The sequence below is a fragment of the Strix aluco genome, chromosome 1 (genome assembly GCF_031877795.1).
Source record: "Strix aluco isolate bStrAlu1 chromosome 1, bStrAlu1.hap1, whole genome shotgun sequence".
NCBI lineage: Eukaryota > Metazoa > Chordata > Aves > Strigiformes > Strigidae > Strix > Strix aluco.
Window position 1 is genome coordinate 65,483,003 of NC_133931.1, and position 144,179 is coordinate 65,627,181.

Sequence of the window (144,179 nt, forward strand, 5' to 3'; positions counted from 1 at the left end):
CTGCTTTAAAAAACAACTTGATTTTCACGTGCCCTGTACAAAGAAGATACTTTGTGCTATACTTGTTTATGAAGGGTAGCATTTCACTGCCTGTACATAAGCATTTTATGCCTTGCGATATCCTTCTGGCCTTTAGCTGCCGCTTCACAAAGGCACTGGCCTCCCATAAATCCTGTGTTGTATTGTCAGCCTCGTGGGCTGTGCTAAGTCACCAGCAATGTCACTAGAAGCCTGTGTGCAGGCAACTGGGTCCTGGGTCCCAATGTGTCATTTTCTAGTATCTGAACATTATTCATAAATTATGAAAAAAAACCCCACAGAACTTTATAATTTTCTCTTGTAAAAGACAAAGCTGGTCCAAGTTTCATTTCAAGTTGATTACTTTATTTCAATAATGAATATTTTTAAAAGCTGTGTTCCTATAAGAACAATACATATTCAAATTAAATCAACTATTACATTGCAGAGTATACATCTGAATGAAGCTACAATAGAAAAATACACATAGCAACCAGTGTAGGTAATAGAAGATGTAATATGTGTGTTTATGCTTAATAATTTTGGTTGTTTTGTTTTCTTTAGTCTCTATGTATTTTCTATCCTCTCATCTTTCATTGCTTCATATTAATGGACACTGATTTAAACTTGCAATAATAGATTTAGATGTGAAATGCAACTAACAAACATATTTATAGGTAACTTTTACTGGGCACTTATTAGGAATGCATTTTCAACCTGGGAAGCATTAACTGTAGTCTGCAATGCATAGGCTAAAACTAAAAAAATAAAATCATTAATCAGACATTTAAATGACATCTTGAAGAAATGGTAAGTTTAAGTAATAAACCAGTGCAATTCAGAAGAGCTTTTTATTTCCCTAAGTGTGGTTGGACATACCATTGCCACACATTAATTTTAGTAATTTGTGAACAATTAATATCTAAATCTAACTCAGCTCTAATTTATTTCTATAAGGCAACTACAGTACAACAGTTAAATGTTCACAGTAGTTTACTATGAGTTTGCTTTGGTGCACTGCCCTTAATAGGCATCCAGGTGTTACTCAGGCAAAAGATGAGCCGATCAAATATAACACTGCTGCAATGCCAAGAGAAAGATCTGAAATTCTAATGCGAGATGTGCAGGACTATCTGAGATACCAGTACTGAAGGGCTCTCTTTCAGAAATTAGACTTATTTGTTTATATATTTATTTGCTTATTTATTCTACTGCGAAGTTAATGCTTTTGCAGCAGAGCTTGTGTGAAGCACCAGTGATGTCCAGTGGTCACTTGTGCAATCTTAGATGTTTCTTCTCTGGGAATATCCCTTGTTTCTTAACATTAGTCTAACTCAAATTTGAAATCCTCTTTCTCTCCCTCATCTGCTCTTAATTCTAATGGTTTGGATGCGATGAGCAATACATGGTATGAAAAGAATTTCCTTATTACTATTGCTCCGCATCGTATTGATTCTACAACATCTGCCCCCTCCCACATTTCACATACCTTGAACTCCCAATGTTTGGTAAACCTTTCCATGACTGCCTAATCCTGTTATAAAAATAAATTATTCTGTGAGTGAGAGAAGGAAGATTAAAACAAAAAAAAACCCAAATCAAAAAAAAGTATTTGGATAAACAGTCCTTACAACTTCTGCACATGGTGGATTTTTTTTTTTTTTAACAGCAGTGTCTCAGAAATTCATTAAAAGCAGTGCTCAGTATCCAAGACATTAGCTCTTTATTTGTAATTCTGATGTTCACTAAAACGAAACCAGAAGACTTGAGCTCAAATTAGGTGCTTGGGAGAAATAAAGTCCAGCATACAGTTAGGGCATCCTCAAGAAGAATGAGTAAAGTCAGAGATCGTGTTACCTCACATAAAATAAGGAAAACATGTAGTAAAGCTACTTTTTGTGTTCCTTTCATTCAACTGTTGGTCAGGGATTGCCAATAGAAGTTTGTATAATCTACTGCATGCAGAACCTAATTGGCATTAAGTAATGGATTGCATCTACCTAGGTAATTGTTGCAGTTGTTACTAATTTTAAGGCAGTTACATTATGAAGCAGAGTACATGATCCTTGGATGGCATCTTAGAGCTTCAGCGCCTAGCAACTGGTGAACCAGACCGCGATCCAGGTCGGGACCCAGAGCCTCCCTGTGGAGGGAAGAATGGAGGTAAGTTAATTAAAAGGTACTGTATATTTGGGGCTATAAATTGAAAAGCAGTCTGTAGTGCCACAGAATTTTAAATATTAGCTAACGAAAACAGCTTGCAGTGGCCTCTAGCATATAGCTGAATATTACTGGAATTTTCATTTCAAAGAGATGATGCTTTTCATATATTTTCACATAGGATTAATTTACTCTCATTAAATCTCTCATACAGGGCTAGACAGTCTCTCCTGAATTATTTGTAGGTGCATGTTTTTATTCAGGCCTTCCCAATGAAAGCAGTTTACTTACTTGCACATCCTGGAAATTTTCATTTTTATGGCTACCCCTGAGCTGTTTGTATACTTAAAAAAAACCCAACAAACCACCAAAATCAAAAACCACAAACCTTGCATACAAGTTGTAATAATCTCACCGCTGAAAGAACTGAAATGTAATAATTTTACTCTGTCATATTTATTAGGGTAAATTGTTAATGTGATTGTGTCAACATCAATCTTGTATGGAAAGCTCAGATGCCAATACAGGAAAAAACTAAGAAAAGATAAAGGGCTGAAACCTGGCCTATTTTTACAGATAATAAGAAAACATCAAACTAAGAAAAAAAACCTTGTGACAATTCATAAATCTGCAACTGAGAAAAGCCCTACAGCAGTTTTATAGCAGAGATGATCCAAGCTGAAATTTTGGCCTTTCATTTTTGGAATTTAAAGATTAGGCTAACTGGGTACTTTTCCCAAGGCTTTAGCAACTTTCTAGGCAAACCTTGAATGATATACTAGGCCCGCAAATGTGAGATAGTGTGGGAATTGTTACTGCAATCAGTTTATGACTGTTTACTTTAAAGAAATTAAGCATACATGTTTTCTTTCTTTCTATTATTTTTCTCATCTTTCAGTGCTCCCTCCTTAGTTTTACTGAACTGTTTGAAGGAAAATTTAGTGTAATCCACTAGGTAATTGGCTTTTTTCTTTCAAAGTGAAAAGACTGTAAATCTATAGAAAGAGTTATTAATGCTTCCTGCTATAAACAATGGGTCTAAATCAAATGGGCCTTAATAAAACTCTGGTGTGAGTTCCAAAAGTTATAATGGCTCGGAAGAGGCTATCTAAAAAATGGAACTGGTATATTATATCATCAGATATATATAAATCCAAGCTAAATAGTTGTGATGGTTATGTGAAAAAAGAGATTGTTACATTTGACAGAGATTATTATTGGATATTTTCAGATGTTCAAAAGAAATTTTACAAATAATGTCAGTGTATAGCCATGGTATTCTTGATGTATCTGAACTCCACTAAAAAGCTACAAGTGAAAATTAGACTTAAAAGGTGAATGTCTGATTTTTACCTGGGCCTCTGAAGAGCTCATTCCTTTTCTTAGATTGCAACATAAGAATTCTCACTATCTCCTTGAAGTTTTCAAGCTGTCACTTGCTGCTGCGTATGTTTGAAAAACAGCTCTACAATGAAAGATAACATACCCTAAACCATGTAAGAGACAAGAAATATATTTTTGCTACAAGTGAAGGTGCTGTTATGTCTCCTGCTGCAGAGAAGAGTAGTAAGAGTCTGAGATGATGAGCTCTGCTAACGGCATCTCAGACCTTCTGTCTTGAAGTTGAGATCACTGCTGGTTGCATTCTTCATGTGCGAATAGTATACTAGGTGATCTGTTACGAGTGAATCCTTCACTATCTTTGAGGAAAAACACAGTCTTAGTTAAAGTAGCTGCCAGTGGATGTGATGTGCTTTTCACGTGTCTTTTTCCTGACATAAAATGTGAAAAATCCTCACAACTGACTTGTTTTCCTGTTCTGTTTTCATTTATTATCTGTGTTGGTGGGGCTGTGCTGTGACTCAAAATGGTGAATTGAACCAGATGATTAATCTGACCAAATGTTTATTTTTCATATGACATAGCTTTCTAGTTTATCTGACTATGTGGTGTCGCAACTTGTTGTACTGATGTATTATAGGAGTTCTCCCACCTGAGGTGGGAACAAGGGACTCTTCAAGGTGTTATTACATCTCAACCAAATACATGTCCAACACTGCCCTATATACTACCATGCTGCAGCTTATCAGTTTTCTTTAATTTTCAATATTCTGAATAATTTGGCAGCAGCAGCAAGCTGTGTCATCTCATTCATCTTGTTTTCCAGGTCATTTGTGAGTTCAGTAACAACACAGATCCTGGTGCGGATCTTTGTGGGACTTTGTGGACTTACCTTCTTTCCTGATGGTAACTGACTCTGTATTTTTACCTTTGTTTTCTGTCATGTAAGTAGTTACTAGGCCATGAGATAACATTCTGTTTTATCCATGCAAATCTAATTCCTTCAGAAGCTTTAAGGAAATGTGGTTGTTTCAAACATGGCAGGTTCTGAAGAGGTTTGGCTTCTCTTTTTCTTGGACTCTATTTTTTGTACTTAGAGTAAGTTCAATTGTACTTTACCAGTTTAAAGATTTTGGAAAGAGTGCCCTGGCCCTCATGATAGGATCCCTTATGTCCCTTGTGAGCAGATTTATGCTCATAGAATTTTCCGCTTCCTCCATATCCTGGCTTGTGTCCTTCACCACCCTGCAAAGAAAAATTTTCATATATATTGCAAATTATCACATGCACATTACCATATGCACATTGTAATCTTTGTGATCACTGAAATGTAATACTCAAATGAGAATTTTAGAGGTGTTGAAATAAAATAATATTTTATGTAATAAACAAGAATGAAGAAAGATGTTAGGAAATTATCTGAATATACTCAAATCTGAGGGAAGCACCAATCTGTAAAAGACGAATTAATAATCAAAAAATGGGTACTCAGAAGGTTAACCTGTGTGATGAAACTTAAAATGTTTCAATTTCACCAGTTCTAAGATGTCAAACATGTCAACTAATTTGTGTTCTTCTGATAGTGAAAGAAATGCTTAATGGCTTGAAGGCTTTAATATTTTGTCTTAAAATGCAAGTAATTTAACATGTCCATCTCATGTAAAGTCAGACCTGTGGTAGAGAAGTAGAATTTAATTAGTTGTGAGTTAACTGTGGGAAGAACCTGTCTAATAACTCTTTAGGCAGATCACTTCTTACTGAAAGGGGTTGCAAGGAAAGGTGGGACAATAAACTTGAATTAGTGACAGTGTTAGTTTTGCAGACTTTATAAGAGCAATTGGAACTGTGGAATAAGTCCCCATCTCATCCCAGCCCTCCATCCCATTTTTGTCCTTCCCAGGAAAAGAAAAACGCAGCAGATGAGTCTTCCAGGAGTCTTTAAGGGAAGAGAGCTTTGCCATGCAGCGGATTTTGGTCCCTTTGTGCTAAAGCAAAAAAAATTATCACTGCAAGGCTGTCAAGTTGCTGGATAAGAGCAAGCAACAAAAGTACCATCTTAAAGTGCTGTGGGAGAAGGGAGGAAAGTGGAACAGGAGAAGCAAAATAGCAAAATAGAGACAAAACAAAATTATCACGTTGCTGCAGTAGCTTGAGGCAATGGAGCAAGATATGCTTTGGCCTGGTAAATAAAGTGACTGTTATTGAAAGCACATTCATCACCTACCCAGCTAAATCTGGTGAGGGATAATCCTCTTCCCTGTACATGCAAGAAATAGAGACAATGACATGATGATCACTATGGAACGTAGCATTTGGGTGTACCATACACAGAAGAAGATGAAAATGCCATAAAAAGTATGAAATACTGGCCAGATAATGAGGCAGGAGTTGAAAATAACAATCTGTACAGTCATTCCATGAAACAAAAAAGGCAGAATTCTTTGTTATAATTACAAGATCTGACTTCACTAGCCATGGCTTGTCAGTATCATGTACTTTAGAAACCAGCTGAGCTTAGTTAATGTAAGGACAGTTCCTGGTGGGTGAGGCTTGTTTGAAAGCATTATCTATTATTGGTTTATTATAGAAAGCAATCACAGCATAAATTCAATATAAAATTCCTGCAAGCGGCTTTGATTTGTCATGCAGCAAGTCAGGAAGTGCATGAGGAAGAGAACCATGGCTTTTCTGTCTAAGTCCCTTGCTTTAAATACTCCAGTGATAACTCCAGATTTTACTTAGTGCCATTAAAGAATATTAATCAGGCTAGCAGTTGAATTGGTATAAATTAGCCCACAAAAGATCTCGGACATTGCTTGAGCCCCTAAAAACACTTACCTTTGCTTGCATTGGGGGAGGAGTACGGGGTGAGACCTAAAAACCAATACAAAAAAGTTGTAAAACCAAGGCAAAAATAAATGTAGGGAATCATCAAGGCTTTTGCAAATTATCTATGAGTTGGTAGGATTGAATGCTATCTAAGTACTTGCACTGAGAAGCTCCTCTGCTGTCTTAGGCTTTGCCTAGAACACGGCAGATTTTTGTCTATTTTTAAACAGAAAAATTTCCTTAATACAGCCACTGCTGAAGTCACAAGGACAAAACCTGTCAATGGTGAAGCTGTATAATTGTAATGGTGGTTGTTGAAATTTGACTATGCTAATGGAGAGTTCACCCACTTTTTTTGTAGCATTTCAGTATTGTTTGTGTTTCCAGGTAAAAATTATTTTTGTATTTGAATGGCGTGATGAGCTCAAAGGCACAGGACAAGTCACAAGGCTCAAAATAATGGCCAGTGATTGGGGAGTATTTGGTTACTGATGGATCCGAAAGAAAATATTTCATTTCAGTACATAACGAGAAGAGAGAAGACTTACAATGTTCTTGAAGAAGTGGACTACAGGGTTGTCATCACCAGGCCGGCCGTGCTGAGATCTCTGGGGGATGGACCCTACGTGGTGGCTAGCCCTGGCTGCATGTATATCCTGAAAAGCAGAATAGGCATATTGCCAAGTCAGCCAGGAAGGAAAGATAATTGCCGACTGTATGAATAGAAGAGTCGTTTTCACCAGGAACAGAGAGAAGAGAAATATGCCTTGGAAATCTACAGAGATTGCAACCTACAGTTGTCAGTGCTGTGAAGGAACAATTTTTTAATACAATGGCAAATATAGAGCATGTATATGGACATATGTTGTGCATATATATATATATGGGTATACATGTTTTCACGTTACAGCCCAGTGTGGAATTGAACCTGTTATTGGAAAGTTCTGATAACAGAAACCTTGTAATTTTCCTTCTTTCATAAGCAGGATTGTAGAATGTAATTTTAGAAACGAAACCTGAAACGTAGAAAACCTTAAAATGCTGTTGGGTCATTCTCCATGTGAGAGCAGGAATGGATCATGTATCATTTCTCAGTTCCCAAAGACTACCTAACACCGATGAACTGCAAGAGCAATGTTTTTTTTTAGAATGAGGGAATCAAATGAGACTGACTATACTTTCTATTTTCAGTAGGACTTCCTGAGTAATACAGAAAGAAGTCCAGTAAGCGAAGGTAAAATAAATTACAAAAATAACACATTGTGAAGAGTGAATAACTTGACTGGTACTTAGAGTGTGATGAATCTGCTGTGGTGAAAATAGCGTCAAAAATGCAGTGTAGTTACTGCTATCTGGATGCAGTATGATGAAGTTTAAAAAAGAACTGTTATGTAAGACTGACCCAATTACAGACATCTGCCTATGAGTGCAAATGTAGAGGCACAGGGCTTCATGTTCAATGCAACAGATCTGAAGTATGTGCAATGGGGAACAGAGAAGGTAGGAGAGAATGAATGTAACAACGGTGCTGCAATGGTTCTCTTAGTGTAATGAATCCCCTGAGAATACAATGACATTATAAGCATCGTGCGGATACTAAAAATTTTCATTGGCCCCTAAAGATGAAATGGAAATCCATAGTGAGACAGTAGCTTGCGTGAGTGTTTCCCTATTAGTACATACTGAGTGAACATTTGACTGTAGAACAGTACGAATAGTTATTTAAAATATACTTTGCTTTTATCACATACAGAAAACATTGACCAACTTGCAGGGAAAAAGTTTAGTCTGATTGTTGGAGTGGGACTCCTGACTCATGAGCGGTTTGGTGATTTTTGAGAAATAAGTTAATATCTACAGAACAGATTTTCAAAGGTTTGGAGTCTTTTTGCACTTTGAGTGAAATGTCGTGACACCAGTAGCTTTCAGAATGACACTGACTGCCTCACGCTATTACTACTGAAAATGGCTGCACAGAGATTTCCATGTTCTAAGACAGGAGTCTTAGAACAAGAATAAAGGTCCCATGAAACCATCTAGTGTGTTCAAAGCTGTTACACAGAAGTTTTATTTTTAAGCGATTGGTGTCAGATCTTATGTGAACTAAATGGATTTATATTATGTTGGATCATGCAAAATGAGAAGAAATATCCACCTTCATGAGTGGCCTTTTAAGTTATGTAATTCTGAGGAGAAATGAAATTCGGACATTTTGTTTAGAAGATTAGTTTCCTTAGGATAAAAAATGAACCAATGCAGAGAAGTTCAGCTGGTATTTATCAGCATTATTTTTTGCATGCCAATGATTTGTAGAGATTTACTGTTTAAAAAAACAGGATTTTTCTGAATTTTATTGTATCTGCGTGATTTCTGTAGTGTTAGGCAGTCAGTCCAGCTTATACTTCTGCAACAGGTTCTACTCTGTCACTAGTTCCAGTGCTGCCAAAATACCCTCTGCTGTTATGATTAGGAAGAGGGAGCCAGTAAGGTATCAACATGTGTTTAGAACAAGTTCCTTCAGCCATGTATTTGTCTTTTTACTCTATGTTGAAATGAAGCATTGCTTTGCCTCTGGAACCAGCTGAATGCCTTGTCTTTGGGATAAGTACCATGATAAATACCATGGTGTTGCAGATCTGAACATCCATCTTTAGCAGCAGGAAGGGGTTGCTACCTAGCTGCAAAACTATTGCAGTACGTGAAGCAGAAAGCTCCAAAATCAGATTTGATTGCATGCAGCCTGCAACTCTGCAGCAGGCGATGGCTTGCTACCAGGCAATTAGCCCAGAAAAGCTGGGGTAATAGGTTTTTACAGTTTAGATGAGGTTGAGTTCCTGAATTGAGCGTTCTGATCAATTACTAGATGGGAATAATTTGGCTTACTGAAAAGGTTATCGTGTAACACACACAAGCTTTCTGCTGTTTGTGGTGCCAAATGCCAGCACAGTCTTTGACTGGGTCCCCTTTTAAAGCTTAGCAGGTAGTACCAAGTGCAAAGCCATTTTTAATGATGGTTCTGTATGAGATTAATACCATGGTTTTCCCAGTGTTACAAATGAAGTGCTTTCCCTCCATATTATCATCAGCAAGCTTCATCTGTGGTCAGAATCTTCCATATTATTCTCAATTTGTGGCAGTTAATTACATGTTCCTTTAATTTATTGTTAGAATTACTCTTTCACCTGTAGCTTGTTCTTTCAATTTTTGGACTCCTAGGGGTGGGTGCAAAATTTGGTGGGTTTTTTTCTGACAATGCTCACATTCATGATTTATGAAAATCATTTCCCGCAGAAGAGTAATAACTGATATCTACAGGTGTTAAAAGTTAAAATTTAATGGATTCAGGCAATTCTTTGCTGAATGAAAGAGAAAACAACTCTGGTTTAGCCTGCTAGGATGGGCTACTGAGGTGGTGTTTTATAATTGGACTTTTTTGAATGACCTCATCTAGTCACTGCACATTTCACTAAATACATTCAGAAGACCACCATTTATCTTTAAATATGCTTCAAGTGCTTGGGAAAAAAAACCCAAAACATTAACCTTAAAATCTAATACGAATACAGCAGAGCAACCATGTTTTAGGAACGGGTGACATTTACTTGTTTCTTTGCGTGACAAGTCTATCACCTGGCAGCTGCAGCGAGCTCTCCCCACACCTCTTGCAACGTCGTCATGAATTTCAGTCTTAGGAGCATTGCCAGTAAAAAGCAAGCTTGGCTTCCACATCTATATATTATGAAATGTAGTCACAAAGTGTAATATTGAATTCAGAGCCCTTGGGTACTGTTTGTGAATTTGAAAACAGAAATGCCTCTGTTTGTGGCCTTAAAAAAAAAAAAATCAAAAAAAATTACAACTTCTGAATAGTTTGTAGTTGTGAGCAGTCTTTCCTTCAGAAAAATAGGACAGAAGCGAACACTCAGTTTTCACTGTTCTCAGTTTACTTTTTGTTTGACCTTAATAAAGGATCCCTACTAAGTCGACTCTGGTGTACATTCAAAAAAGCCAAAAAGGAAAGACCCCCTTAATCGGAATAATCTTAATTGTTAGAAAATGTTTGCCAGTACTGGAAGTTTAAGCAGTATCTGGGAGATCTGATGACACAGAGGCTGTTTGCAACTTCACTGTGAAATTAATAGCTTTCAGGATTAATAATGTAAGTAAGAACACTCTTTAAAATGTATGTAAAATATCCACAGTTATTCTGTAATGGGGAGGGATTCAGTATTGGAATCCTTTGCAGCGCTTTCTGGTGATGGACATGAAAGTCGCATTATTTCACTGTGCCACCTACCTTACATATTTTGGCCACTAAGACAAGAGAAGAGAGTAAGTTTCAATGTAGATCAAAGAAAACATACAGGTATTTTAAGTCTTAACAGTAGTTATACATTGGCATTGCATTCCCTGTGTTAGCCATGTACTTTCACATCAAACAAATTAAATTTACCGGCACAACCTGTATTAATATTTTGAAAGAGCTGTTGGGGGGAAAAAAAAAAGTGCCATTTCTCTAACAATAAGAATCCATACATAATTCAGTATGTGCTGCATTTGGGGTTTTGTGCAACACTATTACATTTCCAATTGAGGTGAAGATACCTGAGTATATGCTCTTCATTGTTCCAAGACGGCAGGATTAACCAACTCTCTTCATACTTTCTATGGCACTTAATAATGGTTCAGGGGTGTTACTGCCTGTACTGTAACTCTACAGGAGACTAGAGAAGAGGGGTCTTGTGGTTTTTGATAAATGGAGCGGGCCCTTCTGGTTTGCACATTTGGATACCGTGTTTGATAATCCAGGTTTGTGATCATACATGCATTTGACTTGCAATGTGGTAGGTTTGGGGGATTAAACTCATTTTCATATAAACACAATTTCAGTTATGTATTTTACATGTCCTACTTTGTTTTCAGATTTGATGCATAAGTATAAAAAATGCAGTTAAGGAGCAGCAGACATTTTTTAGTATATTAGGTTGCATATGCATGTAAGTATAAACTTAAAGCTCTAATTCCCAGTCGGTAGGTGATAAGCATTAGTGACCACAGTATTAAGATATTTTTGGAGTACTGAATTTATAGCTTTTTCCAGTTCCTTTCAGTATCATGATTATGTATTTTTGTTGCCTACTTTGTGATGTTCTTTAGATTTTAATTTCACATCGTATGTAGTTTCTGTTATGGCAAAATCCAAACACATATGAAATATGGGAATAGCCGATTTAAAATGCAATCAAACCAAGTAAGTATTTTTTGACATTGGTAAGAAGGAAAAGCAATGGACATTTTCATGGGTTCACTGAGTTTCATGGTTTCCATTGGGTTGTCTTCACAAGATACCTAATGAGTTGCTGTGCATGAATTTAAAAGAAATCATACAAAATCTACAAATTTCAAATTCATATAGATATGAAAAGTAGATTTAGATTGCCTTAGAAAACCAAACTGTTCCACAACCTGCAGGATGTAATGCTTGACCTCCACTAAGAAATCTGCAGCTGTACTGGTAGACTAAAATCAGCCTTTAAGGGTTTAGGAGACGAATACTGTTCATGCTGGTTTGTGGGAAGAGCAAGCTGAAAAAGCACCAGGCAGTTTGTCAGCCACTCAGCTAATTTTGTGTTGTCCTTGAAAAGGGCTCTGAATCCAAACTCTAAGGAAATTCCTACCCAGGTTTGAATTTCTGTAGATAGTACCATTTCAAAACAGTATTCCAAACAGGAATTGAGACGCATCCTTTCAGTGAATATATACACTATTTTTTTAAAACAAGAGGAAATTTATTACATACAGTTTGATGAGAGCAATCATGGGAAATGTGACAGGCACTTGCATACAGAAATTGCTTCACCGCGGGATTCGGAGGTGCTTTGTATGTGGCGCTTTGTGTTCCTGGGTGTAGCTGACACTGCATCAGAACCTTCCAGTGCTGCTACCCAGTGTCTCCTCAGGCAGTGACAGAATATACAGCACACGTGAAATGTGAGGATCTATTTCTTCATGCTTATGACAGTAGTAATACACCTGCTGTAAACATGCACTGCTAAGCCAGAGCTGTGTTATACTGCTGTCACTGCTTCTGTTTTCCATCCACATACAACCCGAGCACCGATTTGCTCTTCATGAGGGTGTTTGTTCCAGGCTGTTCACAATTTCCTGATCTGTTAGAAAAAGTGCTGGGAAGGCTGACATCTTCCCCATAGGCTGGTCTGATGGTCACATTATAAGTAATTAGCTAATTCAGCAGGCTTTTCTAATCACTTTAGAAAGGATGAACCACACATCCTTGTACTGGTATCGTTAATTTTTATTAATGCGGAGATTAAGACAGAAATGAAATTACTTGCTCAAAGTTACGGAGGATTGGTAGGAAGAGAGATGTAGAGTCAAGGAGATTCTGCCTTCCAGTGTTGTGCTGAGATCCTTAATACAATCTTTGTCTAGAAATAGGTGATGAACAAAAAAAAGGAAGAATTCTTAGCAGAAAGATGGGAATAAAAAACACAGGAGGAAAGGCTAGAGATGACTAAAAAGTAAGAAACCTGAGGAAGATGAGATGAAAGACAGCATGAAGAAGGAAACAATGGAGAACACTAACCATCAAGAGAGGTAAATGCTAATAATCCAGAACCACATTTCTCCACAACCCTCTTACTCCTTAGTGCCTTGACGATTAGGGTTCACAAATTAGAAGGTGAGAGGAATGAACTACTGGGGAAAAAAGAAGAATCAGGACAGTTGTCAGGATAGTAGTTCTGTTTCATGATGGGTCCTGAGTGAAAGACCAGTGCCATCACACCTTCTGGGTTTTTCTCCATGTCCAATTTATTCTTGATAAATGGTTTCAGGGACAAAACCTGATGCTTTCATTTACCTTTGCTTTTCTGAAGCATTTTTCTGCCTAGCATTCATCATTTTATTCAAATATTCTTTATGATGGAAGCTCCTTCATCTGCTTGGACACAGTCTCTGGTCCATGTTCAGCATTGTCCTCTGTGCTGTTTTATCAAGTTGGTATCAAGGACATGGATTAAACCTTGTTGAAATGACCCACTACAGAAACCCAGTGCAAGGTTTTTGGTTTGGTTGGGGTTTTTTTTGAGAATGATCATGGCAGCAAAAAAAGAAATTTTGACTAGTAGGTATTCTCAGGGTATTTTCCAGGGTAGCTTCTGCTACCAACAAACTTCACATGGCCAAGATATAGAAGGCATCATAGATTAGTATTCACAATGATAAATTTCTACTGATAGACTACATATTTGGTGGAGATGCATCTGTTGGTGATGCTACAGTAAAAAAAAACCGTAACGTTGGTATGACTATTAGTAAGAAAGCAGAAATTTGTAAAAATTTTAAAAGGCCTGTTGCTTACTATTTTCATGTAGTCAAGAAGCTCATGCAATAAACAAGATGATGATTATTTAGAAAACAAAACTATAAATACCAGGTGTACACTATCCCTTTACAGCTGCTGACCAGCAGTAGAGGAGAAAAATGTTACTACAACTTTAATTTCTTGAAATACACGTTTCACTTCAGGTTGCACACACTCACCCACCCACAAACTATTTTATCAGTTCTCATCTTTGAAGGGACTGGCCCAATTTTACTTATTTTCTGCATTTAATAGGTAAGACAATGACAAGCTAAACTTTTGTACAAGTTGTTAAAAGTACTGTTGCCTATATCAGCATAATTTATGGGGAGAGTATCATAGTAAGGAGAGTTTACTATTATGAAATAATTAGACATGGCATGCTTAATAGTGTTTGTTTCCAAGAAATAAACTATCGCTCAGAGGTAAAATGTCCAATAATGTAAGCAGTATAAAATGTGGGGGAGGTGGACCAGCCAAAACCCAAGGCTTGTACAGTTTCCAAGGCATGTTAATTGCAGGATATATTGGAAATGAAAAGTAGATGCATCATAAGCAAAAGGTGAAACAGAGCCAAGGCTCATCTTGGGTCTGCAGCAGTAATTCAGTATGTTTTACAAACATTTTTTACATTACTTTGTAAGAAATTTGGTAAAAGCACCTGAAAATGGCAGCGGGGGATTTTTTGGTGTAGCTCAGAAATGAAACCAAGTAACTTTAGAATGAAATGAGTAACTGACCGTGTCTAACTGGAGACCATTTCAGGAAGGAGGTGAGATATTTTACATCAGTGCACAAAATGAAAGCCAGCAATTGTTGCTAATGGGTATGCGCTGATGGAAGGTACAAAACAAGCTCAGGAAAAAAGCTATTTTTTTAAAATAGCTTTTTAATAACTTTTGCCTCGATTTTTCTATTGGGTGGTGTTTACCATTGTGCAATCTCAAAACAGCTGAAGAACAAAGTCATTAATTTTGGCATTCTAGGATGGAAAGCGCTAAGGATAATGCACTTCTTAATCTCCAAGGAATTAATATAGGTGGCTAGAGAAAACCCCAAACATAACAGATTTTAATATTTCTTATTTATAAATTTGGTTCATCTGCAGACAAGTAAACACAGTGAGAAAAATTTAATGTTTGGTAGAGAAAACCCTCATGCTAAATTTTGAATACATCCATTTGACCTCTATGTGAGTTTTGGGGTTCCTGCCTCCCCCTCCCACCCATTTAAACAAACACTCCCTCTGGTTATAACACAGTAAAATTAAATCCAGACCTTATTCTCAACTGGGCTGTGGTACTGTGCAGTTTTAAAACAGAGGAATTACTGTAGAACAGCCAAGGCCAATTCCCGCCACAAGCCCCCAGAGCTGCCATCGCTGCCTCTCCAGCAGCCGCAGCTCTGCCCTTCTGTTACCCTGAGGCCCAGGCAAAGCGTATCAGCAAGGCTGTAACTTCATCAAGTACTTGAAAGAATCCTTCAGAGCACGCTATTAGCTCCCTCTTAAACAGATTATTATTATTATTATTATTACATACTGTTGGATAGAAAAATCTAGAAATACTCCAGCAAAGACTGAACTGGAAGACGCTATTGGAAGTTTAATGAAAATCTTTTGCTGTAGGCTGATTGGAAACAGTGATCTTTAAAATGCTTTAGTTGATTAATTAGTATTTTAGCCTGAACACGTTACTAAGTAAGTACATTTCTGAATTTAGAAGGTAAAAAGCCACCATATAAAAGATAGGAAAAGCAGTGAAGTGCAAAGGCTTTTTCTGTCCACCCAATCATGATTTTCTTTTCAACTTCTAATACAAATCAGCCAGCGCCAACTACTCTGTCCTATTTCTGAATAAACCTTGCCCTGCAGCTGCACCACTAACGCTTTACCAAAAGTTAGTCCTTGCTCTTCTAAGCATCACTTACAGAGCATTTAACCTAGTCTGACTTCCAAATTCCTCTTACAGTTTGTAATCATTACTTCAAGCTGTAATTTCCTTGAAAATGCAAGGGATAGTTAGTTCCAGTGCATTAAATATGTTAATTATTAAGCATGTATAACATGTATATGGTCATACATGTGTGAATTGAACATTGCAAAATGTAATGGTGGCTCCTAAAGCCATTCACTTATGTGCTGTGTGGTACTCACCTGTTGATACTTGCTTGGTTTTGTACAGATTACTATTTTTTAAAACAGACAAAACTAACATGCTCAGAGGCCTACCATACAAGCAAAATGAGCTTTAATCACACTGGCAGTTCTGATACACAAATTCATTTTTAGGTTATTCATCATTCATTACTACCTGCTACGAGAAAGAGAGGCTAGATTCAGTTCCCATTACCATAAAGTGAGAACACCAGATTTAGCAGCTTCACTTCTTTAAAACGTAGTCATTTCCTTACAGCAGGCAAGCTTTATTCATTTCTGTCCAATACACTGTTTTAACTGAATTTTGTGAAAAGACATACAGCCTCTTTTAATTACCTGAAACCCCATCATGTACTATGAAGTAGTTTGTTGCAACTTTTGTTAATGGATTAAAGTATTTAAAACAAATTAAATCATTAGTACACTGGTTTTGTGATGTAAAAGTTTAATGAATACATAAAGCACGTATAAAGCAAAAGATTAAAACAAAATTATTGTTACAACCACCATAAACTATATAAAAAAAAATGATCTGTTTTACCAGCATATTGCTTGCACAGCCAGTTTTACAAAACAGTGTATCACAAGCAATACCGCTCCCTGAAAACTTAGAAATAAAAATCACAGTATTTACTTAAATCACATCATATACTAGTCAGACTAGCATTGATTTAGCTACTTTTCAATGTCTTCATGGTGCTGTAGTACACATTAAAGCTCGCACAAGAAATGTGAATAGAGTTCAAGTGCAAAAAGACAAAAGATGCCTGGATATATGAATATACCCATGTCATTATTTAAAACTGTGGTTCCTAAACTTTTTGCCTGTGCATGTTTATTGCAACCCTTTTTGCAGATCCCCATTACAGCAGCTGCTTAACTCTGGGGTGGCTTTGGAACCACTCTTTCAGAGATGCTGATCCTAAACCCCGGTTCTGCTCAGCTTGAGAACTTCAGCCCAGTCCTCCTCATTCCTTGTACCTGTCTGTAGGAAGGGGAAGCCCCATGTGCAGCTTTCATATTCCTTGCACCCAAACACATATATATTGGGAAAGAAATACAGGAGCAAGGCTTCATACAGGCAACAGAAGAACATTACAAGATTGCATACAAAACTGAAGCAAAATATAAAACAAAAATCGATTCAATATTTCACTAAGTCTGGCCTCAGCCTATTATTTACTGCCACTCACAATATTTTGATTTGTTTCATGTGTGTCACAAATGTATTTTAAAGTTTAGTACGTTAATGCATAATGTTAAACCAGGACACAAAAGTTCTTGTTTCACAATCCAAACTTTAGTAGAAAAAAAAAAATCATAAAGGAATTACAAAAGCATCAACAACTGCTTAAAACAACAACTGCGTAAAAGAAAGAAAATAGCGCTCAGTACATACTGATGTTGAGTACAGGCTAATATCTAGGAGGCACAAGAAAGATTTGATCATTTTAACAAACTTGCTTATACGCTTTACAAACGTTTAGATAAATATTCTATAAAGATTAAAGGAAATAATTTGTAGTTACACTACTGTCTTGCATGCTTTTTAAAATGTCTGCACCGCAGCTTCTTTCTGTCACCCTTTTAAATTCTTCTTTAATACAATTAAATTTAGGCTGTGCACAACAATAGCTTTGTTTGGAATATTCTACCTTAAAAATTGTTCTTAAAGTACAAAATTCAAGCTGTTTTTGCTTGAGTTTGTTATCCAAAATCTCAATGGGGTGGGGAGGGGTTGGGGGAAGAATGACAAATGCACTTGCTGCCCCTTAGAGGAGAAGGGGTATTTCTGTACATTCCAGTATTTCTATTTTTATTTACTCCCATGGGACTCCCATGCACTCCTAATTTAACTTCAGAATTTCAGGGTAAGGGAGAACCTGCTCCAGAGAAAAGGAGGCCACAGAACAGTCCCCGCTTTGTTCCTACCCCACCTTTCTGTACACAATACTGAATATTATTCATTAATGTACTTTTCAGCTCTGGATGCAAGATGAAAATGCCTCCACAAAGAATTTATAATGTGTTTTGCTTGAATGTCAGCCCTAAATCTGTACAAAGAGCAAGTGTTGTCTTTGCATTCCAGGGCTTGCTGGTGTGGGTAGTTGAGATACATGCTCCCACTGGGGCACGGGCTGGCTGAAAAAGGAAAATTGCAAGGAAGGCAGCTGCAGAATTGCTTTGAAATGCTTCAAAAATTAATCAGAAACAAGTGCAAGCAAATAAGCAGTGCAGCTCTATGAACTTTTCACTTTCAAGACTTTGAAATTCATCCTTTAAGGTGCTTTTCATGGTATCTTATTTACCAAAGACCTGCTTACTTAGTGGAGTCTAGGAAAGTGTCAAGGGACTTCATTCTATTTCAGCTCATCCATGAACACCATCATATATCAGTACTCTGACACTCTACAGAATTCAGCAAGTGACAACTATTTAGGTTTTAAGCACAAATGAGACTCAGCTATCTAGGTTTCCTCCGTATACACATGTATAAATAAATGACACCACAAGCCCTCCTTGATACAAGAAACCAAAAGGCGTTGATTTGAAGGCTAAATAAATAATAACCGAAACAACTGTCTGTGCCACTTGCTCAAATATTTTCCGCACTGAAACCCTCCTACGATAGAGCTTCCTAGGACATGTTTTCATGCATCAATATTATCGTTGTGTGAAACAGTGCTAGAGATGCTTTGTCACGGGAAGTCCTGATGTGACTGACTTTTGCCAAAATAATAACACTTCTCTGTGCTTACAGCTGAGATCTGCAAGTCAGGAGTCTGTAACATTAGATAAAGTTGTTCTTAAAAAAGCACTTCTGCTAGGTAAAAAATGTTAGAATTGTCCGTAAGTCTGTACTGTTTTGCAGACACTTAAGTGCTTCAAAACAGCAGTTTACTGAACAGCAACAGCGATAAGACAGATGATATCCTGTCCTCTCACACATAATTATGTGGAGATCTGTAGAGAATCACAGCATGTTCACACCAAAGGATAAAATACAGAATCTGTACAACTTGCAGCCATTTTTTAGTCATCACTACTAAAAAGTGAGTTGGTTTGTTTGTTTTATTGCTAAGCAAGAATGCACATACCTCTGTATATTCTGTATGCAGAATCTTAAGTTTTTGGCATTGTTTCCTTGGTGTACAAAAAACATTTCATATACTTTTTCTCATTGAGTAACACAGTATATGAATAAAACAGCAAGAGTTGAGCTAGCCAACCAGGTTCCAGAAAATAGCAGTGTTGGGAACAGTCTCTGATATTTGCAGTAACAGTAAGAAAAGCGGTTTTCTTCATTCTTGCAGCAACTGCTTGTTGCACGTATAAACATTACATACCTACAGAAAGAACTGTGTGATTGGTAAATCTTTGTCATAAGCATTACAGGCCCCAGTTGGTAAATGTGAGAAAGAAAAAGACCAAAACACATGGCTTACGTAGAACTGGCTACCATGTGTGAGAAGCTTCTGGTTTTAGGTTTCTAGAGTATTTTTCATCCAGTGGTCTGTACATTACAACAACTCTTCAGGGAAGGGCTATTATATGTTGTGCTTCCAAGAGTGGAGCTGTGAAGTACACTGACAGCCTGCAGCTGTTGTATGATCACAAATCAGTTTTAAACCACAGGGAAGTACACATTGTGTCCCAGTGCAGCACAATGAGACAGCCAGCTTGGGAAAGCTGCGCATGATAACCCATCCCAGCAAGCATCACAGGTTAGATCTACTGAACAGACAGCAAACGTCAAAGGTTACTGAAAAATTTGGGCCCAGCCAGCAGCTACGAGCATTGCTTTTTGCAACGCACAATGTGAGCAACTACATCAAACAATATATTCAGCTAAAACAAAGGTTTTGCAACCCCACAGTAGTTCCATTCAAGTGCTCATGTGCGTGAAGACACAAACACAAGGCTTCATTTACCATTTACATGGCAAAGGGTACAGTGAAAATACCTTAAGCTTTGCCACTTGAACAACAGTGAACTAACATGCCATCTGCATAACTGATTATCAGAGGAGGCAGGTTAATCCTGGAAAAAAGAATTCAAGTAACATCCTTCCATCAATACATTGTTTTTCAATTCATAATGAAGAAATGGTTTGTTGCACAATTTCTAATATGAAATGTTTGGAATATAAATCTTCACTTCTGACCAGAATAAAGCAGCTGAACTGTTTCATACACCTGGGATGCAGGATAATATCTGTCAAGCCATCTCCTCAGCAATGCTATCAACTGACTTTAAAACATGATCTCGTGCAAGCAGGCTGAGAATCTGGCCATAGTTCTTTTTCTAACATCTATTTCCAAGGCTGTCCCTCAGTTAGTGCCAAACTATCTAGAGATTGTCTTGCATTTAGTGCTCTCATCCAGCTCCGTTTTGCAAATATTTAAGAACAACATACAAAAGCAGACTGAAGTTTCTCTACATGGCACAGCATACAAATGCATACAATGCACCACATTAAATGTTCATAAAAGTTCCTCTCAGTAATGTTTCTAGAGCCACCTGGATTTCTAATACTCCTTGTTACTGCCCAGAACAGCTCCTCTTGTTTCTCAGATTTATGCTTTTTTTGTTGTTTTCAGTTTAAAGCCAAGCATTAAATTACACATCTGCAAGTACCATCTTGCTGGCTAAGTCAACTCTTGCATTATAGCAGTTACACCTTCCTTTTAGTCCCACCCTTCCTGTTTAATTGTACTTTTTTTTTCCTGTAGCTGTGCAGTTCTCTATTCCTCAGAGCTCACCTTGCCCGAGCCCCGCCGGGGAACGTGTCTTTCACCTCCAAAGAATCTGCCCAGCGAGTCAAGTAGACCCGAGTCTCTGTGCCTTGGAGATCCATGTCTAGCATGGTCTGTAGTGCTCGCAGATGCCATTTTTGATCCGTGCCGGAAAGAGGAGCGTTTTTGTGAAGCCATCAAATCCGAATTCTCTGAAGCTGCTGCACTGTCCTCTTGGATGGTCTGTAGCTCGTCTGACTCTGAGGGCCGATCTTTGAAGGTGTTGTCTTCTCTTCCTGGGGCATCTCGGGAAAAGAGGCGGATCAAGTGGGGGCGACCAGTCGTGTCAGCTGGGTTGGCCTCAGGCCAGGCATTCTTCGGGTCTGCTGTGCCTTTGGAGTCTGTCACCGCTGGGCTCTTCGTGGAGGTCCCATTGTTCTGGTTCACATCTGCCTCTCCTGCAAACAACAAGGATGAGATATGAATACAGGCCTGTGAAAAACAGCCCTGGAACAATGCTGCTTTCTTTCCCTTGCCTTGAGATGCTCATTTCATACAAAACCCGTAATATGTGCAGTTGTAATGAAACTATGTTCTCTATCAGCCTTTAAGAACATTAAGCTATCTTGGAACCGAAACTGGAATGATGTTCTCACACCAAATCTGCAGTAGTTCTAGGTAGTTTTTTTAATTAAACATATTTGTAAATAGATCAATAGGTTGTTCGAAGCCCAAATGAAACTAACTTTATTTACGTGGAAGGTTTACTGATGAGGCAGCTTTCAGTGAACAACCAGAATTCCCTTATTTTCCCTTGAAGACCACAATTCTAAAATTTGATGTTTATCTCCAAAAGAGGGGGAAAAAAAATAATTAAAGCGACATTGCAGGACTGTGCCTTCGCAAGTGCACATTCCTTCTCCACAATATCAGAACTTTTGGACCTGAAGGTTTTGTCCCCATTTGGAATCCCCCACTGTAACTTCAATACTGATCAAACTAGTGTAATGAGGGGAGGTTTTTTCACTATTTTAATTGTCCTCACTTCAAAAAGCCAGAGAACGCTAAACTGCAATTACTGCTTGACCTCCCATGACAGTTCTTCTCCACGTATGATCCTGACACTCTGCGTACAATGTCCTAGTGCTGATGTTGAAGCAAAACTGTCTGATTTGCATTTAGTGCTCGTGAGAAATGACAAAAACAATTATTGGAAACTCATGAGCTTTTAGCCAAGAAAGGTGCTGAGACAGACCTCTGTGGTGTAAGCAAAACGTCTGCTGCCTTCTCCACAGTTGTGTTCTGTTGCACACAGTAAAATATCTGAAAAGAATCAGCTGCAGCACACTTAACCCTTAACCTGTAGTAGCTCCTTCTATCAGTGACAAAGATTGATGGAGGTTTTCATAGCCTATACCATTATTCCCACTGTTCTAAAGGAAACTGTACCCATGAAGAATGTGTCTTATCTCCAAGGAACATCAAAAGAATATTAGTAGGTCACTGCTTGAGAAGCAACCTTCAGAGCAGACATACGTGTGTCAGAAACGTTTTTTTGAGTTAACGAGGCTCAAAATTTCAGAAATAAGTCACAGTCATATGTTGCCTTTAGGGTCTTCCAATTACCTCATTACATCCCCACTTGATTTGGTCCTTCTTGCCATGGGAGGGATAGGATCTGGCAAATACCGTTACATTTCCTAAGTACTCTGGGCTCAAGTACTCTGCTGATTCACCAGAGCAATTTCAGACTTGACACAGTCATTTCATATGATTTCGCCCACCCACAGGGCACTAAAGAAACCTCTTTTCAGGCTGAGAATAATTCTGAAATAATTTTATGGATAATGACATAAGACAGTAATGATGGCTTCTGCAAATACATACACTAGTACTTAGGTTATAATTTGTTGTAATCAGTCTGCTACAGTTTTTCATATAAAAACATAACACGCAGTTTTGTTGTGCAACCTTTTTTTTCTTCTTTGAAAACTACCTAGAAAACGTTGGGAAACTTCAAGGAAGTTTTCTTTGGTTAAAACATCTGAAAGAGAAAGTAACTAACATGGATATATGACACATTCTAAAACTGCAAAACATTTTAAACAGCGACTCTAAGCCTAGATTCTATACCATAATACAAATCCATTCAAGGACAGAAAAAGAAAAACAAACAAAAGAGCTATTGTATTTAATTAAATGCATTAACAAAACACTAGAGCATCTGCATACTAATATTTTTTACAACAGTTGTTCTTTGTGTCACTGAATACTGGTACTGGTAAGCAACAAAGAAGGGTATTTGTCCCACAAAAGTAGCTTCTCCCAATGCATACGCAGTGAGCTATAAAGTATAAATCTTTCTGTATGCTTTATTTCAGTAATGAAAGCACACATTTAAGTTTTCCTCTAGATTTTCTGCATGCATAAGTCTTCTTTAATATTTAAAAATATATAACAGAGATATTGTTAATATTTGAGCTAACTAATCAAAGTCTTCAAGTGCATTTGGAGAGATGGATCACTTTAATAATGTCTTAAGGATATCCAGAATTAATGGAGCACGTAAACATATGCTTATTTGTTCATTTAAAAACAAATATTTAGACTTCTTCTGTTAAAACCCACTATAAATGCTGTGCATATGATACTGATACACTTTTTTTTTTGTTTCTCCTTGCAAGATGAAGCTCTCTTGTTAAAATAGAGTACCCTTGCTGTACCATATCACTTGTACAAGAGAAAGCTGCCCAGGGAGGAAGAAGTCTTCAGGCATTTATTATTTTTTAAACCCCTGTAAAATGGGTTAAAGAATAAGTACAGAAGAATGCATTGCCATAGGCGTTACCAGAAGGCTATTAAATTTCATCTATTTATATTTAAGTGAATAAAGTCATTGAAAGCTGTGCAAGTGAGAGCATGGGAAAAGCACATCCTCGCATTAGCCCAAAAGCAGCAGGAGAGAGCCAGATGCCAAGCAGGGATTTGGCACTCCAGGCATGGCCGAGGACCACTCGTGAAGGCAACGCCACCTTTCCAGTTCCTCTCGCACTATGCAGCTCTGGAGCCTGCTGCTGGCATAATTTTCCCTGTGCATATTGGTCAGAATGAACAAAGCCATTTGTTCCCTGTATATGCAGTGACTCCCAAAACGAAGGAATATAGATGGGCCAAAAATTCTGAACAGTCTGTTAATGAAACAAAATAGAAATTCCAAAGGTTCTTTCAATGAAACAATATTAAATCCAGCGCCCTACTGCCTTTAATAGGAGTTAGGCCACATACAAGTATTTTCAAAACCACTGTTTTTAATACTCAATTTGACACTAAGTTTATCCTCTTTCTTGAGAATCAAAATAGGACTTTTGCGTAAGGTTCTAATTAGCTGGGACCTCTCAGCCCTGTGGTTCAAACAACAGCTACTGCCAAGACGATGAAAACCTGTTTTATACAATCTCTGATGGAGAGTCCTTGGATACAAATTTCCTTCTCATGGGTCACTTGGTAGAGCTGCTCTATGATAGTCCCTCCTTATGTATATAGAAGTCCATAGTCTTCTTTCATACAGAGGACAACCTAACTGGGAAGAGGTTGTTAAGCTAAGAGTTTTAAGTTTTAAAAAAAAAAAAAAAAAAAAAGGATAAAAGGATTACAAGTTTTTCATCTCCTCCCACTCCTTTCCAGTCTTGCTTTCTTGCAGATACTTGTAATTCCTCTCACATTCTTATTGCTGCTCCCTCTACAAATGCTGTAAAATACATGAGGAAAATGATGAAAGCAGAAGCATATTCCCCTACTTCAGTTTCTCAAGAGAGGCTTAGTTCAACAGTCACAGCATGTTGCAAATATTGATTGTACTAATACATGACAGCAGCTTAAATATTTGTATAAAATCTTAAGAATTAAGTATTATTTACTTGTTACAAACACCACAAAGTAGATTAATCAAATTTATAACACCAAATATTTAATATATTTTATTATAACTACAGATTGCTGTGACTGATTACTAATTTCCTTCTTCCTGACCTTCTTTTCTCAGAGTATGAAGATGAAAATTCTCTCACTTAACTTCAGGGACCTTTTGAATCAGCTTTTCATTTTAGCTTGTCATGTATATTTATGAAGCACTGCTCATCAGTATATGAAATATAACCTGTATTTATCCTTTTCTACTTTTTTGGCCCTATCTTTTCTATAAGACAACTGGATAGTTAAATATAATGTAGTGCAGTTCTCGATTCTGAGTCAACTATATTTCAGTATGTTTACTGAAATGCTGATAATACGAAGTAAAACATCTGGATTTTTGTACTGACTTACCTGGGTTTGTCACTTGAAAAACAAAAGGTTACACCTAAAAATTACTCAGCTTTGTAAGATTTCAAGATCTTCAGTAAGCTATAGTGCTAAGGCATATATGCAGTGTATTAGTAATAGTTTGCCTTGCACTATTTAACAGGATGAAAACCACTATTCTGGAACACGCAGCTTTTAGTAACATTCATGGTAATATCAGGACATTTGAAAGAATGGAAAGCACAGAAAAAGCACATCCATCATCACTACATATAAGTTGCAGTTGAGGATGTCCAGGTTCCAACTCTACATTAAGATCACTGTTTCCCAACATTGTGCCTTTCCTTTTTCTGCAGTTAAGTTCTCTAGAAAAAGGACCTTGGAGAATTGTTTTGCAGGAAGTATAGCATAAGGCACTGCTGGGAGCCCTAATTCAACTCTGTCTTTGGATACAGTCATGAAGTCACCCACTTCCATTTTTTCTGCACTATCACACACCTCGTTTCAAACTCTTATGTTCTCGAGTAGATGGAACAATGGAGCTTTGGATGCACGTGTAAATGAGGAGTCTGAACATGCAGCAGTAATTACATACTGTGACCTACCACAAGAACCAGGATCAAATAAAAATCGGGCCAATTTAACACTTAATTTCCTTGGAAAAAGGATCCAACTATTTGGTCCTCTGCTGTATCAAGTATCAAAGGCAAGTGTAGCAAAAACTGTTCATCCTACAGACCGGTGCAGGTCATCTGTCCAAAACAGAAAGGCCAGTCCTGGCTTCCAGCCAGAGCTCTACCACTGGAGCTGGCACCGAGGAGCTTAGCGTACAGTGGAAGCACCCGTCGGTCTGACTAAAAGGAGAAGAGGGGACGAGAGAATGGGTGCAAATCAGTAAACTGGTGCAGAGAAAGGTTCAGCAAATAAGGCTATGGATCTCCTGATCATTTGCTGAGTGGCTTTAGAACTACAGGAGTTATCTGATCAAAATGCTTGAGTCGGTTCCACTCCCTCCCTTGGGCACCAGCGAGAGGTACAATCCAGGTCCTGGTTTGGACTTTCACTGCAGTGCAGCTCACAGCAGTATGGAGTGTCTACAGCCATGAGGCTTCACTACAGAAGTATTTGGGGAGAGAGAGGAAAGAATTATGTCTGCATTGTTAAATCTGAACTGCAAAGCTTGATTTATCCTCATTATGCTAAGACACTGCAGACAAAAAATGGCTCTCGGCCTAACTTCACTAATATGGTTAGAAGGCAATATGCCATCAGACATTTCACTTCACAGATCTAATTACTGGGTTTGTCTGATGCTTGTCAAACTGTTGGAAATCAATTTTGAACAAATATTTCTGTTTGGAATAGATGGCATGCAGCATAATTGTGAAACAAATGGTTATAGCTCTGAACACAACTAGAACTGATCTGCTGGTGCACTTAGCCTTTACACAAACGTTTTTCCCATTTGCTAGCAGAACAAATGCAGAGAGAAATGCCAGTGTGTCTCATAATACAGATTCACATGACTTTAACACTCCTACTGCAGTTAGCCAAAAGATCGCTTCCATTACAGCTCACTCTCCTCCCTTCCTCCTTACCAAAGCTTATCACTTTCAGGGAAAAAATGCCACCCAAAGGCAAATTTTCTCTATAGCTTCAGAGTAACCGAAGGAAGAATATTTTTCTGCACAAGAAACTCAGCTTTTCCTATGGGCTAATCAAGCTGTAGACCAAACCTCCACAAAAAATGAGAAGCCATCTGCTAAGCATAACATGCATTCCTTTGACTTTCCTCCCTCACTGCATGCATCAAACATTATAGAGCATACAAGACCCTTACCAGACAAGAATGAAACGTTGTGAGGGTGTTTCCATTCCACTGATTCTACCCTGATCTGATGAAGCAGTGAATAAGGGGTCTGTTGTGGCACCATTTTCCTTACAATAAACCTTAGTACTAAAAATACAGTAAAAAGTGGAAAACCCTACCTGGCCCAGTACAGACTCATAAATACTGTTACTACAGTTGTATTTACTTCTGTTGAACTCATCTGAATAAAAGACCAAGTTTAGTTCTGTACTACATCTTGGGACAATAAAGATTACTGGCTAAGCCTGCTAAAAAGGATTGCACTGCTGTTGGTAAAGGCAGCACACATAAAAAGAGCACCACTCTAAAAAGAGCTGACATTTAGACTGCATTGCTGCAGCCAGATGAATGGAACTTCCACTTAAAATTTTACAAGAGCCTGGCAAATGCTGCTTTCCCTGAAGCCCTGATGCCTTGTGGAATACCAGTTCTTAGCTGTTCTCTGCAGGCAGCATTATGCCCCCTGAGAGCTACTGCCAGACTGAAAACCAATAGGTCAAACAGCATCTATTCATTCTAGACCTTTGCTAATACTCAAGTCTTGGCACAGTTGCTTTCAGACTCATGAAAGATCTCATCTCTCCAAGCCCTCCCGGGCCCTCTCCCGCTGAAGAACACCCATCAAGGAAGCAGAGCTTGGCCTTGCAGCAGAGCTCGCATGAAAACACAAAAAAAGGTTTTGATGGAGAAGAGGAAAGCGCCAGTTCACATCTTATTATGGAAATACCTGTCTTTGCAGGTTTAGCAGGAGAAAGGAGTGACACTATGTCTACATTATTTATGCTCATATTTTGGAGGAAATAAATACTGCTTTCACTCAGGTAGAATAGGAATATGTACTTTTTAGCATATGACTATGCTCTAGGAAAAAAAAATGAAAATTGTATAGGAGAATGACAATTCTTTCAGATACTAATTACTGTGGTATGAGAATTCCTCTCACTTCATTTCTGATACTAACCTAAAATGTATTCCAGATCTGTTGAAAAAAAGCCTTGAACATTTGACATACTTTGGCATCGGTTCAAAAGTAGCTGTTTTACTATACAAGAGACCCAGTAAAATCTCTCAAAATGACTAGCAACCTTCATTACAAGGGGCCAGTCACTGAAAAAATTGCTGGCTGTCAAAGGTGTCTATAACACTAGTGCTGTTCTTTTGACACTGTGATAAATAAACCTTTCAAGCTGACCTGACAGTTTCTTTTTGGTTCCCTCAGTGTACCAGAGAGTAAGTCTTGTCATCACCCTGAGATGTATCATTTTCAGGACTTCCCCCAGCTATATGAAAGATAATTCTCTGAGCTGAGGAAGTAGAGCTGGAAAAATCTACCCATGAAGTAGTTTATCCTGAAGGTTGTCAGTACAAGAGAGGTGATCTGCCAGAAACATTCTTTACTACGTACAGTCACTGGATAAGAATAATCAAAATCATCAACCCCCTGCTTGGGGGACAAGAAAGGACTTTTCAGTTTTAAGTACTGGGCCTAGCATATCCATTGTTTGTACAAGCAGTAAAAGTTTGCATGGGTCCCACAGAATCTGGTTAAAATAAGTACACTTCTTTCAATATGGTAGCAACTGTTTCAAGGTCATATTTATACTGAGGAAAACTGTAAATTTATATGCAACATGACCAGTAAATTATGTCCTTTAACAGCAAATATCATCTGCTTTCCTAAGTTTGCCTCTTTCATTTCATGGACCCAATGCTTAAAAGCCCAATGATGAACACAACAGTCAATACACATTTATTTCATCTATAAAAGTAGTGCTGAATTATGGAGTGATAAACAGAAGTATTAATTTTGCAAGTTCATTAGGGTAATCAACAGCTTGGGGTTTTTTTTTTTCTTTCCCTTAAATTCTGCTAGACTTCATTGTCCCAAAGTGTTTCATATGTAACTGAACCATCACTTGTTACAAGAACACTGGTTTCACGATAAATGCATCCCTTAAGCATTGCTCCGCAGTAAAGCTAACAAAAGCGTACTTGCACTTAACAGCCTTTGGAAGAGAGATCCCTGTAACAGGTGGTACTGGCACTGTGGGGAGTTGTTGCTGTGGTATCTCTTTTGGCAGGGTAAATATACTGACTTTTTCAACTTACCTAGTAAAACCATGACACAACCAAATCAACGACCATGTGAAAACACACAGGAAGGTGACATCTAACTGGAGTGGTGACACTCTAATAAAAATGTTTAAGTCTTATCTCATGAATTAGCAAACAGCATACCATTTTTAGTTTTGCTGACAATTTTATGATTTGAGAGGGTTGGTTCTATGAAACAAATATAAAATAAAAATAAAAACTAAAAGTACGCTGTATATTCATTACAGGTTGTGTTCAGCACTAGTGTTCTACAGAAGGCAACTAAGTTTTACAGTATCATTGTGTAAAAAGTAGTAATACTGAGCCAAGAGATTTTTGATGTACCATCACCAGGGGTCCTCTTGCTGGAAAACTCTCTTCCGTATTGTCAGATTTTTCACCGAGGCAGACACAACTCTAGCATCTGCATGTCAGGAGATGTGAACACACCTGCAGTCTGTGCAGTAATAACCCAACATTGTAGTCCATGCCCAAAGTTTGGATATTAACAGGAAGCATGTTGTGGTTACTGTGGGCTGAAATACCTTAACGTCCCGTTACCCACCGTGAGGGGCTGCTCTCTGGGAGCCAGGTTTTAGACTTGATGGAGGAAAACCAACGTTACACCTTCCCCAAACTTGCACGCTCTGTATTATTTATGTCTTTAAGTATTCTCTTTCATCTCTGTTCTTACCGAAGAAACAGCCCTTCATACAGATACTCAAAGTAGCAAAGTGAGTAGTGGCAGCAGCTGAAATAGCCATGTTCATTCTGGCTATGTCACAGGGAAGAGATCAAGGCAAGCCAGTCAGCAATGCGTTTCAAACCATAGGAACTGTAATTGCATACCAATTCTGTATGTTCTCCTGTTACAGATGATGCTGAAGCTTAAAACCAGAGGTACAACAGGCCTTTTTTTTTTTTCTTAAACCTACTCTGAAAGTCACACTAGATTTAACATGCAAGAAATCAGCTGGGGGGCCTAAATTATACATTGTCTGTCATTGCACTGAGCTTAATTTCCCTTAATTTCACTGAGCTTAATTTTCTTTTCCCCTGTTCTAATGGGGTTTTATAGTACAGGCTATATATACATTTCTGCAACTCAGTGATGCATCTTTGTAAGAAATTACCAGTTACTCCTAATTTTTGAGGTCTTGCAGAAAAGTTTTCTACTGAGCCATCTGCTGCCTTTATCTAACTGTACTGACCAGCTACATGTGAAGAAAGTCACCTATTTGGGAATACACGGCATGATTGATAGCAAAAAGAAAATGGCTCTGGACTTTGTTATTTGCCTCATGGGTGTGTGAAGGTGGTGTCTCATTGTGAGCATATTTAAGTAAAGAAATATGCAAGTAAAAAGAGGTATTCGAAGTTAAAAATATCCCCTGTGGGAAAATATTTTTTGATCTCAAGACTGTAATTAAAACCAATCCACTTGATGCACGAACTGCCTTGCACTCTGCATGTTTTCACAGAGTTGGTCACTTGCTTATCGGTGCCCCTGATTCACAAAGAAAAGCTGAAACGAAGCCCACACGGTGGCCTACCATTGCAGAGGAATGCAGCAGTGTAGGCCTGGCTCGCAGCCTCTCTCTCTTGTTTTCCAGAACTCCTGGCATTGCCTCCATGTGCTTAGGATTACAAAGGAGAGTACAGAAAACAAAAAAGCCTGTGGTTGAAACCAGTGGGACTTGCTATGGCAGAAATTTGGAATCTATGAGAAGCATGTGGCAATTCTCCACACAGCCTGCAGAGAGTTTTTTAAAAACTTAACCAAAGAATTTTATCCACCCACCAGTTTCAAAGAAAAATGTTCCATTGTGTTACTAGAATATACAGGTTTGTTTTAATCTCGAGTATCTCACAAAGGATCCTCCCACAGCAAAGTGAGCTGGGGCATCATTTGTAACAAACAATTTCGTGTACAAAGATTGCTTGATTGTTCACCTTTTCTGCTAGACACAGTGACCCTGAATTATGTTAGGTTGCAAAACCTGCATATATCCCCCCCCTCCCCAAGCAACACCACAACAAAATGACTAGCGCTTACATCATATTTCACAACAACTTCCACTATCTTTTGTATTTTCCACATCAGCTACGTTTTTTCTGAAAACTAACCCTATTCCTGTCAGTGCAACTGAATAGGCAATATTAGTTAAGATTTCTTTCACAACACCATAGAGAAACAGGACCTTAAAATCAGAAGAAAAAGAAATATTGGAGAAATGAGTGAGGTGAGGACAGTGACTGAACCAGCTGGTTCAAAGGAAGTTTTTCAGAGCTTGATAAGCACCACAAAAAAACAGCTGTAGAATATTTTCTGTTAAAACCCATCATGTAGACTCTCCAAAAGAGGCCTTGATAACATTGCTGTTTCTTCTTGACCAGTGTTCAAGTGTCTGAGTGGTAGATTATTATTTGGGAAGTATAAACTGGTTAACTTACTACAACTGTATTTTATTCTGCAAACACGCTAACTTTAAGAAACACACTTTCATTGTGACCACAGGGAAACTACTTACAGCATGAGACTACAAACCCCTATTTATATGAAGGGTATTTTAGTCCTACAGAATAATACTATTCATGTGTGTTATGTTTTCCTGAGATCAACTACCTAAACCTAACCAACCCCGACAAAACACTTCACAGGAGTGAATACAGCCTAGAATACTGTATATGAGTTCTGATTATGCTAAAAAAAGAAGAATACAAATGCTAGTAACTCCCCCAAAAACTGATTTGCTGTTTTGGGGACATAACTTCAAAGTTTGATTTCCAAGATACCTTTGTACAGAGCAGGCACAGGGAAAAAGCAAATTACAGGGATGTGGCAGTCCTAGAGAGAACAGTGCACAACGCAAGCTGGGTATTTGGTAGCTGTGAATTACCTGCAGGATGCTGTAATCAATATGCTTGAAATTTTCATGCATCCTTCAGGTGTACATTGCTGTATCTCTGGATTTCTCTATTTTTCCCTGTTAATGTATTCTGAACTGAAGCTTTAAACAGCCCACTTGATCTCAGGGAGTCACCACCATTACAGAATTCACAGTGAGGGGAGTTTCTTTGGTAGTTTTTAGAAGAAAATTTTTTCCAGAAAATCCCAAGATACACTACAGTCCTACAAATGACACATTCGCAGTACAGAGTACATACCTCCCAACATTTCTAAAAATATCTGAAATACCCGAGCATGAATAAGCCTGTAGACTGTTTTCCCCTGTGTTGCACTCTTGCACATGTAAAACAAAATTGAAGATCTGGCTCTACAGAAGTTGACAAAAAAATACTCAAAAAAAGCCAAAAAGGGGCTGTAGGGATATTCAAGGCTGCCTAAACTGCTGTTCTCTACAGTCAGAGCAAGTCCACAGCTGTTAGACACTGTATTGCTCTGACATTATCTTCACTTTAGAATTAATTTTCACCTTACATCTGTGGTGAAAGGTCAGAGAAGCAAAAGAGAGCAGGAGTTGCTTCCAGTTGCAGTTTGCTCATAGAGCTTGTCACACCTCAGAAACTGGTGGATTACTGTAAAGAGGTGTAAGCACCTCTGTGCCCTGTGGAAGGCAGAAGCCCAGGGGGTGACCCACACCTCCCATCCACTCTGCCCTGTCGGCAGAGAGCAGCTCCCTGTCCCGTGAGGATGCAGAGGCCCATGTTGTGAACCCCATCTCCAGCTGTGTCCAGGAGGCAGAAGACGCAAGTAACTGGGGCAATGCAACAATGTGACTCACACCTCCAGCTCAACCCAAGACATCAGCAGTGGAAGAAGCTCACACCTCTGTGGGGAGAGGAGCCACACCACCAGCTGCATCCATGAGGTGGAACACATGAGCACCTGTGTGCCCTTGGAGGAAGCAGAGGACCATGTCATGAGCTACACCTGCAGTGCAAGGTGCTGGCAATGAGAGAAGATCCCTGTCTGATACGGACACTGCGTGTAACTGTCATCTGCAGCTCCAGCTCTGCCTTTAGTATGGACAGTGACAAAGTAATTCTGCTTAAAAGATCAGCAGCTAACTCCTAATTTTAAAAACACAGTAAATGCTTCGCAGATGTATCACTTCAGGGATGTTCAACATTTCAGATTGTAGTTTTTGTCTGTCTGACAACGCTTACTCCAAACAGATTTTTAAATGTATTCATATAATAATATGGGATTCTAGAGGGTGACAGTCAAAATGATCATTCTGAACTCTGAAGATAAACTCAAAAGCCAGGTTACTCAAGATGACAAATTCCACATGCCATATCCAGAGTCACGTACAAAAAGCATCCACACCTCTGCACATTTATGACAAGGATGCTGCTGAGGCACAGACTCCCGAGGCTGCATTTGGCTGGTCTTGTGGTTTAAAGTCTCTCTGCAGGCCCTGGCACAAGGAGCACAGCACCCCAGAACGTTGCATCCTGCTGACTACTGTGAAGGGAGGGAACAGGATTTTTGACACGATGCTCTGTCTTGCTTGTCAAAACAGCTTTGTCTGAAAGCTGCATAATGGAGGACATCAGCACAGACCTAGGAGCAGAGCCATGTAATTGCTGTGGCAGAATGAGCAGAGGATATAAAAATACTGTAATACATCCAATAAACAGTGGGTAGTTTGTTAAATTATTAGGAAAAATTATAAAAATACAAAGGCCTTGAAATAATCTATACAATTAAAAACCCAAGAGTTTTAGAGGTAGTTTAGATCATACAGCAATGATAAACTATTCAGAGCCCTCTCAGTGATTTCCTCAGTGAAGAAATTTGATATCCAAAGAAATATTTTTCAGAAGGAAACTCTAATATACGCCTGAACAATTGATAGGAGAATTGATTAAAGTATCTGCCTGCCTGGCAAAAAAAGACACATTAGAAGGAAATCTTATCTCCAGAACTTATCATAGCGTTTACAGGAGGCAGTATCTTCTTCATAATAGCCTCGAGTGCAGTCATAAAACCAGAATAAAGAATACTTGAAACCAAGCAGGAAGTTCCAGCAAATACAACAATGAATACAAAGGACTAAAGTAGTCTGCACTGACTGAATTGGCATAGGGTCTTACAGCAGAGAGATTATTCAACAGAAGGAATATAAAATATTGACAGCTGAAAATAGGATGTTCAGAATAAAGATATCAGAAAGAAAGAGATGAATGTTTCTTTTGGTGATGAAGAGGTTGATGAGAAGTATGAACTCAGACTTTTAGAGCTGGATACCAATCACCTTGTCTGTCTATCCTGCAAGTAATGGCCAGCATTTAGCAGAAACACGTTACAAGAAGTCACATGGGAAGACCGTATACTCCATGGTGAATCACAGAATCCACGGCCTTAAATGCCTGGATGTAAGCCTTCCAACTCTGAAGGAAAGGACAGTACTGGCACTTCCAATTTGTCACACATCCTCTTGCTCTCCCATGTCAAGCACTCTCTCCCTGTCTGCTCCCCCACCAATTGCCAGTCCTTCATCCACCTCCTCTTCACTAGGCTCCTGGACCAAAGCTGCTGTCCCAACCACTCTGCGATCCCTACCCCACTCCCACAAACTCCACCTCCACAGATATTGCAATCCCTTGCCATACTGCTGCAGGCTTTAGCAGGCTCTTCTGGATCAAATTCCAAATTATATCTGCACAGCAGTTCACCTCTGAAATCTCTCCTGGTCGTAAAGCCTACCTGCCCAATACCACTCAGAGCTGTCAGAAACTAGTACAAGCAGAAAACACATACTCACTTCTAAATCAGTTAGAAGAGTCACAAGAATAAAGCACTACCTCTCTTAACTTACGTTGTCTAATGCTTAAAACCCATGTACATCTTACGATGCTGGGAGTTAACACAAAATGTCTAAATTCAGAGGGTTCCCACTTGGAAAATAAATACTGCACGGGGTTTTGACCTTTCTCAAAACCTTCTGCTGCTCTGGATTACGGACATTTGTCTACATTAACTAAGAGCTTTCAAAGTCATTTCACAATACGTTTCAAGAACATCTTTCCAGTGGTACCCCATCAAGCCGCTAAAGCTCTGTTAACAGAGCACTGCTGGATCAGCATCTGCCCACAGTTCTCTTATCCAGCCTTAAGAGTCGCTTGGTTGGTGCCACAGACGGATCCAGTTTTGGAAGTTTGTCCTTTCTACACTGCAAATAGATATACTTCATTTCTCATCCTTCCCAGAGGAATTTAAATGGCTGTGTTAATACAAAGATCATACAGTGATGCCTCTTCCACGTCCCAACAAGTTTATCCTCATTTAATGTTACAAGCTCATCTATACAGGTAGTGCATGAAAGGAAAACAAAACATTTCTATGTTGTCTGAAGGAGGGGGCAAAATTACAAGATTTCCAAAGTAGCTTGGGCTACTTGCACCACCCACGCAGCATGAAATCTTACATTTCTAAAAGATGTATTTACACGGTGTTTGCTAGACCAAGAGCAAATGTGCTCTGCCCTTACATCAGTTCAAAGCCATCTTGTTTGCTACGCACCTGAGGCCAACTGAAAGTAGTACTGCTTCTCTAAGGCACTAGGCGTAAGCAATTCCATCGGAAGAGATCCTGACAGCTAGCTGAAGCTTAGCACAGTGCTAACATGGCTTCCCTTTGGCAGCAAAATACAAAGTAGTCAAGCAAGTCTCACAGTGTGCCTAAACTGGACAACAGTCTGGTGCACAGATTTATTGCAGGTTCTTTCCACGGATTAACTTCCAGCACAGAGCATGGGCAATCACTAATTCCTCAATATTCTGCTGGAAGATCAAAGGAAAAACAGATTAATTTAGCACAGAGGTAGTAATTTTTCACTATTTTTAAATCTTTAAGTGCAGCTTAGCGACTGTTCTTTGCTAGAATTACTTGTAAATCTAGTGCATGACTGAATTTTACACTGTTAAGTCTATCAGTAAGGACAGCATACATTTATAACACACTATTTATATGCAAATTTTATGTACTTTTTGCATACTAATTGAAAGCAGAAAAAATAAAATTCCCTACCCCCCTCACCTTCCCATGTTCATTTCTGCTTATTTCAAGGTCCAGATGGAAGATACTTTTTAAAGAACTTTTCTGTTTTCAACTCTGCTTGCAGAAATGGTACCCACTTTTCACCTTCCTGTAGTACTTTATCCTGATATCAAACTTCCTTCCATACATACAGAGACAAGTTTCAGTCTCTCCTCTCTCACGCCAGTATACTCCAGACCAACATGGTTGAGCACAAAAGCTACAGGCTATCATAAGACCAGTCTTTCTACTAAGCATTCAGTGGTCTTCAGTATAGCAGTTGATTTAATTTAGCTCACTTCTTTTACCTTATCTGATTACCGTTTTGGCTAAACCGCAGAATCTTCAAAGTAGCCTGTTTCCCTTTGCTGAATTCCCAGGTATAAACACACACACAAGGAAAATTTCCTTCAACAAATTCAACTGAATTGATACGATTTCTTCATGCAAACTGACAATTACTGTCAACCCATAATTTTTTTAAGATAAAAACTAGTTAGAAAACTCACATGAACACTTTGCTGCACTCTCTGCAAAATTAAACCTCTCCACCCTCCAACAAGTGCTAAAAGTTTCCAACTGTCAATTTTTCAGTTTGTTTCACCTTTGAAAGAAACATTTCTTGAGCCTTAGTCCTATCTTTCCCCATCTCAGAATGCACGTTATCGCAATGAATGTACAAAGATCAGCTTACATATACACATTACTACAGATTGAGGGAAGCTTAGCATAGAGAAAGGCATTTATTGTGCTTCCCATCATATTTACTGTGGTAAGTGGCAATGATGGTAGTGTCAATTAGCATCCCCATCAATGCAGCCAGAAAAATCTGCCAAATGAAAACAAAATTCCTGTTGGAATCACTAAAGCACATTCATGGGGAAACTGTTTAAATCAATGCTATGTTAGAAGAAATAAATCAAATCTCAGGAAAAATCTGAATCCTGTAGTACACTTCAGAGTCTTAGTTGGCAAAAACACAAGGTAAAGGGCCCTAGCAACATATCCAGGGAGCACAACAAACTCTGTGGCACTGCGGGAATACCAGTCTCTACAGAAAACTACCGAAATGTCCTCAATTCACAGAATCATCTAGGTTGGAAAAGACCTTGAAGATCATCTAGTCCAACCAAAATTCATCTCTTTAAAGACATATTTATCTAGTATTTCAGTTGGATTTTACCTGAGATGCAGTATGTTCTTAGTCAGAGAAAAAATTCAGGGAATTATAAGGAAATCCCAAAGCTGTTAAAGTAAATCTAGACATACAACAAAAGACCCTTTCTGCCTCCAAGCTAACCATCTGTCAGAACAGCCTTTTAGATTTTTGCTTTAATATTTTAGTATCTAACATCAGCTATTCTAGGTCTTTAGAAACTCCATCCCATTCTCCATCATTACAAGCCACATTACACACTTCTAAATGTATTAATAAACCTGTTCTCATCTACAATAGGCCACATTAGACATATTTTCTATACACTAACAAATCATTGATATTAGATTATAAATAATAAGGGGTTTTTTTTTAAAGTTAAGAAAAGCCAACACTTTCTTCCCCCCCTGCTGAACACTTGTGAGCTGTACCATAGTTCTAAATGTGACTCAATGCTATACGAGGAACAATGGTGACAAACTGTATAAAACCGCGGCAGTGATCGATGGTACTTTACACAATATCTGCTTTTCAGTAGCAGCATTCTAAGAGTGAAAAACTGCTTGCACAGTACCAAGCCTTGTACCAGTTCGTGGGAGTTACTGCTATTAAAAAAGAAGAAAGAAAAAAAAAAAGAATTCACAAACTTTATTTTGCTATTTGAGTATGTATAAAGTCACTTTTTATGTGATGAAGAAAACACATTCACAGCACAAAAAGAACTAGTTCTGAAGGCTAAAACGATAGTACGATCAAGATACACATGATCTGAAATATTTTAAGAGGCAAGAAACGCTATAAACATCTTTCAAAGTGTAGTTTGGGTACATTCCTCTCAATCCACCCAGAAAGTATGAGAATGAGTAAAATCACCACTTCTAGAATAATTTATGAAAAGCCTGAGAGTGATTCAGTAGGTTACACCAGAAGGAATATCACAGGGCAGCACTTGTATACACAAAACTTATATGCCACACATTCCTGGTTACCCTAACTGAAGATGCAACCCCAGGAAGCCAGGCCATACCGTGCCTGACTTTTGCAGACAGAGATTGCTCCACTTGCACCCCAAGCCAGCAGAAGTCACGTCGCAATCCTCAGCATCATGATCATCTCAGCCAACAAACCTGGCTGATGCCTGGAGCGGGCTTGGGGCTGCACTAACCTGGCGCTGGCAGCTCCTCACGTGCAGCAACCTGTGCCTGCCTGCAAAAGGCTGAACAATTAGTAGTTCTAAACGATGCTCCAAGAAATGCGTGCGCGTGCGTGCCCATGCGTGCAGGAGCACTACGCGCAAGCCACCACGCGTTTCTGAAATAAACAAAGACAACAACTCTGCCTCGGTTTTCTCAGCAGGAAGTTTTCATTTTTCTACCTCCTAGGAAGTTGTGCAGACAACTCACGAAAGGTAAAAAATGCTCCGTAAACAGAAAATAGCTGTGTTAATCTTATCTCTGAAAATAAAAGTTCATTTATTTCCCAGGTAAATGATTTAAGAACATTTCTGTAGCCCCAAACTGTGATTGTTTGGCAAAATAAGAAGCCTTTCCTATTCATATTCTGTGCTATCCGAGAAAGTTATTTAGCATCCTTTTGAAATACGTAAATAATGCAATCTATTGATAAAACCCCTGCAATTTGGTTCAGTTCTCAGTTTAGGATGTAGTCTGTCGTAGTGAATCATGGACTTTGGTTATGCTGAGAAACCAGGATAACTGGTGCAGCCTGCCAGGGGGGTGCCACAGATCGTAGAAGCCCAACGTGCTGGAGCAGGTAGCAGGCAATTTTCCCGCGTACCTCCAGATTTATGTTCGTAGCTTACTGAGGCTCTCATTTTTTTCCTCCCACTGAAATTCTGAACTACTGGAATCGAGAGAGAATAGTCTAATAAGAGGCAATTAAGAAAATAAAAAGGAAAAAAGCTAACTCCATCTTTAGTAACTGTGAAGAATAGTTTGAAAAAAACATGGCTCGAGGTTACCTTGACACGGTCCTGAGTGCACCAGAAGGCTCTGCAGCCTCTTTCCACCCACACATCCAGGAGTTTACTTGCCCATGATCAAGGTCAGCTCTGCTACGGGGCAGCTGTAACTCGGGGTTACAGACTGCTGGGAAACAGCTCAGTTGAAAGACCTGTGAGAAGTCTCTCAGGTGGCTGGCCTGCAGCTGGAGTTTGGCTCTGCTTTCAGCCAGGCCTGGCCTGGGCGACACTGCCCGTGCCTGGCCTCACGTCTCGCTGAGGCTGCACCTGACAGGTTGCTGCAGACTTGCCTGGAGGTCACCAGACAGCACCCAACTATGGTAGCCGTCCCTGGTCCTGCTCTGCTCCCTTTGGTCGGGTACCTGGGGTGCCTGCCCTGCTGTCACCCTGGGCTCCAGCTTGTTCCCACCATAGGCAAGCCAGTCCTGCTGCTCCCTGACAGCCTGAAAGCATCAAAATGCAAAATGAAAATGCATTTATTTTTGAGTCCTCATTTAGTATCTTTGGCCTTAAAAAAATACTGAAAGAAAACTAAGCCGTGCTCAATCCAATGACCGTAAGAAAAACACAGGGTTCCACCTTGTTTCCATCTGCAATGTTAATTTACGGAATTGCCTCCAGTATACAATGAATTATCTTAACTACCTAAATAAAATGAGACACCTAGGAGGGGTTGAACGTCAAGGATATCCCTTCCAGCAGCAAAAAGGCCCACTGATGATAGTATTGCCCAAGAAACAAAAGCGATAAGAAAAATCACATACTGATTAACAAACCAAGATACATTTTTTAAAAAAAGAAAATAAGCAGTTCATAATTAGGACAAAAACTTGCACTTGCAAAAGCCTCCAGCCCTGACTGCTTGCCTTTCAGAAAGTGTCATAAAGAGGCATTTACTGAAAGAAATCCCCACCTCTCCTCCTGACAATTCTTTCTGCGGCATTAAGACAGGTCTATCAAACAACAAAGAAACTAGGAGGGACCTATAATATTTGGAATAGAAGAACATCCACCCCATTTCTAAATTCCCAATTTTCTATTCTGACAAGGAAAATATTTTTCATATACCTGAAAGGAATAAAATTAAGGACCGTATTCTTTGCAGGTGGCTGACACAACTTGGTTGAAATCAGCAATTGTCAAATGATCCTACACTTCTACTGACAGTACAAGCAGTGTGTTGCAATCCATACAGAAAATGAGAAAAAGATACAGGATAACTTGATTTGGAGCTGTACCATGCCATTAGCTGCGCATTTATTCTTTTTCATACAAATCTAATTTATGATCTGCTACAGTTTGACTAGATGAATGCAAGTTGAAGTCATGCTGGTTACATCTTTTTTCAGGTCTGCTACATATAATAGAAGGCTTCAAGCTTCCTGAATACAGTAAAAGTGAACTGAAAGGAGTAGTTGACATTTAACTAGTTCACACTTTGTGTGGTCCTTGGAAGTTGTATGGGGCCACCTAAGTGCTAACTATCATCATCACTATCACTAACTAGCAGAATAATTGCGTTATCTTCAGCTACTCTTCTGCTTGCACTGCAGTACAGATCTGCTAATTTTCTTTAAGGTTATTTTGACTGGTATTCAAGTCATTACAAGTCACTTGTGCTCATGCGAGTGGCAGATCTATGACATCCAGCCCAGTTCACAGGCACTTTAACATAACTGGATAGTTGTACAACCTTGTACATTCAAGAGATATCTTAGATACAACCACAAATCTCAACTCTGTTGAGCCATGCTGTGAAAAAAACATTTGCATCTGTACAGCTCTAAGTCAGCATACTCACAGATAACTGAGACCTATTTTATGTAACTACTAAGTTTTGTAAGCAGAAGCCTTTTGTCAGCACTATCTTGCATATACACATACACAAATTTGATGTAATTAGTAAATGCCAGCCTACCTGCTCCCTGAATAAAGGCAATTCTATTAATAAACATAAACCCTAAGCAAATGGATAAAAGTCAGCAGAAGGCAAGGGTGAATGTACTCCAACGCAGAGGCACCACATCCCTGAGGAGTGCGCCAGGTTACCTTCTGCCAGTGAAGCTTCTCATGGTGGGCATACACAGCTTCTCTAGCAGCATCTACATGAACACGAGCATTAATAACTCAGGAGTACCAGCAGCATTAAGCCTGCAGAAGGGTTAGCTACCTAGTTCAAATATACCTTGAACGGTAGCCAGAAAAGGCATCAAAATGAAAAAAAAAAAAAATACATTTAAGAGAGTCAGTGACTGGAAGAAGGAAATTTATTCAAAGAGACTGTCTCTTCATGTTTTGTAACACCAACTGAAATAGAGCAAGAGGCTCTGCTTCTGAAAAACATAACACTCAATGAATACCATCACACTTGAATGCTGACTGGAGACATGCCAGTGATGCCAATGATATCAGAGAAACAGCTACAGCAATGTCTTTTCCTCCTCTACAGAAAGACTGTTTGCCCTACAGGATCTATAAAAAGTCTTAAAAAATGACTGAGTGAACTTTTTTACTTCTGACCAAGCATACATATCTGGGACTACATGCTCCATCTCTCTTACAGGAATTACACAGTATCATGATTCAGAACTAAGCTGATCCATGCTTCGGAAATATCCATTTTATTGTCCAAGCATTCCTTAGTCTTTCCTGCATCTATTTTACACAAATTAAAATTGATCAAGGCTAATAATCAGTACAAATCTCTAAAAAATTAAGAGGCTGCCTTAGCCATACTCCCAATGACTGCAGAAAAACAGTCTGCCCTTTTTGTTTGTTCATACTGGATGCATTCAGGTTATATAGCTGTGTCTATGGGGCAAGGAAGGGAGCTCTGACATCCTTTGTCACCCAGCCTGCACATTAAGGTTTCTTTGACATGGGAACAGGGACACAGGAGTGGAACAGGGGAACAAAGGGACTGTGTGCACATGAATGCAGGGAGAAGCCAGGACCCAGCCCCAATGGAAGAGCTGGAAAATGCTCCTGGGGTCCTGCAGTTTAGAGGGATCCTTTCTATCTCATTATTCCTCAGCTTTAAAAGGGAAAAACCACTTCTTTGTTTTTAATGGTGTACATATAAAATAAATCATTCACTGAGAAAGAATTTCAAAGTACAGAAATAAATCTTTAGATTCCAGGATCAGTTATGCGCTTGATCAGCCAACTTTTCTATCCCACTTAGGATGTGAACGCTGGTATTGTATCTGTCCAAAACAGAGCAATGAGCCAAGTACTCTAAGCTTTCCACCCATGATCATGGCCAGTGTGAGACAAACGCCATGAATTTCAGACCAAGATCCAGCTGCAGAAGAAGGAAACATCCTGTTCCCCTACCAGCAGAAGCATACACTGCCTCCCTTCCCTTCCTGCCCCATGCAGGCATAACAAACAAAATCAACTGCTATGTCTCTTCTTTCAGCATAGAATGGAATATATTCACCCAGAGCCATTTAAAAATGAGTGGTCTCCAAAAGTGAAATTATGTATTTTTATTGTGTGGTTACTGCCTTAAAACGCCTCCCTCTTTGGAGAGGGCTTTTGCATGAATCTTCATCAAATTGCTTTTTAAGGCAAACATTGATACTTGTTAGCAAGCCAACTTTCAACCTTGTCACTGGTATGGCCAGGTTGTTTTGGCAGTAAAGTCTAATGAAAATTAAAAGCAAACAAGTCAAATGTGTCATCACACTACCCCGAAAATGGGCTTTGTTTGAAATGGGTTGTAAGCAGGAGCTGGCAATAAAGCAGCGGCTGTCAAGTTCTGCTTTTGGACTATTATTGCTAACTTAACTAACCATTCCAAACAGATTACAATGTGCTCAAAAAAAATTAAAAAAAAATAATAGTAGCAAAAGATCAAATTAGTGCTTAGCCAAGTGAAACTGGATGTTACAGACAGCTGCTGTTTAAGAGTATGTGTCCATTTAGCCATCTCACTTGGCTGTCTTCAGTATCGTTCTTACAAACCACACACAGCTAGGGGCACTACTACCAGCAAAACTGGAAAAGTTTAGTGGTGTCAGTATTTCACCGGTCAGGTTAGAGCTCCTATGCAGTCTGGCATCAGTTATTTTGACCTTCAACTCTTCCAAAAAAAAAAAAAAAAAAACCCCAACCCTCAAACAAACCACAAAAACCCCCCAACCCTGTACAAACTCCCAAATGTCAACAGTTATTTTAAATCTCCAAGTTCCCAGAACATGGTATTGACACAGTGTTCATTACTAACGCTTCCACGGTCCAGACTTTTCTAGTCCTTCCCTTACATTTACAATTTTCTTCTTCAAGACCGAGCTGTGAATGTGAAAATGCTTTAGGATATGCTGCAGAGCTCAGCTCTGTGCTTGGTGTTCTTTGTTATTTACAACACACAGGTTATGGTATCTTTCTGATAATTTTTCTAGAGTATTTAAAAATTCCCTTTGGGTATTTCAGAAAATCCATCCACAACATGGAAACTGCCTGCTTAACAATTTTATACCTGCTTTTTATTATGTACCAGTTTCATCCTCTAACAGATGGAGTAATGCTGTCAATTTATCATGCATTTTCATCTGGTTTTTAAAATTCTAAATCTGAAGCAAAATACTAACCCACAAGACTCAAAATAATTAAGAAAAAGGAAAAAAAAAGGTCAGCAGTAGATTCAGACATTGAAACTAACTGTCTACATACTAAAAATATGTCACAGCAGGACACTAAAAAAACTGGCTGTGCTAAATACCCTCTGCAAGATAAAAGAAAACCAGAACAACTTTCCCACCTCCCCATTCTTCCTTGGGACCATACTTAGGCTACCTAAATAACCACTTGCTTTCGGACTCATTATCGGATGTGTTCTGCTCCATCAGAAGAAAACAAGATTGAGAAGGAAGAAATGTGTATGGCTTTTACTCAGCAGGGATCATAAAGCACAGCTTGTGGTAGGTCTTTCAGCATGTGATTGGTAAACTCGGTAACAGTTATGCAAAACTTCCTTTACTGTCTCTAAAATTTCTCCAAGTCAAAACATGAAAATTCAGTGTCCAAGGAGCCTATATATAGGCCTGCAAGTTGAATTAATATAAAGTTGACAGAAACAACATAGGACAACGTATAAAGAATATCAAGTCAAATATCAAATTTGTATGTCCCCATTTCCAGCTTCTGGCACTCCAACAATGCAGAACCTAACAAACTCTGTGTTTCCTGATTCTAAGCAGCTCAAAGCCAACATTCATAGTCTTCTACCGGTGATCTGGAAGAAGGGGAATGTTACCAGACTGTCCTACAGCATCAATGGTATCGTCTGTGTGAACATCCCTGTTCAAGATGCCTTTGTTAGTGATCTACTTTGAGGTAAAGCAGAGTTTTATTTCAAAACTTTAAAGCTGGACAGAGTAATCCAGCCCAAATAGCACATAGTAAGATCTTGAATTCTGCAAGATTGTTCCTCAACTGAGAATACAGAGCACAATGGTTAAGATAATTATTTGCAAGGCACCGGAAAGGGAAAAACCAAGCATAAAAATATCTTAAGTTCAAAGCCACTTCTACCTACTTGACATCATGTGTTTCTAATACAAAAATAGGTTTAGCTTTTATCTTTACCCACAAAAAAATAATAAACTTCCAAGACTCTCTGCTTTAATAAAACCTAGACCTCAATTTTAATTTTAAGCAAAATAAAACAACACAGGAAATTCACAGCAATTACTTTTCTATGAAGAAATGTTTAACCTTTATGCAGTTGAACAAAGTTCTCGTTAAATCACCTGGCTCATTAAAGTGCAGACTACAAAAGCCTCAATCTACACAGAGCTCAATTTCAGACAAAGGATGCTGCAAGCACCTGTCAGCCTGATTTGGCTGGGTTTAACTGCACCAAGGGACAGAAGCAGAGCAGGACATAATACAGATTACATACAGATAACAGCTGGTACTGGATTTTTTAGAACTAGTAAGAGCAAAAGAATTGGTAGTGACAAACAAGATGCTTTAACACTACTATCAGAGCAAAAAACTCTCTTGAAGTAGGAGCATCAGTAGGATGAGCTAGTGAAGACTGATTCCAGACACAATAATGGATCATATTTGAAATCTAAGGCTAAGACTGAAATTCATTCCCTTTCCTAAAAAGGACAAACCTGAAGTATAGATAAATAGTATAAATACAAAAAAAAAAAAAAAAAATTTCAATCTAATTAGCAGGGAGGAAAGGGGCAGGGGGGGGGCGCACGGGGAAAAAAGCCAGTAAAGCTCTAACACATGGAATATCCATATTAAGTTGAGGCCCATTTCAGTGGCTGAGAACTGGCAGTTCTGCTTAAGATTATACCCTTTTTTTGAGATTTTAATAGGACATGGGCACTGCACCAGCAAAAAATGTAAGCACATGATCTTAATTTTAAAAGAGTGCAATTTACAATCTTCTACTTTCATGTAAAGATCAGGTAATATGAACATTCCAAAGAACACAGAATATGTGTATGTTTGTATTGATTTTACTGCTAACTGTGCAGCAGTTGTATGTCATACAAATACATGTTTGTACACACACATACAAAACATAAGAAAATCTTGGCATTGTTGTTAGTTTTCAGCTTCAAAGAATTCCAAAACTGAACTGAACTGATTTACTTATCATTTTTAAAAGTTCTTAGGTTAGCTAATTCCTTTGCCTTTCAAATACATACATTCAACCACTGTACATTGGCCAAATGGTGTTAGATGCTTAGGAGACTGATAGCAACCCAGTACTGCTTTCTTAAAGCTTCAGCTTTTCAGGAATGCCATGCGTTTGCTAAAACCATTTAATAAAAGTTCTGTTAATAACCATAAAACCAAATTAACTTAGTTAATTTTATTAACAGTGACTGCAGTGGCTCAATCATAGTAAATTAAGATCTGTGCATTTCATGTACAAGGGATTTGTTGATTTATGAAATGTACTTCAGGATGCAAATACTTCAGTGGCATTTTTACAACAGAAGTATCTTTTTCTCCCACTGGCAAAATTTTACTTAAAAATTGCTGTTATCTAACAAACTACAAATAAACCCCCTCTGTCTAGTAAGCAGATTAGAGACAGTGGGTCAGATTCCAATTTCAACTGAGATCTAGATTTCTATTATTTGTAAAACAAATGAACCATTCAGTGATAATAGTATTTTAAGTTGTGGAAAGTGTGACCAACTTGTAGCAGAATTTACCTAGAGATGTATTTATAATTTATTTTGCTATTTGGAAAGATAGTACACTTCTGTGGATTCTGACTCTGTATATCTTAGGCCCAAAATCTGGTTAAAGACTCACTGACTACAAGGACTTTTATCAGAAAAGAGTGTAATTTGTTAGAGGGAACTTTTCAGAGAAACTTTCTTTTTCAAGGACGTCTTGCTGCAGATGATGTTTCAAATCTTGATTAGAATTTGTTATTATAGCAGAATGGCCACTGCCCTGAGCAGTGCTATTAACTCAGGTCATCTCACCAGTATTCATCTGTGCAAGGCTGGAATATTCACTGTCATGTGGCTTGCAGCATCTCACATGCAGCGTATATCCTGTCAGCTTGTTACAAGTAAGGAAGGGCATTTGTCCTTTTAAAAATCAAAAAAGAAAAGCCTAAATAACTTTAAAATTGACCCTTACATAATGGACTTTTTTCTTTCCCCCTTTTTCTTTTTCTGATGTTCAGGGATGCAAGAAGAGAGATGGACTGGCTAATACTGTGTAGTATGGTTGTAGTAACATCCAGGTTGATAATCAAGATGCTTGCCAGAAGGAGAACTCTGGGTGTTTGTGGGTAGAGTAGCTGCTAGAAAGCAACTGAGGTAGATTTGACCCCTGGCAGTAAAGGAAGACCACGAAGAGGGGAAAAGAATAAGGAAGAAAAGGAAGAAACCAGACAGATGGAAGGATGCAAATGCAGCTGAAGAAGGTCTGGCAGAAAGAAATGGATCAGTAGGTGAGAAGAAAATATGGGGAGAAAAGCACAGGGAAAAGACTGGTGGTAAGCAAAATCAGACAACAGTAGTAAAGTAGCATAGTCACACACTGGGAATAAGTCACAGTAACTAGGAAGAACACTGGGTTGGAGAAATGACCCAGAGCATAAGAAAAGCACAGTCGGCGGTACAGGTTCCATTTATACCAGGAGGATTTTTAAACTGATTAATGCAAAGCAGGAAGGCCACAAAAGGTGTTAAAAAAAAACAAAGCACCAGGCAGGTGACATCTCTGCAAAAATCTATGGGTTAATATGCAAAAAAATCTTGAAACACTTATTTAGGCAGCAGCCTGTCCCACTAATACCAGGGATTTGGCAACAGATTAGGTTGCATTCCTTGACTGCCCAAGTGGTTTAATTTGCGATCATAACAACAAGGTAACGCAGAAACTCTGACTTTTCTCCTCTGAAAGAAATCATGGCAACCACTGATTCTATTGTGCTTTGTTGTTGCATAATTGTTAAAGAAATGCTTTCCGATGCCCTGTGAGAGGGGGTACTATCTCGAAAGCTCAAAGGGATTGTTCATTTGATCACTAAGCACAGTGTTATTCTAACCACTCATGCACGCAGAGAATGCCTCTATTCTTATGCTCCCCTGAAAGCTGAGATCATCTGAGATATGTCGGCTATCACATATAAAGCCCGAGGTAGAACTGCTGGCAGGATGTTTTAAGGGAAGGATTTTCACTGACCTGGGATTTCTCTTCTGCATTTGTGGATGACAGCTGAATTTGCTGACCATCAGGCTAATTTAGAAGGTGTAAGTATACGAGCAAACATTTACCTAAGGATTTCAAGCTTGAGAGCTTGTGTGTTGAATGGTGAAGCAGTTTTAAGAATGAAGAGTAGATACAGATGTGTTTCTAATTCCAAATCCATCTGGCTCTCCCCAAAGCCACAGACAGAAACCTGTCAGTGCATTTGATCCAAGGCTCTTAGCACTAGCAGATACTAACACACAACAAAAAAAAAACAAACCCAAACCCACTCAAATACAAGGAAAACCCCTACACTCACAACCCAAACACGAGGCTAAAAAGCTGCACACAAAGATAATGTAACTGACAAAGAACAAGGTTACTCCATGCTGTCCCATCCTACCATCTTTTAAGAATATGTATTTTTATTTCTGACCTCTTCAGATTTGTTTTACAATATTCCATTCAAGTCACTAATATAGTCTTGTGATGCACTTTAATGATTCTTGAATTGTTTTGTTGAAAACATTGTTTACCAGTAATCTCAAAAATGAAATGCCCAGCCTCTAACCCATATGAGTATTAATAAAAACCAAACCAACCCACCTCTGATTCATGCCACTTTAGCACACAAGTAGCATATAGGCAAGAATTCAAATTGGTACGATGTCCTAAAACCTACAGAAGATTGATGCACTTTACAGCTTACACTTGAGACAAGAAAAGCTGCCTATGCATCTCCACTGCGTGCACATCACTGTTCTCTGAAATAACATAGGAACCAGCCTAGACCCCACTAGGAACTAAATACATGCATCTACAGCGCATGAAAGGACATGAATATGCCTTATCAAATTCCTCCCCCTAATCTGAGCTGTACTTTTTTTTCCCCTCCCCTCTGGGGAAAACACTGCTTACTAGCATGATTCCTTATTTTTGTGCATAAATAACATTCTTAAAATAAATGCAGTATTGTAACCACAATATTTTAAGGAGGTCTGAAGGATTCTAAAAACCTAAACTTCATGCAGATTTCAATTTTCAGAAAAATGTGACCTTGTTAAAAATCCTACAACCAAAAAATGTTTCACTCAGATGAAAATGTCATTATTTTGCACAGATATTTTTTTCTTTTAACATTATAGGCCAAAAAATTTATACCTTTCCAATATTCTGAGAACTCCAAATTAAACCTCTTTTTATTCTCTAAATAAAAAGCAAATAAAAAACCTAAATAAAACCATCATAAGGATCAAATATTTCGATACTTCCTTGAGAAGAAATCTGTTAAATTAAAGGGTTTATATTTTTATTTAAATCAGAATATTTGAATTATGAATCTGGCCCTTAAAATAAAAGTCTTCATGTTGCAGTGGTGCATCACAACAATGCCAACACAAGCATACTCATATCGATGGCGGAGAAAATGCTCTAATTTTAAATAGCTCCCTATGTCCAACTAGCTTATATTCAGCCTTTTCCCACACTTCATGCCTGATAAAAAGCATGATTATGGTAGTCTGAAAAACATGGGGAGTTGACTAGAAAAGTCAGATATTTGTATATGTCAGCAGCGATTTATTGTAAAGACGTTGAGAGTCACAATGCCTAGCCAAAGCAGTGTGCAATTTCAAGACATACACTTCTGTTTTCTTGAGGGGGCAGCTCTGCAGGCTTTTCCTCGTTTTCTATAGGAATCTTGAAAATAACTTGCAAGAACATTCAGACTCAGAAATCCCACAATAGGTACCTTAACTTTAGGTAGAGGTAAAAAGGGTCCTTTTACATGAGAACTAAGAAAATACACTATAAAAGTCCTCATATTTTCACTGCAGGAGACATTAGTAATCAGCATATATGTTAAACAAAAAAAAGTGGCTGGGAAATGTGTAACTCAGAAACTAGTAAGACACTGCAGCTCTAACTCTGTCCAGAGCAGAAATGGCATATAGAGAGGGCACCAAGGAAGCATAATAGAATATTTAATCGAATTTAAACAGAATAACTGTGCTGTTGTGATTCTGCTACTGAGCTTTCCCAAGCAGAACAGGCTTTATCGTGAAACTGCACTTCATCTGCAAATACTAGAGCAATTTTGATTCTTGTACTACAGTTAGAGAGCAACAAACTGCTTGGCGCAAAAGTAGTTTGACTGTCAGAGGAAGTATGCACTTTGAGAAACGGGAATCGGCTGTAATGGGTGCAGAGCAACCGTCTTAGTCTTCCCATTATGTTTGTAGATCAACAGGCTTAATGAGGTCCTAGTCCTCGAGCAGGTGCTTCTGCAGTATGAATAACAACTGAAATAATGCTAGAAATGAGTCTGCATTTGGATTATGGTACTTCAGTAATAGAGGAAAAAAAAAGCCATGTGCACCATGAAAATAATTAGAGAAGTTGAAAAGGAAAAAGGAAAATTCCAAGTGCATGCATTTGAGTGTCTCACCTCCTGGGCTTCTCACTTTCAGAAAATCCTGTTAATTAGGTTCAATCCCACAGATCTCTTCAATCCACGTCCTGAAAACAGGCCACTAAATACAAATTACTACAATCATGTGAGCACTGATTTTGAAATAGAAGCCAGATTTATTGTTGCTGGCATAGGGAAACAGAGGTAACACCTCTCTGCTGGAACCCAGGGGGATTTGTCACAGAGGGAAAAGGGGAAAACAGTTATTTTGCTCGATCTTCTGACTCTCACTTTAAGCCCAGATCCACCTAAATATCTATGTCAAAATCTGGTTAGTTATTTCAAAGTGTTAAAAGGTATTCCTAATTTTGCTGAAATCTAGGAAAGTTCTTCTGTTTAGTTTCAGTTATCATTGTCCCTTTGTAGGCTGTGCAGTTCACAAGGATGATGGCCAGCCACTGATCCCTCACAGTGAGGGCAGAGTAATCTGGCGGAAAAAGGAAGCTTTCATTTTTCAAGGGTCTTGACAGTTCTTGGTTGAGGGTTTTATTTCAGCATGGATCTTGAAACAAATTTGGTTTCAGATCTTCATATTGGAATTATATATTTTGAAACAGAGCCCTAAAATTATTTCAAGAAATTTTGGCAAATAAACTGAAATAAGTAAACTTTCAGAATTCATATATAATGCTGAGTAAGGGATTCAGACTGAAATTAGGCTTGCTGTATAATTGGTATCCACATAGCTTAAGTGTTCCAGTTTATCCTATTTTGTAATAGATTTCCTATGTTGACAAATACAGAAGGAATGTAATACCATAGCAATAAAATCTGGAGACCAAACAAGAGGGTCTTGTGGTCATTTTAAGGATGGCCAGTTTATATACTGAACATGACACACAAAACAAAGGACAGCCTGAGAGAAAGTAAAAGGTAACAATAACGCTACTAATGTGGCAAAGTCCTGCTCATGCCATAATCTTACCTTACAGAAAGGAAATACTGGAACATTTTAGACCTGATGAATAGGTGAAGCAGCGGGAGGCAAAAAAGTATCATGTCTAGAACTAATCCTGCCTGAAAAGGCTTTGCAAAGAATTCAGTCCACTCAACGATGAATGTCAGAATGGCATTTAAAACTTAGCCCTTCAGTTCAAGAATGAAATTTTTCACTTCTCCTATTTGGCTTTGGGTTGCAAGACATCTATCTGCAGACGAGAAAATGGAAATGTCTTTCTGCCTGAAGCTGCCCCAGCGGCGTGCAGGATGCCTGATGTGAAAGATGGCTTCCTCAAGCCTGCTAGCTGAGCCAAGGACTTCACGTACCACAGACCTACGATCAGCATCTTCCTTGGTAGGAACTCAGGCATAACCACTGCACAGCTCTGTTGAAATCAGTAGTTACTGTGCTGAAAAAGCAGGAGGTCCTGCATACATAAATCAAGGCAAACAGAGTCACCACATCCTGGTAAACATTCAGGGAAGCCCACTTATTTCAAGGAAGGAATAGTTTGTCAAATGTTAAGTATCTATTTTAGAAGCATCAATATTTTTATTTTGTCTCCATTAAGCTCAGTGAAACGAAATCTATTTATGGTAACATTGTGTAGTGGCTTGCTTAGGTGTCCAAAACTTTTGTTTCAAGAGCATATTCAATCACTTTTCCACAAGCAAAGGTTAAAAACAAAACCCTATTACAGATCTTTCAGAACAGAAATTAGAACTCTTCTGAATTTCTTTCATCTGTAGCCAGTTTCTATTGAAGTCACTTGAGATAAACAGAGATTTAGAAGTATTTTTGCAACAGCATCCATACATGTGTTTGTTTAAACAACTGAGTTTAGACTTTAAGATACTGATTTCTGCTGCAACCCCTGTTGTCAGCACTACCAGGGATGTTGTTAGTTTTCCATGGTTAATATCACACACAGCAGAAATTTTAAGATGCTACAGCAAGAAGGATCAAAAAGGAAAAAAAAAATTCACAGTGGATGACAGCAACTAGAAGTCACTCAGACTAATTTAAAGTTCCTGTTTTGATGGAGATACTTTGTACCCAGTAGAAAAATGGTTCCTTCTAATTAAGTGGGAATATTAAAAGGCCTAGAGAAAGCCAAGCTTTTCATTGGCAACAGGGAAGAGAAGCATAGGGAAGGCTCTGGAGAGGGAGCCTGCTCTGAACAGCACTGAAAATAAAGAGCAGCATTATCATGGCTGTTCTCTGCTCCTCGCAAGGCTTGTAAGCGACTGCAGTCTTGTCGCCACCAGGATGTTTCTGTACAAGTACCAGTGTGTGCACACCAGTAAATACTAGTCCTTTTCAATTCTATTTTCCTCATCAAAAATAGATACCTCAGATGTGAATTTCTGCCCTGTGCCTCCTTGTCAGCACTTAAAGGGACACTGTCACGCCCATAAAATCGAACTATTGCACAAGTGCTACCAAGCTATGTATTCACAGGAGTTAAGCCAAACCACAGTCAGCCTTCTTGAACAAATGTGTAACAGAAAGCCACAGCTTCAAGTATGGGTTGGATTTGCTGCCTGACATGGTAGTGGAGCCCTGGAGTTTCACAGAGCTCCAGGCTACAGAGATGGGAGTGCCAAGGGGAAGCCAACAGATGCCAAGTCCTGTAAATCTTCATTCACTCATTCAAAAGCTCTGCATTCCTTCTTGCTTTCACTCTCCACCACCATTAGATTCATTTTTCAGTCTTGTGGACACAGTTGCAAATGTCATACATTTGGCTGAAGCACAATTTAGATTAACTCAGCATAGAAATAAAAATATTTTGTCAGGGTCACCACCAAAAGAGTTTGCATGGGATGTTTACAATATGCTGTCATTCTCTACTTTCATAATCCTTTCACAGTGAGCTTATTGCTGTTTGGCTTTCCCTTACAGAGCTACAGCCATCATAACCAAGTCTGATATTTTTGCAGAAAAACTGCTGCTGGATGAGAAGATGCAGCTACAATGCCTCTCTCGCCGCCCTTCCACACTCTTCGGGCAACAACTTGAATGTAAGAAAATCCACAGGTCTTTTCATACTTCAGCCCACCCTTTTAATGCTGGAAGGACAGGTTGATGGATTCTTGATTTTTAAGATCAACTCACTATCTTTACAGTTTTGCCAAAGTCAATAGAGCTAAGTAGAATATTGCCAATGAATGAGGCTTAAATGGGGGTGTGAGTGGGAAGTACCACTAAGAAATCCAAGCCAGAATTTCTTAGGCCCATCTGATCCTGACAAGGAACTGAAATTCCACCCAATCGACAGCACACTGAATGGGAAACAACAACTTAATACTGACCTACTGTGTTTATGAAGGTAAGGCATTTACCCCTGTATCCCCTTTTTTGCCTGGTTTCTATCTTCTGCATTCAGGTGAGAAAACAATCTGGGTTAGGATCTCTCTCTCATGACATGTGCTGTGGGCAGCCTAATGGAGCCCAGTCGCACAATCAGAGGTAATTATGGGGGCTAGACCAAAAACCAAGTACCTCTTTTTAACCAGGGTAACTCACCACTGGAAGGCTGAGGAGAATCCACTGTTTTTATACAGTTCTTGCAATAGGACACTATTGTGGCTCCAATCAGGTATTAATGGATTTGATCCAGTTATTACCCAATGAAATTCTGAATTCTTATTATGCAGAAAGTCAAAGTAGGTGGCTTTCATATTTTATTTTTTTTTAAGATGCAAAAGGATTATCAATCTCAGCTGGTGTTTCCGTATTCTCCTCATAGATTGTACAAAAACTCATTCTGGTTCTCTTCTAGCCATTGCATTAAAGACTGAGTCACATCGTAATTAAACTTTAATGATAACATCTGTTTCAGCTAACACGACAGAAGAGTGGTTGGCCCATGGAGGACTATTCTGCTTCTTATTTCACTCAAACCAGAACTGAGCACTTATTCAGCCTCAACAAAACTGGAAATGGGACAACAGCAACATCCCAGCTACTTTCCCCAAAATAAAGATCTTTCCAAAGCACTCTGAATTCATTTACAGACAAAATCGTGCCTTAACCAAACTGGATGGTACATAAGGATCAGTGATGGAGAACACTAAGGACTCTGTTTCTTCTGTGCAAACAGAATAGTTCCTTGGGCTGCAGCTTGCTAACAGGACAAAGACAACAAAATACACTGGGAAAGGAGTAACTTCTTTTCATGGCTAGCTAATTAGCCAAAGGCCTCATATCGCCACCCTGCAACACGTGACACTAGACCACCCTTAGCCATCTTCACTTTTACAATCAGCTACAATGTGTGCTCTGGATAACAATAGGATGGTAAATGACTATTGTGCTTCCCTCCATCTCCCATACAGACTCACTCTTACTGAATAAACAAGGGGAAAAAAAAAAAAATCAGCAGATCCTGTACACTGTATAGCAAGCATTAAAATAATAAGGCGTTTATTATACTGTTATTGTGCTGATTAATTACAGCAAGGACAGCCCACCAGCCCTGCACTGCTAAAAATGCCGCAGGCATCACCGGCTCACGTCCATGTCTACGCTAACAAATCTAGTAACTCCAGTCGCTATAAAAGAAGAAAAACCCAAACCTCTGTTATGTATGTAGCTTGCACATGGTATAGATGATAAAAAAAGAAAAATCCTACAGATCAGACTTGTTAAAATGCCCTTAAGTGTTTGTGCACTAATTTTGTGGCAAACATCTGTGCCATGTTAAAAGTAATCTTAAAGGCTCAGATGCTACTGCATAGCAGTACATTAAATATAACGGCACATTAAATAGTTAGATGTCCAAGAGCTACTGTTACTGTTTAAAGCATCAGATAGCTGCCAGAAAAAAATGTGTTTGAATGCTACTGTTAAAAAAAAAAAAAAAAACCAAAACGTAAGAATGAGCCATAACCAAATCAACCACAGAATTAACATTAAAAATGCAAAGATCTGTACTTTAGAAAAAGTTTCAAACCCTAAAATAACAAAAAATCCCATTAGCTGGCCAACGGCTGCCTCTGAAATCCTGCGTGTCTCTTTCCACCACAGCAGTTCTCTAGTCTTCACTAGAAGACTACTTCTTGGGCTTCTCTTGCCCACATGTAAGCTACACATAGTTTGCAAAAAGCATTTTATGATATATAAGATCTTGCAAGAACAGAGTTTCAGCCCTTTCCGGGGGGGGGTGGGGTGGGGTGGGGTGGGACGGGATGACACACTAAACCCAAAAACCAAAAAATGCTTTAGGTGAGCATAGTACCTCTGAGATCCAACAACTGCACAAAAAATGCCAAGCATTTTTTTTATTAAAACATAAGTCTATTCTTTCCATCTCAGAAAGTTAATGCAGTCTCGCCATTGTGATTTTTATAAACCAGTGGTCTCTGGATGGAAGCAGACAGACCAAGTCTTGCAAGAAATGGGCAAAAAGAAAGATATGGTGAAGGAAAGTGGAAATGTGTGGACAGTTGGAAAAACAGAATCATTACTTAGCTTATAATGAAAAACTACAGGAGACTAAATTCCCTCATTTACCTCTCATGCAAGAGGGAATAACTGCACTGTGGTAATAACATGTATTTTAGGACAATTTGCTGTCTCACCAGATTGCTTTTTTTGTGTAAGCTTGCCATTATTTTGCATTAAAGTCATAGCTTGTGTCCCACAACTGATTTTGTTTACAAAGAGAGAAGCTTCCCAGGTCACTGAACTACAATAACCCTCAGCTTTTAGCAAGCTCCTGATGCATCAGGACCCTCCTGATAAAGGCATTGTGCAGCAATGAGCTGTTAAATGTCTTCCAGCTCTTCTTTTAGCATTCTGCCCCCTCCCTTTTTTAAATGAGAATCAAAAAGCAAAAATGGATACGAGAGTGAAATCCATACAGATATAACACACAATCAGATATATTCCCACCTTGTAAGTATATTCTGTACAACCACTTGTTAATTTGTAAGATAACAACACTTCTTGATTATTTCAGGAGAATGGGTTTTATATACCATCATTAAATCCCCAACTGAACAAAAAAAACCCTCAAAAACTGGTATCCAATATACAACATCCAAAAATTCCTAGGTGCGGATGCAGTGGGACTGCAGCAACTACAGCTACCCTTGCTCTACCGTGTTAGGGGAGGCCAACGGTGAGCGTGACTACATCTGTCAAACCGTTACAGATGGAAATCTTGTGGAGACAGAAGTTCTTCAACCTGCATGGGGTTGTAAAACCATCCATAGGATATTCTGCGTAGGACACAGCAGTGGGCGTGAGCATAAGGAATGAATCAGGGTCAGTCAGGGTCGCCATGGAATTGTGCTGAGTGTATGGTTTCTAGATACATCTCTGAGCTCCACATACAAAAAGATACCTCAGGATGTACCCAGTACTGCAATTAGAAATGTCAGAATGATGAATGGTGCTGAATTCAGTGTCACTTTGCCACACTTGGAACAGCACTTACCTCTTGCCTAAGTGAAAAAAAAAAAAAAAAAAAAGCTCTACAATTCTGATCTTTTCTTTTAGAGAAAATAAAACAAAACAAAAGTTCATTTTGCCTTTGTTATAAAAACAAAACACACATAAACCCCCACCAAACCCAAACAACAAGAAAAAACCAAACACCCCATGGTACAACTCCAGCCACACAGCACAGATCACTGGAACGCACTAAGCCATGAAGAACCATGGTCACATCCACAGACACAATTTTTGTCCTAATTTACTAGAAATTAAGCTTTCTGTTTGAGAAGATTAAGACTTACCGTATCTTGAAAAGTTAGTACTTTGACTTTTTATTGCTATCAGAAAGGGGAATATACTGTCAACATATTACAGTTCCCCCATGGAGAATTTTTCCTTACTTGTAATTTTATACTAGTTCAACCCTATGGAGAAAAAAAAAAAAGCATCAGTAAAAATCTGCATTTGTCCTTTTCCCAGTTAATGCAATGTGGGATTGCACCAAAGGAAGAGCTAATCCTCCCAGTAGTCAGAATGACAGGCAGTTTGTCCTCCTGCTTTTGCCTCACAGTTGTAGAGTAGCAGTGGATCTAATAAACTTCTGAAAATCATCTCTGGAAGTAAGACCGGCAGTCACCTCCTGATCCATTTCTTTAAACACATAGCACTCTACCCAGCAATTTTCTTCCCTCTTGCACTGAGATGTCATTCAGTATCCTTTTCTGACTACATACTGCTTGCAACAGAGACCATGTTGACTACGTGCAAGTTCAATAGAAGTTTGTTGCAAGCAAGACATTCTAGTTCCACATCACAGATGCATATTCAGTATATATCAGACAACAGAACTCTGTTGGGTGTCACAAGAAAATCCTTTCAAAGGACAAACAAAACTAACTCTTGTTAATTCAGAATTTCATAGTTATAAATACCATTACTGTACAGACTAGATTTCTTTTCTCTCCCATATCCTTACCCTTTTGCTCCATTTCTCCACTCTATCTTCTTGTATAAAAAGTTTATCGCCTTTGAGAATTAGCTCTCTGAAACACAAGCCATACCTGACTTGTTTGCTTCGTAAAGCAGCTGGTAGTGGATCAATCCTTCCTTGTACGTACAAAGAACGTTATTGGGTCTAGCAGACTTGAAAGAGATATCTGCACTTAGTTCTTTAGCACCACAACATTTTCAATCAGTAATAACATGCTTGCCTCCAAAACTGTACCCAACTGATAGGGACTGCAGAAACCACGCTTAAAAGCAAGTATTTCCAAAAGAAATATTGCTGTATTCAAACAGCACAGCTTCCTCAAGTATTTTCTGTATAACATTCTCTAGCAATTGCATCTATTCTATCCTGTCCACAGTATAGAAGGTTCTCTGCTCCTGAAAAATCATACTGTCACCTGGTCTAAGACAATACTAACCCTGGAAAGGGGGGAGACAAGAGCAAAGCAAGAGATTTCTGGCTCCTTTGCTGAAGAGCCTTTGACCTGGCAGTCCAGGCACTCTGGTGCCTGCCAGGGACTGGCAGTTGCTGCCACCGGGCGGCTCAGTGAAGAGGGACAGCCAGGGCTTTCAGGGGGACCGGACTCCTCTGAGCGTCCGCAGCACACCCACACACCAGGACAGAAAAGGCAGGCAACAGTCAAGGGGTGCTGCCCCCCTTTCTGAAGGGGGCTCAGTGGCTGCATCAGGCAGGAATTGACTTCTCTACTGACTGTGATAACCTTTCTGTAGGGGGTGGCATTGTCCAGAGAAAGCTGGGGAAAGTGATCTTTGTGAAAAATAAATATTATAAGGCACAGAAGACAGCAATCTATGTGAAAAGTGAAGGCTGTGCTCCAACTGCTCAAAGAGGCTGGAGGCTATTTAAAATTCTTCAGAAGAGGGATTCTAGTCAAAGCTGAAGCTATAAATTAACCAACTCCTGGTGCATACTTGATGCTCGTTATAATTAGCATCACTGGAGAAAAAGAAAGGAGAAAGAAATAAGGGCTAGCTTGAAATAGATCAATCCAGAGGGAGAATAACTGAGCAGGGTCTGTAATCTAATCATTTAAGTCATGGGAACAACAAATAACTCACCTAGGGAAAACTGTTTCAAGCTTATAATTCATCCCCTATGAGATGGATTTGAACATCTTAAGAAATTGCCCGGAAAGGCAGGGTCATTCTGAGAGACATAAAACTTGTATCAGCCAAAATTTTCTCCCTGACTCTCAGGGAATTTCACACTAAAGTGGTTTCATTTGTACCTTCAGTCCACTTTGATTTCCTCACTTGACCAGGGTGAAAAAGATTATTACAGACTTCATTTGCACCATAATGCCTTTTTTTTTTTTTCCCCATTTTGTTCTCATCTTAACAACAACAAACAAACCGGACTTTCATTTGTAAAGTGGTGAAAGGGTTCATATAAGATGCCATAGTCTGAGTTTTGGAGTCAGAAAGAAATCTTCCTCCTTGTAGTGCCAAGTTATCAAAGGTTGATTATTGCCTTATTTTAGATAAGCAGTTCAGTTCACAGATTTGGAACATGGAACTATTTAGCAACTTGTTAGTAAATCATTAGCTTTAAAGAACATGTAGTAAAGTGCACGTCTTAAATTAGTAAATGAATTTGTAGTGAGGTTATGGATTACTGGATGGTGAGTTTAAGCCTACCAACAGTGAACTTCATGGTGTTTAATTCCCATTTTTAATTTTGCAGTCCCCATATGGACCACAGGCTTGCGTAACTACTGGTTTAGTTCACTGGTACATGGGGCTAGTGATCAGAATAGAGAGAAGATTTAAAAGCCTAAGATTTTGCTGGTAGAAAGAGGTAGATGGAGGTGTCCTTGCTTTGATGTCTCCATTGTTCTCACACAGAGATAACCAGAGATCGGAATTGAGAAAGGGCACAGTCTGAGATGCACATTACACAGTGCCATGGGGGTCTATAACCAGTAATGCTGGATCTACTGCAAATAACTGGCGGAGCAGATGAAGAGGAAATGAGGTAATAACCTCACCACTGAATTAATAAAGTTGAAACCTAGTTAAGTCCACTTGTGGATTCCTCAGACACTGGCATCATATGATCAGTGTTGGAAACATTCATACCAGTAATTCATACTCACGTGCCAGTCACACTACATTATCTCACTGAGGAAAGCTGATTTTAAACTAAACCAGTTTAAATGGTCACAAGCATTGTTTCCATATATAGTAAGAAAGATTTAATTATTCATGCTACATTCTTTTTGTACCTTGAAAGAAAAAAATGTCTCACTGTATTCAAAAATATTTGACTCATCCAAAGGTTTTCAAACTAGTCAGCCTTAATAAAACCCACACGATTCCTGCAGATCTTGCATTTCCACTGCAGAATATAATGGAGATAAATACTACACCAACTGATAAAACTGTCAGCCTTGCCCTCACCTCTCCTGCATTAATGTTAGACTACTGCTTTTTTATTTTAGTTCTACTAGCATAAAATCAACACAAAGTTAGAACAATAAGGTTTCCCTGGCTCTTTTCCAAATCTTAATGCAGAAGAAAAGGCTAAATACAGCTTTCTGATCAAATAAAGCTACCACCAAAACCTATAGGGGGAACAGGGGGGATTCACAAACTATCAAGAGGAGCTCACCTAAAATCTAGGCCTCCAAGTATCCCCAAAAGTCATCTAGTCTATCCTTCTGCCACAAGATAAGTTACATTACATCAGTTTAGACAGCTACTTGTCTAACTTGTTTTTAAAGGCCCACAATGACGAATCTCCACACTTTCCAGATGATGCATCACAATGCTTTAGTGTTCATTTTAGGATTCCCCTTCCCAACGTTTAATCAAATCTTCCCTTCTGCAATTTGAAGAATTCACTGCTTGTCATATCCATCATGGACAGAGAAAACTTTATTTTCCCTCTTATTGCATACATCTTTAATTTTGTTGAAGACTTGGATTCAATCTTTCTTCTCTCTGGCAACCAATTGCAAATCTTTCCTCAGAGATGATTTATTTTAGATCTTTGATCCCTCTTTTTTTTCTTCTCAGTCCTTTCCTCCACCTTTCCAGGTCGCTATGGAACGGTATGGCCCACACTCAAATGCTATAGACCATCATTAGGTAGATCACAAGGACTTTGTGAGAATTCTGTTTTCTGAACTAACAGGTCAAATAACATTTTCCAGTTGTCTGTATAACTCACCAAATACTTCATTATCCTCTGAAGACTGCTGTGTTAGCCTGGCTGCTTTCGGACTCTCTTTAGTTGCTTCCTCCACCTTGGTTTCAGCATTCTGTAAAACAAACATTTTTTCAGATTAGGTCTTTTTCTACAGTTATCAACCAGAAACATTCTTCAAACTTCTTAATTATGCACACATTACATTCTTAATGAATGTGGAATCATTAACATAGTGGGGTTTAGTATCTTTACTATGTATATGTGGTTTTGCAAAATACTGAGGGAAAATACTCTCAGAAGAAACACAGGGGGTTTTTTTTAGTCTGTTTTAATCTGACTAGAGGATGTAAAATGGAGAGCTGGGGAAGACATCTAAGTAAGAGAGAGATCTTAAAAATCATGACAGACTTGTAAGTTTCCACCTTTCCTCCTCATACTTCATTTTCTTTCTGTTGACATCTTCCATTGTTGACTTAGCGAACAAAGAGATCAGAAGATAGTGCACAAATATTTCTCTTTACAGAGCAAAGGTAAGTGAGCTAGAGAGAGCTTAGGAACAGCCCTCTTCAGGTCTTTAACCAACTCATGTATTTAACTGCTTAAAGCACAAGTACTTCTCTATTTCTGAAACAGATCTTTCAATTAGCTATCTGCTGTTAGACTGGGCCCACAGATAAGTCAACAACTTCAGTACTTAAATTGCCAGAAGTCAAAGCATTTCATTCCCTAGCTAGAGAAGACTGAAGAAAACAACCTGTGAAACATTGAGTTTTAAATATTTATATTGCAACTAAATATAAAATAACTCATGGTTTTCAAAATGTTTTACTTTGGTACTCAAGAGAAATGTACATGCAAGCTTGCAGCAATGCAGACAGTAAACTGCATATGCAGTCAACTGTTCAGCGATAGATATGAAGTGATTGATGCAATATTAAATATTATTGTAAAGAGTTGACTAAGAATTGAGAAAGGAAAAAAAGAAAAATGTAGTATGCCAGTGCTTTTTAAAGGACAGATATTGCTCCATTCAAGTACATGCTCATTCAGAAGACTGTGTAATGTTTTAGAGAAGTTACCTCTGTACAATTTATAAATTCTGACTTACATTTTGAAAATGCTGCTATACAATCTGTCTGTGAAAATTACCGTTTCTACCCTCAGAAACATAAAACGCTTCCATACTGTAAGTGGTCTCTTATTTCCCCTTATTAACCACACAGAAGATACAAGAAGACAGATAGATTACGTTTGTCAACCTCCCTGTAGAATACAGGAGTACAAACTCATGGTACGTAAACTCAAGAGACTTTGAAGCAAGACAGCAAACTTTGTCATGAAAAATGAAAGAAAGACATAGGAAGCCTACTGGTGTCACACAGCAGCAGACAAGAATTAGAGAAAGCAGAGAACAGGAAAGAAAGGAGAAACTGTGCTTCAGAGGAGAAACACCTGCAAAAGAGAAAGGATTCTGCACTCCCTTCAGGTAACAGCCTTCAGCTCTGAAAAAAGTGGAAGAGGACATCTGCTACAGCAGAGTGAGCCAATCCCAAAGCAAAAAGCCACTAAAAATTGTGCCATTATGGATGAGACAAAATTCATACAATTCAATGATCAAACCAAGTTCAGGGCTTTCCCACATGAAGAGGACAACTGACCTCCTGATCAGAGCTACTGCTCTAGGTTTTGTAAAGATAGTGCTTGTTAGCTCCATTTCCAAACGTATTCCACCATATTTAGTGTATGGTAAAGCTGGTGGTGCAGGAGGAGAGGGATTGCTGTTCCTCATGCCCTTGTTCCTCTTGGGAAACAGCTGGAAGTCTGTAACCTGCTGCATCAAGAGCAGCAGCAACAAAATACTATCCAACAGATACTCAGTGGTGTCTATGAAATGAATTGTCACTCCACGTTCCTACTAGGGAGATGTTCACATCCCTTACTTTAAAAACATGGTTTTGGCAGTCTTGGGGAAATTAGAAAGACTGAGCCTTGAGATGTTTTGGTTCGAGTTATGTTACTGGAAAGAACTACAGAGCAGCTGTGCTGTCTGCTCTCTGGATAAGCCACAATGTTGGTGTTGACAGATGTCAGCTCCAAGATGTTGATAGGAAAGTTGTGTGATGTATCAGCCTAAAGCATGACAGTGCATGGCTGGATGTACATCCACTTGGCATGGCTTCTTATACAAAACACAGACTTTAAAAAGATTTCTTTTGCTTTACTATTTGCACTAAAAAATTTACACAACACATTATTACTGGCATACCTAACATTCCTATTACCAAAAACAATACAAGAAAAATAACTGTAGAAGAACAACTGATGATCCAGATGCTCCAAAACAAGTTTTAGTCTAAACCAGCATTTTCTAAGACAAGATTTAGCCAGTTGCTTAATTTTTTTTTTCCAGTCCTAAAAATTTTTAACTGTCTCTATCCTTCCAATCAATTAACAGAAAAAGTGAAACACTTACACTGCCTGAGCTGTGCCAGGAGGGACTTTTTACCTACAAAGTACTTGTGGTTAGTTATAAAATAAAGGCCCTTTGTACATAACACAGTAAATGTAACTCTATCTAGCTTTTACTTCAGGCTGAGCACTCAATGCAATTTCAGAAGTGATGGGCAAAACAGGTTTATTTTACAGTATCCAAGTTCCCAAGGACTATAGACTACACCTGATTTTAGCATGAAATAAATATTATAGAGACCTAAATTTACAAAAACTTTTTAACTACCTTGTCATTTTTGCATACTAGTTAGGAAGGGCCTGTTTCTTTTCCTTTAATGATAAAACTGGTACTTAATTACGTCATTTTACAAATGACAAAAAGACTAAACAATTATTCATGAAGTGTTATGTCTAAAAGAGAATCAAATCCAACGTGAAGCAGAGATTCATATTGTCTGTGCTCTCATTCCTGCCTTTTACAATCTACTATGTTTTCTTATTATGTGCTTTGCTAGTATGTTTAGCTCCATCCCAATGGCACAAATGAAAACAGACTGAAATTTCTTTTACTGACAGAAAAGTGCCACGCTGACATCAAAAGTTCTAATTGCGGCAAGACAACACAGACCGCGAATGCATGACCTGCTGCTTTGGCAGCACAGCCATTTCTCCAGTTCCTTCTCTCATTCTCATTCATTCATTCATTCCTGTCCACAGCACATTACCTTCCCTGCACTTAAGCCCACAACACCTAGCAGAACTGAGGGCATGGTAAAACACTTGATTCCTCCTCTATGCTACATTTCCAAAATTAAAATAAACAACAGATGCTACCTCAAAAGACAGACAAGAGTTTCTAGTGGATAAAACCAGATTTGACTGGCAATAAACCTCCATTTCGGAATAACAGAAAAAGGGTAAACTGTTGCAGGCAATAACAATCTTGATAATCTAAACAGTATCCACAGCAGCAGACCATACAACTCTAGACTCTGCTGAAGAATTCTGCAAAATGTTCCTGATCTTCCACTTCTGCAGTGATATTCACCTAATTTCTATCAGACAAGGCTACCTTTTCATTTAATATTCACAAAATGTCTGTATGATGTTCAGGTTATAGTATACCTTCAGGACATTATATACGTTGCCTCTTCTCAGAGCTAAATGATCTTCCAACAGAGTTCCAGGGAAAACAAAATAAGAAAAATCTTAAAATCATGGATACGTGCTCCTTCAAAAATGGGACAGTAACATGATTGAGAGCCATGTATCAGTAAGTCTGTCAAACGCACAAACGTTTCTCCAAATACCAAATACTGCTGCAATTGGCAGAACAGGATGCAAGTCATTCTTAACAGCGATCATTTTCTTTGTCACTTTTGTATTCTACATCCTCAGATTAAGTACTAATAACATTCCTTCCACCAAAGTTGGAAAAAGTTCCTTGTTATTTTATTCTCAGAGACCTCCATTAGTCTCAAAGTTTTTAGCTCCCATCTGCTGTGAGGAATTTTACACTCACAGCTTAACACAATCAAACAGACAAGATGCTGTGGACAATCCTTATTAACACCAAGAATTCATGGAATGGCAGTTGGCCCTCTTCAGGTGGGCAGAGATCTCTTGGACCTGCATTAACAAGCATGTTCAAACATCTTCCTGAACTCACCCATCAATTCTTCTTAACTGTGGAGATTTTCCAACCCCCTTTGCATTAATACAGAAACTCATATACATATTAGCAAGCACCAGGCTTCTTGCACAGAACATGAATGGTGAATTTTAACAATGCCATACTGGCTAATTAGGACTCCCCGAGCAAGAGTACTGCCATCATTCAGAATAGGGTTACACCAGACTGAAGCTGGGCTCATGTTATCTCTACACAGCTTCAAGCTCTTGAAAATGTTCCAGGAACTCCCACATCAATTTCTTCTTCAGTCCCCACCAGTCATGAAAAGGATTCAAATTCTCCCATTAATTTGCAGATAAATAAAACAACTCTTTTAAACAGCAAGCTAGCCACCATCATTATCTCCAGTCTTCTGGTATGCCTCATATTCTCAGTTTTATTTTCATCTCTAAAGATTCCTTATATTCAGTTTCTAAAATGCAATACTCAAAATATTCAATAACTTCTATATAATCATTCTTATGTTCCTGTGCATATGTCAAAATCTTATTTAAGATAATGAAAAAAATGACAGAGTGATGGAAAGAGACAGAGGGCTAGAGTTTTCCAAGGACAGTTTTCTGTTCCTCTCAGCTTCAACAGTATAGTGCTACTGCTGCTAATGTCACGGATGGAGAATTTCAAAAGACATTTCAAACAAAAGGATCCCCTCACTAACCCCCAAGGCAGACATAGGCCCTTTGAAAAAGGTTTGAGATGCCTCAAACACATTATCCAGGTCTGAAGAAATGCATTCAGTCTATTTTAAAACCTTAAGATACTGAGGGGTTGCAGTAAAAAACACTGAATTCCAACTCAAAAACTTGCTATATTCCCCATTACCAGTTCCACACTATTTTGCTATGTGCTTCCCTCCATTTATGAAAGGCATTTAAAAACTACTTCTGTTTGTGGAGAAGTTCTTACAAATTAGGTTAATAGACAGGATATCTTGCCTTTATAGCAATTCTGTTTCATTTTGAGAAAAGGTTCCTGACCACACTGGGGTTCTCGTATTTCATAACTGAACTAAAATCTCTTCAGCTCAGAATGTAATAAATAGAGACAACTAATGGATCCACAGTATGCTACTAGTCAGCTTTTACTAGTCCGTAAGGTATTCCCCCAATGCTGAGGAGGGACATTCACACATGCAGTAGGCAGAAAGCAAGTGATTACATTACTGTGTCCATACCACTGAAGAGAGACTAATTGCATTTGGGAGCAAGGACCTAAATGAGTTCATTTGGGAAACAGAACAAACTAAAAAGCAGGACAGGCAACCCTGTGCGAGAATCAAGGTTTTCCTACGAATACTGTGAACTGAAAATACCCAACAAACCCGAACTCGTGTACCACATACACAGGGACAGAGGGAGAGAAAAAGCTATGTGAGTGACCTGTTACTCTGTAGGTACTCTAACACACTGCCAGAATCAGGAATTCTCATAAAACAGCAAGGAATTTGCAAAACAAGTTAAGACAAGACACAAAAATATGCTCCGGGTCAGTATTTTCAATGTAAAGCAAGAATCCTGTCATGCGTCTTTCACTCTGTGCACAATAATCCTGAAACCGTACAGAGGAAACCTGAACATGAATCACATAAAATTCAGACAAGTACAGACAGAGCTATGATTTGCTATTTCCTCTACCAATCCCACCCTGGTCCTACAGAGCAGAGCAACCACCACCACATCAGCTGTACAAGCAGCGCAGTGGCACACACAATACAAAATTGTGAAGATCAATGAAGGATCTAAAACCTCACTTGGAAACACGCTGAGTTTTGACAGCCTCCAGAACACTTGACCTGAAACTAAAGTTATTAAAGCACATATGCAGCCTGCTTTGAACCCAGGCGGTTTTTCTGTAGTGTCACTGCAAACAGCATCTGACAGCCATTGATGGATGCAGCTCCTGACCTCATGAATCAAAGAGGAAGCATAACAACACTCGAACAAAACCAAAAATAGGTACTTTGGATATCAAGCACAATAGCAAATTTCTTTTACAAAAGGGGTTTTAGGCAGATTTCCAGAATATCTGAAGAGTGACAGCTGTCAATACTGATGCTTTCATAGTCCACTCTTCACCTTTATCCCATCTAGGTGTTTGCTAATTTACTTTCCTTTTAGCCACATGCTGAACAAGTACAAATATTTTACTTTTTTTTTTTTTTTTCCAAGAAACGGATGTGGTTTAAGTCATAAACACAATGCTGATGACACAGCCTCAACTCCCAGTGTATCTCCTTAAGGGCTTTATAAATACATTGAATAATGGCAGTGTCTAACCCTAGCAGACTAGTAATTTTCAAATGCCACCACCTGAGGTCCTTCTGAAGGATAATAATAAAAGAAAGTGTACAAAAGCAATCCTGTTTCCTTCTGCTAATGAAACCACTTCTATATTCTAGCATATTGACAAAATCTGGAAAGAGTTCATATAGATAACTGACACACCAGAAAAAGATAAAAAAGGCCATCCAAGCATTTGAATACTCAGTCTATACTAAAAGCACAACAGAGATGCAAAAACTAAGAACTAGTTACAGAATGATGCACAACATTCAAGAGGGAAAAAACCCAAAACTATTACCATTTTTAAAAGTGCAAAATAACAATCCACTAGTCAGAGAGATAGGCTTACAAATATTTGGGACTTTTTTCACACAGAAATTGGCTTTTAACCTTGTACATTGTACTTCTCATATTGCAGGTCTGTCAGTTTGTAATGAGTAAAAAACAAAATGTTTGCCACTGCCTGAATTATTAGAGATCATCAGCCTTGAATCCTCCTTAGGGGCCTAGACAGGACTGTCTGTGGCAGTAAACCTGTTGATTTGCTCTTTTTAACCACAGGAAGAGAGAAGAGAGGTAAGAGAGACAGCAGATCTCTATGGGGAGCATAATGCAACGTACAGCACAGCACTCAGCAGCACTACAAACTTGCCTCAAAGCAACACCGCAAGAGTTTCTTGAGGGTGCTGGGCTGCACAGCCGCGTGTGTGCAATTTTACAAAGCAGCACTGAACAGCAAAGGAAGCAAAGGCATTGAGAGAGCTCTTCAAATAGCTGGAGTACGTTTGGGAGACTTGACCATTCCAAACTGTGATTCAGTAAGAAGTTACTTGATGTCATGATACTCAGAGGAGACTAAAGCCCTTTCCCAGACTCCCACAAACTGGCTGTATGATGCTGCATTAGCCTGCTGCTTATGGAGGCTTAAAAAAAAAAAAAAAAAAAAAAAAAAAAATTAAAAAAATCATGCCTGAAACAATGCCCAAAATTGCTTCATCACACAAAGGGATGCCGGCAGTGGCCCAGAAACAAGAAGATACTCAGTGTCTTAAATGAGTAAAAAAAAAAAAAAAAATTAAAAAAAAAAATCAAATATTCAGTTAAATATTATTTTCTTCCTTCCATTACCTAAAAGGTATTTTGAGTGAAATATATTATAAAATGAAAGTTCTTATGGAGAATCTCAGGAATATTCACTGTAAAAGTGTCAGGCCTAAGAATGATACAAGACTATCAAAAATAAACCAGTCTGACAGCTTAGCAGCAACAAAACATCTTTTCTGGGTCCCGAGCTGTGAAAACCTTCTGGCTTTTGTAGTACTCCAGTTGACAGTGGACAGGTATTTTTGACAAAAACCCAACACAGTTGACATTCTGACTCTGCAGCCGGCATTACCTCTATTAAGGGAAAACAGATAAGGTTTCCCTAGTGGGGAATGTAAGTGGTTGACTCCACAGGCCTGAAGAAGCAAAGTGGAATGCACATGACTATGTGGGCTACAAAAAGATGGAACACAACTGTGCCAAATAAGCACGCAGAGAAGGAACTCAGCACCCGACACAACAGTCTAGCTCTGCCCAGTTCCTCAGCAGCAAACCAGATTGCAGGGAGGCCAGAATTTCACTTCTGGTATTTTATACTTAATTCCATCACGCGCAAGAACCAGTCCTTCGGTGTGCAAAACAAATATGCTAGCATACACATCTGGGCCATTTCTATAAGCAATTGAGGACTGGCTTTACTGAATAATGAAAGTATCTTTTTAGTGCTTGCTCTGTGTTAAGAGGGTACCATAAAAAAAGGCCAAAATGGGTAGACAACTTGAAAGGACTTTCTCACTGTTCTACTCACAGTGATACATTAGGCTAAACCAAATTCCCTTTGAACTTAATGAGTAGGAAACACACCCTGAAACAATTCCCACTGCACACCAAAAACGAACTTTCAACTTGTTGAATTTAATTTTTACTTCCAAGCTTTTAGCTCATGAGGAAAGAAAGCTCACAAGCTGCTATGCAAAAGCACTTTATATTCAAAACTACATCCATTCAACTCCCTAAAAACTACCGAGATATTTTTAACATTTAAAAAGCAAAATTTACATTTATTTGCCAAGAATTAAAAGAAGAAATGAATTTAACACCAAGCAGTTAATTTTAGAAGGGAATTTTTCCAACATACTGATTTGGAAGGAAGACCATTTTCGCTGCTTTAGGTCACTTGGCAGTCTCTATCCTTGTGAAGTGTATTTCTAAGCCAAAGCTAAAAAAAAATTTTACACACAAGTTGCCTGATATTAAAATGTATTATATTTACCTGCAAGACCTGTAGGTTTAAAGGAGATTTTGACCACAATACTGACCAATGCATTTGTTTCTGTACTGTGATAAAATTATCAAATGTTTCTTAAATCTTGTACAAAAAGGGTTTGGGCTTTTTTTGGGATGGTATTTTAACCCAGATGTTTCAGCTCCTCATGAGCGTGCACTCCCGCCATGGCCCCAGCCTTGTCACACACACAGAAACACACACACACCAGTTTTAACGGGAGAAAAAAAAGGTTTGCTATGTAACATTTGGTTAAGAGGGAATCTGCCATGAACTTGCCACCAGACACAGAGCATGAGGCCTTCATACAAATATTCCCACCTATCCACCCAAGACACAAAATTATGGACGTTATAACTGAATGACAGGAGCTTTTCCACTTTCCTGTTTGATTTAAATAGACCAATATTAAATGCATGATCTTGAAAGAAACTTTGAGATTTATTACTCCATGCTCCTGGAATGAACACAGATCCTCTGCATACTGTAAATAAATGCACAAACACCACTTAAAAGAAAATATTTTCAAATGTCAAGACTTACGGGGATAATATTTACAAAATAATCAACAAGATTGCCCTTTTCAAAATGCAAATAAAGATTTCTTTTCAGATATGAGTTTTGAAATACAGTTGGCATGGAAGTAAGATTTTTTTAGTTAAAAGAAACTCATGAAGACCCAAAATTGACTGTATAATTGTAAAAACTGGTATGACACCTTTTAACACCCCCACTCAAGTAAATTAAAAATACGAAGCAAACAAACAAAAAACCTCTGTTCACTTCAAAAGCCTATGGTTTTGTAGATCTCTGAAATTGAAGCTTAACTCATAAGCACAGAACAGTGATCAGGAAAGGGTAGCTATCAAGAACAGACATGATTTCCCGAAGTCAGTCTCATTTCTCTGTTGTATTTAAAAATAAGTGCATCCAGTGAACACCACAGGTCATGAAAAGCTCCATGCACAAAAGTACGGGCACAAAAGTATGGACACTTTGCTCTTACAAGCTCTAGCTTAGTGTTACCATAACTATCAGTATGTGAAGATAAGGAAAGATGTTGATCACGTTATCAAGGATCACTTTATCAAGATACTAATATGTCAAAAATAGTTCCTCACTATAAAACTATATAAAAAAATGCCACAAATATTAGATACTAGGTTTTATCAAAACCTTGAGTCTAATGGAGACTCGCCAGGAATGTCAGACACTAGGCAAAACTGAGTATTCAGTATGTCCTTGATAGTCCATGGAAACAACTTCTACTTCAGCCCTGTTGTGTTCTTTCCAAGGTTTCTCTTGTCCACATCAGCCTGTGCCCTTTATTTGCCAACCCAGTCTGCCACTTCCTCACTTGCCTGTGGGTTGTCATCTCCCTCCCTCGTTATTCCTAGTTTAAAGCTCTCCTCACAGGTTGGCCAGCCTGTTGGCAAAGATGCTTTTGCCTGACTTGGTCAGGTAGATTCAACCTCTTCTGAGCAGTCCTCGATCCTCAAAGAGGGTCTCCATGATTGTAAAAAACCAAATGCCTGTTGTCAACATTAGCTGTGCAATCAGTTGTTGACCTCCAGAATCCATCAGCTTTCTCTCAAGCCCTACACCCCCACTGGGAGGATCAAGGAGAAAATCCTTAGCCTCTATGCCCTTGTTCCTCAGCCCTTGAGCCATATAACCATGGTTGATAGGCTCCAGCTGTCCCCTACTGGTATCAAGGGTGCCCTTGTGGAAGAGCAGAGAAGGGGGCAATAGTCCAAGGATTTAACAGGCCCCAGAAGCCTCACCACATCACCATGGATCCAAACCTCTCTCCTAAAGCAGAAAGTATGCGAGAAAAAGAGCATGCACAAAAATGTAGTTGCACCTTAAGTAATGACCTTGGATTTAAAAAGATAGGAAGGAGGGACAATTGGGAAGTATAATATGGTTCCAAAAACTAACATAAAGCACCTCATGGTGTTTGCTTCTCAACACACTTAAAAACCAGAAATCACCTCCCTTTCCCATACCTCACCAAAGACACTGCAAGAAGACCTTTACAAGTATTAGTCACCTCTGCAAATCTTGAACAAAACCAGACTAAAAAAATTAAGAAATTATCAAGCTTGCTCACTTCTATATCAACAAAATATGGTTGTTTAAGAACTTGGATTTAAACCCTTTCATCATTAATTATTTCTTAAAAGGAGATATGCAGGTAGACTGTACTCCAAAATAACAGCAGGCATAAATAGAGTTTTAAAACAACTCTGGTGGCAAATAGGTATCTTCATGGTGTTTTTCTTTGAAAAACGAACAATATCAGAGATTTTGGGTAGTAGTTACATGAATGCAGCACTGCAAAAAAACTGCAAAGGAAAGCCATAAGCTAAAGTACCATCTTTTCCTGCCCCAGTAAATCAGAAAGCTGCAACTCAGTAAAAAGAAGTGTTTCATCAATAATGGTTCCTGCAAAACATTTTTATACTTTTGTAGCATAAAAGGTTTTTCCCTCCTTCAAAGAAATCCAGTAAATATAGATTCAAACATATTCCTCTGGAACTACCACTAAAATACATTTTAAAGTACATAATTTTAAGAGACAGACTTTGCCCATTAACTCTCAGCAACTTCAATTCGCATGCAAGACAATTAGCAGGAAGCCAACAGCTAGATGCTAAATTTTGATATGAAAATCACAAGGCAGGAACAACTACCTTTTCAGAAAACCACGATACCATCCCAGGGATTTGTTCATCTAATGTCCAACTATGGGCACAAATCTGGCTGACCTTCCTTTCAGTAGACCACTGTAAGTCTCTCAAGTATAAACCAAATGTTAACTAGTAGGTAGTTGGCAATGATACATAAATAAAATTACTAAACCAGAGAAGTATCTAGGATTTTTTCATGTTTAGGAAAAAAAAAAAGTCATCCTAGAGCCAAAGAATAAACACTGAAATGTATACAATACTTTTCTGGATATTTTTAGCAAAGCAATTTCAGAAAACCTATTATACTAATTTATGATTTGCCTGAGGCATTTGAAGAGAAGCACAATAAGGATCCCTTTCTCACTTTCCCTAGTTACCTTACCAACCACAAAATGCAAAATCTAAAGAGATTAGCTGATTTCCGAAATATTCTAGTTGTCAGTCATTTTTCAAGAAACTGTCTAAACTGAACCAGAAAGTCTGTCACAGAACATACAATAAAAAACACAAAACAATACACCTAAAGCAATACAACAAAAGCCAGGAGAATCTCAAAAAAGCTAACCAAAAAAATCCACTCCAAAAACAATAAAAAACATTTCACAGCAACGTCTCCAACACAAATAGAAACTGCTCCCATTCACTGCTTGCTTTGACTTCAGCATCCATTACTAGGAACAGAGGAGCAGACCCTTAATGAGATGATTATTTCCCTCTCACAATGTTCATATGCACTGAACAAGATCATGGCTCTATTATTGTTTTCAGAGAGAAATGATTTGAAAATCACTTGGAAGCCAATTCTTCTTCAGACATGTGGGACAACCAGATGATCAGGCCCAGACAGCACGGGTTTATGAAAGGCAGGTCCTGCTTGACAAACCTGATCTCCTTCTACGACAGGGCGACCTGCTTATTGGATGAGGGAAAGGCTGTGGATGTTGTTTACCTTGACTTTAGTAAGGCCTTTGACACCATTTCCCACAGCATTCTCCTGGCAAAACTGGCTGCTCGTGGCTTGGATGGGCACACGCTTTGCTGGGTAAAAAACTGGCTGGATGGCCGGGCCCAAAGAGTTGTGGTGAATGGAGTTAAATCCAGTTGGCGGCCGGTCACGAGTGGTGTCCCCCAGGGCTCGGATTTGGGGCCACTCCTGTTTAACATCTTTATTGATGATCTAGACGAGGGGATCGAGTGCACCCTCAGTAAGTTTGCAGATGACACCAAGTTGGGTGGGAGTGTTGATCTGCTCGAGGGTAGGGAGGCTCTGCAGAGAGACCTGGACAGGCTGGAGCGATGGGCTAAGGCCAACTGTATGAGCTTCAATAAGGCCAAATGCCGGGTGCTGCACTTGGGCCACAACAACCCCCAGCAGCGCTACAGGCTTGGGGTGGAGTGGCTGGAGAGCTGCCAGTCAGAGAGGGACCTAGGGGTGTTGATTGACAGCCAGCTGAACAGGAGCCAGCAGTGTGCCCAGGTGGCCAAGAAGGCCAATGGCATCCTGGCTTGTGTCAGAAATAGCGTGGCCAGCAGGGACAGGGAAGTGATCTTACCCCTGTACTCGGCACTGGTGAGGCCACACCTTGATTGCTGTGTTCAGTTTTGGGCCCCTCACTACAAAAAGGACATTGAATTACTCGAGCGTGTCCAGAGAAGGGCAACGAAGCTGGTGAAGGGTCTGGAGCACATGTCGTACGAGGAGCGGCTGAGGGAACTGGGGTTGTTTAGTCTGGAGAAGAGGAGGCTGAGGGGAGACCTCATTGCCCTCTACAGCTACCTGAAAGGAGGTTGCAGAGAACTGGGGATGAGCCTCTTTAACTAAGTAATAAGCGACAGGACAAGAGGTAATGGCCTCAAGTTGCGCCAGGGAAGGTTTAGACTAGATATTAGGAAGTATTTCTTTACAGAATGGGTTGTCAGGCGTTGGAATGGGCTGCCCAGGGAGGTGGTGGAGTCCCCATCCCTGGAGGTGTTTAAGAGTAGGGTCAACATAGCGCTGAGGGATATGGTGTAGTTGGGAACTGTCAGTGCTAGGTTAACAGTTGGACTAGATATCTTCAAGGTCCTTTCCAACCTAGATGATTCTGTGATATATGGATGTAGACATACGCAATCTGATTAATGTTTATCCAAAATTTGGTAAAGTGATGTGGCTAGTTTCTAACATGTCTTGGTGATTTCATATGTAACAAGTAGAGGTAAAATGTTATATTTTTTTCCTATATATCAAGAATTTAACACTTTCATAACTTTCAGAAATAGTCACCTCAAGTTACCTATAGCTGCTTACCACAATGAGCCAGTAGTAAGACAAACCTTGAGAGCCTGAGGAAATGACTCACTCAGATCTTACACTTAGTGCTTCTTCAGTCCCAGGTGACACCTGATTCATCAGCAAATATACAGTATTACTCACCTGGAAATAGGGGGGGGTTTCCTGTAGAGCTAATTGCTTCCATTTACGTACACCATAAAAAAAAGACTGTGATCAGAAGGCATTTATCAAAAGTGTCTTCAGATGTCCAATGTGATAGGATACATGCTCCATAATATAAGCGTTTCGTAAGGCTGTTCTCATACCTTTTGAAAAGCATGAACAGATAATCTAATCACTGAATAAGATGCCACCTGTACTATACACAATCCTGTTCTTCAGGAGCACTTTTTGTTTGTTGTTGTTTTTTTAAACAGAACATTTACAGGTACAGTATTGTTTTAAACATTTTTATCTACCATTTTCCAAATATATAAAGTCAAACCAAGAAAATGAACTCAAGAAAGACCAGGCAATAGAAATTTTCAAATGACTGTAAAAATAAATGTCCATCTTCTCCACCACCAATGTAAAGAAGTATCAGAGGTGATGACAATGAAAGACTCATGTGCATGTACAGACAGGAGAAATGGTAATACCAGGAATAGAACCTATGACCAGCCACCTTATCACTCAGTGAGCCAAAAAGCAAATAGAAACTGACATTTTAAAAGATGATTCAGTTTACCAGAGTTCGATTCATTAATGTGGTTCTGGTAAAAACTCTGCACACCTTCATGAGAAGAAAAGCATCATGGTGAGGGGAGGCAGGAACAAAGACACGCCTGTATTGTGTTGAAATTCAAGACCTATATGTTAAAAAAAAAGTGATTGAAATAAGTGATACTTTTGCACTATTTATAGCCCTCATCTGTGCAAGTCCCAGGCTCAGTGGGGGAGAATGGAGCACTACCAGCAAGCATTTCTATTCACTGCCTGGGTCTGTCTCAAACTCCGGGCACGAACACATGTTCCTCTCTTCAACTTCCCACCTTCTCCTTCAGTGCCTAATTTTCAGATCTTTCCTCCTTTTTAACTATTTAATTAAAAAAGCCCAAACAAAACGAAACCAATAAACCAAACAACCCTTAGCTTAGACAGCCAGCAGCACCTTTTTTCTGTGACCACTCAACACTAACTCTGTACTGTTAAGAGTTACCACAGGCTGGTATCAATTTGTCAAGTCTTTGTGAAGCTGTAACCAGCGTTCATCTTTCCAAAAAGGTTTCAAGCAAGCAAGGATCATCATCCAACTAGAAAGTGCACTTCATGCCTCTTCTCTCTTTTATGCGGATTTGTCTTAAAAAGGCCTCATCTCCAGTATTTTTTTGTCAATTATCCCAAAGTGCAATACTGTACCGAAGTATAAAAGACTACCAAAGGTAGGGTACATTCTGTGCTCAACAAAAACCTCTGTGCCTACAGTGAAGGAGCAATAATGCATTGGGGTAAAGCAAAAGCCATACTTAATACAGAGCACTTCAAATACATAGCTTTTTTTATCTTTTTATTAAAGGCAGATAACAGTTTTAACAGTAATTGTTCTCCACGGATAGAAGGTGCATGGGAGAAGCCTGCCTGGATTTACCAAGGGCAAATGGCATCTGACCAACCCGAGAGCCTCCTGCAATTAAATGACTGTCTGTAGAGAAGGGGAAAAGCATGGCATCATATCCCCTGACTTTAGCATGGCCTGCGACACTGCCTCCCACAGCCTGCCACTCTACCGTTATAGTCAAACGGAGAAGATAAGGTTTGGGTAGTGGAATACAAGGGGTGGGTAAACTGGTTGGACCACCAGGATCAGAGGATTGTGATCAAGGTACAAAGTCCAACTAGCAGTCAGTCAGCAGCTGCATCTCTTAGGGATCAACACTAAAGCCAGTATCATTTAATGTCTTAATGAAGACTCAGGTAATAACAAACAGGGGGACCAGTCAGTACACCAAGAGGTAGAGCTGCTATTCAGAGACCTTGACAGGCTCTACAGAAATAAACTGACAAGAATCTCATGAAGTTCAATGAAGGCAAATGCAAAGTCCTGCATCTGAAATAGCATAACCCCATTCACTAGGATCAGCTTTGCAGAAAAGGTTTTGTTTATTTTTAGCATTCATTTTAGCTAAGTGACTATAAATGATTGTATTACAGGTGTTTGGAACTGATGCGCAGCTCCTGAAGTGCATGGCAAAAGTAGGCACTACTAGCAAAAAAGGCTTAATTCCAGTTCTCCTAAACTTGGACATTTAAGAGAAAAGACGCACATAAGTACCTATAGAGCAACAAGAAAAGGGTTTGGAAGAACAGATATGCACTTAGTGTTGTGCTGACAACTTTTCTCCCCTTGTTCTGCTTTGCTTCTTCTACAGGCTTTAAAGATACTTTGCTTGGACTCAATACTGTCACCAGAGATAACAGCTTCCCAAGGGAAAAGCTGTGGCTAATAACACCAGTTTAAAATCCCTTGAACAGTCACAGCTGGTCACAGAGTTACAGAAAAACAGGAGCCTGACTGAGCAATGAAGAACCCAGGACCAATTTCTCCCCAGAGGGAAAGGATTCTGACCTCAAAACCAAAATGGGTGGATTGTATGAGAGACTACAAAAAAGCTCAGATATGACACTGCCTCAAACACAGGCAAAAACCACAGTCAGACAATACTTTGGAACTATACCCCATCAAAAATGTTGAGACTTTACAATGCCAGAAAAAAAAAAAAAAAAAAAAATCAATGTACACAGCTTTTACAGTGATGATTGTCAGAAGGTTTGGTTTTGGGTTTTGTTTGTTTGTTTGTTTTGTAAATCATCCATAGCAATAAAAAAGAATAAACCAATTACCATGAGTGACTAGATGAAATTAATTTTGCAAAATTGACAAGTTATGATACTATTCACATGACAGTGGCAATGTTGGTTACTGAAGAGCCCACCCAGGTAAATAACATGAGATCAACTCCTGGCCATAATGCATTTCTCTGTGATTAACAAGTAACATCCTTGGATTCAGCTAAACAACATTATAAAAATCCAAGAAACTAATGACTAAATATGCCTGATAGATAGATATCTATGCCACTTTTATAAAAGGACTGTAGTAGTAGTTACTTATCAAAATTTATTTTTGCACATCTTTTACATATACTGACATAATGATAAAATTAATACAAGAACCTCACTGAAATTAAGTTCTACATAGTCCACGATGAGTAAATCATACAGCCTCATAAGCTCATGTTACTTTCCCACTGCAATAATTATTCACATACACACACCCACCCCCATCGTTCAAGTATTTGCAGACAGAAAGTAGCTTTGTAACAGAGAAATGAGTTAAAAGCTGTAGGACTTCATGACAGTTCAACAGCTCATTTTCATCAGCATATAAAGGTCCCCAGCTCAAAGATGTAGTGTAAGCTATACTAAGTGTGATTTAAAGGAAAGGTTGATCACTTAAGCAGAATCCTTTTCAATACATAAGCTCCATCTCAAGGCTAGACAGATGACCTTTCCAAAGTAACATTCCTTGAAAATGAATCCTTAAAAAAACAAATCCTCTGATAACCTCTGTGCAAAATTAAAAGTAAACACAGTTACTAGAGGAGACACAAATCAAGGCAAACTTCTCCTTGTATTATCAACACCCAATCTATCCCTGAGTCACAACTGTCTTCTTGTTTGCCACTCAACCCTCCTCCCCCTGAAGGAAGATACATGTGCAAAACATACTGATAACCTTTCTATCTATAAGTAGATATAGATATAAATACAAATACACACACAAATATATCAAGGTCCATAATTATGGTGTGGTATGGAGAGGATGAGGTAGAAGGGCAAAACTGGGTTTCGTCTCCTGTCCACAAGACCAGGATACAGAGAGACTCCAACTCTTCAACTACACTACTGTTTGGTTTGTTTTTTTTTTTTTTTTTTCCCCAAGGTCTTGCTCACACGTAGCCCACAGCAAATCCCGTTACATTAATGTGCAGAATTTATGTTAATGCACTACTTGGCTGGCAATTTTAAGTGCACAGACGTCACGCAGTTGAAGACTGCATTTTCCTCAGCAACTGTTACTTAGTAACCCTCTGCACATAAATAGAATTTTACATTACTGCATATGTGTTGCGAAGGCTAAAATCCATGCCTCGATTCTATAGGCAAGCAGGAATTAAAGGTGTCATGCGGGAAACTGTAAATCAAACTTGTGCCAGCTACATTCAACTAGGCAGGGAATTTATCTGGAGAGAGAAAACCTGTGCATGAACACAGAAGTATTTCCACTACCATTCTCCTGCTGGTATTTCATCATAAAAAAAGAAGCAGGTACAACTTCAAAGAAGTTAGACCTCAGACAGACTTTCTGCTATTATTCATATGCTGTGCAGTGGAGACTTCAGACATAAGCACAACAGACTATGCAAAGCTCTTCACCTTCTTCCCCAGAGGTAGCATAATCCACTGGCTACATAACTTCCTGGTAGAATTGGTACCGCCAGAGCCACAGGCAAAACATGACTAAAAAAAGCTGTGCAAAACAGATCCAGGACTGAAGAAAACAGGTAGAGCATAATGACGGGAAAAAAGGCAAGCAGATTAGAATTCATCAACCCTCAACACAAAAACTTATATAGCCCTGTTGTTATTAACTTATATATTTAATCCTTCCCATATACAGGCTACTTGTGAATTGACTGACAGCCTATTCAAGCCACTTGAATAACTATCAACATGGGATTTCAGAATCACAAGGGACTGCCTTTTTGGCATTGAACAAAATAGGTGGCCTGCTGGAAATACCTAGTCATCTTTTCAATACAATTCTCTACCATTGCAAACGACCTATTATCTGCTTTGTCCCATCCTTTGCCTCTAGCACTCCACAGTTTTACCTCCTAAAATGATTTACTGTAACAAAACTGGATTGTCTTGATACAAAAGCAACTGATTAACATATATTGCATTTCATGAAAAATATATTCATATGAAGAAGTTACACGTAAACTATAGTTGCAGTTATTACACTGAGTGACTAAGTATAAACACACAGATAAGCAAACACTCTTCACTTACATTTCCATTAGCATGTTTACAACCCCTTATAGTCTAGCACATCTCCTTAAGTGCAGCATTCAAACAATCATTTCCCATTTCTTCCTAACAAGAAAATCCTAAAAAAGGATTCTAGAAACCCTAGCAAACCGAAATACTCTTCCCCTCAAAATTCCCCCTGCAACTCTTGTTCTGTAGGATGTAACTCAACAGATACAAAAGTTCTGCTTGCAAAATCCTAGAGAATCAATCCTTCAAAATATGGGTTCCTACTTAAAAGTTTTTTCTCTGTCACAACCATATCTCAATACTAACAATGCTGTAACAAGCAAAATGTCCTAACTCAGACCAAGAACTCTTTACTCCTGTTAAGCATCAGGCAAATTTTTAAGAAAACAAAAATCAGCTAGGAACCATTTCAACGTCTGAAACTAACCACATTAAATCATGATTAAGAGAAGTCCAGATGCTCAGAGACGTCCCTAAAGTCCTCATTTTCTTAAAGCCACAAGCCCTAACTTGGCAGCACAGCAGCAGAATTGAGAACTGAGCAGGAGACCTGGCCAAGTCTTACTCAGTGATTGGGACAATTAACTGGCCATCTGGCTCTGCGCACGAAGAAGACAGCTCTGCACCTGTTCCACCAGCCCATGGTTCGTAGCCTAATTGGTTAAAAGCAAGCTGATCAGGTCAAAAACCAGAACAACTTGTCAACTGCTGAGACCAGTGCTCAGAAGGTGGAATAGAAGCTAAGGCTTCCTGCTCCTGGTGGAGTCATCTCTCTTATGGGCTTCATGTAAGACAGGTTCAGAGGGTTTCCTGTCCCTTACATACAGCAGCAGGAGGCTGAATCAGAATCAGCAATTTAGATGATACAAAGTCTATGTGTCAAGTCCCGTAAGCTTCCAAAATGCCACAAATCTTTTATTCTCCCATAATTGGGTGACTCAACAGCTGCAATGCAGTGTTATTACAGTATTAACTGCATTATGCTATTGCATTATAAACTCTTTCTGCAAAATCCCAGAGTAGAATCTGATGCCTGAAAGATCTCAGCATCCCTTCTAGACATAGCACTCATTCCCCTGGCTCTTCATCTACTTGAGTTAAAGGTCTGGCCAGGACACCTGGACAATCTGGTGAGAGGGTATTAGAACCCAGGGCTCCCCATCCCACCCGAATGCATCCACTGACACAGGCCTTTTGGCCTCCTTTCCCCCAAGCTCCATAAAACTTTCATTTTTAGATGGTTTTATCAATCCTTGTAGGGCCTGTATAGCATAGCATAATAGAATAATAATAAAATAATAAACAGCAGACAGGGGAAGGGAAAAGGGTGCAACAGGCAGAAGAGGTACATTGAAGAAATTCCAGAATGGAGTTATGTTTCCTCTCCTCCTGAGAGGATTGCATTAAAGTAAAACACAGAGCACTGAGGTCAAAAGAAGAGGAAAAAGTGTCAAATCTCAATTTTAAATAGGTATTTCACCTCCTTTTTTCCTCCTACTTTACTTCTTTACTCTTACTTTGTAAGGCAAGAAATTGCTGAAAGAAATGTAAAGAACAACCTTTTATTAAGAATTTTTTTTTAAATACTGAATTGTAGAAAAAAAATCAACATTAATTGTCAAGTAAATGAATCTGCAAGAATTCTAAGGCTAAGTGTTCAGGTCCACATTGTCAGCACCTACAAATAAACATGCTTCATTTAAGTTAATCTGAATGTAATGAATTACAGTGGTTTGGATCCATCTCAAATAAAATATATAACATAAGTTTTCTCTGAACATAGATTTGATTTTGAGAGAAACTGAAAATCAGCACCACACCATAGGAGAGAACCTCTTTCTATCAGAAAGTATCTTGCAGCATAAGGCAAGTTACTGCTTTCAGTGGAAAAAACTAAGTTTTAGTCTTCATTATGTACAGCTTTTGACCTAGAATCTCATCTCATGAGACTGAGCTCCAGAACTAATGTCAATCATCCCAAACATACTGAGTTTTCTGTGTAGCAGCGTACTAAAGACAAAGCAGTTGTTACTTTATGCAGTGGGTCTCACCTACTGTGAGCTCTGAAACCTTTCCTAGAACACAAAGATATATTTAGAATCACAGAATACTTTGGAGTAGAAGGAACCTTAAAGATCATCTAGTTCCAACCCAAAATTTATCTCTACTAGTACTATATATTTGTTAAATATATTAAAGAGATCTAATTTTTTAAATCAATATATAGTATTGAAATATCTTTAATATATTTTATGAGATATAAACATTCCTCAACTGTTACAGACACTGACTTGAGATTCTCAGTCTCTCACATTCACCAACCTTTCATCTGCCAAGTCTCAAAAAGCAGGGTTGTCTGGAATTTCAGACATTAGGTTTAAAAAAAAAAAAAACAACAAACAAACAACAAAGAGACAGTGATTATTCAGGCTTTATCACTGTGCACCATAAGGCAAGTTTCATCTGCAGTAGAAAGCTCTGGCTCAATGTTAAGAAAACATTTTAGTTTTCTGTAGTTCACAGGGAAGATCAGAATGGATAGCCAGACTCCCCAGGGTGGAAGGCTACTGGTCTTGCCTTTTGAAACTCATACAGGGAGCACATTTGCAGCCATACAGGGATATAAGCAGAATATCTATACTTGAATATACACTTGCACTTTTTTTTTTTAAATATACACTTGTACTTTTTATATATGGGTGCGTGTATGCACATATATACATGCATACAAGGAATTAAAGTGGGATTTAAAGTTTTTGCACCCAGTTCCACTTCACACTGACAGATTTTATCCATGTTTCCCCAAAAGAATTCAACAGCAATACTTCTGTTTTCTGCATAAAACAATTCCTTTAACAGGTACAAGGTACAAATGCAAAAAAGCAACACAACTTTATGACAAAGTATATAAATGATGATGATAGTTGGTCATAAAAATAACAGGAGACAGTTTTGATTTTCAGCTTTCAAATATTGGCAATGGCACTACTGGGTTGCTTTGTAAAGCAACACACTGTGGTAGGCTGGGATAGTTGCTGAAAGTCATATGTCAACATGAAGAGAGCGAGCTGGCTGGAAGAGAAAAACCGTTTTTCAAGTGTATATGTGTTCTCAGAAAAGTGCAAATTTTCTCTTTTCTGTGGTGTTCCCACCTTCCTGATCAGACTGCCTGTTACCTGCCCATCTCTTCACTGTTTCTGAGCATGCAACTGCACTGGTAGCAACTAAGTATTATTTCTAATGCCTCAGAAAAATCAAAATGTGGCACTGAATTTAAACTGCATCAGAGATGGAGATGCTGGCAGAAAGTTGTGTGCAGAAAGAAACTGCGTGTAAGGAGTAGAAGGAAGATAAAGAGAGGAAGGAAGAGGAGGTGTATGAAAGGCTGGGAAAATGTGCTAGACATGTAAGTCAGATATTACCACAAAAAAAAAAAAAAAAAAAAAAATCACTCAGATTTCAACATAACAGTCTTGGACAGTACCTTTTAACTGAGATGCTTTCTGCATATTGGGATTTCCACAATTCATCTGAAAACCTGAGCATTACCAATGAATCCAATCCCGAAGCTCTTGCACAGATCGGGAATAACTGAGAACCTAAAAATGGTGATTATTTTTTTGATAATAAGTGACTTGTTTAAGGATAGATCACATCAGTGATGGACTTGCTAAGATTTCTGGCTCTTAAGTCTCTTCTGTGGCTTTTGAGCTGCACAGAGTTCATGAGCAAGCCGAGTGCCCTCATGCCTCCCTAAATTCATCTTTCAGTTCTAGGTAAGTCCAGCTACACCAACCTGAATGTCACTCTGTGGCACTGTGACAAAAATGCAAGATTTCCATTATTGACTCTTCTTGATTTTATCTGACGCTCAGAAGTCCCCCTAATTATCCAGGGTAAGTGGTATGTATTTTGTGGCTTTCAGCTCTATGTAAATTTTGATATCTTTATGGCCACATCCATGGGATGCTGCACTGAAAGACCAGATTGTTTTTAAGAGTGAACTTTATCTCAGCAATCAAGAATAAAGTCATATTACTCTGCTTAAAAGGTTTTCAATTTCCTTTTGCAAAACCCTTTTTTTTTTTTTCTCTAGAAATGCTACTTAAGTATTTCCATCTTAAAGCAGAGGGCATGAGAAAGTTAAGTAAAAAGGAAAAACATTCCACGACATTTTAACTCAAAGTGGAAAAATCAGTCTTTGAACCATAGCCGCAGACAAGTCAAATTTACTCAGCGTACAAATAACTCCAATTACGTAAGGAATTCATCTTCAGCTTCTGAAATGCAAAAACAAGCTACAGTTAAAGTGATACTTTGTATGGGAAAGTCCTATATCTTTTTCCCTTTCCATTTCACAATTGCTGAATTTACAAATTACAGTAAGATTCAGCTCACCTTAGCAATGTGGAACTCCTCTTTTCTCATGGCAGAACATTTAGCATCAGATCTGAGAAGAGATGGGGTTTTAGCTTTGTACCAATGCAAAGTGTAAAACCATTTCTACAACTAGTTACACTGACCTAGCTGCACAGTCAGGTACACTATCAGAAATACAAGTGTGTGAAACTGAGAATTAAAATAAAACATGGCTCCATCACTCTTCTTCCCAGCTGCTGCCCAGGAGCATCAAAGACAACAGAACTAGCATTAGGGGAAAAAGATTAGGACCAACTTCAAAATCCACTTTTACCAGGGTTTAATAGTTTGATAAATGCTACAGAACAGATTCACCAGTCACTGTCTTGGATACTGGAGATTCTGATGTGGTCTGGCCCTGGGCACCCATAGGTAAAGCCTGGCAATCTCTGTAATAGGCAGAATGCACTTCACTGCAACAGATTTTACAGATGTAACTGTATTCTAAGGTAATACATTACTGCAAAAGGTTTTTTAGGCTTTTCTCAAATATAACTAATGGAAATTCTGGTTTGTTAGTTTGACTTACCTCACCCACTTTCAGAGCAGGTGATGCAACATTCCACCACATGCTGATCTATGACCACCACAACAGTAGAAGCACAAAAAGATTATGTGAGGAAGGAAGATATTGCTCCCTTTCAGGACCTCCATATCACTTACTGCTTCCTCAGGATCAAAAATAACTCTGCTTTCATTTTTCTGGCGTGAAGATGCTAAAGCACTGAACGTGTTCTCAGGCTGAAGTATGGGCTGACTCTTATTACAAAAGTCATCTCAGCAACTAGAACAATTCACAGAGCGTTCACAAAGAATGGTCAGTGCATTACACTCCTGTTCTTCCAACTCCTTGTTAATTTAAGTGGTACTGTCATTAAACTCATTTGACAGGACATTTATCTAGTTCTGTATCAAAGCTAACAAGAAGAGAACTATAGGAAACTATACTGCAACAGCATGGCATCTGAAGCACAAGACCTGAAAAAGTACAGAGTGTACTTCCCTCTTCTAGTCAGTTCTGCAGGCTGAGGGTGGGAGAACAAAGCCCAAGACCCTACCTCCTCCCAGCCAAAACCACAGCGACTGCACCTCTTCCTCTTACACCCATGCAAGCTCAACCAGCTCGAGACCTAAACAGTAGTACTTAGCAGTTGCGTGCAAAACAGAAAAACATGCTCTCAACTTATTTCATCTAACTGCTACTTACATATTTACTTACTTTTTTCACTGAAATGCAGATCTAGTGACATACTGCCAAGATTATACAATTCAGGCAACTCAAACACTAGCAGCAGGTACTGTGGCAGTGACCAGAACTTGCTCCTCACTCGCATCTTCCTTGTCTCCTACCTTTAACTCTTCCACCAGTTGCTCTGCACAGCAGAGCCCTGCACCTTCAGCGGCCTTCATACACATGTAACAAAGGAAAACACAGAAGTGTAAAAGTACCAGCTCTCATCCAAGGACAGTTTATCTTCCACACATACTTGGGATAAGTGTACCATATTCTAGACACTAGAAAGATTAAATATTATAACCACAATTGACCCTATTAAATTGAGCACCTGAAGAGTTTAATGAACAGTCAAGTATTCAAACATATGACTTGGATTTAGACACAAATTGTTCCCTTCAACTTTATAGTAAAGCTACTTGCCTACTCAAACATTAGACATAAGACTTCAAACCCCATACTGAATGATGATCTTAAGGTTAATTTTTGAGGACAGATGTCATAGCTACTGTACAGATGTCATAGGTGTTGCATACTTGGCATTCTCAGAGGCTTCAAACTGCACAGTCATTTCAGTATTGCTATGATATCACCTCACTAGCTGAAGGACCTTAGTGCCTGAAGGCTCCACTCAAGGTCTCCAAGCACTACTATTAATACAGAATGACACTGCATCTGTCCCAACGAACAATCTAGTTAGACAGTATGAAGGTTAAGAAATGAAATAGGAGGATAGAGTGAGCACAAAAGCATTTGATCAAGGCCAAATCTAGGCTGATTGGTAGAATTTGAAAAAAACAGGCATCTCTCAAATTGAACCAGTCTTGCTTAACCTAACTGTACAGAACTTCCCTTCACACCCTGGAAGATGATTTGCTTCTTCCAAAAGAAGCATTTCCTTGTACCAGGCACCAGCTTAACCAGACACTGGCTGGTCACAAGAATTTCTAGAGTGTGTAACCTGTAAAACTGGCTCGTGAAAATGCTCATCAGATCTCTCACGGAAAACACTGGTGCTCTCAACATTTTAAAGTTTTCCTTTCTTCTTCCTTTGCCTTCAGAAAGATATCGGCTTGAGAGAGAGCTTTTTAAACCAATACATCAAATTACAAAGAATACACCACAGTAGCCCCTGTGCTCTTTACTGCTTTATAGCAAAAGGTAAAACTCTGAGAAAACACACAATTGTAGTAGGAAATAAAAATAGTGCTATACAACTTTGCTAGGGAAAAAAGAGAAGAGGCTGCACTCTGATTAATTTATGTACAGTAATAAGACTATTTATTTGAATGTAATAAAATCAAATACCACATTTGATTTTATTTTTTACAGAAAAGCATAATCTGTATTTCATGTACCTCTCAAGCTGTAAGTATTAAAAAATAAAGCTCTATCTTACAAAAAAACCACTTGAGAACAATAAAGCAAATAAAATTACTTCATCTGTTGTTTTTTTCCTTTCTCGATACTCTATGATGCATACCAAGAGGAAGCACCTGGTAAAAACCACACATATGGCTCAGGTCTGTAAGCAGTCTCAACCATGAGAGACAGGGCATCAGATGAGATCAGTGTGAAAATCCTTTTGCTTGCAGATCACTGAGCATCTATGAGGTGAACAATACAACTACGGTCCTGTGCCAGCCATCTTCAGAATTTCAACTCTCTCTCATCAGGGACAGCCAGAAAGCTTTCTGCCAATGTTACCAGGAGTAAGGCTGTGCAGAGTGCAAATTTCTGAACATTAATAAAACAGTTGGGAAAAAAAGGGGAGAGAAAACAGAATCTCCTCAGAAGCAGCATAGCAACCATCCAATTCATTGATACATGCTCACTGTAGCAATTCATCTTGAACTAGTTATGCTGAGTTCTCCTTAAACACTGAGAACCAGTCAGTTTATTAAAATTATCAAATCAACCACTACAAAACACATTATAGAACCTAGGTACATACACGGGGCAATTAAAGGCAAGATTTTTCATAAGTTTACTACACAGCAAGACTCAGTGTTGTTCACAGATAGCTTTTAGTTCAAACAAAACATTAAATTGTAGACTGAGTGCCTTATCATCACTACATCCATTTTCAGGTTTTGCCTGTGAAAAAGCAATATACTGTGGTAATTACATTTCCCAAAGTTTTTCAGGGTTAGGTATCTGAGGTAGCAACTGGTTCCTTGGTGTTTATTTACAACACACTCCAAATATGTCAAGGACATGAAATAGGTAGATAATCCAGTATTTCCAATAATCTAACATGTTCCAGGCCTGTATAAGTGTTTTGAACAATCCCTTGACATGGCAGGGCAGCAGGTTTTGATCTTTTATTATAGGTCACAAGCTTGGTTTCCAGCTCCCCACAGCACTACATGGCTTGAGACACATGGAAACCAGGCTCCGTGGACTCAGTGCATTTGGTAGTTGCTGTGGAATAAATGGGACAATACTGAAAAACTTCCTTCCGATCCCATCTTCCCAAACAATCAATGAAGTTAAGGGCCAGTTTTGACAGATACCAAGAAGGTTCAAAGATCTGGGGATGACAATATATGTGCTGTGCAGAATGAGGAAGACAATCAAAATGGAGAGTAGCGGAGAACTGCGCTGTTGTAATGGCTAAAGCTGCCTGTAAGTATTACAAAGGAGCACGCGGCGCTTCGTAGCTTAATGATGCCAAATTAACACAGATCAACTACAACTCCGCACAAAGACCAATAAAACTTCAGTCATCTACTCTGCCTACTCCTCTACATTTAGCTCTCCAAGAACTTAAAGAAACTCAGCGCATGAAGGACAGCCCATTCTTTTTGTTCTTGTTGTCCTTAGATACATTTATGTACGTTTAAACCCAAGTATGAACACTACAAACAAAATTAAACAAAATAAATACTTACACATTTATTAATGCATTAAGCAGACTGCAAAGTCTAGTAGCATCCAAAATAAAGAGAAAGAAGATAAATTGCTGGGTTCATTGAACTGTTTTTATGTATCTTACAAAACTATAAAAAAAATGCAGATCCATTAAATACAAGGGAAAGAAATCTGACAGAAATTGCTTTGAGTAAAACATGAGGGTTTTGTAAATATTTTCTGCATTACTTAGGTCAAATAGACCAACTATTTTTCAAAGCATTCAATTAATTACACAGTATCTCATTATTTATTAAATAATCACTGTAGCTTGGCATATTTATAAATCAAGAGAAGAACAATATTTTGAAAGGAAGTATCACAGCATGGGAACACATCTTGTTGTCTTTTGCAAATTTCCCAATTCGAAAGCATCTTGGGTGTCATGTTAGACATTTGATGAAATAATCGCTTTCCGGATCTCTGTTTCTAATTTTGTAATTCAAATACCCGATTTTACTGAAAGCAAAGCAAAGCTAAATGCCAACTCACAAAAACCCCAACCCCATAGTAATTGCTGTATTACAGAACATTTATTGGACAACCAAGAATTAAGACTACTACGGTTTGGCAACAGTCTCTCTAATGTCACTGTACATAAAGTAGCTGTCTGGAGAACGGGTCTGTAAGTTCAGGAACCAGTACAGTGTTTGTGCAGCAAATATGACATCACAGGTTCAAAGAAGCTGCCTAAAATGATGCTGTTCTTTGGTACTCTATTTTTGGGAAAGGAAATACACTAAACAGGCTGAAGTTACAAGTAATGCATTTTAGAAAGACCCTTAATGAGATGTTAGCCTCTTTCATTGCAGTTCTATTGCTAAGAGTGAGGAGAGGCAGTTCAGCATTTCCACTGTAGTCTCTGAAAGCCTTCAGCAATTGTCTCCCATACCACACTAGAAGACTGGTGGGAAAACAGTTCTAATTTACAGCTATATTGGAACAGTCTACTTCAAATTAAAAAAAAAAAAAAACAAACACCACTAAATGAAAAAAAGTATGACATATGGTTACTACTGCCAGTGAGAACTTTAATGCTGCCTGTAAGAACCGAATCAAGATTTACTAGTTCAGTGGAATACATACTTGCACTTTAACCATATATTTCCTGATTTTAAATCTGTGACCTTATTTCTTGTGACATGATTACTGTCTTACGTGGGTAAAGGGAAATTTTGATCAAGCATTGCCTGTTTTAAAGTTTAGGGGTTTGGTGGTTTTTTTTGTCACTCTAGAAGGATGAGTGAAGGACAGAAGATATTACTACAGAAACATGTTCCCCCTTCAAAAATATTTTAGGTAAACGAGTATTATTTTGATTTCAGATTCAAGTATTTTCCATGAGCTAATTAGGAAAAAGAAGGATTTTTTTGAAATTGCAGCATCCATTTCCTTGTAGACCTGTCTCACACAGTAAGTGCAAGACTCATGGCCACCTGACTCTTGCTCACCACTGCAGAACTTGCATCTATTGCATAGGCTGCTACAGTTTGAAGAATCTTCTCCTTTTTGAGCCCCATGAGCCCAACAACTCACTCACCTACCACCCAGATGCATAAGACACACCTGATCCCACCGCAAGAGAAAAGTTATGATGTGTCTTTCTAACCAAATTTTGTCCTCAAAGACCTAAGCAGGAGATATGTGGTGCACAACAGCCCATCAAGCTCTGTATACCTGCCATATCAGGATCTCACATTCTTGGTCAGAAAGGATCAAAATATTTGACTAAATACATCTGTTTGGTCCATTTGACTTTGCTGGATCTGCACAACAGAGTTTTCTAGAGGGGAAGTCTACAAGACTGGTCGCTACAAGACGACAACTTCGGACTCATACTGTGGTTCATACTGAAATTGAAACTTTGGGCCACAAAACCATTTTGCAAAATACTGCAGAAATACAAACCATTCGTAGCCTGAAAACTGCTGTTTTCTCCTTATTCCTTCCGGTGTGCTTATGTATTTTCCTAAAGGAGATGGCAAAGAACTAATAACTGTATGAATTCTCGTTTGTATACCTTTTAAGGATAGCTGCTTATCTGCCACAGCAATGCAAAATACCCACCTTACTCCAGATAAAGTACAGAACTATCTGTTTACATCATCTGTCCAACGCAAAGGGCAATAACTTTATACAGTGTGGGCTCAGACTCTAAACTGTTATTTTTGGGTGGGGATGGGTGGAAGGAAGTTAGCAATAGCTAGCAACAAGGAGCATCTTTTTTATATATAGAAAGATGGCTTTTTTTTAAGATATGTGTGAATTCTCTTCCGGTACAATGCAGAAAAACAAATAAACAAGATATTATCACAAGGCAAACAGAATACTACATTATGTGCAAAATACACAACACTGTCCAGAGGCTAGAAAGCAAAAACTAACTTTTCATGAACATTTTGACAGTTCTTTTTTTTCTTTTTTCCAGGAAAGGAGATGTTTAAAGCTGTATCTCTGCAGACTGACATTTTTCCTTTACAATTCTCTTATTTTACATGTTTTTTAATAGTTTCTTTCTTATGGATAAAGCCAATGTTTGCCCAAATGGAAAGCTGTCAGCACGCAGAACATGATTTAGCTCACTGGCTCTTTAAAAATTTATGCAATGTCATGCTTCTAAAGCTCATTTCATTCATTTCCACTATGACTGAGAAGCTTTTTATCAGCTATGGATCTGATGCAGAAAAACATCACATCGTTCATTAAATCCAGCACAGCAAAATCCTGGTTTAGCCACATCTTATAGGACACTCTTTAAAGAAAAGGACATTATTTTATAGTGACAACTACAAAATAGTAATGGTGAAAGTGATCTGGTAAACACACTAATACACTAAAAAAATATATATATTTCATAGCATACATATTTCTGAAATGGCCTTGCCTCTTCAATTTTCTACACTTACCTTGGTTGACTTGTCAGCACTATGTTCTCGTTTTCCTACATGGTTCCCCATGATGGATCACCAGAACTTCAAATTCTGAAAAGATAAAACCAAACCAGCATTTTTGAAACCAATACATTTATAGTGAAATACAAGTTAATTTTTCATTGATGCAGAACAAAGAGATAGTTCTCATACAATAAGCATTTTTACAGTCCAAGGTAAGATCTATGATAGATCCTAAGGAAAAAAATAAAGCTTATCTGGTCTATTTTGCAAATCTAAGCAACATCAGAAAGCTTTCCTTCTTCTAAAAAAAAAACAAAAACAAAACAACCAAGACATAAACAGAGGAGAAAAAATGTTTACTGTGAAATTTGCAGATAATACAAGACTAGATTAGAAATTAGGTAGAGGCCTTGTCTTTTGATACTATATTTAAAATACCAAAACAGTCTAATATGTATCAAATGATCTGTAACTACAAACTTCCATAAAAGATCAAGTAAGTTCTTTCAAATTCACATTTGCCATTATATAAACAGCAATTACTAAAAAAACCCACCACACTAAACTCCTAACAATTTGCTATGGAGGTTAGAATGGGTATGTTCTTTACAGCCCACACTTCCACGACAAGCACATAAGAAAGGAATGCCAATTCTTTCTTTGTATTTTCTGGCTCATCCTGTTGTATCTCAGCTTTAACAGAGCTTATGTAGGTTAAACCACAACACTCAAATTTCAGCTTTTAGAATACGCTTGTGGTTACACTACGTATTTCTTCTCATTAGAAGCATGTGTTTGTATAGGATCTTACGCACAGTTGCTGCCTTCAGCCGACTTAAATGCAGTGCAAGGTAACATTTAAAGTCCTGAAACTTAACACTACCTGCAAAAGAAGTTTCAAGCGGACTTTTTCCTCTCAAAATTATGAACTGAACTTTCAGTAATAAAGTTCAGTTTCTGGTGCTAACAGTAACACTTCATTACTCTGCAATAAACAGACGTATATACCATAAAACTTTAGCATCAGAAAGCCTGGCACAACACTCACTATCAGAGGGCTAAGTTAGTTCATTAAGCATAATCTTATGAAAAGGCTTGGGAGAAAAGGACAACCAGACCTTTGCTCTGATAGAAAATGCATGAAGTAAAACAATAGGCTATTAACCAGTTACACTCGGTAGAACATACAAATATAGTTATAACCCCTGCTACACGCACTGATTTGTGTATCAAAGGATGCTAAATATTGATTACTTCTGACCTTCCATTGCAGAAATGCGTACTTTATCAGAAGTAATCTTGTCCTATATTTCAACTGCAACTTTTGGAGAAACTGACAGATCTATCCTCCACTCTCCCCTTCTCCTCCCCCACCCCAGCAATGATAAATTTTCAAATTAGTGAGGGTCTGCAGTGCTCATTTAGCTATTCACTGAATTCCACTCACTCTAAAATCGAAGTGCCACATATCACTGTATCCAGTTAAATAATTCCTCACAAATACACACTTCTAAGGTCTCACAAAACTAAAAAACATCCAAACTCTGTAAATGTACTCAAGGTAGAGTTTATTGGCAAACTGGAAACAGATTTTTTTTTTAAACAGTGCTATCTATTGCATAAAATATGAAAAGAAAAAACCCTATCCTTTCAAATTGTGAAATCAGCACAACCAATTCACATTTTTGTGAGATTATGAAAATTTTCAAGGAAAAATACAAATAAATTCATATACACCAGGTTTCAGAGCTGAACTACCACAAATTGGCCTTTCCTCTACAAATGATGAGCAGCAGCTCACCCCTCATCACCTGCTTCGCAACATAAGGAAAATAGAGTGGAATACAAAACTGTAAGAAATGTCTACAGTGGAATATAAAGGCATAATGTTCTAAGTGTTGCTCTTCCAGTCATTTATAGAAAGATTAACTATTACACTTGATCTGTAATATACATATGTTTAAGTAATATACATATACATATGTTTAAGATTATGGAGCCAACGTAACACCTGCAAACCAGAACTCTGATCAGTATCCTCCTGTCTCCCCTTAGTTTCCCTGGTGTCTTTGGAGTAATGCGCCAGGAACAACCACCCTGCACCTATGAAACACTGAGCATACCCGAGTTCCAGTCCTGCGATGCCAAAGTAGAAAAAGATACCAGATGCAGACAAGCTATGCTGTGAAACTAAACCAGATAAATATTTAAAAATCATCTGTTGGACAGTGAAAAGAAAAACAATAAAAATTTCCATGCTGCCACACTGTAGATGAAAATGATAAGACCAGTTTCTGCTCAAAAGTCTGCACAAAGCCAGCAAACAAAATGAAAACCAAGCAAACAAAGAAGCATATGAAATGGCTGATCAACGCACTCCTGATTCCCGTGTGCGTAATTCCTTCAGCAAGATGCTAAAAATTACACATGGAAGGGAATAAAAAAGAAAAAAAGGCTTGGAGAAATGAACTACACTATTCAAAGTTTAGGAGTGTGGTTTGAGAGTACACCTACATCTTGGCCAGGTGTTATGTTTCTCTACAGGAACAGATTTAAAGCTTAAAACTAATGGCATTGATGAAGCCTGTAAATCTGCACTGTTTCCTTCACTGTTTTGAATGTGTCAGAGGGACAGCATGTGGTCTAAATTCATGTGATTGACCCCCTCTTATTCTCACTTATCCAGAAACTAACACTAATACTAGATTTTACTTCACCTTCTTCATGCATAAATGAACACAGATGTTTAAATTCAAGTTAAGTTAGCTATAGGTACCTGCTATAAATTCCTTATGTAGATATAAAACTACTTTTTATACAAAAGGACAAAAGCAACCAGCTGGGTAGCAAGAGCATCGTAAAAGTTACAGAATTCTTCATGCTACCTATTACATTGAGAAAACTGTAAGTAATCCTTTGAGAGAAAAAAAACTTCCAAAAAATCTGACATGAATTAGGAAAGGAAATTTATAGTGCCACCATTCTGCTGATACCTGATTAGGAAGCAAAACATACATACACACAAGCCTGTAAATATTAAAATCTTTTACAGCAACAAAAAGACCTAATTTTTCACTTTAGCCTCAAGCTGAAGTCTGCCTGCCTTGATTAAAAACTGAGCACATGGGTCATTTGCTGTTCAGGATGCAAATACATCCTGAAGTGTTAAGACTTAAACACTGACGGGTTCTTATTGTCGTGAAGAGACCACACTACAGTTTCTACCTGCGCCAATCTTTATGCAATGAGTTGAGTCACTGACTTTAATGGGATTACTCACTGAACGATCTTTGTAGGAACTTGAAGCCAACTATTCAAAAAATCTGAGCTGGAAAGATTTGCATTTTTTTTTTAGTCATCTTCATAACATACAGGTTGCCAGACTAAGCAGCTCTGTATAAAGCGAAGAAGCAGCTTCTTGCACTTACCAACAAGTGTCAGTCAACTGATCAACATTCTTGTTTGCAGAGGCACCTGTACATGCTTTAGCACTGAAACAGCCACAAGAAGGTCATGAAGCTCCAAAACACTGCAAAAACAGAAGTACTGTATAAATACAGTAACCTTCTTTGAATCCAACATGAATCACATCTAATGGTAAGCTGCTGCAAGAGATCTGAGCACGAGATCGTGCTTATGACTGCAACAGCATTTGCCCAAAATATTCCTGGTGAAACCCTGCAAGTTTCATAAATCCTGCAAGATGAAAGGTTTTGCACATGAGCTTGAGTCACAAAATGAAAGGGGGCACTATGCAGGTCTGCAGCAATCAGAGTACATCACCAGCTCCCCTATAAAACTCCCCATCAAGCCTGTGGGTTTCAGCATATTTAAACCTTCGAGAGACTCAGGAAATAACAGGCCATGCAAACAAACTGACTTAGTAGGACTAAAAGTTTGTAAACATTTCAGCTACCTGACAACTCTTTGGGGTGAAGTGAGTGAATTATGGGAGGAAGCTGTGAACCACCGCTGCAGATGCTGCCAGCAGAGTCACCCGGCCACCTCAGCACTATGCTGCAACCACGTATCGAGCTGAATCAGCTCTGCTGCCAAGACCCGGGCACTTCCCAACTGATGACTGATACAGAAATAACTCCAGCTATCCAGACTGCTTCAAGTAATTCCAAAAGCAGCCCAAGGATTTTGCCTAGGGAAATAAAGTGTATCCTCCTATCTATTTACCTTCTTACGGAGTCAAACAGGTAACCTAATGGAAGGCTAGACCATTCTGCTCTCCTGCTTTCTTCACGATACGAAGACATGTTCCAACTGGCAACAACTACAGAAACGCCACTGCCTTACCCAAGGAGAGAAAGTTCTCCTTGCTGTCTGCCAAGCACAAGATAAAAATAAAACCCGAACAAATACAAAATGGGATGGAAAAACTCAGTCCTACACATCACATACATATAAAAATACATGTATGTTGGGATCATGTACCTTATTTGTCTTCATCTAAACAGTTGATTAAAAATAGGGTTTTAGAAATATGTGTCATCGTATCATTTTCTTTAGTCCATTCTACTCTGCCTGTTGAAATTAAATGCATATTTGTAATTAAATAAGAGATTCTAATCATCTTCCCATACATACACTGTCCTATAAAGAAGTTTAAATTATGATTTAGAATTTTCACTGAAAGGCGGAAAAATGCTTCTCAGTTTTTTGAATACAACAAGAAATGCAATGGTATCACTTTCTGCAGGTTATGCCGTTTTAACTGAAAATAGCATTTTCTTACTTGCTCATAAAGAGCCTGAGAAAAGTTCACCCCTTGTAATCGTCAGACTCTAAAGACTGTCCTTCCCCTGTAATATCTCACAGAACACTGTAATTTTTGTGTATGCTAAATACAAACGATAAACTTCAGCCCAGGAGCTGAACAGCTTACTAACTGTACTTCAGGAGTTACAAGAGGCTATAAGCCAATGCACCTGGAGCACCTGCACTGAACATTAATGGTTACTTTGTACTAAAATACATAAAGTACCAAATGTAAATCACAGGATGCTCCAAATGGATTGCTAAGTATGATCCTTGAAGAGTAACTTAGTTATGTAAAATAAGGGTTCAATCTTACCTCTTCCTACACACTTAATTATGGCTCAACAGAACTACACATAATAATAAAGGTATGCAAGTACTTACATATACATATCAGAACATAATTATTAGCTTGTCTAGGAATACGTATTCACCACAGACTGATGTTGTTGGATAATAGTACAGAGCTACAATGCCAGATACGTGTAGCGAGCGCTCCTAGTCTTACTCATGCATGGGAAGGGAGCCATAGAATATAAAAAATACTTGAGGAATTTACTTAAAACTTCCCACTAAATTAATAACTATTCTTATCCAAGTAAATATTACATTTTACTACTATATCCAGATCTTATTAGACAAAATAAAAAGCATAATTAATTTTAATAAATGTGCAAGTTCTCTCTAATTTCAGTAGCCCTCTAACAAAGACTCTTTATTACAAAGTTACTCAGCAAAATGACATGCAAAAGACTTTTTCTTCTTGTGTCAGGTCCAGGTTTCATAGCTTCCTGGGAAGCAAGCTGACACATTGTCCAGCACTGGCTGCCAGCTAGATGGAAATCTTTGAGTGGGTTTTTTTAGGCTCTTGGTGTGATATCTCTCTTTGGAAGGAGGCCCTTCAGCCTTCTTTCAAAACAGATCGAGACACTGGACACGCCTCATCTGTTTCTTCAGAATTCCCTCATCGTGGTAACCTAGTACTCCAACACGCAAGAAAGAAAACCTCTGGCAGGCACAGGTGAGTGACCTGCAGCTAATTCCATCAGCAGCCACAGTCAGGTGCTTCAAAGACAGATGTGAACAACCACAGAAAAAAGTAACCTGCCTCATGGGCAAATTTCTTCCTAGGAATTCTGCCTTCTTAATTCAAGTGTTAAATTACTGCATAAAATATAGTGCCTTGTATCCCTTACAAGTTTCATTGTTATTTAATGCAGATTTAATTTTTTATTACCCATGAAAGTGTGCAATCCTTGCTAGATCAAACCTTATTTCATTTTTGAGTTCCACAATGATATTTCTGAGGAACCCTTCCTGAAAGAAAAATACATTATTCCAGACACATTTCCATTATGAATGATCAAAACCAACATTTCAGTAGCAACCATAATTAAATCAGAGAAGTCACCAGGTATTTAGTACCGACAGGTGCATTTAATCATGCTTGTACAGTGCCTTGCGTATCAGAGTCCTGCCCCTTCTGGCCTATCTAGACATTACAGCAATTTCCATGTTTACAGGCAACTGCATGTGCCTTAGCAAGGATCCTAGACCTAGAAAACCACCCCTCTGAGAGACGGGCCAAGTTCTGAAACGCTGTTTATCTGAGAAGGTACTCCCCAGTGCTGGCACAGTTGCTCAGTAATTTACATACACCTCATATATCATTGCAAAGGACACCAAAATTAGTTAATTTTCACTACAATTTTCTGCAAACAGTATGACACAGGAGAAAGCCTACAACACTGAGATAGAATACATTCCAGGAAAGAACACTGTTGCAAGCTATTTCCTAAAATTGCCATGGGGTAAGCCCAGCAGACAGGACCCAAGGTTTATGATCTTTTCCAACTGCTTTGATTGCAGTTTTCCTCTGTCTATTGCCAACAAGAAGGATATTGCTTTTTTTTTTTTTTTTGGTAAAAGCACGTGATTTTTCAGGAATCTCACCTCAGCACAGCTAGGGATAATCCAAACTTGATTACAGACCACAGTCTGTAAAAACAATTACAATGAAATTGCTAAACCGCATATATTTATTTTCTGTAGCTTAGGTTTCTCTTGCTTTAAGTAATAATATTACCACCTCCAGAGGGGAAAAAGCACAGAGCAATCAAGAAACCACCAGACAAGTATCATTATTTGTTACTTGGAGATTTTCAGTTTTTGAGATTAAGGTACTCTGAAATCAGACAAGACCTAACATCTGTTTTCATATAAAAACAAAAAAATAGCTTGAGAATAAAAACTGTGTTTGAAGACTCACATTTTTTTCCCATTCTCTGCTTAGAAAAACAAGTCCTCTCCAAATGGTGAACGGTATATTCTCCCTTTTAAAGTGAGGTAGGTCACCTAAGCTTCCTAGTGAACTCAGCCTCTTTGATGACCAGCGTTTCATTAACACACTGTAGAGGACTGATGACAAAATGCACACCTGCAGTTCTAAACACACATGAATCAAAGGCACTGGATGCTGGCTCTTATCTTCTCGTATTCAACAGACTGACAGATGGGACAAGAAGATGATTCACCCTCTCCAGACACCGTTAACTGTGCTGTGAGAAAACACTGAACCACTATATCCTCCTCAATTAAATAAAATTAAATAAAAAGGAGGAAAAAGCATCTCTGTCCAACCTTTCTCTCCCTCTGCTCTGACTTCATATATTATCTATCTATACTGTAAACATATCAACCAAGAGATGGGTTTCCTATAAATGCTCCTCTGTTACATTTGGCATAAATATTGATATTACAAAAGGATCCACCTTTCACCATACTCCAAGATGACTCCCTCTTGGCTCAATCTACTGCTGTAAAGTCATGTCCCTCCCTTCCGATAAACACACTGACAAAGAGCCACAAAACCCAATCTTTCTTTTCTGACATGAAAAAATACATCCTTAACTATATGCTTATATCTCTCACTTCTTGTGCATTATGTTTCTCACTTTTTTGCCTTACCTTTTACTAGTTTGACTTCCTGAGGGTTCATGCATGAGATTATGCTCTAAAAGTATTTTTTGAGTAGTTTGATGGAGACTTAGTCCTCAATATATTCATCTGTGAGTGGGCTTAAGACATGTAATAAGGTTCAAGGTTCATGTGGCAGCCTCCTAACAGGTTACCATTATCTGCAGTCCATTTGCACAAACACAAACAAGACAGTTCTCCATCTTGAATGGTTTGCTATGCAAGTTGCAAATGACACCTCATGAAGCTTAAGTACGCATTTGTAAATTCCTCTGCTCATAAATCAATAAATAAATTTAAGAACAAAGGGATTTACAATGCTGTAGAGAGGCATTCATGAGCACAGAAAAATTGCTTATTTGGAAACACAGATACTATGACACCAGTTTGGGATTTTCTCTGGCAATGACACAATGCTTTGCTTTCCCTTCTGAACAGAGAAAGCAAAATTATTTTTTGCTAAGAATAATTGTGTATCTTGGAAATAAATAAATCGATCTCTTTTTCAAATGGAATTTTAGTCCAGGTATTTTGGGCTTTAGTTTTTTAGGTCAGAGGCTCAGCAGGTTACAGTCACTAAGCTGTGAGTTGTTGCACTTGGAATTTTAAATAATTAATGAGTAACAGCAGCAATCCTGGCACTGAAATCTGCATGAGAAACCACTTAAGTCTTTACATCACCCTGATACAATTATTGTATTCCTGTGCTTCTTCAAAATGATTTCAAGTACTCGTGCCTCTTGAACATTGCCCCATTTTATTCAAATCTTGAATTTCATGTACTAATGTTGATTTTCCAACCTTTATCCAGGCTACGCACAAAGATAGTATTGGAACAGTCATTACTAAATTACTATTGAAGAGAACAATGACAGACACAGGGAAAAATTTCTATTTGAACATGAGAATGTAGACAAGACAATTATTTCCTCTTCTTTCATTAGTAAGAAAATCAGACTTTTAATTCATGTTAAAAAAAAGACAAAAGAATGTGACAGGCCAAACACTCGTTTCTTCAGCATAGTTTTCCAATGCAGTTCACCATTTACATCTAATCAGTGTATAAAAAAACCCCACAACCCAACCCAAAATCTGGCAACATTTCAAAATAATGTTTCAATAAGGAGCCTAGCATTCACTTTCAATAGATGATTACCAAAATATACCTCAAATCTACTGTATGTTTAAAAGTTAAGTAAGCTTACATGTAATATTTACAGCACCCATCAAAAGAATATATTGTTGTTGAATAAGTTGCACTTGTAAAGTATGGGGATGAACTATTTTACTTTTATTGTTAACTGAATGGTTTTAAAAGAAGAAAATGTTTCAAATACCATCATTAAAATCCCAACAGGGTCCACAGCCTTCAACCAAGGAGTTTCATTCCAGACAGAATGCAAAGACAGAGAGGAAGTTCCTTCCCCTAAAGGTCTTGCAACATACGTATACAAAGCACATGAATAGGAGGTAAACCTTTCTCCCATATTACAGATATAGAACAAAGGCGGAGATAAGTCAAGGGCAATATGTGAAAAATTACTTACGGCCCACTTGAGAAGCTTAAGTAGACATTAGAAACATAAATCCAGAGTTGCAATTCTGAAAACCTCTTCTCACCTACTACATAATGCTGGGGGGGGGGGGGTTGTAATCACAACAGATGCCTCATTTCTTATTTTACAAGTGCTTCATGGACTTCAAGTTCTGCCATCACTCATACAAAACAACACTCCAGCCATGATGACACAGCCAAGCAGCTTCACATGATTTTGCACCAGAACCCCATCAATATACAATGAAGTTATTTCTCTGCCATCCTAGGTCTTAATGCAGCAGACTTTCTCAGACACAGAAAATGCTAACCATCAGGCTCAGGCTTATCACAAGACAGAGTGGAAACCACTGTAACACCCCCCTCCCTGCCTTTTTTTTTAAACAGCTATAGCAGGAGGTCACCCATACCATTAGATAATAAGCTTATGATTAGCATACTCACACAGGATGTGGGAAACCAGGGATCGTTTTAGAAGATACTGAGGGGAAAGATCAGCCTGACTTGATCACAGGATAACTGTGAGTCACCAACATGATCTGACAGGGGAAAATTAAAAAAAGACAGACAAACAGACCTACATTGTATCATGAGGGGATATTTCCAGTCACAATAGTGAAGAATTAATGTCATCATACAAGCCACTAGCATAACCTCCCCTAAATACGAGATACAATTCTGGTCAGCCATATTTAAAAACATAAATTTTTTACTAGAACAGAAGCAAGGATGATGACAGCAGTAGAAGCCTATTATACAGAGATAAGACTAAAAGCCTGTGACATGTCAAGCCTAAGTAAAGCAAAGCTAAATGGGTGTTAGAAGAGGAGAAAATACATGCAGCCCACATATAAATCTAAGCTGAAAGTCAGAGTATTTCTAAACATCGGAAGAGCAGGGCTCTGGAAGAACCAGAGGGGAGTAGCATATCTAGCTATGTTCAGGACAGAAAGCAAGAGTCTGATCACTGTTATTTCAGAGACTGCGTGAATGGCATCATTCTTGCCATGGCAGAATAGCCCAAATAACACAGGTGACTCCTTTTGCCTGAGGATATTTCAATCTGCATTTCTAGACAGTGTACCTGGAGCACTGCAGGGGAGCAGGGGAGCAGAGAGGGACTACCTTTTGCTGAACCTGTTCATATGCTGACAAATGACTTTAAAAAAAGATAAAATAATCAGAGTCCCAAAGAAAATAAAGTCACAAAACCAGCAATACCCTGGAAAAGGAAGGCAAAAAATGAAATGTGCTAGCTTTTAGCCAGCTGGGTTTCACTGGGGTGTAGGATACTGGATAAACAGACTTAATTCCCAACTCCAAGTTCATGGATGAATTTCTGTTCACTTATTTTATCTTGTAAGCGATCAGTATGAAGTACAGGAAAACTGTAACTCTCTCTGCATAAAGACACACATCTACGGAAGAAAGGGACCATCACTCTGCCCAACAGCCTGCACCTTTGCAGCCTGTTCCTTGGAGTGGGAAATGCAGGTCTGAACCCTTTGGGGACGAGACAGAGCTGATCTCCATCCCAAACGCAGCACGGTAGGGTCTTGGCTAACCAGCTCTTCTCCAAGTTTGTGGGCATCTGCCCTTAGAAAGGGTTTCAAGACGTACACAAAGCCCACCTCTGCCCTCTGCAGCGCTGGGAACAGGAATAGCAGTGTAACACACTTTTGATGGATACTGACTTTAAGGAGCCATCTGCTTGGCTTGTTGGCTACATTAGATAATAATCTGGGACATCTAATGCTCAACATAAGACAGACTACGTGATTTATACAAGGCTCTTCAGTCACTTTAACCCCTATTTCCCAAATAATTTACAAACCAACTGGTCTTTTCATAACATTCCTCCAACACTATGTTCCAAAATAGTCCTTAAAATCCCTTCTCCTCCTTGAGCACTCTGCAGTAAACGCTCCACCATGGGAAAGCAATAACGAATAATATTTCTACAGTCTGTGACTGAAACTTTATATCACATATATGTGACAAGCTCTCCAGCAACAGACATTTCGAACTTGCATGTCTATCATATTGGTTCAATCAATAAAGGTGCCTCTCATCCCATTCCTTAACACAGTTAAAACCTTTCAGAAAACAGATACTGAGCTGCTGGTTTGGCCGAATTCCTTACTTTCCCACCTCAAACAATCCTTCTACCCAACCTGTTACTATCAGCTATATCCACCTATAGCATTCTCAAGCAACAACAGCTCATAGTACTAAAAGTGCAGTCATTAATACAAGTTACTTTCTAAAGTACAAATTACACGAATCAAAAACGGTCATTTAACACATGAATTATCGGTGAATGAAAATAATGAGTCTTTTATTTAATGTATCATCTTGTTTAAACCAGCTTTTACTGAGATTATAAGGGATCAATCAGTTTACAAGCAATTAAGTTATATTGACAGCTTTTAACTGTTTTATAAACTCATTTTTTTTAGTGGAAATCCAGCTATTCTAAGTTAGTAGTTATGATTATTTTGAGATGTTGCAGCTGGACCCTTTCACTCCCAAACACATTGGCAGTGACCCATGTATGGCACCAGTTTCTTCTTTATGCCAACACTGCCCGGCTGTGGTCCCTGATATTTGGTCTGTGGCATTTTAAAACCTTACAATTCTGAATGACTGAACTTGCCCTTACTAAGCTAATGCTACAGTTTTAATCACTATCTTCTTTTGGTGCATCCAATAATTCTAATGCATTACCATTTATAAGTAAGTATCTACTAGTAAATCCATTCCTGTTTTAGTATTTGAGCATCTGCCAAAATTAATGTCAATGTCCAAAACAAAAATACAGCAATGCTGGGTGGAGGGAGGAGGATTTTTTCCCCATTTATTATCTTGAAGCACACAATATTCACTCAGAACATTAAAAAAAAAAAACCCTCATCAAAAACACAGTTTCATCCCCAAACCACAGGTTTCATAGTATTTGACAAGAATATTTAAAAGCATAAGCTAAAAGCCCTGCAGACTTTGTATGCTTAAAGTTAAGCAAAGTGGAAAGCAATTACCACCACAACTGGGTTTTTTTTAACACAGCTGCATGTAAACATTTAATCAGTTTGGAAACATCAGAGTTCACTTATATTCACTCTTAAATTCAATTAGTAACGCACATAAATTTCCCTTATCTTGCCAACTATATCATATGAATAGCCAGTCCTAACGCACTTAAAATTACACTATACACTGGTTGTCTGCTAGAATGGAGAAGGTTTGCGGATCATACCACGGATGCTCTCTCAAATGCCACATGGGGAAGAGGCGTAAGCAGATAACAATTGAATCAGACGCACAGTGATACCAGGCCCAGTGCGACTGGGACATGCACAGGTTGATAAATGAATGGTATCACAACACAACAGAAGCAAGGGCGCTTAATAATTTTGGTACCCAATTACTAATTTGCTCATTTCAAGTCATGACACTCCTGCAGTAACCGAATCTTGCTCATCACTTTGCACACTGCAGCCTGCCCACACCCAATTTTTCACAGAGGAGATAGTTTTTTCATGCTCCCCTCCCCTGACCTGCCTGGCCTTACATGACAAATATGGTACTGCAAGCAGAAGGAAATCTTCTCTCTGGGCCAGAAACATGCTATGTATGTCCCACAGCAATGTTACTCAGCGTTTTGTTCAGTCTGAACTCTAATTTCTTGCCTCACTTATCTCTGAACATAATTTTTATTTTCTGTTTCATGTGAACTGGTACTACTTTTGTGACTTGTCTACTTCAGGCTTCTTGTTACGAATTTCTGTTATGACAGCAATCACGAGAATCTCTCTAATGAGGAATTAGTCTTGTTCTTTATGACAGGGGTTGAAGTGAAATAATTTAAGTGTATCTTTTAGTTTCATCTAATGATAGCTTCATTTTCAGGAACTTGAGTGATACCAGGCCTCACGAAAATTGGTATTCTATGTAAAGTCAGATCATTAGATCATAAACCATTATTATAAAAATACAGTATCTTAAGAGTGGCTATTTTAGTTATGACAAAAATTTAAATTTGTTCAGGAAGTTCAAAGCACAGGGTTGCAAACCAAATACAAACAAGAATAATTTCAAACATTTCTGAATTGCAGCAACCTTTAAATAGAGAATACTTAAAATGCTTAACACAGTAAATGACAGGCAACTTATTCAACTGACACTACAGGAGGAATTTTTATACAAACAGAATGTAATTATAAGCTGGAATTGAGTCAACATACTCTAAGTCAACGCCTCTCTCAAGCAATAAAGAAAAAAATCACAAGATGATTCAATATCACAAAAAGACATATGCAGAATAACCTTTTTATCTATTTATCATCTATTTAAAATTGTGACAACAAACATTGACATCTTAAAATCTTCTTGCATTCATTTGATCTTACTTATTTCGGTGGTCTTTTCTTATACAAGCAAGCCCACTGAAGACAATTGTATTGTTTTGCATCAGGTATACACTGCAAAACTAGCTTTCATGCTTGTGCGTGCCAGTATTATTGTGCGTGCCAGTATTATTGATGTAATGCATGAGTGATTACGAAATTATTTAATTGCTCTCTTTCCAAAGCCCTCGTTATTTTTCTCAGGTTAAAGTACAGAGCTGGCTGATTGTGAAATACCTTTAATCATTTGGCCATCTTCAAATGTAATATTCTACCAATGTCATATTTGCATGTTAATCTTTTATTTGCAGTGATTAATTTACTAAACTAGACAAAAGGAAAATGTGATTTTACACTTCACAAATAATTAAAGCATAAAAGCAGATTCCTAAAACCTAAGAGACACAGACACTAGACGTAAAAGTAAGAACTTACACATCTAAAACTTACTATGGAGGTACTATTTACCTTTTCGCATCTGACTTTTTCCCCTACATGGATTTGTCAGTCTCAGCTTAGAAGTCATCGGTATGATTTTGGGGTACATATAAGACTGAGTTAAAATCCTGACAACAATTTTTTCCTAAAGTATTAAAGTCTTGCTGCAATTAAACAGTATTGGAAACATTAAAAACATGAGTTAATTACACATGCCATTCAAAACACATAAAACAAATTATTTCTGATTTCTGCTGACAGGATTGTTATTAGAACATTTCTAAACTGTAACTCTTACATTCAGTTCAGCTACTGGTCCTGGAAAAAATGTTTCATTAAACATACTTATTAACCTTACTCCCAAGATGTTTTTCAGAGCCTGAATAATAACACAATGAATAAAAATTAAGACCTAAAACATAATGTATAGTTCTGTACAGTACGAAACCAAGGACAACTATCAGCACATGATAAAATTATTCTGATACATGATAAACTACATAGAGCAACCATTGTTCATCAATAACAGAAAAAGTTGGAAAATTAAGTGTCTGAACCAGTAAGGCATGTGGTGCTCATGATAAGATCTCAAATACTAAATTCCCCAGGAAGTCATTATAAACTTAGTGCTCAGCACAATACAGTCAGGTTAAATTTGTTTGCTTCCTACTACATGCAAATCAAGCAAGTCTCAGTTTTACTGTGGGCCTTACTGCATTTGAGGGTTGCTGGTGTTTTCCAAAGACCACCTAAAAAAATTACAAGTAATAAGGGAATATCAAAATGGTGATTAGAAGAAAAAAAAAGCCACCACATGACTGGAGAAGTTTTAAATGCATATTAGCAACAACAACAACAACAACCAAAAAAAAAATTAAATGCATATTAGAATGCAACTTAAGATTTTTTCATGCCCTCTCCCTGACACCCACATATGTATTTCTTATTACCAAGCTAATAGCAAGATTATGGACCTAAATCAACACAAAAGAGAATCCAAGACAAAGCCCACTGGCTATACGCAGGTCACCAATACAATGATCAAACCAATATAATTATTAAACTTACTGTCACTTTTGCTGTCACCTTCCTTTCTTGCAAATTCCTAAAACACACGCAGGGAGCAAGAATCACTCTAGCAGCAACATCCTGTTCCTAACAAGCTTGTTCCCCCAGGTCACATGAAGTCCCAACTCATTCATCACCACATTCCCAAGATGCAGGTGCTCCATCCTGTGACAGCGTGCACTCAGTCACTTACAGACGGACAACAGCTAGGCATCCAGAAAAGAAAAACAAGAAGGGGATTATGCACAGGTTACCAAGTCTGAGGGATCATGGGAGAGAAAGCATCACAGTCCAGCCTACTTTCATTGTTTTTTAGCCTACTTTGTATGTTCAGACATATGTCCACCTGGATGTCATTTGAAGGAGGTGGTGGTGCCTGGGAATCACCAGCATGGCTTTACCAAGGTTGAATAATGCCTGACCAACACAACTGCCCTCTGTCATAAAATGACGGGATTTGCGGATTAGAGATCTACCTTGATTTTAGTAAGACTCAACAATGTCTCCCACAGCATCTTTTGCACCTAACCTGATCTAAGCACAGTCTAGATGGGTAGACTACTAGATGATAAAAAACCCTATCTCTATCATTAGGCTCAAACAGTAGCTCTCAGTGGTTCACAATCTGCCCATAACCTGGTTACAAGGTGGACTGGTTGGGGGCTTTATCTGTTTAGTATCTTTAACAGCGACCTGGCAGAGCGTACAGAACATTCAACCAGTCTGCAAACACCACCAGAGTTCAGGGTGCAGTTGATACGCTGCAGGGTAGGGTTGCCATTCAGAATGGCTTAGATAGGGCTGACAGAAACATCCTGAGAGCACAGCCTGAAGACTAACTTACTGGTGAGAAGCTCTGCTGGAAACAGCCTGGGGGTTCTGGACAACAGTAGGCGAGGCATGAATCAGCAGCCCACCTGGCAGCAATAAGAACTAACAGCATCCTGGGCTTTGGCAACAGGAGCAAAGCCAGTGGACTGAGGGAAGCGATTGTTCTGCTTCATGCATGATCCATTACTCTGGTACCTGGACTACTAGGTCTACTTTTGGATCCCCACTAGCAAGCATCAGTTAACTGGAGCAAGTTCAGAGAAAAGCCACAAAGACATATGGCGGCTGGAGCACATGCCCTGTGAGGAGAGGCTGAGGACACTTGGATTGTTCAGCCTCAAGAAAGCTTTGGAGCACCTAGTAGCAAATTTCCAATATCTAAAAGTGAATTTCTAAAAAGGTTGAGCCAGGCTTTTTACCAAGGTGCATGGGGGGAGAACAATGTCAGCTGAAACCAGGGAAGTTAATAAATATTTATTAGATAAGGAGAAAAAAATACACTATGAGGATAATCAAGCATTGGAACAGGTGCCCTGAAACATAGTGGAAACTCTGTCCTTGGAGCTTTTCAAGACATAACTAAACAAAGCCCTACGTTGCTTGGTCTGATCTTATGAGTGACCTTGCTTCAGGCAGAAGGATGGACTAGAGACCTCTCAAAGTCTCTTCTAACCTGTATGAGTCTATAAGCTATGTTGGAATTGCATACATACGTTATGCAGAGCATGCACGTTTAGGCACAATGCATCCAGGAAGACAAAAGAAACTTCAGGCATACTCGAAACACGCTGTACAAATGATCTATGTATATGCAGTAAATTGAACACCTTCACTATTGTCTGAATTGTATGCACTTAGGCAGATAAAAGAACCGCATATCCATGTAATTATTTAGTTACGTGACTGACAAGGGCTGCACAGAACATGTCCTTCAAAAGCCTCTACGAAGCTACTTGACTCACTGAGCCAGAAAGAATGAACAACCTTAACCACAATTAATCCTAATTCACTTAGTAGCACTGCAGCTATAGGGGGGAAGCCACCAAAACCAAAAGCTAATTATAAATAAGAAGAGACTACAGGTACAGCATATGCTTTATGGCTGATACAACAGTCCCTAATGGTAGAATGTAAACTGCAGTTGAGCATTCTGAGTATGATGCTACTCAGTGTTGTACCAGATAACTCCATTAAATCAAGGAGCACACTTTTGTTGTTGCTATATGCTCTTTGTGGCCTCACTAAGGCCTAAGAGTTGGACAAAATATTACTCCCAGAGATGAAATGTACAAACCATTTACAATAAAAGGCCAATCAAAAGTGCTGAAAACTATTTTGCAACCTTTCTCATGCTTTCCGAGGACACAAGGAACTATTACTTGTGGCTACAACTCCAGCCTTTAGTTGGAACCAAATTTCTTCTTATAGTGCTTTCATTAATAGAGAAAATTGTGGCATTCAGGAGTTAGAATTAAGGTGAGGAAAAAAGCCACACAACCAAAAACCCAAACCCAATAACCACACCACATATAAAGCTTTTTACCACAGAAGGAGAATAGAATATTTTACAACCCACTCTACAAGTCAGCCAAAATTTAAGACAAATTTTTCAACACCAACAGTCCTGCATTCAGTTGAAAAGCACCTACTAAAATTCTCATTAAAACAACAACAACTTGTGAGCTCCTTACATGTTCTTTACCATTTGATAAGAGTATCTTTCTGAAAAAACAAAGCCAAATTACTGCCTACCCTCCAGGTGCACAGTGCTGAGTCAGACTATGCTGATGAAACCTATGCAGAAGCTTATATTTACCTCTTTTCCACAAACAAGTCAGGGCAAAGTAATAGTACAGATAAAAGATTACGAAAACCAAGCCAGGGAGTTTCTATTTGTAGAAGCTACGCACTTTGTTTAGTAAGAAGTCCCTCAACACAGTAACTTCCACCATCTGGGGAAAGAGTCTAAGAGTCAAAGGCCCAACAAGAGCCAAAATAAAAGATAATTTCAATTGTTTTCCTTTAAGTCAGTGCCAATTATTTGAGCAGGTATATTAAGCTAAAAAATGACTAGGAATAAAACATCACTGTTTTGTTTTCTTTCTACTTTCACAAAAAGGCTGACTTAAGAAACGTGAAAAGTCTCTGCTCAGTTTTGCTATCACCGATTTTGCTACTATATGAAGCACACAACGCAACCATTTCCACAACAGCTCACCATTGTCTTTTGGTCAGACTTTCAGGCATTGTGTTTTCTTCCTTTGAAGTAAGCAATGTAGAGATGAAAATGCCTGGAATCAAATTGCTGACTATTTTTCAGTGACCATTTCCCTAAAGAGCAAACTAAAATGGGATCACTGCGTAATCTGACAGTGAATTTTGGTATTTTAGGGGATTATAGGTTTTGCTCCTATTTTAGCTCTCTAGAATGGTGTGAGCTGTGTCAGAACACTACGAATGCAACACAATAAGGGTCAGAAAGTTTCCTATTATAATGATTATATCATTCCTTGTGGATAAAGCTTCGAGGGACATGTCAATCTCCAAACTTACTGCTTTGTATTGTTTCATCAGTATTGTATCCCATACCACAGGTCTACTGAAGACATCAGCCTTATTTTCCTTGTCTTGTCTTCAGCCTTTGCTGCCATATTTTTCACTGTAACAGGTCCTTTCTGGACACAAAGTTGTACAGCTGTCCTTCACAAAGAAAACCCAGTAGATGCACAAATCCCTCATAATTCCTTCTGTACCTTCTTAAAGGGACAAGTATATGATTTTATTTTAATCACTACAATCTCTGTCTATGCTAGCTTTTCAGGTGATAGTCCCAAACTACTTTTCATCCAGAGAATTAACAAGATTTGACAAGAGAATTTAACTAAGGACTGATTTTTTTTAAAAAATCAGAAGAGGGATGCTGACATCTGGGAAATAACAATGATGGAGAAAGATAAGTGAAAAGCATTACAATACATTAGACAACATCATAAAGCAATGTTTTACTATTAACCATGAGGCGTTGTGGACCTAACTGTGATCCCAAAAGCTGACGAGTTTCTTCTGAGATTAGCTGAGAGTCCAGGTTACTTAAGGAATTTGTCATGATCTCCAGGAACACTTCTTGGAAGGGGGCACTATGGGAAGCCAACAGAAGTTCTAAATATATAAGTTATTAAATATACTGGTCAGAAAAAAATGGCTGTGAGCTAGGGATATGTTGATGACACTCAGGTTTATACACAGATTTTAAGGCCAGAGGACAGTAACAGCTGTAACTAGGATCTGCAGAATTGCTGCATTGAAGAACCAAAAGTCTAGGCTGTATCTTCATCAAGACGCTAACCCAGCCAATACAACCTCTGAGGAATGAATGAGATTTGGTCAGTTGTAATGGACAAGGTGAAAGTAACACTGTTAGGTTGGTGAGGAAGAATATTTGAGGAGACATAAAAGACCATCTCTACCACTTAATGCACCCAAACAGCATTACTAACCTGAAGCCACTCTACCTTACTACAGTTTGTCTATCTGACATCTAGCAAGGAAAACTAGGAATGTGAATACTAAGTAAAAGGTACAGGACAACTGTCCTTGGGGCTCTGAGGCTATCGTTACATTAGAAATTATGATTTTACTGTGACAGTTTTACCAGTGAAACATCTTATCCCCAAAGATGAACCTCCCTCATGGTTGCCTTCTTACCACCATACCACACTTTGGCAATAGCGTGCCTAGACACAACAGAAGAACCAGCTATACACTGTCCCCTGAAAGACCTCTGGATACCCAGAATATGCAATTGCCTTCTAATCCGGAAACTATCATGGCCCAATTTATAACCAAAAAAAAAAAATGGTAGGGCACTAACCACTACACAACAGCTGTATTTCAGGGCTTTTTGAGTCTTTGGAGGACAAATATATTCCCATTGAGATGACAGACTGCTGCCGCACTACACAAGTCCTCAATCAAACCTAATCAGTTGCATATAACCATTATTTCTCATGGTCTTGCGTGTATTCACAAGACCACAATCAAGAGAACGGACTCAAAAATGCAGCCAGGTGCAATGAACATATCAGTATGTTTGATAACAATGTTTCCTCTCCTGTATTTTTAGAAGAATCTTTTCCAGAAAGTCAAGGATTAAAAGCAAACATTAGGACTAGGTACAAGGGTTGTAGACAATACATAAACTTTTTCCAGAATACCTTTATGTGCATCTGTTAGTACTGATCTCTCATGCTGCTAAGCCTCTTTTTTCAAATGTCTGAATTCCAAAGATAGCTATAACTTGTCCAACTGCATTGTTTTACCTGAATTTTGTGACTTCTAAATAAGAAATAGGATAGGAACAAACATATTTGCACTTGTGATCCAGAGATTGCAACTTTTTAGCAGAAGGCAAAGATAATGTACCAGGTAAACATATAAAAATACACTACGTGCCTAAAGTAATTTTAGGAATATATGTATTTGCTTCGATTTTCTTTTCCCTCTCACTTTCAAATCATAATAGTTAGATGTTAGATTCTCTTGTTCTTAATTTCATCAATCTGGAAAGGCTTTCCCAAAAGTTTAATAAACTAAATATTAAGAACTACAATTATACAATAAGAAATTTTGTAAGCGTTGGAATAAAATACAAAAATGCAAGTTTTAAAAACCATCTTTCCTTCCAAGTGATAGTGAAGTAAAGATTTAGAAAACTGACTTCCCCACTGAATTATTTCAAAATTGCTTCAGGACAGAAGAAAAAAAACTGGCTGGAAATTTCCATGTTATTTCTTGGTTTTTTTCTCACTTGCCCTTTGTGTGGGCTTTCCTGGGATATGTCCAAGATTTACAGCTATTCCAAGCAACAGAGCTGGGATTTCACAGTTACTGTAACTGATGCAAGAAACCTCATAGGAACGATCTCACTTTATATTAACCAAAGAGTTCTCCAATTATTTTTAACCGAGCATTTTAAGCAGCATAAAGCTTTTTCCCAAATATGAGAAACCCAGAATGTTAAAATCTGAATACTGTTGCCAGGAACTGTTTAACTTATCTGCTATTTAGAAAATTTTTAACCACAAAAAATTGTTCGTAATAGATTCTGAATCCTTTAAAGAAAATGGTAGGAAGTCGTATGTCAATCTCTACAGAAAAGTTAAACCCAGGATGAACCACTTTTTACAGAAGGGTCACTCTGCAAACCTCTCAGCTGAGGTGCAGAAAATTGAGACGAGAGCGACTGATATCTCCCGGACATCAAGAAAATGTCTTTTTTAAAAGAACAAAAAACAAACTCTGCAACAGCTGGCAAATCAAGAAAACCAGTACAGTTTACTCTTCAGAAAAGTTAATGAACTTGCTAATCTTCTATATAACTAATATCAAAATTATTTACTACTATACCCAAAAGCCCATGTGATACAAGGATTCAACGATGATTACATTTGATATTTGTATGGTAATTGGATGGTAGGAGAGAGAAATTTTTTCACATGCTACTAATACATGAAAATAACCAGAGAAACAAATATAGAAAATCCATAATGATTTGAATGAGATGGCTAAGTAAAGAAAATCTAAAACCAAGTGTGACATAGCCTTTAAAGTCACTGAATATGTAAGATTAGACACTATCATTGTCTCGCTGGCGGAGAGCCGACAATGAAGTTTCATGCAACTGTTTCCAGCCACAGCTACTTCTACAGTGCTTATAACTAAGAACATTTTGTCTAAATTCTCCAGTGGGTGAAACCCCTAGAGAACTAGATTTCGATTGTGTCATTTTAATTTATGACCCAGTCAGTATCACCACATTGTGCTCCTTTAGCTCAAACGCAGCATTCACATGTTACTCACCGGGGTGAGAACAATCTGCCTGCAGAATGATTAGTAAAGCGAGACCCACAACTATGACTGAAGGCTACAGTAATACAGTTCTAATGCAATCTCTGCTGAAGTCAGCCACTGCCTTTGGCAACTGGATTGGTCTCTCAGAGACCAACTTGTTCATTTTATACTGATTATCTAATTAGGTCCAAATTAAGCAGTCTGTGCAGAAGCCTGGGTGCCCCAGAAAATGCACAAGTAACATGCAAATAAAGTACTGGAGCCTACTGTTATCTCCCTGAAACTCCAGTTGTACAAGTTATTTGAGCAGTCGAGCTCTAAAGCATGTATCCTTTATCTGATTCTTTTTCTATTGTTTGCTAACTTTTAAAAAAAATATTATAAATTCAGGCTTCTTCAGAAATGGCAGTGTTCTGCTGATTTTTTCTTGGAAACACCTAACAATTCCGGACAACTGTGATGACTTTGCCTTTCCACCTTCAAAAAAGCATTTTAAAGAAACCAGACAAACCACCTGTTTTATAAAAGACTATCAACTGGCTGTATTCAAAACTGCATCTAAAAGTTGCTGACCTACTGCTGTTCATCAGTGGTGTCCTTTATTTAAAAGACTCACCACAGAAAACACAGACCGCAGCTTCAACATGACATCTTGCCTGGGAGAAAAATTATTCAGGTAATGAAACACCACAGGACTGGGCACCTCACCAGTGATCCAGAAGACTGTGTTATCCTTTAATCCATGACAGAGTGTACACTTTAAACCTGTATGCAAGACCAGAGTCTTAGACTGCAAAGTTTCCAGCCCTCTCCCCCATTAAACACTGGTTATGCTTTCAGTGCTTTAGCCAAAGAATACTGCATTTCATTCACATTAGTCTGCATATTGTGTTAACTGTCAAAAATTGTTGTGTTCTCATGTAAATTACATTGATTTAGTTCTGGTAAGTAAGAATTTGAACCAAAGGGCTCAGGTTCTAACATATGAGCACTCATCTATTTTCACAGCTCTTCTTTTTGGCAGGTAAGAAGTTAACAGAAAACGGGTAGCATATTTTAAACGCTTTAGCTACTTATGCTGCAAATAAATATGAGATGTGGATTTCATTTTAATCTGCCTTCTCTCAACAGTTTATAATGAAAGTGTTTCTTTAGTCATAACAATCATGTAGCAGAGTAATCAGAGCCTAAACTATAATGATATGTTCTGTTTGATGGAATAAACAACTGAAGTGGCTATTTCAACCATATGGGTACTTTATATTGAGTACTGAATAAAAACATCACAAGAAGAATAAACACCAAATCTGTGCATACACAGCGGTACTGAGACTCAAGCATCTATTTTCCAAATTCCATGTTTTTCCAGGCAATACCAAAAGAGAAGACTGGCACTCCCCTAGGATGGGTTGCTCTCTTGCCTGATACTACCATTACTGTTCCATGTACCTTCATTTGTAATCCAACACACCATTAACACTCGTCTTCTCAAACTCTCAGAACTGGAAAGAACTGGAAGCACATCCCAATTATGCTACCAATTCAGAGGGTGGCTAATGTCAAGTCTTGGTTCTTGCCATGCCTTGAAAACAGATATAATCCTTCTCTGCATGTGCAGGATATTGAGTCTGTGACTTTTGTACTTCTGACAAGCTTGTCTTTAAAAAGGATGTAAGACCTTAGCTGACTAGAAGTCTAAGTATCATATGGGAGCCGAGTTTATGAGGAATAAAGCCCAATGCAAGAACAACTTTGTAATGAAAATTTTCATGAATGCACAGAATTTAGCAAGTAAAAATACAAAACTATTTTTAAGTCATTAATTAATTTCTAATCCGGAAACTGCAATTTCTATTATAAAGAGGAGGGCCAAAATTTAATCACTACAATAATGACAGTAACATTCACTGCCCTGTTCATAGTAATTAACAGTACAGAACAGGGGCTTTGAAAGTTTGTGTACATTTGTTAATTGTACAGCATGGCATAAACTCTTCATTTCTATTCTTAATTCTCTACTTATTAAAATCCAGTGAAGGTGACAAAAAAAAAAATCACATCTTACGGCTTTCTCCCAACTTAGTGAAAATTAATTTGAATCCATTTCATTAATATACATTAGAAAAGCATAACGCTCTGCCTTTTTTTGTTGTTTTTGTTATAAATATCAAGCTTTATTTTAGATGGATTATCTCAGAGCCTAATGCATGAACATTGCTTTGAAAATTAATATCCATTAATATAACTTCTATGCATGGGCCTTTGCAAACTAGAAACTGTCCTTTGACCATCTTATTAGTGATCAATAACATCTATAAAATGTTCAATCTGGTCACCTATTTCCTCAGATACCCTTCTATTATCTTACTAAAAGTCTACATGGCTTCAAAAGATACTGTATAAGATCAAAGAAAAAAAACAACAAACTTTGTGTCTGCCAAGCACAAAGGCAACACTTCTACTCAAGGGAATCCTTGAGCCACAGCTGCCTGGAGAGAGAGTACGCTGGGGAAGCATCACTTGCAAGTTTTCCCTATCATGGTCCTCTCTAGGCACCTACTCGTGGCCTCTTGCCAGCAGAAACTCTGGTACATCCCAGTATGGCATTTTCAATGTTCTCATACGTGCTCTTTAGAATAATTCAGAATGCATAGAGCAGAGCTGATGTAAAGCACTAAGAGTATATAATTCATGCTGCTTGACAGCTTTGACAGACTCATACCAGTTATCACTCTAAGAGCATTTAAAGACTTTAGAGAACTGTTTCCTACTTAACTGCCAACAGCAATCAAATCATTAACATAAAGCAAGACTGTTCTCTTACTCTGTTATTATTTACCTTGACTGACAGGGAGCACTTCATCATCCTTCCAGCCAGGTATTTCAAGCCTTTATACACAATCACCCCAGAACCTACAGGTTAACTTTTTTGTACCTGTGAACTGGCAGTATTCCATAGACACAAAATTGTATTTATTAACTTCAGCATTTTAAAAATAATTAGTGGGTATAACAGAAATAAACCAGTGCAATATACATGCTGTCACTCCTGATCACCTGAGACTCAATGCTGGTCCCACTGCAAAGGGGGGAAACTTCAGTTTCTCCACAAGAAAGCCTTTATTTTCACAGTTTCTTCTTCTTTTTTTTTTTTTTTTTTTTTTAAATCAACATTACTCCAAAGGTAGCATCTGATATATTGAAGGACAATTTTCTGTGATGCCCGCAGAAAATACCATCATGACTGACCTACTCAAAATTACAAAAATACATGTTTACATTCCTCCCAAGACAAATCGTGCAGCGATTTTCAACAAGTCCCCACCCGCATACGAAGAAACTAAAGCTGCTGCCTTCGCCACCGCCGCAGCCCACCATACACACGCAAACCCCGAGTTATTTCAGACGCTGCCAACCCCTCCACGCAAACCGCCCAGCCGGTGACACCCACCAAAGGTTGGGCTCCTTCCAGCCAGGGAGAGGGGTGAAGGTGGCGGGCCCCGGCGGCAGGGCCCGGGGGGGCGGCGGCGCTGGCAGGAGCCGGGCCGAGAAGCGGCACAGCAGCACCTCGCAGCCGCCGGCCACAGCCCGGTCCCCGCCACCGGGCGTACTTCACGTTTTCCCCACAGAAACTGTAAGGAAATCCCTAGTAAGAGCCGGTGAGTGCCCGGGCGCGGACTTGCGGGGGGGGGGGGGGGGGGGGGGTGTGTAGGTGTGCGAGGGGCAGCCGGTAGGACGGCAGCGGGGGCAGCACCTGCCCCGCTCCTCAGCTCTCCGCCAGCGTCTGTTGCGCCGCTTCGCCCCGTGAGGTAAAAAAAGAAGAAAAGAAAAAGAAAAAAAAAAAAAGGAGAAGTTGGCCGTTGGCCTCCAGGCACGGCCACCATGTGGAACCGGAAGGCCACGGTACCGACTTCGGGCCTCCAGCTGCCGGCCGGGGCGCGACAGGCTGTGCCACCCCCCGCCCGGTTATGTAACGCACCGGCACAGCCACCGCCGGGACGGGGGGAAGGGGGGGGAAGCTCCGCGCCCCGCGCCCGTCCGCGGCGGCGAGGAGGGGGAGGAGGAGGAGACCCCTGCGCGGGGCCGGGCGGCTCTCCTCCCCCAGCCGTCCCGCCGATCGCGTTGGGTCGCCCCAGGCACTGCTCGCCCTGTCCGCAGGTACCTGTCCCGGAGGCGGAATCAAGGGGAGGAGGGAGCCCGGGGGCCAACCTACCGCTGCCCGGCCGTGCCGGCGCCACCTGCTCCAGGTGTCCCGCCGAGCCCCCTGCTAGCCCCGCCGAGGAGGAGGGACGCGGGGCACACACGGCAAAGAGGAAGAGAAGCAAGTCCAAACGCTACCCACCCTCCCCCCGCCTCCTCGGCCCCGGGTGAACCGCTCGTTCTACCGCCTCCTTCCCCGGAGCACAACAACAACAAACACGGCGGAGCGCGGCGGCGGGGGGGGTGGGCGCTAAGCCCCCAGCCCGCCCCGCTCCCCTCCCCACACGGCTCCCCTCCGCCAGGCCACCCGGAGAGAAGGAAAAGAACCCCCCCCCCCCCAAAATAATAAAGGGATAAATCACAACGCACCCGGTGTGTCCTCCTGGGCTGCGGCGCTCCGGGAGCTGCATACAGCGCGGGCAGCCGAGGTGCGGAAGGGCAGCACCCCCCGACCGCCCCCCCCCCCCCCCCGAACCCGTGCCCGCCACCCACCGGGAGAGGCGGCGACGAGGTGCGGGGAGAGGCGGGGACGGAGCGCGGGTGGGTCCCTCCCGCCCGCTGCCGCCACAGCCGCGCTTCCTCCCCCCCCCGCCGGCCAGCGAGGAGCTCCCCCCGCTCGGTGTCGGCGGTTTGTTGGCTTGCTTTCTCTTGCCCCCCGACCCTCCCCGTGAAATCACGGCGGCGGCCCCCGGTACCTGCGCGGGAGGCGCGCCGCTCCCTCCGTCCCCGCCGCCCGCCCCTCGCCGCCTCAACCAGGAAGAAGCAGCGGGCGAGGGCACCCGCCGCGCCCCGCACCACCACCCCCCCCCCCGCCGGCAGCGGCGGGCGGGACAGGGCCCCCCGCGGGAGAACGGGGGGCGGGAGCCCGTTACCCTGCACGGGGCGGACGCCGCTCTCCTGCCGGGTAAAGAGTGCTAGCGGGCTCGGCACACCGGGAGCTGGGCTTGGCTCCGGCCAGGCAAGCGGTGGCAACCTGCCTGCCCGGGCCGGGCGCTTGCCGCCCTCTCGGGCCTGACTGACCGGCTGCTCGCCTCGTAGCTGGGCCTCGTGGGGTTTGAATAAACCTGAATCCTTGGGGGGGGGGAAAGCCACCTGCAATTTTAGACTCAAAGTCACGCACCCGCAACGGATACCCGGGTCACGCCGTGCTGTGCCGGGTCTGAGCCCGAGCCCCGCGGCGTGACGCGCCGTTTCGGGGGGACCCCCCGCCCTCCGAGGGGCTGCCTGCAGGCCGTGACTCGGTGTCACGCTAGTGTGAGGTGCGGGCAGGCTTCGGCCACCTTCGTGGGAAGAAGTTTCACAGCCTGAACCCCGAGGGTGGGGCTGTTTGGGGAAGAGAAACTACCTCTTGAATTTCATCTGGCTTTTTGGGGGGGAGGCAGTTCACTTTTATGAATACTTTGGGCAAATAACATTTGTTTCCATCCTGTGCAAAATCGCAAATGTAGGAAGTTAATTTATAGTTAGTTGCTTTTTTTAAGAAGTCGCTTTATTTGGAAGGTTCATTGGTGATCACTGTATTTATCTGTTGGACCTGTCAAGTGCTTCATGTTTAAACCTCAGCAGATGGAGAGTTATTAAGTCAGCTACCCACTAATTCCTCAATATGTAATTCTTTTTTGCCTTACTATTCCTCTTTGAAGATGGAGGAGGTTTTAGAAAAATACTTTGGGCCAGATTATAAATTGTATGTTCAAATGGATAAACAGTTATTTGGATACATATTTCCATTGTATGAAAGGACCATCCCACCAATAGTGCTCTGACAGTGTGAAGTGAGAAGTTTGCAATGTCAGTCTTTATTGTAAATATGAAGACTACCACACAGCATGCTAAAAGCTGAAGATAAAACACTGGAGTGGAGTGCAAGTTAAAAAAGATCACAGAAGGAAGGAAGGAAGGTGGGGTTGCAAAGGAAAAAAGTAGATGGAATATCACCATTACGAGCAATTGAAAGTCTGGGAATTTTATACCAAGAATACAGGAAATACTGCTTTGAATCACTGTCTTTCCTCACACTCCTTCACTTGTCAAAAGGTATTACTTTCTTGTCTTGGACATTTGAGGAACATATTAAATGAGTTTGATAGTTAAGTGTTATGCATGTTTTTCGTTTTAAATGGTAACTGTTAAAAAGCATGACAAAAAGAAACCAGCATTTATCAACTTCAAAAGACAACACTCAATTTCAGTCTTCAGTTGGTCATCTGCCTTTTTTGGATAAAATCTCAGGGAACAATTAGATCAAAAATCTCTCAGAGGCAGATGCATAAATCATGCTAAAGAGACTAGAACCCTAATCTTTCATACTTTCATATTACACGTAGCTTTGAGCTAGAATAATTATCCTGCAGGCAGTGTGTCATGTATTTACACATGTGAATATATCTTTGCATACAGATGTGCATACATTTTTAACATAGATATATATCTATAAAAATACCTGTGTGTGCATGTCTACATACAATTACGCATGGTTACTCTGTTGAGGCCTAAAGGTTTACAAAGGTGTGAGGAGAGTCACAATTGTGGCTGTGTTACATGGCACAGCTGCATCAGCTCTCTCTTCATGTGTTGAGTATCTCCCTACTTTCCAGTTTGCAGCTTCCCCTATTGTTCCAGGATTTTTGTATGTAGGCAGATGTCAGTATGCTCATTTACATATACTTACAAAAAAATAAACTTCTGCAAAAACACTAGAATTCCTGGACAGCATTGGTAGCTAGAAATGTAGACATTCTAATTTGTCCCTTATAATTCTGCTACTGAAGAATGCCAGCACCTGGAAACTCTTCATGAAGAAAGCAAGTGTGTATGTTCAGCAGCACTGCTTATATGGCCAGGTCTACAAAGCCAGTATCATTTCTTCTTCTGTTTGTTTCCTGTTGCCTGGAGAAAAGAAAAATGTCATCTTCATTTTTAAATGTTTCCCACACACTATTTCACCCCTGCTCCTCGGGCCACTGAAAAGAGCTCTACCTGAATAAGTGACAGTATGAAAACAAGTGGAACAGGGAAATTAATCTTGATTTTTTTTTTAATTAGCTGTCCAGTAAAAATTAATTGAGTCAAGTATGAAGTGTTCCTTTATGCAAATCAGAGAAAGGGAATGGAAGGAAAGCAGAATTTGCACACTATTTCATACGTACTTTTGTATTAAAATTGGCCATTTATTATTCCTGATGAGAAACAATTGACCTGCCTGGCCGATAGGTTAGACTTATTAGGGAAACTATAGTTTGGGTATGAAAGCCTCATAATGCGTAACCAGACCAATGTCATATAAACTCAAAGAATGATTTAATTAAAATTCACAGGATGCTATTGAATTAAGATGAAAGAACAGCTACTCACTTTCAAGAACTGAAAATGGCAAATGGCAAAATGCCGTAATGAGGAACCATCATTGAGACAGTGGTGATTGCCAATGCAAGATTAATGATATCAAGCCCTACATGCAGAGGAAAGCTAATCTAGATCCGATTATGAACTCATTTGAAATTTTTCATGAATGGACATTCAGTGAACTCCAGATGATAACACTTCTATTTAAGTCTTAAAATTAAGTCTTAAATATAAAGACTTATGAGGTTGCTGTATTTCTTAAAACCTTTTATTATATATGAGTCCTTGAAAATAACAGCACAACAATTACAATACTTCTATAAGTAGAATCAGGAGGCGTTCTTGATACTTTTTTTTCCAAGAAGACTCCGATACAAGAGCATCATCTCAGCAAGTGCTTGTTTGAGTAATCTCAGACTGTCTACACAGGCAAACAGAACACCATTATCTGCAGATGCTGAGATCTATCACAAACTGGGAGCTATGTGTTAGTAATTGATGAATCTCAAAGCTAGACTTGGGTTGCTGAGAATTTTCTATATGGTCAAAGTGGCTGCAATGCAGAAGATCTCGGCCAAATATTTTGAAAAATGGTTCAAAATATGTCCTCAGCAAATACCTGTGAAAGGGGCAGTAAAAAAGCCGCTGTTTCTGAAGCCTTTGAGTCTTAAAAAAACTGCGTTTTTATTTTCTAAGTGAACCTTGAGAATCACAGAGGTGTTCTGCAGCCACAAGGGGACAGGCCCTCTTCAGAAATCTTGTCAGAACTCAGTTTCTCACTACCCATGGGTATTAAGACATATGACCTTATTGTAAATATGCATTGGATAGAAAATTCTCCTGGTAAATTATTATTTCCTACTGAATGAAGACAGCAGTGAATGAATGACAATGTAATAGATATTGACAGTCCTTGCAAATAATGTTATGTCCTTGCCTGAATGAGAAAGAAAAGTATTTGTTTACAGAAATACTGGCAATTTCAGATTTAAGTGATACTACATTTTAGAGTAGAAATAACCTAACAATGATCAAACAAGAATTTTCGTTCAGAATGGTTTACCTAAATATTTTATCTTCAAATTCTAAAGCATTATTTTTATGACACCACCAATATCCTGTTTGCTAAAAAAGATCAAAAAGCTCAGTAACAGGTGATTGTAGTAGCACAGGGCTGTGAAGATAAACATAGTAGACTTTCAAATTAATTTTCTCCATTTTGTAGTTTTTTGCCTTTATCTAATCATTGCCTCTGACAACCCAGTTTTCTGTAGAACTGGTCATCTCACATGGTATTTCAAACAGATTTCATGCACTGCTGCAATATTGGTCAAAAAAGCTCGATGATAAAGGAGTTTTCACTCTTCTGTTTCTTCTAACATGAACATTCCAGCTAATGGGAAAGTTAGTCAAAAATATTTGATGAGTTGAAGTGCTATTAAGCACATTACCATGTTTTTGTTTTTCACTAGCACTTAATCAGTAGAGAAGACATGCCTGATGTGTGCGGTTAATTTACAAATGAATGAATGGAAAACAAGCCTGTGTATAAATATCTCTTCACTTACACAAATTAAAGTGTCTGTATTCTCATTAATTACTTAGATGCATGCCCACACACATGTACATACATATGATACATGTATATCCCTTTTTTCTTAAGCCGTGATAGTGTGGTAAGAGCTTCCGTGGGCAGACGGAAAGCTAACTTGAAGAGGGGCAGAAATGGATATATCCAGGACTCTACCTACTTTGAACCTTTGTTCTTCTCATTTTCCCCTTTCACTTATTACACCTTGGCTCTTACACTGCATGTTCTTCAGATTTCTTTGGGATGACCAGCACAACACTTCCTCTATTTCAGTACAAATGTTTTTAAAAGAGCAGTCCTTGCTCAGCTCAGTGTCAGAGAAAGTTCTGCCTGTCTGTGTCTCCATTTGCAATATCCATTTTCTCAGTCCAACATCTACAGTGCGTTGAAGTGCTGGTTTGTTTGTAATGCTAGTTTACGGGAGCCTTTTGGAGAAATCGGCCTTATTCCAGAGATGCTCTGCCTATCACACTGAACTTGGAAACAAATGTTACATGCGATGCTATCCAGTTGGAAGTCCTTTTACTTTTCCTCATGAAAGTGGAAAAATGCTTTTGCTCAGTTTTAAAAAAGATTTATGACTCCCCAAGTGAAAGTTTCCAAAAAGGGTAATTGGAAAAAAACCAAGTTTAGAACATAATAATGGATTTAGTGTACTTATCAATAGGAAAGATTGCCTGGCACCCACAATGAAATAACTTATTTATTATTCTTTACATAATCACAAGATTCTGACGTTTGAAATTACAAATTAATTTTTATAAGGGAAATAAAAGATGTATTAAAATATGTGATATAAGATAATGACAATATACTTTGTTACAGTGTAACTCTTGAAATGAAAATCTGCAAAGTCTAAGATTTATGTTACATGCAATTGGTGATCACCTAGTTCTTGAAGTCACTGCATTTTGAAACAAAATCATAGAATGCATATGAAATATGATATGTCATCACAGGAGAATCTAATGTGTACTCAGATCAGTTTTACGCTAAGTAAAACATGTTCTTTAAATCTGAAACATGATAGCCATCATTATGTTTTCTCCTATTGCTGAAGAGAGAAGAAGCTGTAGTCACTGTGTGGGCAGACTTCTACAAAGCTCTGCTTTATTGCTATTCAGTGTGTTTCCAACGAGAGGAAGTCAACCAGTCTCACACATAAAACATACTCCAGAATGCCTGAATACAGCTGCGGCAGTATCAGCACAGAAAAACCAGCAAACATTTCTAATAACTGAACTGGGGCCTTCCCCTCCTCACAGTCTCCTCTCCTTCTGCAGAAACAATCACATTTGCAGCTGGGCTTCAGCTTTGTAGGATAGGAAATCATGCCTTTTTTCTGGTTTGCTATTCCATAGTCTAGAGGGATTTGAAAACGACAAGCAGTTTTCGGTATAAATCTATGCAAAGAACATGATTATAGGGCATGTATTTGCTTGCACTGCCTTCTCCTTTTCCCCACTGGGAAATACTTTTCTCTTTCATACCTGGCAGTGTGCTAACCACTCTCTTATCTTTTCTTTCAGCAGATTAAATAGCTAGTGCAATGTATATAAGAAAGAATTCTATCAACTATTCTTTCAATGCTTGTTAATGAAATGCACATAACATTGTTCTGCTACTGACTTTACCTGAAGCTGGCAATGTGTAACATTCCCTCCCCCAAAGTCTACATTTGCAAAGTGCTTAAGTTAGCAAATTGAAGGTGAACAAGAAAAGGAAATTATTTGAACCTGTAAAGTTTGTTTCTAAAGAGTAGGATGCAGTACCCTTGCAGGATGTTGTATCACTGTAATGAAAGAGGTCCAGAAAGCATGGGTGTCAGTAGCATTTTTAAAGATGAGCATGATAGTGTCCTAATTTGTGCCAGAGAATGTCTATTCTTGGTGATCACATCTGGCTAAAAGGTACATACTGACTTATGCTATCAGGTAAGCAAATAGTCAAGTAGAAAGAGAGGTTTTCAGTAGCAGTTCATTCCTTTACAGTGTGCACTGTACTGCATTGCTTAGTACAAGAGCTTATCCCAAATTCAGAGATGGTGCATAGGAGGATGATTCAAACCTCTATCAGAAGGTGATTCACGTTTATACACCTAATAAATTTAACCATAGTAAAAGACTACTGTTTGGACTGACTATGGAAAACACTGTGAAAATAAAAATGATGCCCAAGTCTGAATCTATTAAAACAGATAAAATATTCAGTAATCACTGGAAATACAGTTCTGTTCTTGTCTTCATGAACAATGATAAATTGAATAGTGTTGTCTTCAACTCCCTTCTTATTATTTCTGTGATTTTTTTTTTCCACACAACAGTCATCACGAGACCTTATTTACAGTCACAATGCAATAAGATTCAACATAGCCTCCAAGCATTCAGATGATAAAGGACTATACTGGAAGTTTCAGAGGGGATTGAGCAGATTATCTTGCCTCCACAGCCAATACTGAAAACTTTATCTAGGATCAACTCTGGATTTGACTATGCCAAGCTTTCCACTTCTCGGGCAAAACAAATATAAGGTATGATAGGACAATGCTACCGGATATTCATCTTAACCTGCATGGTAGATCTAACTTCTAACAACCCCCCCATGTGGATTTTTAGACCTGCATTGCAAAACCTAAGATTGCTTTTTTGCTTTTATATGGAGAAAGCAACTATCTGTACAATCCTAGTACAAGAAATAGCTCAAACCATGTTTTGGAGGTGGTAGGGAAGGGCATAGCCCCAATAAATTGTTTTCCCAGATAACTGAAATTTAGTGAATTATAAGTGGCCTTTTCTGTAGCAACAGATTTTAAGAGATTCTCTGATCTCTGTCATAATGCAAACCATACAGCTTCTTTGCATTTACTTGTTTTAAGTATTAAAGCTTCCTCTTGAAGGAAAAAGAATAGGCAGCTCAGAGATAGCAGTAGTCTACCACACTCCTGGTAAGATTTTCCATTCATGATAAGCTCTAGTTACTAGTACAAAACTTCATTTTCATCAACAGAGTTACAGTGAAAAAAAATTAGTAAACAGGAAATTAAAAAACAGATTAAGGAGGTAGTACCAAGGCAGGTGGCAGTAAGAGGAGGTACACTTAAAAAAGAGAAGATATATAACAAAAAAAGAGAAGGAAAATATAATGGATTTTAAAATAAAACATAGTTCAGAGAGAACTCAGGCTTGGGCAGATAACAGAAGATAGAGCACTTGGTGTCTATTCCATGAAATGAAGATTTGCTTGAGCATAATTTCCAATTAAAATCTTCATAGCTCAGACTTTGCTGATTCTGTGGTAGAAATAATTAATTGCAAATGATTAATTGGATTTATCTGTCAGATGAGCTGTATCTGATTTTTACATACTGTTACTGATCATTGACAAATAGACTAATTTGAGAATTCATTTATTACTAGCTAGTTTTACTGCCTGTGTAAAAAATATTATGAGACTAATAAACAGTTATGACTTGATCAAGCAAAGAGTGACAATATTTGTTGGTGCAAGTTTGTTTCAAGGAAGAAACCCTAAACTTTTTTATACTGCAAGTTGAGCAAGAGGAAGAGCTATGCTTATGAAGGTTCACTTTTTTCATAATCCAGTTATATGAGGTGTTTTCTTCTACATACAAGCTACTACCATTCCACACATGTCCACAGTACATGTCCACTACTTCATGTAATGATCATTGGCACAAGGATATAAATAAGGACTTTTGAGAGTAGGAGCCTAAAATGGGCTCTTTAGTCCATATTAAAACACCTGAATAAATGACCTGATTTGCAGTAGCAGTGCACTTCATCCACAGCCAGTGTGATATCAGTGGGGATTATTGAATGCTTAGAGACTAAAGGAAGATTTGGGACTTGAATGCATTTCAACAGGGACACACCCTACAGTTGTCTGTTTGGATTCTTTCCTGTGTAATATGAGCTGGATAAAAAGGATGCACAAAAAATGATGGAAGATGCCAATTGAGAAAGGATGCAAGTAATCTCATAGGACAAGATGAAAATGAAAATTTTGAAGAAATTAAACTCTAAACCTTTCCTAAGTAATGCCTTCAGGAAAGGGAAAACAAAGGTATTAATACAAAATGGGGAAGAGGCAGGGTGTTTGGGGAATGACTGGTGTTTACAAGTATACCATTAACAAGCTTGGGGGGTGAACCTGAAATCTTCCACTATATAAAAGATTGTTATAAACAGGACCAATAAGGGCAGAAAGAAGGTAGTTTCAATTGTAGTAAAGGAGTTTAGAGATGGGCAACACTAACTAAAAACATGGGGCGAAGTACCAGAATGAGCTCCTATGGCCTCAGACGTGATCTATCTGCAGCAGTGTGCAGGTACAATCACTGATCTCTCCTGGGGTTGCTACTTGATGCCCCTGTAGTTCTCAATGCAGATGTGTCCCTGACATCTGCACTGCTGATGGCATGCATGCTGTAAAAGTCACATATGTGATCTTTTTGGTAGTTCAAAATATCCTGATGAGGACTAATCAAAAGGCACGATGGTGCTCGTTGAGTTAAGGAATGCAACCATGGTGCCAGACCACAACTGATGTTACTTACAGCTGTGGCAGTTTTATGGAGGCAACATCAAGTGGCCCAAATAGCTGGTGAAGTTTTTCGTAACATCAAATATTGGGAAGAAATTTTTTTGTTAAGTTGCTTATGTAAGTCCAGAGTAGAGGTTTAGTGATGCTAGCTGAAAGAGCTATTTGTCAGACTTAAGTATCTTCTTTTTGCCATTTTTTTCCTGAGTAGAACAGATCTTTGAAGATTTGTTTTCTGGTAATCAAAATGAGGTGAAGGCTAAATATTAGAAGAAAAATACTGTGTACAGTTATGCTATCCCTGCTCCAGTACTACTTGTAGCTAAAACAAGGATGCTTGTGCATGTAAATGATTGCCACTAAGCAGAGGGCAGACAGCAATGTTGAAGGGGCAAAACTATCTACTTAAATATTGCATAAATGACTGACTATCTTTGGTTAGTGGGATGAAACATGCAGTGTTCAATGTTTTAGAAGAATGCCCTTTTTCTAAAATGAAAAAAATGTGAAGTATATGCCATTGTTTTACAGCTTACACAGCTGTGGAAAGACTGAAATCTGATGCATCACCAAGGGAGATGATGTAAACTGGAAACTTGACATTTCAAGGGGAAAAAATACTTAAAATGGAAAACAGAAAAAAAAAATACTAGTTGTCTGCACAAAGCTGAATTTGCAAGAAGAAGAAACAAAGCAAATGGAAGCCAAACAGATCAATGAATGCTTTATAAACTTACTATTAGCACCTCCATTGGGGAACAGCCAAATTCAGAGTCAATTAGTTTAGAATTAAAGTGAGTATAAAAAGTAGTATATTTTAATAATTTCATAAAAATAGTCAAATTTTAAAGTTTCAGCCCAGAGGATTCAGTTCTGTGTACATGTTCAGAAAAGTCTTTATAAATTAATAAACCTGTGAAGGCCAACATTTATAGTTCTAGGTTGTAATTATATAGTGATAGATGTAGATTACTGGAAAAAATTAATCACAGCTGAGCAGCTGCCAGTGGCTGAAACTATCCCAGTAAAAATGCCAGTGTAAGAAGTTTTTTGTAGACCAAGATTATTGATGGCTCAGCCTTAGCCTAGGAAGTCTTTGTCTTTGGCTGTTTCAGTCATCCTAATTATGCTAACACTACATGTGTTATCTTCAGATTACCTTGTGTAATGTTTGCTTCACATGTCATAAACCACTGCATATCTTTCATTAAATTTTGGGTTTGGTACAAGAGTGATTGTAGGCCATGGCTAGGTTTCTCTTCTGCAATTTTCCATCAAGCTTATTGAAAACCTGAAAAAAATCAAAAAGTCCTTAGAAGTTAACAAAATAAAAAGAATTTTTCTAGATACATTTTAAACAACATTCAAATTAATAAATGCAATAAGAAACTGCTAAAATAATTTTAAAATAGCCATTTTAAGATGATAAGCAAAACTAATTATTTTCTTCACTACACTTGGAAATCAACAAGATTTACTGTTCTGTTTTGAACTTTGTTCAAAGATAAGTTTTGTGAAAGTGTTACTGTAAATTAGCATGTACTGAAGCCACCAGCCTGTTGAGAATAGCAGAAGATAGTTGTATTTTTTTATTAGTAATATAGCTGGTGTGTAATTTTTACATCAAGTAACATCTCACAGCATGGGAAAATGATGCATTCAGAAAGGACATATTACAGAGTGAACAATATTAAAGTGTTCTACCGTAGAAAGACTATTAAGGGAAAATGTGATTTTGATGACAGTGATGACCCATCAATCCAAGTTAAATCAGGCACATATTTAATAGCACAAGACCGTCATACTGAACACCTCTTTACATTACAGCATCTAGTTTTACAGGTAACATACACCTTACCCCCATTACCAAAACCTTGTGCAATTAAAATTCTTGGGGAGTTGAACTTCACCAAAATGAAGGTAGGCGTATAGTATGAAGTGGAAAGGTCTGAAGCCCGTTACTTGCTTATTGAGTATATAACCCACTAAAACTGACACAAATGCTTAGAGAGGAAGGTAGAGATGACATTATGAGATTATCTGTGCCCTCGATTCTCCCTGTAAACATCTGCAGAGCTATCTTTTTATCCTTCTTCCAGTTGCTTTAATACCTTCAATTGCAATAACGCATATGTTAAAAAAAACCAACCATATAAGAACCACCCACCCCCTCCCCAAATAAGAACACCCACCCGCAGCATGACGGTGGTTAAGCTCTTGGTGTACTGAGACAACTGCCAGGCAAGCTGACCGATACTATTTGTGACTGGTAGTATTTGCCTCTTTATACTCCTTCCCATCTGCCTGTGTCCATCTGCTGTCTTGTCTATTATTTGAAGTCTTTGTAATAATCACCATCTTTTACTTTCATGTTGGAAACAGCATTTAGCACTAAAAGGCCTTGGGTTCACCATGACATTAATAAACATTATTACAGCTAGTACACTTTTATTACAGCGTGGTTTTTTTCCTTTTGACTACATCAGTTCTCATGCTGTGAGATTGTAGTTCATGAAGATCTTTGAAGAATTCTGTACTACCTATATTTTTAATGAAAATGGCTAGCTACCTCCTGCTGGCTTGGCACAAACTAAGGGCTCCAATACAATCTAATTTGCAGCCAGATGAGGAAAAAATATCTGTTTTAACAATAAGCAAACATATTCAGTTCATGGCTACTAGTTAGCTCTTTCTTTTCCCATCATATGGGATAGAAATTATTTAAATCGCCTTTTGCAAATCTTGTGCATGTCTTTAAATCTGTCAATGAATGTTAGAAGGAATATATTTCCAGAGTAAGTTTCCACATTGCTTTGTTGAAACTAAACTGCAAAAATTACAGGATCCCTTTCAGGATCAGGCATCTTTTGCTGATCCTGAAGGATGAATAAGCTGAGCAGAATCTCTCTAGCCTCACTGGAAATCTTGTGGTTTGTTCTGCTTATGCTGAGTGCTGGGAGTGGCACCAAAAAGCATCCCACTTTTTCAGTGGAAAGCATCTTTGGCTGGTGGAAAAAAAGTCCTTTCGATGGGTGTTCCACTTGGAAAGAACAGCTTGCTGAATGTCATCTTGCACTTAGAGTCACTGAAGCTGCCTATTCAAAGCAGTATACGACTGTGATCCTTAACTCTAAATCTGGGCCGATTCAATCAGTCCCTTTCCCTTAAGTTAATGAGCAGATCTACATTGATTTTAATGTCAGCTTAGTCAGACTGTAAGCTCTTCAGGGAGAGGAATTGAATTTTCTGTCGTGTGTGGCATCCAGCCTGCTGTCAGAAATTTAATTCAGGATGATAACAGTAGTTACAAGAAAAGCTGGAAACTATTTCATTAAGTAAAGAGTATTTAAATGAGAACTTCTGTCGTAAGGCTGCTGTTTAAGTGAAATATTAGGTAAAAATAATACATATCAAGCATCAACTAATATTTATGGACACTTTACATGTCTCTCAGCACTATTAATGAAGTCTTCTGTTTCTTCAATAATAGAATATTACTTAACAATTTCTCCATTATTTCCTTTGCAAAGTATTATATTTGGAAGAAAATTATTTTTGTGTTGTCAGTTTCTCTCTTTCTGTATCCACATCTTAAATATTAGATCACAAAGTAAATAAATAATTCTGCTTTATCCAGTAATGCTGGGAATTAGTGACACAGTGCACCGTTATTACGTGCCTGTACTTGGAAAAATCTCACTTTAGGATTAGATCCTACAATTTCTTAATGTGATGTGGAATACTTTTTTTTTTTACAAGCACTCCTATTAAAAAACAATTACATTAGTTGCAAAGTTATTTACTGTATGAGGTGTCAGGATAGGTGAATTTGCCTTTTGTACAATGATCTGTTTTATCAAGAGCCTTTCTCACTTGTAGTACATGTGGATGTACTGCTCAAGAGAGGTGCTGTGTTAATAGGTCGTCTATAAAAGTGACGTTGTCTGTCCACATGATTAGAAACATATCTAATATAGATGCACTGCCACTTGCCTTTTTCCACAGAAACTGTCACAGTCATTCCATTTCAAGGCTATCTGTGAGTTAAGTCCTCAGCTTGTATGGCCCAATTCAATGTCTAGCTTCTGTTGAGACTGATAATTAACTTTTCAGTTGTCATAACAGGCTTCAGATTGAACTACTCTGAAAACAGGTAAAAACAGTGGATGTTAGACTTTTCTGGAGCAAGAGATAGAAGATTTTCTTTTCATTTGATGTATTGTTTTTTTATTTGAGAAAAAAATGTAATTTACCTTTCGCTCTTGAAAAATTAGTCTCATTGAGGAAAACCCCCAGATATTTTCCTTCATTTTTCCTACCATTAAATGAGAGAAAATTACTCTCATTTGGAAATAAATGCAGTTGATTTGGGAAAGGATAGTGTGATAATCATGATGCCTCACACAAAGTTCATGCACAACTATTAGCACCTGACATGCTCATTAGCTATACTGATGCAGAAGGTCGGTTTTATTTATTATGAAACTGTTTTCCCTCCACCAGATTCATGAAATTGTTGAATTTGGTCTCTGTACAGACTAAGATGAAAAGATAGCAGTAGAATTGTGTAAATACTGCCAATGCTTTCTGAGTGCATTCAATCAAGTTTAAAAAAACCCAATGCATTAATTTTTCCATATTTGTCTCCATGTTTATATTGAGTTCCTATGAAGAAAAAGATGTTACTGGTTGAGGCTTCCTGTTGTAAGTGTTTGGGACAAGTATCTCAAGGAGTCAGGAAGGCTTAAGTGAAGCACTTGTACAGTTACTCACTTTTGAGGTAGCATATATATTAGATGAGAGACCTTTCAGGGAGGTGAAATAGTGAAGAGGGCTCTTTAAGCCTTGTCAGAGCCCTGTCACAGAGGCAATTAACAAGCCCAGACATTGATCAAACCTCTCTCTTCATTACTGGGAAGGCTCATGCATATACAATGGATTGGCCAGCAGTGACAGGAGAAAATTAAAATTTGCATTCAGCCACTTACACTGTCAGGAGCTTAATTCTTCTAGGAATTATGCTTCAGGTAGAGGACTTACGTTCCCGAAAATGCAAAGATTGTCTATAAGACAGCATCTTCTGGAACTCCCTAACCTTTCAGGGCTGAACCAGCCATAGGGATTTTAACTTTTGGAGGATAGAAAGAAGGCACAAGATCTGAAAAGCAGATCTACGATATTTCATCTTTACTCACAAAAGACATTTAAACACACATTTACAGCAACTCCAGTGGGATTCCGTCATGTGTTCTAAGCTGAATATCAATGATGTTTTGAAGAATCAAGGTCAATAAGCATATATACTCAATTAGTGATGGCACACTTCTTCTGGCTCATCAAAAAGCTTGGATTTTGAGATACTACTGACTAGGTAGAAGAATCCTTTTCCAGTCTTAGTAAATTTAAGCAAAAACTGAAAAAAAATTATGGATACTACTACTTGATTAATTTAACCTCACTTTTTGTTCATCAAAGTCCCTGGTATCAATTATTCTTTCAGCTACGTCTCACAAACACCATTTTCCTATCTTAAATTGTTTTTCAACAATAGCACTATCACTTCAGAGAAAACCTGACATTTCCAAATCTGAAGTACAAGATTGAATTCCCTCCATCTGATGTGGTTTTGATGGTATTCGGTCTGTTTAGTCTTCAAAATACAACTTTTTACAAAGCTTTCAATATTTTTATTTGACTTGATCAGAAGTCACTGCATTATTATCATTTTTAAAAGCACAACTTAGTCTTACATGTCTCCCAATATAGTCATGGTCTTAGGATAATAAGACTATAAATGACAGTTTTTTAAAGCTTAAGACCATTAGTTTGTACAGTTGTATGCTTTGGAGTAGGAGGTTGGAGATCACTCACCAAAATTCATTGTCAGTCCAGGCAGGACTCAGCCAATAATGAGATGCAGGAAAGCACCTATGTGTAAGTATCTTGATTATGGTTTTAATGTACAGATTGGTATAGAATACAAAGTGCAGTGAAAGCTACATTCTGCACAGAAACATGGCAAGCAGTCATTAAAGAGAGGAGGAAAGAATTTTACTCACTGAAGGAAAGCATTGTCTACTAGCTAGTTATATATAGGCAGCAACCCCTTGGCTAACAAAGCAATATATACATATTGAAGGAGGGAAAACAATTCTGGTTTTCATTAAGAAGAATGGCCTGATTATCTCCTGCATAAACGTGGATTAACATGAGTTTTGGAGCAAAAGAATAGATCTATCTGGATGTCCTTGAAGGATTGAAGGGGAGGAGAGCTAACACTCCACCAAAGGGTAGGAAGGGGAGCAATCAGAGATGTAAGTGTACCTGAAGGTGCACCATGAAGGTGTTTCCCTCTTGGAAGCTAAAAGAAGTTGTAATGGGTGAGATTTCAGGGGGAGGCTACTGAGCAGAGGCAACATTTGAGACATGTGGCAAAGGCCCAAGCCTCAGATGATAACTTCTCAAAGCAGACATAGTGTTACGTGAATAAGGGAGAAAGATTTTTCTTACATAGCCTTGCTTTAAGTACACTAGGCAAAACTTTCTTTCACTTCTGCATGTATATCTTTTTGTAATGATTTGTAACTGTACTGGTTTGCAATGTTGTGAATAAATGCTTGCATTTGCATTCCACCATAACTGAGTTTGAGTGGAATTTAATGTAACTGGAAGAGCATGACATTGCTCACCTAAAAGTATCTATAGACTGGGCTATCTCAATAAAACCCTACCTCCTTAGTACATACTCCTGTACTCAGAGGGTAACAGAACAGGCTACGTTTCAGTCACACCAGTCAGATGGAGGGCTAGCACCACAGACATCAGGAGAGAGTCCTGGTTAAATGTGAGCTTTGCAGGAAAAATGTCACAGTATCATCACTGGTTTCCACTGCGTTAAAGGCTGAAAGAATATTTTAAAAAATAGAACAAAGCCACATGCTCCACAAGCTGCTCAGTAACTTTGGAGTGAAAACTATACAGGAGATAAGGCACAAACATGTCATAAATCAGTAAGCCTACAACATCATCTTCCAATGCAGCAGGCTTTTTCCAAAAGCTTTGCAATGCATTACTCTTGCTTCCCCAAGGGTTTTTCTCCTGTTTGAACAGTGCAATGATATGAATTCTAAAGGCAGGAGATTTTGTAAAGGGAGGAGAGAAGATATTTCATTCAAAACCAAAATGGGAAAATCACTATATTTAGCTGACATTTAGATGTCATATTTATCTGTATTATGAGAGTCCATAATCTGGAATTGCTCTTCTACCCTCTTACTCTGCCTTTACCTCTGTACCCCTCTGAAAGGGTATGCTTTAGTGTAGGTCTCATGCTCAGAAACAAAAAGAAATGGCTTTTTCTTTAACAATTCTATGTTCTGCAATCATTTATAAAAATAAAGTAACCATTATTTAAGTTAATGTTTTGTCTCTGAGCATATATTAGTTCTTATATTTTTAATTATTGTTAGTACAACATTGCTTGCAAGATCCCACCAAGATTATATTTGCCAGTCATAACTGCAGAGTCAAAAAACACAGTAAGGGCTATTGTGCTGGAGAAAAACTAGCCTACATGGACAAGCCAAATTAAGAGACATACGGGTGTAAAAGCAGATGAAATTATTTGCTTAAATCCACAAAGTTTATCAGTGACAGTGGCTGCAGAACACCCAGATCTTACTGAAACAAAACTGTCATATCTCACAGTCTATCAGGCTTTGAAAAATTTTGTCACACATCTGAAATCCGCAGTTAATCTCACCCAAGTTTCACAAATAAAAGTCTACACAAAAGCCATTTGGGAAAAAATTAAAACCATGAAACAACCCATGCTCATCTGTTTTATTTGTTTTATTAAACTGCTTCTCCATTTCTCACTGGTTCCCTCCAGCCTAGTGATATCTGTTCCCAGATCTTGAAAAGTTGTGATATTCTGTACAGAAATGAGTTAACAGAATCATCTGTGAATCAGATGACTCTCTATAAGCAGATTGTCCCTGAGGGACATGCTCAGTGCTGAAGAGAAAGCATCATGCCTTACGTAATCCCTAAGTGTTGGCTGATGCCTCAAATCAGGAGGAAGGCACTGTGGCACACTGGCTAAAGGGTAATAAGAAACTTGGGCAAATCTGTGTGGGTAGGGAACATGAGTCACTCTTCATAAATGTAGAAAAATTAACCAAGATAATTGCTAGATTTCCCATATATCATCTGAAGCTCCATCATTTGAAACATCCAATTCTGAGGTAGAAATCCCTATACAGTGTTTGGCATATGGCACATATGGCTGAGTACTTTGTGTGGACAAAGCAGATAATGAAATCAAACAAGGTTTCAAAAAATTGTTTCCCCACTTAATTTTGAATGCTATGCGATGGGGATAGAGCAAAGATGCATTTCATCAAAAAGCAGTCAAAACCTAGAATCTTTGTTTTAGTATGTGGCTTGCACATCTATGAAGATGGAGGAGTACAAAGCGTGGAACTGCCATCAATAATGGAATAGCTCGCTCCATTCTTTACACTTTATGGACTGGAGAATACAATATACTGCATTCCCGCATTACGTGAAGAACTCTGGTCTCTAGTGGAGAGCAGTTATTTAGAAGTGTGACGGAATTTCTTTCTTAAACGTCCAGTACTGCTGGTAGAAGAGTGGGGGAAAAGGTAAAGAAATAAATGACGGAGAAGCTCTATTAAAGGTTTTGGTTTTTAAAAAGACAGTTACCCCGCATAAATTGTATACTCTCTACTGTCTGGCATGCAACACCTGGTTTTAGTCTTCAAAGCAGATACATAGGAAAATAATATATTGTTGACAAATACTAATTAGGTGGACATGCATAATCCTAATCTTTTTTTTTCTTTCTATAGTCAACATACTACTATTATTGCATCCAGTGGCATCCAGCTGTAGCAGGTTACCAAAGCTCTAGCCAAACCTTCTGGACAAGATTTGCGAACAAATTGGCACTCTGCACTTTCACTTTAGCAATCTTTTTCAATACGTTGGTTTGAAGCATGTGATAACTACACTGAGAGTCACAATCTACTCTGGTAAATTAAGAATTCCTCTTAGATGGGTGATAACGAGTTCAGCCTTCTCTGCTCTCAGGAGACTAGCTGACAGTGAAATATTGGAAATGCAAAAAGTCGCCTCATTAATCAAACTAAAATCAATATAACATATGCATATAATAGAGCATGGAAGAGGCAGAGTTCAAGAATGCTCACCCTGTCTCAATCATTTACACTTCTGTGCTGTTGCCTGTAACATAGTGCGACTGGTACACAAGAAAGGGTAGACTACCTGTGCTCACAGAAGTGTCTCATACTGGCCAAATCTCTTCTTCCTCTGGAAACTCACCCACGATTTAATATATCCCTTTCACCCCAGTAGGTTCTTCTGCAACATTAAAAGAAATAATGCCACAGGTCCAACTTTTCTGTCAGTGCTCTGCAACTGGTGCTTGGCAGTGCATGTACCCATCTCTTCACCAGAGTTATCTGTAGGTGAAGTAGTTTCTTGGTCTTATTTACACCCATAGTGTTTTTGTCTTGGTGTGGAAGAAACTGAAACAATACATTTGTTTTTAACAGCAATGTCAGCCCAATGGCATGAGGCACCAACAGCCTGGCTGTCCCTGCCTGGCCCTGGAAAAACAACATGAGAACTCAAGCTGATCTTGCTGAACAGAGGGATGGGTATGTATTTCCTGAGGCTCTTGGTCCAACTTCGACACAGCAAATGATTAGTATGAAACTTAGTTCTTCCCATCTGAAATGTATCCAGAACAATTTAGACTTCTAGTTTATTCCTGTCCATTTTCTACACCAAGAACCTTGCTTGCTTGTGATACTCTGAAATGTTAAAGAGGAAGGATGGAGAGAAAGCACTGACTGTAATGGATAGCAGGTAAAGAAAGGACCCGGAGTGATATGCCACAGCACAAAATGTCTGTCCTGCCTCAAACAAAAAAAGCAAAATCCCTTCCAAATGCATGCAATTAAATGATGTCAAGGTGAACACCATCCAGGCCCATCAGCTGTCCTTTCCTTGGATAAAAGAGTATCACTCAGCAGAGGACATTTAATTCTTCCTCTTAACGTTTTTTTGCTAATCAAGCATACTCCTGGTTCTCATTAATTATATGCATCCCAAAATACTTGCTGGTAGTTGCAGTCACTCAGAGATGAGCAATACAAGAACAGAATGTTAATAACTGTGTCATAAGCTCTTGCCAAAGTACATTTAAATTAATGGATCTAAGAAATTATTTCTTTTCTAATGAGAATCATTAAACATGAGATTGAATTTTAGCAACATCTGAAAAGGCGTAACAGACTGTCAGTGGTTTCAAAGCCTAAGCAGCACTTTGAGCAGTTAGTCTCTAAGGTGAAAAAAAAATGTATGGGGGAAAAAGTCTTAAAAAACATTAAACTAAGTCATTTACGAACAAGTTAAAACTACAGGTAAAACTGGTAAAAATTCTTATCTTGGGATTACCAATTAAAATACATTTAAAGTGAACCCAGAGAAAATTAACCAAGTGAATGTATGGAAGAATATAATGCCTTTTCCTGAAAGAACTTGCGATCCAAATAGGTAACAGAAAGGCAAGAAATGGATAATACAAGCAATCAAGCAAAAATGAGTGAAAGGCTGCTGTATTTACCATATTCTGTTTACTCCAACAATTCATTATCCGACTAAAAAGTTAAATCCTGTGCATTAAAAAGTATTTCACAACAATGGAAAGCCTGGGGGAGAGGAAGCAAAGTCAGAGGCACTCAACAGAAGTTGAACAAAAAAATGGCTGAATACAGCTAAGTTTCTAGCTAGCTTTTAATACTTTGTTGTTTCTTTTAGCTGGCAGCTGTAGTTTGACCCCCCTAAAAATGACAGAATGTATAATAAATACCAGAAAATAAACTTAGCGGTTAGGAATATGTTGGATCAGCTACCATTGCCTCTATTGGACTGTATTTTCTGTTACCCAACTTCAAATATTTCAGTGGAAGATGCAAATATTTTTACAATAAAATGCAAATTGTATTGTAAAATTTACAAATAGGTGTGATAGGCCATCTTGATGAAGGTCTTGTTGCAACACTGATGATTACCTGACATAGTAGTTTAGGTGCACCAGGCTCTAAATATAGTAGTTTTTAACAGCCACATAATTTTTTGTGTCCTTGCTGCCTGTATAAACAATCGTTTTCTGAATCGAAAATCCAAACCCAATCTTCAATACACACAATATTTATCACCTGTGAGGAAGTTTCACAGTTCAAAAAATAGCATCTTCATGCATATAAGATTTTAAGGTTTTGAAAATTAGTAACAAAAATGCAGCTTTGGTCCAGCTACAGAGCCAAGAGTTACAAAATTACCTATCCTATTTACTTACCAAGATTTAGAGGGCCACAAAAGATGACAATGAGCCTTTCCTGAACAAAGACAGTCACTAGAAATGAATACTTCCATTTTTCAGTATTTTGGCTACATTACTACAAGAATATGGGGAATAATGCTGTCTGGGTTTCACCTTCAGTTTTGCACTGAGGTAACTAAAGCCACGCCAATGATACACAATGATGAATAAATACAAATTATTTTTCTCAGGAGGAATATAAGCTATTAATGTTGGTACTTATTGGTGGAAAATCCTATTCGAAATTGTGAGTGTGAGCAGTCTTCTAATGGAACAAATTCTGACTAAATCTAGAAGAACTGTCATATGAGATACTGCAGCTAGAACACAGTCTGAAATCAGTTCCAGAGATCCTGGCTGCCATTTTCTAGTACATTAATTAATGCATTGATCTTTCCTTCTGGATGCCTAATGAGGCCCAGCTTCCTCTGCCCACACAGAGGGAAAATCTTTAACATGACTTAATCACTAACAGAAGTGTGAGTCAGTACATTCGTTATCCATAATGTCAGTCATTTCCCCAGAGAAAGAAACTAAGAGAATCATAGCAAAAAGGAGGACCCTCTGGACAGAAGAGCCCAAAGATGTATTGGTCTTTTCCCCAACAGCTGATTTAGGCATGAATTAGGAAGACAATACCATTTTGCTACAATAATCTTTAGCAGGTGTTTTGTGTCAGAGTTACACCTTGGGGAGACTGTAGGTTTTCTCCTAGGCATCTGTGTTCCTTTAGCAGGTGTAACTCCAAAGGGCTCAGGTAATTCCTATGAAAGTTTGAGAAAGCCCAATTTGAGCAGAAAGGAAGAGAAACACAAGTGGAAACTTCACAAGTCCCTGTGGTCTGTCAAGGAAGTACATTTGTTTCATGGATCTTCTGTTTCAAGATTAAAAGTGACGGGCAATGTTCTTCTACTACATCAGTACTGCAATGTTAAATGTCTGCAATGCCAGATGACATAAAAAGGATTAGTTCTCAATGCTGTTAAGCACTGCTGGAGTACTAGGTCTCTGAGTTCCTCTACTACTCTCTGCACTGCCCTAAAAAATCATCTCTGTGCCATCTAGTACCAGCACGCCTTTCTTGGACCTGGTCTTCCATCCAACACCCACTGAAACCCTTCTCCAAAGGTTTAATCAGTTTTATGACATTCAGTGGCATACGATCGCAAATGAAACATCAGTTCTGTGAAACTCTGAAATGCTATTAAGCACTTACCATCCTGAAAGATGCACCCGAACTTAATGCAGGTGATTTTATCCTTACTGAGTAAAAGAAAGAAAACTAGCAGCTTACACAGATATTATTAAACTCTTTTCCTCCTAGATTTTCCAGTCTTTCACTGGTGCTCATGCTCTGTCCTTGGCATGCCATTGCACTGTCAGAAAAAACTGACATCCCTGTGGACACTTGTCAGTGTCATGCAGATGGCATGGATTCAATTATAGAGATAAACTGTGTAAAACACAGAAATCTACTGCGCATTGCTAATACATTAGATGTACACCACAGTTTAGTTACATGTTAGATGATGATCTGTGGCAGATATGGCGTAAATTTGTCCAAAGCTAGGTAGTTATTTATTAGTTTTAAACAACTGCAAGTAATTGAATATTTATGCAACTCTACACCTTTTTCCTTTGTCTTTGCATTGAATGAATTTGCTTATATTAGAGCAGCTATGACAACCAACAAATGAGAGGAACTTTGCCTACAAACTGATGATAAATGTTCATGATGTTATCAGATTGTCTGTCACAAGCTTTTTAGTTTTGATCTATGTGAAGCTTACAACAGTTATTGCTGTCACATCTGAATGTTAAAGTATAATATTAAAATTTACAATAGGAAATGGCTTGAAAACTTAACAAGAATGAATAAAGGAGACATTACTGAATTTTTAGGATCTGAGCAATTTTACAAAAAATGTTTTATAATTTTTCAGAATTCAGCTAACAATTCAATCCTGAGAGGAATACTCACAGTCATTTCTGAATTTGAACAGAAAAAGTCAGGATATTGTTATTAGAGACAGCGGTTTATTTTATATGCATTTTTGCATGTCTATTACTAACATCTTAGCAATTCATACTGCATTTGATTTATAGTTTCTTCCATTTTATTGCAGATATGCAATTAACTGGACAGGAATTAATTCAATGCTTTAGTACAGAGTTCAACAAAAAAAATTAGTGATTTAAGGATGCAAAACATCCCTTGAAATGTTAGCACAGTATAATTTGTTTCCACAGGTTTTTTTTCCATTATTTTCTTTTTGATCTTATTTGTGAAGGTTTGACACTTTTGAGTACATTTTATATAGTGAAAATGAGAGTTCTGATATTACAAATCCCTCACTGCAGGTTCATTGTATTTTATTATAATATCTAAATATAAAAAAGATTTAGAAATAATTATTCTCATCTACATTTTCAGCAATAACAGTACTGAAATGCAGGTGACAGCACAGGAAGGAGAAGCAAAAAAGACCAAGTCTGAAGAAATATTAGCAGGAAGAATGAAAAGAGAAAAAAGTGTAAAAATTATATAACACTAGAAAGTGAGTCAACTTTCCTGTAACATTTATGAACCTTTCTCTACCTTCTACCTCTTCCTTTAGGAGCATTATTAGATGATGTGAAGGAAGTCATTATTTTATTACTGTTGAGTAAGGAAATGTGAACTCTGTCTTGATTGTTGTTTACCACATTACAAGAACTTAAGTATTCCCTGAATACTTAATATTTACAAAACCGAGTAACGAAAGACAGTAAGGCTATTAAGTCAAGGTTTCTACAAGTTAAGAAATGCAAAGAAAAGCACTATCTAACTGCATAATCAAACTATGTCCTTCAGTAGGACCCCTGCCTCATTCAGCACATGGGCTGGGCAGTGTTCTGTAGATAGGCAGTTATTCAGTATTTTGGCTATTATTCCCCACTTTTGATCAATGTGCAGGCAATGCCTTTTTACTTCTTATTTATCACATTTACCCTATACTGCAGAAATGCTGTTTTAAAAACAGAATTATTTACCTTCTCATGATTTTTTATGCTGCTTGTAAATGTAGCATTAGGGTGTTTCACAACTCTCACGTGATACAAAGATAGAAGATTCTCTGCCTTTCACAAAGAGTGTAAGGCCAGAAATTAAAGAGAGAAGTTTCTGTTAATTTAGATACACAGTCTGAAATGTCTACAGCTGGTTTTAAAGTATCTAATAAATACTAGAGTGCTTTTTTTTTTTTTTTTTTTTTTTTTTAATGTAGAAAGTACAGGTCTCTGTGGCTTCTTAGCTTGTAGTTGTAGAGCAGAGGCATGAGAGAATTCAATTTAGCCCATAACATTTAATGGTCTCACTTAGTGAAACTGCTCTTCAGTGAACAAATATAGCGTGATTATATAAACTGTCATACTATATAACTAGCACACTGTATGCCCAGAAGAAAAGCAGTCAAGATTGGTATGACCTTCTGCCAAAAGTGCAAGAATGACAGTGACAGCTACATGAGCCTCTCTTGGCCACAGGTACCAGTTTCCTGCAAAAACTCTGAGGTTGCTACTGCTTCTTCTGTCACCTCACACCAAAGTAGGATTCTGCCTGCGTTGTGTTTTGCTTCAGGGCAGATATGATTGGAGATTACCCTCGCAGAGTTTTTCCCAGCTTTCTCTGTTAATTTTAGTAAAAAAGCTCCATGTTTTCCTTAGTGCAGTCTCAGGCAGCACAACTGGTCTAGATCAAGCCCTCTTAAAAAAGTATAACCTGTTACAAAAACAAAGGATGGAAGGTTGTAACCTGAATGTCTTGTATTTCTAAAAGTGAGAAAGAACTATAATAAAGGTTGTAAATAGGCCTAAAAGGTGAAGTTGCAGGCCTTTTCCATTTGCATTTTGTAATTGCAATAATGTTATTAGTTTGCATGTGTGCCACCACAGTGCAAAAGAGGATGGACTTAGAATACTTTTTCTCATTCTTCTAATGGAGATGTTCTAAGTTTGAGGATATGAACATATGATTTGTTTTCATACTTGGTTTTACTACATTAATTTTAAGCAGTTCTATTGTACAGCATTTACATTCAAGCAAACGGTTCTGCAAGACAGTCCCTTAAAAGTTGCATTCTGTCCTCATAGCAATGTATTCTTGGGATCTGGCACTTACTTAGATCTGAGACTGTGTCAGAAGAAGCTGTCAACCAGATAAGGAGTAAGGCAACCAGAGAGATTCCAGCATCAGCTACATGGATGTTATCCACCAGGGGTTTTGATAGTGGAGATGCAAAAATTTAGGTTGGTTGCGTGCTGTGGCCATTGCTGCGCAACACCACAGCTTGGGCCAGGGCTACCTCTTACCCTGTAACCTGGGTTAAATTTAGATTAAAACTTTTATCCCCAATGCAGAACAAAACTGTAACTACCTAGCCTGTATGTTGATAGGCTCTCAGATTTTCTAAATCTGAAGTGCAGCTTGCCTTAATGTTTGATTATGAAAGAAAAAACTCTTCTTATTCCACAACATTTTTTATACTGCTGAAATACGAGACTAGATTACTGTAACTGCAGTCATGCACATCAGGGATAGCAGCTACAAATTGGCTTTATGACAGCTACAGTTTGAACTATATTAATATGGAATCCGTCTATGGCACAAAATTTGCAACATTTTTGGGACCTTAAATATAATGCAATACAAAACCAGGCAAATACAATTCACTTGATCACATAAGTGAAGTAGCAGAGGCCTTTTTGCTTACAGGATGAAATTTTACTTGTGTCAAAAATCAAAGAACAGCTATCTAACATACAGGTCAAATGATATTACCTCAGAGTAGTACATTCACATTCTGTAACAAGTACTGTACTATTTCATGTTAGTCATCTGCACCTGGCAGCCTCTGAATTTAGAAGAAAGACCTGTCTACACTTGAATTGTGAGTGTGAATATACGGAATAGGATTTGTAGATTTAATCTAATCAGACGTCCAGGCCTGGTATATTCTATAAACCAATATTTTCTTCTACCAATGTTTTTATGCTACTAGCATAGAAGATAACTTCCATTTAAATCAGCAGAACTGAAGCATGTTTAGACTTCTTCACTCTTGCATTGTATCTGCTTCTCATGTTCTCAAGTTTTAGCCGTTACAACTGATTAGAAAAGCACATCCTCATGGATAAATAGGTTTAAAAAGCTAATCAAAGAAATGAAGAAAATAGTTTGGCTTCTCATATTTATTACTCACCTTCCCATTGAGTGTGGTAGGAGTTCTTTCACTTCTAATATGTAAGACACAAACTTCTGAAATTCTCTTTGCTTTTAGCTGAGGAAAATGCTCCTTTCCCTTAAACTTTGCAAATCAGTGGCCTGGTCAGCATCCATTTTGCTCGTAAAGGAATGTTTAAAGAATTTAATGATAACCCTTTTAGGGGGACTGAAAGTATCAGAAAGTGCATTTCTTTATACTACAGGGGATGGTTGCAGTTGTGATACCAAACTTCAGAGTATTTGAACTGCTTACAGAGAACTTGAACTGCTTACTGTGAAACTGGCTTTTAGTATGCACCATTACTGAGCAGTTTTATCCTACTTCAGTTTTCCTTTGATTTGCTGAATGTGTTCAACCTGCATTATTTTTTAAAGGTTTGTTGATGAATTTTCAAATTCCAGTCCATTTCATTTCTTGCCTTGCCTTGACAGAGTTTCACATCTAACTCTACATCTGTCTCACTATGCATGACTTAAAGACTAATTTTCAAGACTAAGACTGAAAAGGACTTTTATCATTATCTGGTTTTACCTCCTGCATAAGATTCAACCCATAGCTTTAGTTCCACCACTTAAACCAATTAAAACACCTCTGTATATGTTTTTAGAAGCCTGATTTCAGTGCATAAAGCTTTAATAAAATGACTGTCCGGGTTTGAGTTAGTGGTGGGGGTTTTTTGGTAGCAGGGGAGGGGGCTACAGTAGTGGCCCCCTGTGAGAAGCTTCTCAAAGCTCCCCTGGCTCCAAGTTGGACCCACTTTTGCACCACAGCTGGGCCAAATAGCTGCAGCTCTGTGATAACATATTTAAGAAGGGAAACCTGGGAGGAGTTGTGGGAGTTGTGA

The 144,179-nt window shown here is 38.6% G+C and overlaps 1 protein-coding gene across 2 annotated transcripts; it reads right to left on the minus strand.

Moving 5' to 3' along the window:
- Window positions 1-362: 362 nt before the first annotated feature.
- Window positions 363-91,128, minus strand: MBP (myelin basic protein). 2 transcript variants are annotated; one of them, XM_074823299.1, is made up of 8 exons: window positions 91,063-91,128; window positions 60,786-60,876; window positions 20,657-21,087; window positions 6,897-7,004; window positions 6,358-6,393; window positions 5,744-5,776; window positions 4,639-4,764; window positions 363-2,161 (listed from the first exon to the last, which is right to left on the minus strand). In XM_074823299.1, the coding sequence occupies exons 1-8, from the start codon at window positions 91,111-91,113 to the stop codon at window positions 2,105-2,107; spliced, it is 933 nt and encodes a 310-aa protein (XP_074679400.1). In that variant the 5' UTR covers window positions 91,114-91,128; the 3' UTR covers window positions 363-2,104. The 2 variants fall into 2 exon arrangements, with proteins under 2 accessions (XP_074679400.1, XP_074679410.1); XM_074823309.1 differs by lacking the exons at window positions 60,786-60,876; window positions 91,063-91,128 and adding an exon at window positions 57,561-57,588.
- Between the last annotated feature and the right edge of the window lie 53,051 nt (window positions 91,129-144,179).

Coding starts and splice junctions, on each gene's coding strand:
- MBP (XM_074823299.1), bottom strand. CDS start 91,113: ATGGGGAACCATGTAGGAAAACGAGAACATAGTGCTGACAAGTCAACC. Junction 60,877..91,062: donor GTGCTGACAAGTCAACCAAG/GTAAGTGTAGAA, acceptor TTTGTTTTACAG/AATGCTGAAACCAAGGTGGA. Junction 6,394..6,896: donor TCCACTTCTTCAAGAACATT/GTAAGTCTTCTC, acceptor ATTGGTTTTTAG/GTCTCACCCCGTACTCCTCC.